Genomic DNA, 126,833 nt, shown 5'->3' with positions numbered 1-126,833 from the left:
ATGGAAGTGAAGATGTGTCTTGAATGCTCTAGCATTATTTTGATACGATTTCGTATTTGAATGATTTTCCCTTCTTTATTTCTTGGCACCCGTTATAATTGAGTTATTTTTCACTATTTGTTAGAAAGAGTACACGATTTTGACATAATCTAGCTAAAATAGAACTCTTTTCCTGTTAAACCATGATCTGTGAGTATTTTGCACTTCAAATCATTATTACAGCAGTTTTACTTTGCACTTCCGAGCGCGCAGAATAGAGCTAAGTTGACATAAGGCGTTTTCACATCAGCCCGATAAAAATCCAAGCTCGAGATATTTTTTAATGTACCAAGTCAGAAGAATAGCGCGCTATTTCGAAACATCGGGCTAATGTGAAAACGCCTATTGAGTATACTACAAGTCGCTTGAAATGCTAGTGTAGAACAGTAATGATTACACAATCACTAGATTGGAAATAACACGTAAGCTTACAATTCAAAATGGGATCAGTGAAATTCATGTTTATCCTATATACATCCTTTTTAATCACCCTTTCGTACTTTCGATTCCGCATCGCTGCTTCAGAGACAATAATTATTACTCGGGTCTTATTTTTTTTCAAGGGCTTAGGGTTAGGGTTAGGGTGGTGATAGGATTTCAGATTTAGTTTGATGTAAGGATTAGGATTAGAGTTATAGGATTATGTTTGTGGGTAGAATATAGATATCTTATGGGAGCAATTCTCGCAGGAGCAAATGCCACGAACCAATTCCAAGACAATACCACTTGCTCAACATGTCCACCTGTTTTGAATTCCTGCATGCTTTCTCCATTTGCTTTGCTTCTTTGAGCACCCAATAATGCATTCTTTTGTAAATTTTCTCTGTCGTCATCCTCATTCAATGTGAGCTGTGATCAATTTTGAAAACATTCTTATTCTTCATCCCAAACACTATAAATTCTGAAAGTATGTACCCAGTATAGCCTATGTATAGGTGTTCAATTCTAATAATAATCGAGTGTACAGGACTATAAAATAGGGTGCAAATCACAATATTGGCGGGATGATTGTAGCTGCTTGGCGGATGTCTAACAAGTTGCTTTTCTACTTTGGTTTGTTTTCATGTACGCCATTACACATATTTGGAATGTATGCAGATACTCAGAAACAGATGTATTTCGACACACTTTGAGATCATGTTTCGTTCCGTTAAAATTCATTATCTGCAATGATGTGGCTTTGTACACTTTTGTAACTCAATTTCATGAAGATATGTTTGACATTCAGGATTGAATGGGAGAATAATTATGACGTGTTGTATTTTTTCTTTGGTTAAACTAAAATCTATCAATGTAGACTTGTGTAGACCCTATCCACTATTGATTGAATATGTGCATCCCTTGATAGGCCTAAAGAGCAAGAAAGGACAGCCTTGAATCAGGAAACAATAACAACAAAAACAAACAAACAAACAAACAAAACAACAACTCATGGCCATCAAAGAAGTACAATGTGAACACTGGAACCCATCAATCTGCAAAAAGTAACTGAATGGTGGGGGGGGGGGTGTAAAATTAGTAATGTGACAAATCTTGTTTGCTCGTCGAATTATACTTACAATAATCCTTTGCGTTTTTGTCTCCTCAATCATATACAGTTACTTTTGATTTTTACGCTGTTGGGTTTTTTTTTTTGCTTTGTCTCTACAAAAATATATTATCGCTCCACTTTATTCTTCCAATAGTATAACGTTTAAATAGCGTTTAAACCATGACTTCATCATCCGCCAGTATCGATATTGTCACCCAAACTTAATTCTGTCAATTGTGTGGATGTTGATACCATGCATTATTTACTTTGAGTCTGTTTAGCAAAAGTCTATATACGTCAAGTACGTGCTACTCGTGCTGTCAGACTCGGCATATTATAGACAGGGAAAAAAAAAACCCCTGAAGTGAGACCATGCATTATTATCACGTATATTCAGACTGCCTCATGGATCACTATGTGATAGACTTGTAGTTCCTTTGCTTGTTACACAGATTGTTGTCTGCAAATGCAAGTTATTAAGCCGCCATTGACATGAACAAGCTGAGAGTGCATTGTAAACTTTTTTGTTATTTGTGGTGATACAGTATGATATTATGATTATTAATATAATCAAAAGATGTTGAACTTGTGAGCATTGGATCGTAGATCTGAATAAAGTAGTGGAAGAAGACGGAACGGAGTCACTATGTAGAAACAATAGTTCTTAATCAAAAGCATTTCTCTACAATTATTAATTATTAGATTACTCAGATCCTGTCACACATTGACAGCGTAATTCTTTTTGTCTTTGTTTCTGTTTCTGCCAATGAGGTTAGCCACCTCAATATGATCTCCCATTAGTGTGCAGTGAGCCTGAAACTATAGTGTATAATTATGGCTTTCGTTATTTCATCATGTTTTCACAGATATTTTACAGTATTGCGCTTACCATTCATACTGCAATATGGGAACATAGCTGAAGAGTTATCTCAAAAGAACTTTTAATTTTCATTTTATCAAAAATATTTCTTATCAATGCTAAGGTGTGAAACCGAACGTAAAACTTGTAACGATTGGCATAAAGAAACTACTGGATTTTACAACATACTCGGATTAAAAAAAAGAAGAAAAAACCAAAAACTTATAAGCGCGTAATCATGCAGCTGTGGAGAAGACTTGAGATCTGCCTTGAATGCAATAAAATTGCTTTGCTTGCTAAAATCGCTGCTGACGATGATTTTTGTGTTCTACCTATTATGTCATGTATTTTTTTTAGTGACGATGTATGAAGAAAGTGAATTACGCTAATATTTCTGAAGTTCAATTTCATTTCTAAGCTTAAATCTTATACCATGAATTTAATAAAAAATGACAATCTCTCTTCATAATAGCACATAGGTAAGCGAGCCAAGAGAACCTTGGGTCGGTGCTTGAATGTTATCTTTAATATCATATATATATATATAGTATATATATATATATATATATATATCTACATATATATATATATATATACACGTAAGTAGAGTGTGAACTGCAATATGGCTGACAGTGCTCAACTAATAATATAGGAGCCCATGTAGTACAATATAATATAGTAGGATGGAAGGCGTTGCTTTATTAGTGACTTGGCTGGACAGTCTGTTTCGGCCGAAGCCTCGTCAGCAACCAAATTAAACTTGTTTAAAGTACAGTGTAAGACATACGGCTCTGCATAAGCAAACAAAAGAACTCAAGTCTGAACTCAAGAACAGAACTCATTTCAACATGTAAACATAAGAAAAAAGTTTTCCCTCGCAGAGCTTGGTTATCCCCCCCCCCCCCCCCCCCCCCCGCATCCACATGTAACAATTTAAGCCATATTACCCCCGCCTTACGTTAAAGCCCAGTACCAGTGTCATTATCAACTTTATTGTGCTGTTATTAAAGTAGCCACGTGCATGTATCTTTTGTATCTTTTGTTTGCTTGCTTGGGTGCACCAGAGCCGTATGTCTTGTAATACACTGTACTTAAATAACAAGAAACTGATTTGGTTGCTGACGAAGCTTCGGCCGAAACAGACTGTCCAGCTAAGTCACTAATTAAGCAACGCCTCCCATCCTACTATATATTGTACTCTCTCTCTCTCTCTCTCTCTCTCTCTCTCTCTCTCTCTATATATATATATATATATATATATATATGTATGTATAAGTAACAAAACTGCAACAAAGTTCATGCTGTATTCACCAACGGTTCATTTCTTCACACTGAAGAAATAAACCGTGAAGAAATAAACCGTGTGAAGAAATAAACCGTTGGTGAATACAGCATGAACTTTGTTGCAGTTTTGTTACTTATCTTTTTATCTTGCCAACACGTGGACTACCTTATCAACATATATAAAACAGAAACCAACTTCATGTTGTCATTACCAACAAATTATTTTGGCGCACAATTTTCGAGCGATTTACTTTTTCTCTAAGTTTGTACCCTAATCAATTGTATACACATATTATATACGATACGATACAATATACATATTTGTACAATAATTATACAACTATTGGTGGTGAAAATTGACAGAAAACATGGTAGTTGAATTATCATGTTATCTTAGTCAAAATAGCTGAAATCGTGATAACTCTCCTCTTCTTTCTTGCTGTCTATCCCTCTAAAAGCCCAATGCCAACTGTGCGACCTGGTGCGAGCTGTATGGGCGCCAAGTGTCGCATGGCCTCTTTCGATCGTTCGATCATTTCAATCATTTTCGTAACGAAATAATCTTTTCACATTATGTAAACGAAATGGTCGTTTCGTCGTCGGGATTTCCATTTCGTTGTGATTTCATTTCATTTCATTAATGATAACATTTCGTTACGAAATAACTGATTTCAGAAAGAATTAGGCCATGCGACACTTGGCGCCCCATACAGCTCGCACCAGCTCGCACCAGCTCGCCACCAGCTCATAGGCTCAGCGCCAAGGACTGTTACCAAAACTATGTGAGGGCGGAGTTCCCATTCCCCGTGTTTCAACTTTTACGACTTTAACGTGTATGATCCTAGATACGATAAATCAGGTTTTGTTTAGAGCTGCCCATTTTCCAAACAAACAAGAATGATTGCATGCCTGATGTGATGTAGGATAGAAATAGGAATGGTTAAAGGTAAAACCCAATATATAAAATAGATATCGTTCCATAATCTCAACAAAGTGGAGAGATTCATATGATTACAAACTGAAAAACAAACAAACAAACAAGCGTGCAGAAGGCTTCATTTTTAAAGCTCATTTGCATGATCTCGACGGTGGACTCATCAACTTGAAAAGAAAATTAAAAGAAAATACACATTGAGCATGAAAGCTTAAATGAAGTGGTTTTCAGATAGCTTGCAAGGTTTAAAGAAACCCAATTCACCAAATGGCATAGTTCAACCATAGATTGGGTTGTTATTGCACTTATGATTATGTTTGACATAAATTATATGTCTGCTGGTATAATTGACGGCGAACATTATACAAGTATTTTCTAAATAAATGAATAGTTTACGAGACATAAAGTACTGGAAAGATCGCACACAACAATTTGATTACACTCTCCTTTCATATTCATGGGGGTGGGGGGGGGGGACGAGCAATAAAAACAGATATGCAAACAAGTCAAGGGATACGTTGCACAAGTGAAAATGGAGATTGTGTAGAAACACCAAAATATTACAAAATAACGTTACAAATGAAATCATTTCAAACATTCCAGGATATTTGGATGTTGTAAACGAGGGTTCCAGCACCTTCCAGAGAACCAGAATTCATATTAAAAGAAGTGAGATATAAAAAAAAAAAAAACATTAGGCGCATACGGGTGTATTTCTTCAAATAGCAAATGCTACACATGGAAAACCAGAAATAAGAAATATATCTTTGAATCTTATCATAGTAATCATTCGTAGAGCTCACGCCTGCCTGATCCATGAATATGTGAAAAAAAGAAAAAGAAAACACTTACATTAAATTTGTAAAGTCATGTGACAAATTACAGCACTATTACAGTATGATAATGATTGGTTAAAAAAGGCATGGCAAAGAAATCATTGCCGATGTAATGAACTATACCATGTTATTAGTACAAACGGATTTAACAACTGATTGGATAAATTAGCAGAACTGTTTAATGTACAGTGGAGAACTCTTTAATGCTACAATTTGCCTCTAAAATGGTATAATTCAAATACACTTCTTGTATCAATTCTTTTCATTGAATATCATGAACGCGACTGAACCCGAGCGAGCGGAGCGAGCGAGGGGGTAGGGGAGGGTGTGGGAGGGGGTGTCCCCCTCCCACGGTGAGAACTTTTTGCGTTTTGATGTTGCAAATGGTGCAATTTGATGCATGTTTTTGCGTGTTTTAACGAGTTGAAACAGTCCCACTTGTTTAAGGTTGCAGTATATTTTAGTGTAGATTATTATTGAACAATTTGCCTATGAAATGGTATAATATGAATACACTAGTCTTCTTGTATTAATTCTTACACTGAATATCATGAACGCTGTCTGTTCAGCAATCAAACAGAAAAAGCGTGCACACGAGGGTGTAGATAGGGGCATATCCCCTCCCACACGAAGGTGATTTTGCGTTTTCAGACCTGAAATTCCGCGATCTGGTGCAAATTTTTGGTGCGATACTTTTTCATCGAAGTGTTAAAATCACGGAATTTAGCTCTTATTCCGAATGTGCACCATCTGTGCGTATGTATAAAGTCTAGTGAGGTAGAGCTTAGGGGAAGGGGGATTTCCCCTCCCGCTCGCGGAGCTTTTTCGTTTTTAGAATTGAAATAAAGCGATCTGGGTATAGCCACAGTCTACTTCTTTGCATGGCAGGGGGCGAGCAGGGAGAAGGCATGGGCGAGTGTTATCTCCACCCTTCCCTTCCCATGGAGCTTTTATCTTTTTAAGGTTGAAATTGAGATATCTCGTATACGCATATTTGATGGAATCAACATTTGGGAAATCACCAAAAAAAAAAAAAAAAAAACTTGATGGGGGGGGGGGGCTGAGGGAGGAAAGGGTCGATTAAAAGGGGAAATTCCCCTTATACATGAGGGAACCTTCAGTTTTCGGAATATAAGTGATACGTCTTGTGCACTCAGAATTATTCAGAATTTTTTGTAAATCTAAAAAGTGTACTTAGCTAGGGAAAGAGGCACAGAGGGGGAGGGTTTGGGAGGGGGGATACCCCCTCCCAAGCACGAGAGATTTTGCATATTTTGAATTGAAATTCAACGATCTGGTGCACACTTTGAGTGAAATGTATGTGCATGCATACAGTATACACGCATTTTTTTTTCCGCCTCCCAAATCCCCGGTCCAAATCTTAGGGGGGGGGGGGGGGGGCGACCGCCCCCATCGCCCCCCCCCCCCCTGGCTACGCCAGTGTCCAAAGTGGTACAATTTTTTTCATTTTGTCTTACATTCGTCTGATAGAGAATTTTTTTTGTTCAAATACAATATAAAGCATATGCACGAGTGACGTCATAAAAAAGAAACAATGCAGTTTGCCATGGCAAAAAAAAAAATTAGTAAATAATAACAACGATGGAAAACAGTGTTCCACTAAAGAAGCCAAGCTTGTAAAACGTGGAACACTTGAACAAGACCACAACAGCACCAATTTGTTATACCAATAAAACATTCCATGCATTTGAATTCTTCTATATTGTACATTTACTCATTGATATATGATGCTGATACTATGGACAATACGTAGTAGGATTTTAGAATGCAAACATATAAACTATATAACATATCACATTTATGGCACAGACACTATAGGGCCAGGTATGACAGTAAAATTGAACGGAAAAGAAGATATGCAATCGGCCACAAAAAAAATCCCATAACGACAACAACAACAATAACAACACAAAACACAGAAATAACAGAACTTGAGGAAATGCACTTAGACAGATACTGGACAAACGAAGAACGAGGAAAGAGGAGCAGGGAAGAATAGAGAAGGAAAAGGAGAGGGATTCTTGTTACAATGAACGTTTTGAACACATAAACATAACACAATGAACTAACAATTACCCTAAGATTAATGTGCCTCAGACGCACAAACCAGCACAAACCGATCAAAAGATCGCCAAAATACCACAGTACGATGATTTAGGCTTCACTTTGGACTGCATTCCTCATCTGGGTTGCGCTGCGTAGTGGTTGAAAAGCCGTGTTCCAGAAAATTTTTAAACGAATTCCAACTCAGATATGCATTATGGACATATGTGCAAAAGTAATGCCTTTCAAAGAAAGATATGTTGGTCATTTACAGAGTTAAGAATAATAATCATAACTTTATTATGACATTTACATGATAGGACAACTCAGAATTTTCTCTGCAAATTTGCATCCTGCATACCTAACATACATATTTGTATAACATAACCTTGATGTTGTACATAATTATATCTTTGAAAAGCTGAATGTTTTCCAAAAGTGATCATCCAGAAACAAATAGCACATAGGGGTTTACACCGTGGCACACGGTCATTGTTTTTGTATTTCTTTTTATATTAGACAGACTTCAAATCACTTCTCTGTTCATGTGACTATATACTTTGCTTTCTCAATACTTTAATGTTGGCATTCATAATATAGTCATAGAATGTGTTTAACATTACCATTAGTGGTGACATGAAATTTAAAGACTGAACAAGTGAGGGCGCCATCACCAGAAACAGCAGGCGTCTTCGTGTTACCATAATACACCTTCATGCCAAATTTGAAGATGATCTAAGAAGAACTGCAGCCAGTAGAGCGCTCTCAAAAGAAAATCTCTGCGGCGGACGCGGATGCAGCGGACGCGGCGGCGCAACGAGGCCAAATCCATTTTATCCTCCAGACTCTGTTCGGGGGATACAATTAGGAAATTAAATTGAAATTTGCACAAAAGTGAAACATAAAAAAGGCAGAATGAAGTATGAATAATACACTCAAATCTGTTATACATTCATTTATTGTCTCACCCACCGGAGGTGAAGGCGAGACTAAGGGATCCAAATGGCGTCCGTCCGTCGTCCGTCCGTCGTCCGTCACAAATGTTAAAGTTTACCTGCAAGACTCTGTTATGCATAACTTGGCAACTGTTACAGCAATGGCAGCCACACTTGGGTGATAGAAGCACTAGGGGTATCTTCATGTTATGGTGTTGTCGGAGGTCATGAGATGATGTCAAAGGTCATTTGAGGTCATATGTGACCCGCTACAACAAAATGATCCTAAAGTCGGGCGAGGTCTATTATTTGAAAATTGCATGATATAATCCCCTAGTCTTTCTGCTTTAAATTGATATATAACACATTTTATAAAAATAATTGGCTGCGGATATATCGATGTTTAAAGAGAGCATGTCTAGACGTCTGAAATCACTGTTTCGAGAAAAGCGCCCTAAAAGTCTTCCTTTCGACGCAGTCGCGATCAAGGGACACGCAAGTTAGTTTTCACCTCTGGACAATAGAAGGTAAGCCCTAGCAACCCCCGAAGAGTTCATTCAAGCACATTAGCGTCGGCGGTCTCCTCACCAACCAATCAGTGACCAGGATGTGAGAAGCGGCTTAGCATAGCGCACCCCGCCCAAACGCACCAGTCGACTGGGCAGTGTGCGAGCTTCACGCTTCGGTTAACAGCAAGCAGCAAACTGACCAATGAGATCACTCTTGTCGTTGTAAGGGGCGGAACCTATCGGTGGCGCTCAATCCAAATTTTCAAACCAGTTTCTGCTTCATTGAAACGCCAAAAAAACATGGCTCAGAAAAACACTATTTTTTGGTCTTTCCTTTGATCATTTTGCTTCAAAATTTTGACAGATGATAGAAGATAGGTTAGACTCCAATAATATGTCAAAATCAGAAAATCGTAAGTTTTGACCAATTTTAATGCTCTGACTTTAAACTCGATTTTTACGGCTTCGACCGTGCGTGACTTTAGGACCTTTTTGTTGTAGCGGGTCACATATATTAAAGAGTATGTGCAAGACTCTCTTTTCTATGTTAAAGTTTACCTGCAAGACTCTCTTTTGACAAATAACTTCACATAAGTTGCTTGGATTACAACCTAACTTGGGTCATAGATGCACTGGGGGTACCTTCGTGTTATGGTGCCGTTGGAGGTCACAGGATAAAGTCAAAGGTCATTTGAGGTCATACGTTAAAGTTTACTTGCAAGACTCTCTTATCACACGTAACTCAACACATGTTGCTACAATGGCAATCAAACTTGGGTGATGGATGCACTTGGGGTACCTTCATGTTATGGTGCCGTAAGAGGTCACATGATAAGGTCAAAGGTCATTTGAGGTCGTACGTTAAAGTTTACTTGCAAGACTCTCTTATGATAACACGTAACTCAGCACATGTTGCTACAATGGCAATCAAACTTGGGTGATTGTAGATGTCTCTTGGGAAGTTGAAGGTTACCACAAGGTCAAAGGTCACAGACAGGGGTCAACAAACTTTTAGGGCCCAATGTTAAGTTTTTAGGGCGCATTTCGTTTATGGCTCATAACTTTTGATCCCTTTGTCCGTTTGTGACCAAACTTGGATGGAAGGATGTCCCTTGGGGAGGTGAAGGTCGTCACAAGGTCAAAGGTCACAGACAGGGGTCAACAAACTTTTAGGGCCCAATGTTAGGTTTTTAGGGCGTGTTGTGATTGTGGCTCATAACTTTTAATCCCTACATCCGTTTGTGACCAAACTTGGACGGTAGATGTCCCTTGGGGAGTTAAAGGTCATCACAAGGTCAAAGATCACAGAAAGGGGTCAACAAATTTTCAGGGCCCAATGTTAAGTTTTTGTGGCGCGTTTCGATTATGACTCATTACTTTTGATCCCTTTGTCCATTTGTGACCAAACTTGGATGATAAATGTCCCTTGGGGAGTTGAAGGTCACCACAAGGTCAAAGGTCATAAGCAGGTCAATTAACTTCTGGGAGTTATAAAAATGTTAATTCCTTGTACGCGAATGGGCAAGACAATTTGGCACTTGCCTTGTTTTACTAAAAAAAAGAGGTATGCAGAATGTATTGACGTATATGTAACAATAAAAATACCTGTTTATACACACACAAATTACAATGGGTGGGACTGTATTGCACATTTAGGGGAAGTTACAATGATTAATTTGTTAAAATGTGTAGATTATAGAGGTTTATGGGGAATGAAAATATGGTGAGGTTATTCAGCATGTTAATGCATGCAGTTAGTTATAATAGTATTAATCAATTTGATACCTTGAACAGAATTATTGTCCTTAAATCTAAGCTGCACACAGAAACAGTCAAACCGCCATTTTGAATTTATGAGTGAACAAGTAACTTTCTTTTTTGTAACTGAGAGGGCACCAGGCAATTTTCTCTATCAATTAACCTATAAGTTTGCGACAAGCTTGCAAAGATTTTGATTGTGACCATACAGTTGTAGTAAGCTTGCGGTAAACGCTTCCAGAATTTGCTCTAACAATTTACCCACAAGCTTTAGCTTCGGACAAGCACACAAAGATTTTGACTGCATTTTGCATGCTTGCGAAGTTCTAACCCGCAAGCTTGCAACAAGCATGCAAAAATTTTGATTGCAGTTCACAAGCTTAAGTAAGCTTGAGGAGTTTTCTTTAATAACCTGCAAGCTTGCGACAAGCTCACAGAAATTTTAATGGCCTGCAAACTTTGTGGTAAGCTTGCGGAGATTTCTGCATTACTCGCAAGCTTACAGCCAGCTTGCAGAGCTGTTAGTTGTCTCACTGCAAGCTTTTCGTAAGCTTGCACAGCTTTCATGTGGTCTTTCAAACTTATCTGCAAGCTTGCGACACAATCTGCAAGCTTGCAATTATTTTTGCAATCGTATCTGCAACCTTGCAATCGTCCACAAGCTAATGGTAAGTTGCTGCAAGCTTACCGCAAGCTTACCGCAAGCTTGCAGCAAGCTTACCAGGGGATGCCAAGTTTGTATCATGCTTGCAGTAAGATGGCAATAAGCATGCGCAAGCTTGCACTCTTTAATACAAGCTAATTAAGGTTGCCGCAAGCTTACTGCAAGCTTGCTGCAAGCTTGCTGCAAGCTCGCCGCAACCTAAGATTTTTATAAGGGCATGCTCAAGGTCAAAGGTCAAGGTCAAATGCACAAAATTGTACTATTTCCCCCCATATCTATGCAATGCCTTTTCTTAAAACTTAGTGTATACATGGACTACAAAATGGAGATTCTCCAGAGAGAGTTTCAGGTCATGAGGTCAAAGGTGAAAGGTCAGGAAGAAATGTAAAAATGTCACTTTTTTCTCCATATCTTAAAAATGGTTAGAGGCATCTTCATGGAAGTTGGTACATATGCATGCAGTGACTGACGGTCATTATCTAGGGAATGTTGGGGTCACGGGTCAAAGGTCAGGGGGTCAAAGGTTAAGGTCAACTCCTCATAATTTCACTATTTCCCTCTTATCTACATATATTGCCTGCAGGATTTTTCTTTAAACTTAGTGTATTGCCCAGTAGAGATTGTTGTATGAAGTTTCTTGCCATAAGGTCAAAGGTTATGTGAAAGTGCTAAATTTCACTTCTTCAAAAATCAAGTAAAAATTCTCAAATCTCCAAATACCTGCACTTTTAGACAATAAAATATAGAAAATTCATCCAATCAAACCTCGTTCAAGGAAAGTAAACATTCAACACATTTGTGATGGATCTGTCATTTTAATATTTTGCCAGTTTTGTGAAACTGTCATCACACATTGTCAAGACATTGTACTATAGACCTATCAGGAGAACCATGCATTATAGCAGAGGCATACCAGTCGCCATAGCAACATTTCTAGTTCCTCCTTGCATAGCATTAAGATGAAGAAATGTGGCTGAGGAATGAGACTTATACCCCTTTCCCGCTGAAGGAAATCTCCCCCGGGGGCACCCGGGGGCACCCGGGGGCACCCGGGTAACCCCGCAATATGAAAGGTAACTCGGTTGAAACCTAGGGGAAGCCTAGGTGAAACACCGATAAAATTTTGGGCTATTCTTACCCTAGAAACGTCCTGGGTAAACACCGATAGTTCAACAGGAAACCACCGGTGGTTCACCGAGGAACGCCCAGCGTGAAAGGTCGTCTCGGTGAAACACCGGGTGAAATATGCAAATTGTGTTTTTTGCAAGCAAGCGCCCAAGTTAGTCCACATGTAGTTGGTGTATACCCATGTAAACATACACACGACTACAGTAGTATGTCGTTCGTGTGACGTTCACAGCTGCGACGGCATTGTGGTATTGCATCGTGTTGTATTGTTTAATTGCACAAATAAACCGAGCTGATTAGAGTGTACTCGATCGAGTTGCCGTGTCTTCTTCTTCTTCCTCTTCCAGTCTGGTACGGTCCGCCTCTGGCGTATTATCGTACTGTACCTTGTGCTTGTCAAGCGCTGGGTGCACAGTGATAGCAAATTCCATTCTTTCTTTCTTTTATTTCACAAGGTAATGAACGGCTAATGTCGCGAATTTCAACACTTTGAGCACAAAAAAAATGAAAAAAAAATGAAGGCCCTCCGAATATGTGAATTACGATCGATAGAGGTAGAGAATTACGAGTACGAACCAACGAGTGGAAAAGGAAGGAGCAAACACATATTGTCTGTTTGGGTGTAGATGCAAGTGTGTCCATAACGCCGGTAGTCATTTACGTATGGATTACATAATACCCTTTCGCAATTATCTGGGTTACGCTTTGTAATGCGGAGTAATAATGTGTATGCTTGAGTGGGTGTATGAAAATATGTGATGTATGTGCCAAAGTTTTTGCCAAAGGGAGGTGTACGCTGTATGTGAGGGGTAAAAATGTCGAGTGTGTTTAAGTGTGTAATTGTATCCGTTTTTATCTGCATTTATGAATGTTTTAATGTTTAAAGGTTTTCATTGTTATATCTGTGTTTTGGAAACAGAGTTGTGAAACGAATAAGCAATGCTACAACGTTATCATATCACTATACCTCTTCAGTAATGTAAGATGTCAATGTCACTTTTTTTTTCTTCTCTCTCTCTTCAAGTTTGCTATCTTTTCTTCCTCTCATTATACTGGCCAGGTTTATGGTCGCTCATTTGAATGTGTTTGTTCATTTTTAAAGGTATAACCCTGTGAATGCATACCATGTGCACTAGTCCACATCATGTGATTATAAACACACTCTAGATGAGCTAAAAAAGGGAAGGTGCAAACATGCATTGTCAGCTTGGGTGTAGAAGCAAGTGTGTCCATAACGCCGGTATTCGTTTACGACTCGATTACATAATACCCAAACGCAATATATTTGGGTTACGATATGCATTGCGGAGTATATAGATGTATATGCTTGTGTGGGTGTATGAAAATATGTGATGCATGTGCCAAAGTTTTTGCCAAAGGGAGGTGTACGCTCTATGTGAGGTGTAAAAATGTCGAGTGTGTTCAAAAGTGTAATTGTATCCGTTCTTATTTGTATTACATGAATGTTTTAATATCTGACGGTTTTTTAATGTTATATCCGTGCTTTGGAAATTGAGTTATGAAATGAATAAGCAATGTTACGATGTTATCACATGATTGCATCTGTTCCGTAATGTAAGTTAATTTTTTATAAGCAATTTGTATGTGATATTGTTTTGTTATGTTGTATTACTGTATAAACTACCTCAATTCGGCCTTGTTAGGCTGCCATGGTAGTTGTTTTTTAAACCATGAATAAATAAATAAATAAATAAATAAATAAATAAATAAACAACCACTACGCACTATATACAGTACGTTCAAATTAGCGCGCGAAATATCGCACCATTATTACACACTTCTGCTAGGATCGGCCGCGGTGCGAGCAGAAAACACGTCTAGGGGAAAGTTGCATAACAAAATTCACCGAGAGCATTGTCGTAGGTGTGAAAAGACGGCACTGAAAATTTCACCCGACGTTCCCCGGTGAATTCACCGAGATATCCAACGGCGTTTCACCGAGAGTGGCAGCGGGAAAGGGGTATAACTCACCACTCGATTCATTCAAGTCACCAAGCAGAAACATGTGGTGCATTATGTTTGAATCAAGTGGGGGCGCTGTGGCATAGCGGATAAGACTCCTGATTCCCGTTCGGAGGATGCGGGTTCGAATCCTGCCCAGTGCTTACGTCCTTGGAAAGATGTTTTTACCCGCTATGTCCCTCTCAACCCAGGGGTATAAACGGGTACCTGCCAACACAAGACACAAAAGAGTCAACAGATTCCTACAAGCAAAAGGATTTTAAAGTTGAAAACTTAATACAGCATTATGCCTATGAAACATAAAAACACAAAGAAGGGGAAGGGGTGAGATCCCCATCCTAGCCCCATAGCCGAACCTCTCTCTGATGAGGAACAGGTAAATGTCAGCATTTCCCGGCGCCCAATGATGAAGGCACAGCAGGAGGCAGTGGATAATTTGTCAACAGCCCCCTCCACTCCAAGTAAACATTTTTAATTTCGTTCTTTTCAGAAATCAATTTCATTTGAGGGATTTTTAGCTCACCTGAGCTCACCTGATGGGGAGGGGTCCCAATGGGGGCTTAACCCTAAAAAGAGTGGGGGGGGGACTTCTTGGGCCCCCCTCAACATTTTTCACGATAAATCTGGAACGTAAAAATCTCCTATCGCAACGCTATATGACATTTTTCTTTGAAGTCTTGCGCAACTTTTGAGACCAAATTCGAGACGCCCGGGTACGTGGTTCTGAAGTTACACAATATTTTGTAAGTGCATGTCACACCCGAAATTGCTCAAAAATGTGATTTCATGTACAAATCTCATGCAAATTCTGTTTCTGACCAACATTCATAAATGTATCATTGTTTTTACTTTTACCGATCAAAATCAATTAATTTCATGTTGTTTATGATCGAAATAGTGTCGCCGATGATTTCCATCCAAAAAAACAAGGCAAGTGCCAAATTGTGTCTCGCCCATTCGCGTACAAGAAATTAATATTTTTCTAACTTCCAGAAGTTCATTGACCCACCTATGACATTTGACCTTGTGACCTTCAACTCCCCAAGGGACATTTACCATCCAAGTTTGGTCACAAATGGACAAAGGGATCAAAAGTTATGAGCCATAATCAAAACGCGCCATAAAAACTTAACAATGGGCCCTAAAAATTTGTTGACCCCTTTCTGTGACTTTTGACCTTGTGATGACCTTTAATTCCCCAAGGGATATCTACCATCCAAGTTTGGTCACAAACGGACTTAGGGATCAAAAGTTAGCCATAATCAAAACGCGCCATAAAAAACTTAACATTGGGCCCTAAAAGTTCATTGACCCCTGTCTGTGACCTTTGACCTTGTGGTAACCTTCAACTTCCCAAGGGACATCTACCATCTACGTTTGGACACAGACAGACAAATACATCAAAAGTTACGAGCCATAAACGAAATGCGCCCTAAAAACTTAACATTGGGCCCTAAAGTTCATTGACCTCTGCCTGTGACCTTTGACCTTGAGGTGCCCTTCATGTTTGGTAAAATGTGTAACTTTGTATAATCACTCTTCCCTCCAAGTTTGATTGAAATTAGAGAGTACCTAATCCAAAAATCCTCAGTAGAGAGTTATTCAAGTTTTTGTAGCGTTACGGACAGACGACGGACGGACCGACGCCGCAGGCGATCCCTTAGTCTCCCCACACCTCCGATGGGCTCGACAAAAAACAAAAAGTCGAAAACAATGAAATACATAAGAAATTTTAAAAACGATAAAATACATAAGAAGAAAAAAATTGATACCCCCGTTTTTTTAATATTTTTTTTATGTACATTCAATAAGAATCCTACACAGAGTACCTAAACCAAAAATTAGCAGTTTTGGACATTTAATTACAGATTTACAGCCATTTTTTGAATTCACGTATAAATTAGCATAATTAATTTATTAAAAATAAATTTGAATAATTGTAAAATAATTACCTATTCAGTTTTGTAGATTACCATGTGGGTGACGCGCTTGCCAATTTTCCTTGAGATCATGTGGTCAACGGCCAAGATCTTAGGGGGGCCCAATGAGCCCCCCCCCCCCCCCCCCCCAGTCCTACGAGGCATCAAAATAGCCCACTCTTTTTAGGGTTAATTGTACATTTTTATCTCCTTGAAAACCCCATGATGAATTTTCACCAAACTTGGCAGGTAGCACCCCTAGGGGGATAGAATTTCAATTCCTTCAAATGGTCACCATGCCCACCTGGAGGGCCCCCAGGGGGAGCTCAACCCATCCCCCAGTAAGGAATCTTTAAATATTTTCTCTAAAACCAGAAGTGATTGAGCTATTAGTTAATACAATGAGTCAGTATATTCATGCCTGTTGTTTCAAACTTGTTCATGGTGGAATCAGGGGTGTGCCTTCCTCCCTTCTAGGTACCCAGGGGAGTGGGGTGAGATGGGTCCAAATGGGGACTTAAATTGTACATGTTGATATTCTTCTTAAAAACCCCTTGATGAATATTCACCAAACTTGGCAGGTAGCATGCCAGGGGGTTAAAATCTCAATTTGTTCAACAGGGCACCATGCTCCCCTTGAGGGCCCCTAGGGGGTCCAATTCCCCCCCCCCCCCCCCCAACATTACTATAATATGGACTGGCCTTGAGGGGGATAAGACATTTAGTGCCTGAACTGGAATTGTATTGCCTGAGTTGAAGACAAGGGCTATACAATTCTAGTGAGGGCAATTAATGTCATATCCCCTGAAAGTAGACAGTCCACATGTGACCCTGCACCACAAAACCAACAAAAAGTTGCCAGGCATGGATTTTCAGTTAAGGGCAGATACTGAAAGAGCAGACTCTAAGCTTTAAAATGATGTATAACTCAATTCAAAAAATGGACTCCCCTAACCTACCTAAATACTGGAAAAAAAGCACACACTCTGGAAAAGTGTGAACTGAGAAAAGATGCTCTGAAGTACACGGTCTATTCAAGCGCTTAATCTTTAGCAAGCTGTGCTAACTGTGCCATGAAAGGGACAAAACACAGGACGTAAACCATCGGACCAACAACAATGAAGGGATTACTAAGATTAAGCTGAAATTAAGTACATTCTATTAGCACATTCTGCCTATGATTAAAGGGATCGCACAGTTTTGGTTGAGACCTAATTTCAGGTTTCTAACATTTTTGGTGAGATAATGAGAAACTTCTTATGAAATATGAAAGAGCGTGTAATTCTATGAGGAATTCAACGTTTATTTGATGAAAATTGGTTTTGAAATGGCTGAGATATCCAAAAAAGAGCGATTCTAATAAAGCGTGCCCCAATGCATGAACAAAATCATAAATTATTCGTTTTATACAACACCTTGTCCAGTACGTGCAACTCGGGAAGGCCCCCCCCCCCCCCCAAAAAAAAAAAAATAATAAATAATAAAAAAATAACAATTAGGCCTAGGCCGAGAATTCTAAACCACCCAGTGTACTACTGTATTCAAACACTCGTCATGATTTGATAACACAGTCACAGGAATCGCAAACTCTGCAGGGTCTATACCCATTCTACACTAACGTTAGATTGAGGTAGGCCTAACTGTTAGGCCGATCTGAGATGTCAGTAGATCTAGTAGGCCTAGGTCTTATGTGTATTTCCGACAATGATTTTGTATCAAAACACAGAAAAATAACCAAATTACAGTTTCTCAACTTGAAATGAAGTTTTGATTTTGAGATCACTGTGGTCCACGTAGCAGATCAGAGTCAAAAGTAAAAACAGCCGTAACGTAAGGCCGCAATACATGCAACTAGCTAGGTAAAGTAGCTGCGCGTACATGACTACACGTAACATTGTAGTACTCCGCCGCACCTGGCCTGTGAATGAACGTAGTTTGCTGGAGCTTTGCTAGTGAAGTCGAGCGGCCGTGCGTTAGTAACCACCCTTGAAGCCGTGCATTAGTACCTGCGAGCCGTGGAATAGGCCCATGCCAAGGGCCTATTGCACGGCTGTCACTCTCAATGAGTTTGGTAGGTATTTTCTATTGAATGTCATGTGACATGTTCTTGGCCAATCACAATTCAACATCATTTAAAAGTGTTGTATAATACATCATTTTCTTCATTTCAAATGTGACTGCCCAGCTCAAAACCCACAAAAGTGGAACTAGGTCATTTTTTTTATACTTATGTCAACGTACCAAGTTCTAAGCTTGAAAAAAATTATTTAACTTGCTAGAATTGGACCATCCTAACCCATTCAAAGGGGACCATGACCAGTGCTATCTGAGCATCTCTCACAGATTGTATTTTAAGCAATAAGGCAAAGTAAATTTCAGCTGGTGTGCCTTCATGATGGCTAGAAGTCAAATGAGAATAATCGAAAGTCAGCTCCCAGTTTATAACCTTGCCCATTGCCTTATACTGTCCACATATCTAACTTATATTTTTGGCAATTCATCCTGATTATCCTCGTTCATGATTTCACCACTCCTGGTGTAATCCTAGATGTGTCCACGCTGTCCGGCTACTATTAGCATATTCTGGGGTATTTCGCGCTCTTCCTGAGTGATTCCTTGGACACTCCTAGGAATGTCTGCAGCCAATCCACATAGATTCCTAGTAAAGTCCCAGGGCAAGCCAATTTGTACATTTTTTCCAAGTTCGATGTGGACAGGATGCCAAAATGACAGAATTTGCTTCCGTAACCCTTCCTAGGCGTGTCCGCACTCTACTAGTGGACGTCAACCCTTAGGCAGTTATTCACTTAGTTGTTGCTCGGTAGGCCAAGCCTCCAAGCCAGCTGTGTGGTTGTTAATGGCAACTTTTGTGAACAAAGCATGCTTAAGATTTAAAATACACAACACAACAAGTCTGTTGTCTTAAAACAAAAATGACCAGAAGAGACTGTTGCACAAATAAGGTGGCCATTTTGAATATCTCGAAACCCTCAAGGATGCAAGAGTTGATTCCTCTAGATTCAGATTTTTTTATATACACACTTGGTGATTCTATCCTTCTATGAAGAGTGCTCGATATCCTCAAAGGAAGAGCTTTAGACAGAAGTATTGGAACAAGTTCACTCGGTTGGTAGCAGGTTCATCCGTATTTTATTGCTACTCGGAGTTTCATGCCACCTCCATGAGGGGCAATCATCAGGCAATGATTAAATACATCCCAGAAATGCATCTGGATTGAATTAACGCATTTTTAGAGCGTGATACCAAAACAAAAACAAAACAAAACAAACTATACGCGCCTGGACCATAGTGACCAGTGCGCACTTAATCATATCCATTATTACGTATATCAGGCAATGATTAAACCGTTGGACAATGCATCGACACCATAAGTTTGTGCGCTATGACCATAGTTACCAGCGCGTACTAAATCATTAATAATATTTTGCCAATTTAGTGAAAATGTTATCACACATTGTCCATATGTACTGTAGACCTACAGTATTAGGAGAATCATGCAATATGGCGGAGGCATACCAGTCGCCTTAGCGACATTTCTAGTGATATTTGTTTTACTTTCAAATTGAGAAAGTACTAGTACTTACACTTGTAAGGCACTTTTAGTTTAGACAACTATAGTTTTTTCATGAGAGTTCAAGTAAGTTCGGTTAGACCCTCGCAACCACGAAATTAACAACACGCGAAAATGTCCTCCAAGTAGCAATTCACGAAAATATCTGTATTCGAAAATTTCAACTCGTACAGTAAGCTGCAGTAATCAAGCATTTCATTTTTTATACCTCCACCACACATAGTGTGAAGGGGGTATATAGGAATCACTGTGATATTGGTCGGGCGGTCGTTCAGGCGGTCTGTTGCAAAATCTTGCGTCGCGAACTCCTCCTACAGTTTTGAAGCAATTTAAATGAAACTTTTAATAGGGTACTGTAAAAGTGGTTTCTTTCGCGTACAGATAATTTCACGGTTTCCATCGGTGCCGACTTTTTCGTGTGTGTTTAAATTCGCGGTCGGCAAAATCTGTGAATTCACAGTCAGCAAAACTGTTTTATTTTGCACATGATATGAAAACCGAAACTATAATCCAATTATTACCTCCGCCAAGGGAGGAGGTTATATTTTCGTTACCGTTGGTTTGTTAGTTTGTCCGTGCGCAAAATAACTCAAAAAGTAGTTGACGGATTGGGATGAAACTTGCAGGAAAGGTTGAGAATGACACAAGTACCAAATGATTAACTTTCGGTAGTGATCCGGGAATTTTGGGGGAATTTATGAAGGATTTTTTATATTTTAGCAGGTAGCAATGAACTTGGAGTTCAGGCTGCGCGTATTTGAGGTTCGCCTGCGCGCACTAAAGTGCGTGCTCTAGTTTATGCTGGGGTGAGGCGCGCCTTGCAGATGAGGGTTTATGATGTAACAAAGGCTTCTATATTGGGAAATCTGGCAACTTTCAGCACACAATGCAGTACGTATGGGTGGAAATCACTGATATCTCTACGGAAGAACAAGATCAGTGGTGAAAATGATATGCATGCTTGGCGGAGGTCCGCGCTCTCAGAGTGCTCCTCTAGGTATTTTATTTATTAAGTAGAAATTAAAATCAAAAGCAGGCTTACCTGAAATCCCGTCTCTCGAGTACTTTATAACATGCTTGTACCTACATTGCGCGGTATCGCTGTGTGTGTGTGACTATCAATACACTCAATGCGCGAATGCGGAATCTTCATGTGTGCATGTGCGCAATAGCGTTGTAACAAGAGGTGAGTTCAAAACATTTTCGCGTGATGTTAAATTCGCGGTTCAATCTCAAAGTGCGAAAAGCGCGAAAATAAAACCACCGCAAAAGAAACCACTTGTACAGTAAATGATGATATCGAGGTATAGATGTGCAAGACATGTTTTTTGTGTTTGTCGGACAATGCGTTGCCATGGTAACCATAATTTTATTAAAACCTTGTGGATTGAATAACTTCCACAGTATTTAAGCAATCAATTTCAAAATTGGTATCTATGATGATCTATAGGTGTACAACGTAGTTATGCAAGACACTCTTTGTGTTTGTACTTGACAAAGCGTTACCATGGTAACCGCATGTTTTCTTCGAAATTTTGTGGAGTGAACAACTTCCACAGTTTTGAAGCAGTTGAAATCAAATTTGGTAGGCATTATGGCCTTGAGGCATAGATGTGGAACACATAATTTTAGTGTTTGTCGGACAAAGCCTTGCAATGGTAACCATAATTTTACCAAAACCTTGTGGATGGAATAACTTCCACATCATTCAAGCAGTTAAGGTCAAATTTAGTATGTATGCTGATCGGGAGGTGTAGTTATGCTAGACACCATTGTGTTAATATAAGAAAAATGTGTTGCCATGGTAACCACTCATTTTTGTATCAAATTGAATCATTTAATCTATGAAGGTGAAATTTGGTGTGCACGATGCTCTTTCAGTGTAGTTTTGCAAAATGTCCTTTGTATTTGTATCGGACAATGCGTTGCCATGGTAACTGCATGTTTTTTTTAAATCCTGTAGAGTGAACTTCTTCCACAGTTTTAAAGCAATTGAAACCAAATTTGGTAGGCATTATGGCCCTGAGGTATAGATGTGGAACACATAATTTTTGTGTTTGTCACACAAGCCGTTGCCATGGTAACCACAATTTTACCAAAACCTTGCAGATCGAATAACTTTTCCATCATTCAAGCAATTAAAGTCAAATTTAGTATGTACATTGTATCATGATCTAGAAGTGTAGTTTTGCAAGACACCAATGTGTTAGTTTAAGAAAAATGTGTTGCCATGGTAACCACTCATTTTTGTATCAAAATAAACCAAGCTATGAAGGTCAAATTTGGAGTGTACTATGGTCTTTAAGTGTAGTGATGCTGGGGGAAAGCATGTTTCCATTTGCTGTAAGTTTTATACTCAGTGTTAACTCTGTAATTGTACAGTAAACTAAAATTATTCTGTTTCCAATGCGACAAATGCACAAACTTGGTATTAACGTCATTGCCCTCATGACATCACATACTATAAAGCAACACTAGGGGCGGGGGTATTAATCACCTTCAGTGATAATTCTCGTTTCAACTATCCTCATCAGGTTGACAATTTTGTAGCTTAAAACTGAAAATGAGAATGGAATCCTGACAAAATGATTCCTGATTTATCTTTCACGTACAAGCTTACATTCCACACACTTTGAGTGTTGAGACACAGCTCAATAGTTAAAGGTGCGCTCTCTCTCTGGCACCAGGGGCGTAAGTTTGCACACGTGCAGGTTAGAACCCCACAGGATGAAGAACCAAAGTACAAAGTACCTCTTTTCTTTTACTTTTTTGTTTCAATGGAGGTAATTTCACTTTCGTTGATGTAGAAATCATGTTGTCATGTAAATGCACCCACACGCACACACACATTCCCTTTGTTCTGTGTTGCAGACTGCATTGCTTCGACTGCTGCAAAATTTTGATCATATCATATGTGACCCGCTACGACAAAATGATCCTAAAGTCGGGCGTGGTCGATTATTTGAAAATTGCATGATATAATCCCCTAATCTTTCTGCTTTAAATTGATATATAACACATTTTATAAAAATAATCGGCTGCGGAGATATCGATGTTTAAAAGAAAGCATGTCGAGACGTCTGGAAAATCACTGTTTCGAGAAAAGCGCCCTAAAAGTCTTCCATTCGACGCAATCGCGATCAAGGGACACGCAAGTCAGTTTTCACCTCTGGACAATAGAAGGTAAGCCCTAGCAACCACCGAAGAGTTCATTCAAGCACATCAGCGTCGGCGGTCTCCTCACCAACCAATCAGTGGCCAGGATGTGAGAAGCGGCTGAGCGTAGCGCACCCCGCCCGCACGCACCAGTCGACTGGGCAGTGTGCGAGCTTCACGCTTCGGTTAGCAGCGAGCAGCAAACTGACCAATGAGATCACTCTGGTCGTTCTTAGGGGCGGAGCCTATCTGTGGCGCTCAATCCAAATTTTCGAACCAGTTTCTGCTTCGTTGAAACGCCAAAAAACATGGCTCAGAAAAACGCTATTTTTTATCTTTCCTTTGGTCATTTTGCTTCAAAATTTTGACAGATGATAGAAGACATGTTAGACTCCAATAATATATCAAAATCAGAAAATCGTAAGTTTTGACCAATTTTAATGCTCTGACTTCAAACTCGATTTTCACGGCTTCGACCGTGCGCGACTTTAGGACCTTTTTGTTGTAGCGGGTCACATATATAATGACGACAAGACAAGACATAGCCATTTTGGTTATGCAAATAAGGGTCAGAGTTTATATTTGAAAACACCAATCGATTAAAGTCAACGTGACCCTTAAAAGACTTTATAGCCATGTTTCAGTTTCTTCATTTTAAAGACCTCTTAGTAAATATTCAGTTAGATAGCCTGTAAAATCAACTTACTCGCACATGCAGACACACAGAATTACCATTTGGTTGCATGGCAGATAATTTAATCCTTTTTCATTGTCATTTCATTTTTCGTTTTAATTGTCGATCACATGTGACTGATATCTGATGATCCCCCCCCCCCCCCCCCAGCGTATCACTTAGCTCATCTTCAAGTGAAGAGTTTCATGTTTTGTTTGGTTTCATTCTTTTTATGCCTCCGCCAACGAAGTGGCCGGAGGCATTATGTTTTCGGGCCGTCCGTCCGTACGTACGTACGTCCGTCCGTCTGTACGTACGTCCGTCCCGTTTTGTTTTTGTTGATATCTCAAGAACCGTGTGGTGGTTTTACATCAAACTTGATATGAGGGTATATCCTGGGGGGATGATACTTTGTTTGGATTTTAGGGTCACGGGGTCAAAGGTCAAAAGTCACAGGTTATTTTGTGAAAAAAAAGGTTGAAAATTCATGTTTTTCTCCATATCTCGCAAATGGTTCAAGGTATCTTCATGGAACTTAGTATATGGTCAGTTTCACAGTAAAGGGTGTAACTTTGATGTGGCAAGGGTCAAAAATTAAAGTTGTGTTTCTATTTCTATCTTTGCCTTTATTTTATATAGGAATGTCTATATTTTCAATATTTTGTCATTCCAGAGCTTAATTTTTAGGCTAAATATGAAAAATGAAGTGACTATTATGGAATTTTAGATAAATTTAGGTAAAAACAACAAGAATGTTTTGGTCACCCACAGCAACCAAATGAAGATAAATGGTGGATGTAATGCAACTTTTCACTTGCTGTGAACATATATTTGAAATATCAAAACACTTTTCCCCCAACAGATATTCGCTCTTGCAATTATTTGGATGTGAGCTTCAAATTCCAAGGTAAAAATGGTACCTGACAAACTATTTTTAAGTTAAAAGAATGTTCTAGAAGCAAGAGCCACTCTAAACATAGCCCTAAATTATCTCTTGGTAACAAACATTTATCAACCCAAATCCCAAAGAAATTGGATTATTTTTGACAAAGTTGAAATTTTCAGACTTGTGAGTTTCGGAGGCTTCAGTTAACAAACTAGTGTGTTTCGAAGGCTTCAAAACTGCTAACACAAAGTTCTAGGGCTGTATTCACTTAAAATAATAAAACTACAGTAAGCAACTATCACTACATGCTTGAATAACAACAGGGCATCAATAAAATGTGAATAACAGTATACAGATGTACATTTTATGGCAGTGCATAATGTTCACCCTTCATAGAAATTGTACTTACGTGACACTGCATTATTATAAGGAAATTGGCCTCCACAAAAGTGAATAACAAACTGTGTACACTTTGAGCAATGCTCAGTTCGAATTAATGACATTACATGAGGCAATATGATTCAAAAGGAAACTGCAACAGTAGCAATAAAAGTACACTGATTAGGAACATCTTTTTTTTGTGCCTTAAAGTTAGCAGCAACGCATGTTTCGGAGGCTTCATCATGACTGTTAACATGCAAAAATGGTCCATTTTAAGGTGATATGAAGTACATTAATGCAGCTGATTGTTTCCAAATAACTAACAATGTTGTAACACGTACAATAGTATTCATTTGTATGCAGAAAAAAAGACTTTCCAACATATATGTTAAGAGATAAAGAAAATATTTAAATCTTTATGCTCAGTTGTATACATACACTGTATTTGCATATCCATGACTTTGGCAATACAGAACATGATTAGGCTACACACATGTACAGCCTTATGCATTTGTCAAACTTTTCATCATAATGCAGTAAGAATTACTTTCAATGAGTTAGAACTGTAGCTATAGACTTAATGCAAAGATTATGTTTGCTTGCTTTATAAGTGCAGTTTGTGGGATGTATATTGACATAAACCACCCATCATAATTGTTTTATATACATGTGAAATCAATTTCAACTGTTGATGAGAAAGGGATAGAAAATAGACTACATAGTGTATGTGATGGCATGACGGTTAGATTACAACATAGCATTGTAAAATATAGAAAGGGAAAGAAAGGCTTACTTTTTGCATATGGACCATGCCTGATATCCCCTACTATAGCTATCAAATGCAGTGATCATGGTCATTGAACAGCAATCTTAAACACTGATCAGCCATTCCATGTAAGGGTCATCATCAAACTGTCATCATCAAAATGGAGTTGGAATAATCAATGTATTGGTGATATTATCATGGAGCTCAATAGAAATTGAAATGGTCAAGATCCCATTCATCTTTTTGAATTGCCTGTTGAAAAGATAAATGTACATACCCTACCCATGACTGTGTATGAATTTGAATTAAAAAAAAATGTTCACCAAATGTATAGTTCCCTATAATACAGTATATGATAGTTAGAATTTTACTTTCTCTTTCTGTGGTATACAAGTCACCCCTGTTTCATATCGTTTTATTTTTCATTTTTTTAATTCTTCAAAGGCTTCTTTTTTTATAGTTATTTTATAAAATTCCAGTTTGTGTGACTCCTGTGACAGCTAGGAGGCCTGTTTTTGAAGGTACGCATTGAGAAATTGCTAACAGAAATTTTACTGTTTCTAAAAATGACAACCTTTTTAGCAAAAAATTAAAAAGCAGCAAATGTGTTTAAATATCTAAGTTTGTTAGAAACCCACAAGTTTGTTTTAAATAGTATATAAACCCACAGACTACAGTTTTAACCTTTTGAATTTCAAAATAGTTAGGGGCTTGTAACTTTTTCCAGAAAAAGCCAGGATAAACAGATTATAAAGATTTCAATCATTTCAATATTGTTCTTCATGAACATAACTTCTCCAGTCACCCACCCATGTAAACTACATGTACCCCACGGCAACAGGCTATTTATAAGTAGAGGTCTATATGTCATTTATGAACAATCCTATCCCAACCATTACTGTCCATTTACTGCACTGAGAACTAAACCCACAAACATGTCATAGAGTCTCACACATGTTTGCGAAGAGATGTTTTGTAACACAAGTAACATTTTGTTTAATCAAAAATAGTCAAGTGGTCACTGCCAGCATAATAAAGTATGTTAAATAGGGTATAGCATCAAGATTGTGTTGCACCTAGCATGCATAAAATCTGACATACAGATTGACATGAAAACCTGTCTAAATGAAGTAATCAAATGTCAAAATTCCAAAACAGTACCCTGTGATCCAAGTCACACCACAGAAATGATAATCTGCAAGATGTTAGCTATTTTCAAATCCAATCACAAATTTATTAATTACTTTCCTCCAAATAAGTATTGGAAATGAAAGCCAAAAAACTTGTTAAGAAATGGAAAGCTGAAAAGTCAAGATTTTAGTATGGCAAAAACAAATGCCATGTGAGTAACAATGGAATGGATTTGTCAATGGGTTATAAATGGACATGTAAAAGATTGTGTTTCGAAACTACAATGTATTACACTCAGATGATAGTGAGTCGAAAGTGTAAAAATCCAAAAAGTATATTCCACCATTTGCTCTTGATCATGCATAAAGGATACAACCTTAAATTCAAAAGTAATATATTTCTTAGTTAAGTGTATGCTTCCCTCTTGAATAACCATCTATTAAAGTCCTGGAATCTTCAGGACAGGAATAGTGTCCAGTTCTTTAAAAAAAAAGTGTATTTAACACTAAATAATCAAGTAATTGTTTGGTCTTCATTAACAAAGTCTAACCAGTCAAAAGAGTGATACAAATATGGTCACAACACTTCAACTTCTCTCAAGAGTAAAAATGAGTTATCCAACTTTAATAAGAACATTGATGTATCCACAACTACTTGCTCTGTTGCACTACAGTTGCATGATGTGGGCATGCACGCAAGCTGGAAGTCACTTTCATTACTCACAATATCTAGCCTGTTCCATTGTTTCAAAAGGAAACCTACAAAATAAATGCTTTTCATACATTTAAACAACTATCTACACCTTGCTTGGGGAATCATTAAGTCTCATTCAGTCCAAACAGTTATTAGATAGACTTAGAATTACAAAATTGTAATCAAAACATTCCATTTACGTGCTGTTAACATAAAATGAAGCCTCCGAAACATCTGGAAAATTAATTTGGTATGCCGTATGTTTTTATGAAAATCATGTATGTTATGTAGAAAGTGATGGGTAAATTGTGTCTTTTTTGGTTGATATACACTGTTTAAACATATTTGTGGGGCAACATCCTCATCTGCCAATATTTTATTGCTGAATGAAAAGGTGAGTTATGTGTGACACGTCTGCACTGTTTAAGAAAAATAGGTAAATCGTATAGTAAATCTATATTGGTGAGTAAACAAAGCCGCCAGAAAACTGAATGTGATTAAATATCTTTAGATATGTCATAAGCGATCATTGGGTGGGTGAACAATAAATCTAATTTCATTTTGTCCAGAGAAAATCACAAAAATGCAGTGTTAACATCCTTTTGAAGCCTCCGAAACCACTTTTTCTCTATAAAGTGTATTAGCTCCAAAAATTATTGCAGTATCATAATGTTTTTGTTATTTTTGTTGTCTGTCCATGTCTGTTGATGATTTCATGGCATAATTTGGGGCAGACACTTAAAGAATTTATCAGAAATGTCAAATTAGATATTTTTGCTGTTTCGGAGGCTTCAATGCGTCTCGGAGGCTTCACGTGTTAACGGAAAATTTGTATTGTCTCCTATTTTCAGAGAGTTTGGCGGATCTTAACTATTTTTGGTCTATTAGGTTAGGGCCCCATATCCTACATTTTGACATATAGATTAGGTCGCTTCTCTTATCTATATTCATATTATTTTACTAAACACTTTGTTTCGGAGGCTTCAAAACTGCTAACGGAAATTCCACTTGATGGAATAAAATTATCACAAAATTTCAAATAGCCCTAGAATCAAGTAAACTTTGATGTAAGTCTAAAGTTTAGCTGTACATCACTATTTTCAGCATAAAAGAAAGTAACCAAAACACATCCACTGATCATTACTGTCCATCAAAGTTTGTAAACAATTGTTAACAGAAAATGAAGCCTCCGAAACCTCAAATTTGAAGTCATAGTATTCTAAAACAAAGAGCCAGATACAAACCAAACTAATTTGGTCGTTTCGATTGACCATGCAACTATGCTTTTAACATAAAAAATTATATCTCTGCAGTTGCTGTAGAAAATTATTAACATTTCAAAAATGTTATATAAATTTCAATGCAACAAAATAGTCATTTTTAGGGTACATATGTGACTGTCAAAACAAAACGCATCAATACCTGGACCTGATTATGCTACCCAAGGTGGCTACTCATAAGGTGACTCACATGGGAAAAAATCTTTGAGATCTGTAAATCTATGTGTTCAGGGTGGGCCAAAAGGCTAAAAATTGAAAGTTACACCCTTCACCGTGAAACTGACCATATATGCTTGTTCCAATGGGCAGTCATTATCTAGGGAAGTTGAGGGTCATGGTTCAAAGGGTCAGGGGGTCAAAGGTTAAAGTCAACTCCTCAAAATATCACTACTTTCCTAATATTTCTCAATACCTTGAAAATTACTCAATGCATAAACTTATAAAAGGGTCAAAAGTCAATTAAAAATCATCAGTTCCCCCAAATACCTGCACTCTGATGTTTTAATCATTCATCCAATTGAACCTAGTTCTAGGAAAGTGAACATTCAGCACATTTGTGGCAAACCTGTCATTTTGATATTTTGCCAATTGTGTGAAACTGTCATCACACATTGTCAAGACATTGTACTATAGACCTATTAGGAGAACCATGCATTATGGCTGCGGCATACACCAGTCGCCGTAGCGACATTTCTAGTTTAAGAAGATTTTGGATTTTGTTAAAGTACAGTCAAGCTTGCTTAAGTTGACTTCATAAGTGGAATAATTGCCTTAGTCAAAGGTCTTTTCAAGTCCTTTTCTCTTTATATTCTATTGATTTTAATCCCTCATAAGTTCAATTTTTTCTTGAGTCAAAGCTATTGCTCCAGTCCACATAGATCGACTTAGGCAAGGTTTACTGTACAACAAGGAAATTAAATTGCAGCCCAATTGCAACTCTTACAACTGGGTTGCCTGTTTATCTACTTCCTATTTCATGATGTCTTGTTTGTATGATATTGCAATTATTTGAATGAAAATCTTCTTTAAGAGTGTGAGCGAAGGAGCAAACGTATGTATTATTTATTTGGGTTTGCCCTTTTACTCATATTACAGCAAGCACACAATCTGACCTTGCCTGACTGGGTGACAGATGACGTCATGGTGCAACTGGAGAATCTGACCAACATTGGCATGACAATGCTCTTTGCAAAGCCTGAATTGGCAAGACTCAAGGGAGGTATGTATTGGTTGTGATTTATAGGTAAAGTTATACTGAAGGGTGTACTTTTGACTTGGGTAGTACATCAATAGCCGCATTTACACTTACTAACATCGCGATTTTTAAAATCGCGATATTTTGGTTCCACCGTTTACACTTGCGCAGAAGCATGCGAAGTTTGACCTTCACGAAACATCGCGATTTTTTGGTCGGTAGTGCGCATGCGTAATTTACCTCTTTTCAACACAGTTGCTGAGTGGAAGCGCGCACTATTCTGTTCGTTTTCACTGCAGCAGTGCAGTATTATTTTGATCACAGCTGGTTGGAACGTTGAGCCAGGGCTTTTTATCAGTACAATGCACACATAAATTTGTGCTTCTCGAGACTGTCATACTTACGGTAAAACTATGGAGCTTGCTATATTAGATCACATACGTAGTAGGTGTGTAAAACTTCATCTACAGCAGCATTCAGGAGGATCATGAAATTTCGCCGATATGACGAAAGTGAGAAGTAGGACTTGGGAGTTAGGACCGGTATTTTATCAGGCGACAGCAACAACTCACACTCGTTACGTACTCCTGTACTAGTATTCCACAAACAGCGTATATCGAGAGCAGTACGGGCACTCCCACAATCTGAATCAACGCATTTCTGGGAGAACATCATTTTGTTAAGTCGTCTTGGGGTCATGATACGTGGTTGGAGAACTTCAGGTTTGCTACTAGTTGTAGTTTTCACGTACTAGTTTCATCTGGGAGAGGGAGGTGAGAGACCACGAGCCGATCGAGGATTGGCCGTTTAGACCTGTACACAGCTACACGATCCAATGAGGGATCGGGAGCGCGCGTAAACTCCCGGTGCAATCCGATACCGAAAGTCACGTGATGAAAAATCGCGATATTTCTGCAGCTTGGGTTTACACTCGCTAACTTCGCCTCAAACTTCGCGATGTTTCAAAAAATCGCACTCTGGCTGGCGATTTTTCTGGCGATGTTTCGAGGGCGTTTGGGTGTAGTTGCATAGCAACGTACACCCAAATGTCGCGATTTTTCCAAGCAAATGTAAATGGGCCTAATGATTGGTCTCCCCAATACAGAAATTGTCCTTCAAAGAAATTATTGTTACTATTGATACTGCTGCAGCTGTTACTGCTCATAACACTTTGATCTACAATTGTTGCTGTGCAAGGATTGTTGCAGTGCTTGTGTAGATTGTTTCTTTTGATAGTCATCCAGGTGCAGATTACATACCCACCTCCCCTCTCCCCCCCCCCCCCCCCTCCCCAGTAACAAATTAATACTTTCATTTATACCTATGTGGATGTCTGTGTGTAGCGCATTACAATTGTGCTTTTGTTTACCGAACTTATTTGTAGGTATGACATTCTTATGAATTATAGTTGCTTCTGTCATTTGCTTTTCCAACCCTTGCCATCTCATAGAGTAAATATGTCATCAAGACATAGAGCAGTAGGAAAAAAGGAAAGGAACAAGAAGTAAACAAAGAAACTGAAGTTGCTTTACATTTGGCTTTATGCAATGATGCGATTATTGCGATGTGATTTTTTTTTTCTTCATTTTTATTAAATCCTGCCAATGATGTGTCGCAAATTTTTGTTAGAATCATGTGCATAATACTTCAAGATGTAGGCCTATTCATATCCCTGCCAAATGAAGGTTGAAGATGGCAAGTAGGAATCAGCATGTGGTTGAGTGGGCAGGCAGTTGATCTTTTGCAAATGCTGGAGAACAACCTACTCCAGTATTCATGTAGTTCCAATTTTGCCACACATATTGAGCATAATATAAAGTTGTGGAAGACATATTTTTCAACAGCAGTAGACAGTGCATTGCTGCAGTATCAGCACATTTTGGCCTCAAAATCATGTAAATGGCTTGCAGATTGAACAATTCATGTTTTAAGTGACTCACTAGAAAATTGACACGCATGAAAAACTGGATGTAGAGCTGTGTAGGATACACTGTTCATGTGAGTGATACAAGTTGTGAACATATATTGTGCAGTTTCTATAGAAATGTACTGTGAAACCAGAATTTTTTGCACACATCAATTTTTGCGAATTTTGTGAGGAGCCAAGAGTCGCAAAATTAAAATGCCTACAAAAGTTTGTGTCTACACTGTATGCATTAGTAAAGCCAGTGGTAACTCTGAAAAAAAAAAAATCTCATTGCAGTGCAAAAGGCTGTTGGTTCCGATTTTTAACAAATTTATGCCGTGAATATTTCTGATTTTACAGATCACATTTGCACATAACAGGGAAGTTAAAATATTATGGTAGAAAGGAAGCTGATGACAAATTCACACACACACCAAAAAAAATTGACACACACGAGAAACTTTCATGTGATTAATTGTGTCTCAATTTATGAAAACAATCATTAGAAATTGATGTCACACAGTTTCTAAGACCCCGTTTGCAGTGCAGGGCCGGGCCAAGCTCGGTCTCAATTTGCGGTACTCGTCCCCACAATTCTGTCCGTTTATAGTGTCGCACCCGGCCCAGGCTTTTAATTCCAACCTTTCAATATTTTGTCGTAGTGGTGCTCTACTTGTAAACAAACACTATCATTGGGAGGGCGCCGGTCGCAATGTGGTATACTCTGGTTTCCAGACCATTTGCCAACTGGACTCTGCGGCGACAAAGTCGCTGCCACACGATGAAGTCGCCGCCTTTGCCGAAAGCAAAGGCCTCTGCAGGACAAAACCACCTTAAATTATACTAGTTTTCGACGTTGGTGGCGTTAATATCCTGAATAGCGAAATAGTACGGGCAGAGGGTCTGGAAGTCAGACTAAATTTGGTACCACATTTGGCCCAGGTTGCATTTACAGTGAGAAAAGGCCGGGCTCGGCCGCGGCCTAGCCGCAACTAAGACTACCTCCAGAGCTTGGCCAAATGTGCGGCCGATTTTGGTACGGCATTTGGCCTTTTGCGCGTTTACAGTGAAATGAAGGCCGGGCTTGGCCGCGGCCAAGCCTGGCCCTTTTACTCACTGTAAACGGGGTCAAAGATAGGAATGTACTCATATGCACATAATGATGTATAGTCAAAATATTAAGGGAGAAAGAAGCTGATGATTACACAAATATATGAACTAAAAATGTTGCAATGGCGACTGGTATGCCTCCACCATAATGCATGATTCGCCCAATAGGTGTATAGTAAAATGTCTTTACAATGTGTGATGACAGTTTCACATTTAACTGGCAAAACATTGAAATGACAGGTTTCTCAGAAATGTCTTGAATGTTCACTTTCCTTGAACTAGGTTTGCTTTAATTGTCTAAGAGCACAGGTACACTGTACATGTTCAAGTATTTGGGCAATTGAGGATTTTACTTGACTTTTAACCAACCCTTATATAACTTTATGCATTGAATAATTTTCAAGGTATGAAGAAAAAGTGTAATTTTGAAGGAGTTGACCTTCACCTTTGACCCTGACTATTGACCCATGACCCATAAATTCCCTAGCTAATCCATGCCAGTCAATGCATGCATATGTACCAAGTTCCATGAAGATACATTGAACCATTTGCGAGAAAAGTGAAATTGTAACATTTTCACCCGACCTTTGACCTTTGGACCTTTTACCTTATGACATGAAACTCTCTCTGGAGAATCATTACGCAGTAGTACATGTCTACATGTACACTAAGTTTCAAGAAGATACCTTTTGGCATTGCATAGATATGGGGGTAATAGCAACATTTTTAGCATTTGACCTTTGACCTCTTGCCAATTTCACTAAAAACTACTCAACTAATTGCCCCATCATACTTCATCCTTGGACCAGGTTTGGTGAAAGTTGCTTCATCCAGTTTTGAGCTATCACGTACACAGATAAATTTTAGGATTTGACCTTGATCTTTGACCTTTGACCTCTGTCTGATTTCACTCAAAAACTAATCAAGTAATTGTCCCATCATACATCATCCTCGGACAAAGTTTGGTAAAATTTGCTTGATCCAGTCTTGAATTATCGCATAAACAGATTCAATTTCATGATTTGACCTTGACCTTTGACCTTAGCCTTTAGCTGATTTCACCCAAAATCTCATCAAGTAATTGCCCTATCATACTTTATACTTGGACCAAGTTTGATAAAATTCCAGTCACTATTGCTCAAGTTATCGCGTAAACGAATGCGGACAGACGTACGGACGGACGGACAACCCGAAAACAGATTGCCTCCGGCACCACTTCGTGGCGGAGGCATAAAAATCTGACAATGCAGTGGGCAATACAGATTCTTGGAGTATCAAGAACCAGTAATGGCATAGATTGAATCATTATGTTGATTTTGTTGTGATATCCAATGAACAAAGAATTTCCAGAGTGGACAATAAAGTAATCAATCAATCAATCATAACTAATGGGAGGCTTCTGGAAAGCCTGCTTGCCCTGCAAACAAACATGGCCATGAAAAACTTTTCTAGAATAGGTGAGTTCTCAGAAGATTTTTGATGATGTTTATCGATTATGGATGCCTGATTGAGACCTGGAGACTATTCCAGAATTCTGGTGTAGCACTGTAGCAAAAGCAAGCCCTCCTAAAATGAATTTTGTCTTACACCATATATGACTGAAGAGCATTTCGTCATTGGAGCTACACAGCCTGTCAAGGGCTGTTTTCACGCAGCATGCAAACGATTTGCAAAGGATGCTACTGTCGAAAAATGGCAAGTCCAACATTTGTATTTCAGTCTGCAACAGATCCCCAAACCAGCGCAGGAGTTTGGAAGCATTGTCAACTGTTCATGTTTGGTGTTTTTGGTGAGACAAGAATTTTTGAAAGTACTGGTATTTTTTCAGTAAGTTTTCCACATTCTTGGTCATAAATTGCTCGTGCTTCCACGAATGTCTTGAAATCCTCATCATATGCACATGACCTATGCAAGGCATGCACAATATTCACAGTATCTTTGTGAAACCTGAAACAGATCTCAACACTATGGAGACTGTCTCATGGATGTTGCGGCAAATCAGCAAAGTTTTTCCAATCATTTTACAACATATTTGTATACTACTAACATACTTTTTAAGACATTCTCACAAACATTTTGTGCATGCTTCGGGGCAAATCTGCACCATGTGACATCTGACCTCTGTAAAGCATGTGGCTGAGGTGTCTGACTTCATAATGACTTCATGTCATTTACTTCTGTTTATCAGCTTTTCTACAAATTAAAATTGTAACATACATCTGCTCTTCAAACAATAGCAACAAAATGTGACCCTGCACCTCAAATCAAACAAAAAGTCGCCAGACATGAATTTTTAATTAAGACCATATTCTGAAAGAGCAGACTTTAAGCTTTAAATGATGTATAACTCAAATCAAATGGACTCTCCTAACCTATCTAAATATTAGAAAAAAAGCACAAACTCAGGAAAAGTGTGAACTGAGAAAAGAGGCTCTGAAGTACAGTGTCTATTCAAGCGCTTAATCTGTACCAAACCGTGCTGGCTGTGCGATGAAAGGGACAAAAAACAGGAAGTAAACCACCAGAGTAACAACAATGAAGGGATTATTAGATTAAATTGAAATTAAGCATGCCTCATTAACATATTCTGTCCCTAATTAATGCCAACTTTCAAAGCAGTAGCACTATCCTTTCAAAAGTTATTAGAGTTGAAAGTGAAGAGTGTGGACAAGGTTTTTCAGAAATGAAAAAGGGATTCTAAAGACACACCAAATCACACTATTCTACCAAAAATGTTTGAGATAAACTGTTAAAAAAACACACTTTCCTGCCGATTTTATGATACCAGATTTTGCATAATGTAAAAGAAGACCCACTCTTTCAGAAAATATGAAAAAGTCAAGTTCGGCTAGGTTGACCTATTTCACTTATTTTCAGTCCTCACGCAAAATCAGTGTGTGCGACTTTATGTTCGTTTTGAGGTGCACGGTCACAAATAACCGGGGGGCCAAAAGCTAAAAACAGAGGTCGAGTTCCACTCTCTCTACAAACTAAGTAGACCATGCTTATTTTCAAGTTTTTATTGTAACAAACAACATTCTACTGGTCTACCTCAACAAATTTGTTGCGAAAGCCTCCAAATCCAAGATGGCGTCCAAGATGGCCGCCATATTTACTGAATTTGTTATTTGAAAGATAGAATTTGATAGAAACATCAGATTTCAACAAATGTGATGTCATATGAAAGAGAATTAAATTTTCTACAAGTTGATAACATTTTTGTGGGTTATTGTGATAACTGGATTGAGATTTTAAGGAAAAAACACTCATTTTTTGATATTTTTTCTGAAAAAAGGAAAATCATAAAAATGCTTGATTCAGCATAAATCAGTGAAAGACTGAAGGATTATCTCGAAACGTTTCAAGAATTTTGCTTGACATATAATTAATATTGGAGAAAATTAAGGGTCAGTACCATTTTCGGTTAAGGAGTTATAATGTCTCAAACTTGAAAACTCACTATGTAAAAAATGGCCACTTTAGTTGTGACAAGACCTTGTTGGTCGTAAAGGGAGTCTGCGCATGCCAAGACTACTACACGCACCACTGCCCTGGCGCTTGTAGCAGTGCCAGTGGTGCGTGTAGTAGTCTTGGCAAACGCAGACTTTTCTTTGACAAACAAGGGTTTTGTGCCTGCAAAACTAACTTTACATACCAATTGGTACATGTAGCTCAGGTGACGGTGATCGCTATTATTTCAAAGTAGATTGTTCTGAAGCAGATGAGATGAAGCAAAAATCATTTTTCAAATATAGGCAGTAGCTTGCAACTTGGCACCAATCTTGTTATAGATAGTTTAAAGGGGATGGCTAGTAACTGATCAGTGGGAATCAGTGGGAATGCTGGAGGATGATTGTTCCAATCCTTGTGGGATTCATTGAAGAGTACATTATATATCTACTGTTGTGTGAAAATTATTTGCTTCAGAATGGTCTCATATTCAAGTAATGTGCAGTTTAATGTTTCCAGGTTAGTGTGCCTGGTCAGTGATGGGGCATTAATCTGCACATTACTTGAGTATGAGACCGTTCCGAAGCAAATAATTTTCACACAACAGTAGATATATAATGTACTCTTCAATGAATCCCACAAGGGTTGGAACAATCATCCCTCAGCATCCCCACTGATTCCCACTGATCGGTTACTAGCAATCCCCAATCTTGTTATAGATAGTTTAAGGCAGAATTTAGATCAACCACTCAAAAAAAAATCAAGATGACAGCCATCAAAGTTGACATAAGTGTATCGCGCCAAATTAGATGTATTATTTCGATTTTGATACAGTTTTGTCTGTTGTGCTATCTATTTATATGGTTTTATATATTTTGAACATTGTAGTGCTATTTTAAACTGTCTTAGGATTTTATGGAGACATTTTTAAAGCCAGTGATATTCTACTCCAAAAAACAAAAACAAAAATCGAACGGAAGTTTTCCTTTTTGAAGGAGTGAATAACAGACAACAGTGAATTTAGAGTGAAATTGGAGTGAATTTTGAGTGAAAATGTTCATTTTCACTCATTTTAGAGTGACCTTAGGGATCACTCGTCACTCTTGGAGTGATCCCAGGCCGCAGCCCTGAGGTCACTCTAAAATTAATGAAAATGAACATTTCCACTCTCGAGTGATCCTGATATATGGGAAAGCATCTACCAATGGCATAAGTTCAGATCAATTGTGACACTATAACTCACATGAAATCAGCCTAAAACAATGTAAGAAAAATCTATTAACAGTAAATACAGTTTCAGCATGCTTATTTGTAAATGTGAAAGTATACATAATCAATTTGAACAGTTTTATTCGAACAATATACTGAAAAGTAATTTCGCACAACACATTTAAGAGCAAATTTGAGAAATTGCCGCCATGTCCGATTTTTTCGGGGGGGGGGGGGGGGTCTCTGATCAGAAGGGCTTCTTCTTCTTCTTCCGTGTAGTACAGTCCACAAAATGTGTATCAGCGTACTAGTGTGTGGGCAGGTGTGGTGCAGGCATATACAGTGTCATTAAAATGTCTACAACGTCACTATGTGCAGCTAAAAACACCCCTGGTTGTTAACGCAGTTGTATGTCCTGCACCCTCTTTTTGAATAGATCTAGAGAGGTGCAGTTGACAGCATCCAGAGGAAGGCTGTTCCACAATCGGATGTCATCTGGGAAGAATGATGATTTGTAACATAACGTTCTTGTGTGAGGGACAACAAGTTTCAAGGACATCTACGGATCAGACATTATTACACATATACCATCATCATTCACGTTTCTACAAACAGCAGAGTAACATACAAGTAAAAAAGCATATCTTTGATACAGCAGCATTTGTTTTTTTATCAAAGATCGGGCCTTACCCAAACACTGGAATGAGCTCCACCCCCCCCCCCCCACACACACACAAAAAAGACCCTCAATATGGTTTACACTAGTACAATATCGTTCGGATGTACACATAGAAAAGTATGATAGACAACAATATAAGAAGATTTTAAAAAATATCAAATTGTAAGTTGAGATTTAACTTTGACGCAACACACTAAAGGTATTGTTTACCATTGGGAGAGATATCACATTCGATTTATATGTGCAGGTTAGTTGTATCACAAAACATTCTACTATATAAAAAAAATTGTAATAAAGCCTAAAACATACGGAGATATCACCCTTTCTTTTCAAGAAACCATAACCATGATAACTGTTGACAGCTTAGTATAAAAAAAAAATTCTTGTCAGATCTATTTTGTATATTTAACAATATTTAGTATTAATTATACTGATTTAACCCGTTCCTTATGGGAACCTGGTTTACCAGGTTCCCGTGGGAGCAACTGATATACGGGAACCTGGTTTACCAGGTTCCCAAAATGAAGACAAGGGTGCCTGTTTCAGTGGCCTAAATTCATGTTTCTTTGTGTTAAAATGCTCAGAAAAGTGGATTTGTTAAATAGATCAGAGTTCACTCTATCAGGATTTGTTCTCCTTCTGTTTGGAAAATGCGTGTTTTCCAGTATTATGTACCTTTTCGTGATTTAGTTTTTTGCTTGTTCTGCTGTAAACTCGTACGAACATGTACATATAGCGATCAAGGCTGAGATCAGTTAGAAATGCGGGTTCGCTGACCCCAGTCACCTCATTCAGGTACCTGGTTTTGTGTAGAACAAAAGATTCTGAGAGCTCATCAGCGCACGCTCTATTCATACCTCGCACCCGATCGATATTTCCATTGTTCACTGGCACATGTAGTTGACCGTGGAAAGGGGGACACAATGAACCGCTTGACTGCCTTCACACAGGTGGATTACCAACCTGTCTGCCCCTTTGGCGACGGGCAAAAAGAATCTCATTTGAGGGCATAAAAAGGCACTCAGAGAATTGCGGAAGGAACGGGTTAAGTTTGTTCATTAGTTGTTCTATCCCTAACTCACAATTTAGAACTAGTTCAAGGAATTAACTAAAGCTGGGTTTTTGTTTTACATGCACTAATGGTAAATAATGCCTTGAAGGACAACCTCGATTAATTACTGTCATCTTAAATTTTGTGTGGATACTATTTTTGTCGCTAAATATGACACATTGGCAAAATTTGTGCAAAATTCCAAGCTCCTATCTCTTTTTGGAAAATACTTTCTGTTCAATCTTATCTGCCTCAGAACAATCTACTATGAAATGCTACCGTAATAGCGACCAGCATCACCTACCACTTGGCATGAAAAGTTAGTTTGCAGGCACTTGCAAGTCACTAAACCATTACAGTATTACCTGTGACCATGTAAACACATTGTATGCAAAATTTGTAATGCATAAATATAATTTTTTCAAGTTTTAGATGTTAACTTGTCAACAGTGTGTGATATTTCCTGTAATTCCATAAATATGAATTATGTCTCAATCTCAGTAAATCTCAATCTCAATGGCAGGTTTCAAAATAATTCTTCAGTTCTTCTTTGATAAATACTAAATCATGCATTTTTACATTTCTTCCTTTTTTCAAAACAATATGAAATATGGATTCCCTTCCCCCCCCCCTCAAAAAAAAAAGAAGCAAACACCCCCCCCCCCCCCATTTATCACAATACACAGCTAAAGTGGCGTCAACTTTTAGGAAGTTTTACTCTCCTTTGTATGACATCAAATTTGTTGCAATCCAATGTCTCTATCAAACTTTATATTTGAAATGTTATATTCAATAAAAATGGCCCTTTTGGACCGCATCTGTACTTTGGAGGTTTTTGCAACAAATACACTGAGGTGTAGTTATGGAACATTGCTTAGTATGTTTAATATTATGTGTGGTCTTGCTTGTAGAGAGAGTGGAACTCGAAAAGTAAGCACGATCTTGGATTTGACCCTCTGTGACGTCTTTGGGAACAGATTCGTGTAAAAGAATACATGATATTATGTAAAATGGGATTTCAAGTTTGAGACATTATAACTCCTGAACCAAATACAATACTGACCTCTAATTTTTTCCAAATATTGATTATATGGGAAAGGTGTTAATTTCTACATGGTTTTCATAAAAAATTTTAGAATTTGATTTTTTTTTCACTTTTTAGAGAAATATTCATGGTGCATTCCGAAAAATGTCTACATAAAACCCTAAGATGGTTTGAAGTAGCATTACAATGTTCAGAATATATAAAAACCATATAAATAGACAGCAAAACAGACAAAATTGTATCAAAATCGAAATAATACATTTACTTTGGCGCTATACACTATGTCAGCTTTGATGGCCTGCAATCTTGAATTTTTTGAGTGCTGTTGATCCAAATTTTGTTTTAAACTTTCTATAGCAAGGTTGTTTCAAGCTTCTACCTCTATTTGAAAGATATTTTTTGCTTCATCTCATCTGCTTCAGAACAACCTACTTTGAAATAATAGCGATAAGCGTCACCTGAGCTACCACTTGGTATGAAAAGTTAGTTTGCAAGCGCAAACTCTTTGTTTGTCAGAGAAAAAGTCTGCGTTTGCCAAGACTACTACACGCATCACTGGCACTGCTATGAGCGTCAGTGCCAGTGGTGGTTATAGTAGTCTTGGTATGCGCAGACTCCTTTTACGACCAACAAGGTCTTGTCACAACTAAAGTGGCCATTTTTACATAATGAGTTTTCAAGTTTGAGACATTATAACTCCTGAACCAAAAATGGTACTGACCCCTAATTTTCTCCAAATATTAATTATATGTCAAGCAAAATTCTTGAAACGTTTCAAGATAATCCTTCAGTCTTTCTCTGATTTATGCTGAATCAAGCATTTTCATGATTTTCCTTTTTTCAGAAAAATATCAAAATATGAGTGTTTTTTTCCTTAAAATCTCAATCCAGTTATCACAATAACCCACAAAAATGGTATCAACTTGTAGAAAATTTAATTCTCTTTCATATGACATCACATTTGTTGAAATCTGATGTTTCTATCAAATTCTATCTTTCAGATAATAAAATTCAGTAAATATGGCGGCCATCCTGGACGCCATCTTGGATTTGGAGGCTTTCGCAACAAATTTGTTGAGGTAGACCAGTGGAATGTTGTTTGTTACAACAAAAACTTGAAAATAAGCATGGTCTACTTAGTTTGTTACAAACTGAGTGGAACTCACTCGTTAAGTAAGCGAGTTTGGGGGTTTGGCCCTCCGGTTAAAAGTGTTAAAGCTAGTAGACACAGAATACAATTAAAATGACTCTAGAATAAATTGTATATTTGAAAATTAGATAATGTGTGGGGAACCTTCCGGAAACGAGATGTTTGTGAGCGTAGGTCCTCAGAAAAGAAGTTGGCACACATGCACACAACAAGCTTGAGTGCACAAACCAACAACAGAGAGAAAAGAGAATGTTTGACTTCAACTCAAGACAGCTATAAATTTTCCGTGGTTATGGATTATTTAAAAATTTGCACTGTTCACTTTAAAGGGCTCGTATAGTTTTGGTTGAGACCTAACTTCAGGTTTTTAACATTTTTGGGTGAGATAATGAGAAACCTCTTATGAAATATGAAAGAGCATGTAATTCCAAGAGGAATTCAATGTTTATTTGATGAAAATTGGTTATGAAATGGCTGAGATACTCAAAACAGAGCAATACTAATAAAGTGTGGGACCCACATCTTATTATGATCATTTTGTTTTACTTTGTGTTTGGATGTCTCAGCCATACCAAAACCAATTTTCATCAAATAAACTTTGAATTCCTCTTAGAATGGCGTGCTCTGTACCATATCATAAGTGGTTTCTTGGTATCTGGCAAAAAGTTAAAAGCCAAATCCTCAGCTCCACCAATACTGTACCATCCCTTTAAGGTACGTGTTCTTGGCGTATGTGACTGGCCATACGTAGTTCAGCAATGTTCCATCAATGACATACATGCAATGTCGTGAAAACTACCCATAGATTGCGTAAGAATGATTTTTAGATCTATCGTTGGGACACATTTGGAGAAAAACTTTTGTGAGTGTTGGACTTTGCCTTTTGTTTAAAATATTTGCATCTCTCACAAAGCACTTAAGCCCCTGTTCCACTATGCTGTTCTCGCTACGATTTGACAGTTTTCTCAGATTGGGAAGGATCGGGTAAAACCTGAGCCGATCTGGGCACAGTACGATGTTAGAACACTCTAAGTACGCAGCAGTTACGACTACCACGTGCTTGCTACGCTCTTACTACGATGATCGGGAATGAGACATTACGATCTCTGCCGCTGCAGCTATGCTTTAGAACGATGTAGGTACGCTGTCAGTGCAATGTTGCCGATGTTTTCCGATCGATGCATGCTGTATCTACGCTCTGAACGATCTATGCGATCTTATCACGCTGTCACCCCATTCAGAGAGCTGAAAAGTGCGCGATGTGCCCCGATGTACCCCGATTCGACTGTCGATCTGCAGTCAGTCTAGCATGCAGAACTGAAGAAATATACTGTGGACCTCGAAAAGGCTCCTTAACTCACGGATCTTTTGCAGCATTGCATTGTTATAAACAAAGACGTGCTGATTTTTCCAAGGCTTTTTTTTAGCTCACCTGAGCCAAAGGCTCAAGTGAGCTATTGCGATCGCCCTTCGTCCGGCGTCCGTCGTGCGTCGTCCGTCGTGCGTCGTGCGTCGTCCGTCGTCCGTCGTGCGTCGTGCGTAAACTTTTTACATTTTCATCTTCTTCTTGAAAACCCCAAGACCGATTTTCATCAAACTTGGCAGGTAGCATCCCTAGGGGGTTAGGAACTCAATTTGTTAAAATGGGCACCATGCCCCACCCAGGGGGCCCCCAGGGGGGCCCAAACCCCCCAAAATTAAGGAATCTGTAAAAATCTTCTTCTCTAGAACCAGAAGTGATAGAGCTAAGTTAATACTATGAGTTAGTACATTGATGACTGTAGTTTCAAGTTTGTTCATGGCAAAATTAGGGGTGCCCCCCTTGGGACCCAGGGGAGGGGGGTGGGGAGGGGTTCTAATGGGGCCTAAATTGTACATTTTCATCTTCTTCTTGAGAACCCCATTACCCATTTTCACCAAACTTGGCAGGTAGCATCCCTAGGGGGTTAGGAACTCAATTTGTTAAAATGGGCACCATGCCCCACCCAGGGGGCCCCCAGGGGGCCCAAACGCCCCAAACTTAAGGAATCTGTAAAAATCTTCTTCTCCAGAACCAGAAGTGATAGAGCTAAGTTAATACTATGAGTTTGTACATTGATAACTGTAGTTTCAAGTTTGTTCATGGCAGAATCAGGGGTGCCCCCCTTGGGACCCAGGGGAGGGGGGTGAGGAGGGGTCCTAATGGGGCCTAAATTGTACATTTTTATCTTCTTCTTGAGAACCCCATGACCCATTTTCACCAAACTTGGCAGGTAGCATCCCTAGGGAGTTAGGATTTCAATTTCTTAAAATGGGCACCATTCCCCACCCAGGGGGCCCCCAGGGGGGCCCCAAACCCCCAAAATGAAGGAATCTTTAAAAATCTTCTCTAGAATCAGAAGTTATAGAGGTAAGATAATACTATGAGTGAGTACATTAATGACTGTATTTTCAAGTTTGTTCATAGGAGATCAAGGGGTGCCCCTCTTGGGGGCAGGGGGGGGGGGGGGTTGGTTGGGAAGGTCCAAATGGGGACCTGAATTGTACATTTTCATCTTTGTCCTGAAAACCTCATGATGTATTTTCATCAAACTTGGCAGGTAGCATCCCTAGGGGGTCAGGATCTCAATTTATAAAAATGGGCACCATGCCCCACCCAGAGGGCCCCAGGGGGCCCCATCCCCCCCCCCCAAATTAAGGAATCTTAAAAAATTTGGGCCCTTATTGTACAGTTTCATCTTCTACTTGAGAATGCCTGGTCAAATTTTGGTAGAGCCGTGAATAATTTAGATTAGTGACTGCGTGAAAGGTGAACTTGCGATACTCAGGTGAGCGCTAGACCCGCGGGTCTCTTGTTTGTTGATGTCCTTGCTTTTATAGTCCGTCTTCCTCCAGTTGTAGATGAATTCATATTCTTCAAAATTCTGCTATGTCCTCTTCCTTCTCTTTAAGCATCACGTGCAGTCTCTCTTTCTTCGCGTTTTGGGTAGCTGCTGTGCTGCGTTCTTCTCTTCTTTTTCTTCATCTCTTCTCCTTCTTCGGAAATTTGAGCTCCTTCTTCTTCATGTTCTGCCCTGACAGGTGTAGCGAGAATGCCCTCATCCTCCTCAACAGTTCTGCCTCTTGATCTCCTTGATCTTCTTCTGGCAGACATTTTTGTGTAAGTTTTCTTCCCGTTCTTGTACCGATGTTACTACGCTCAGAAAGACCTTGTTATGCTCATCCCGCTGTGTTTACGCTGTCACTACACTCTCCCCGCTGCGTTTATGCTGTCACTACGCTCTCCCAGCTTGCTGTACGATTAAAAATAGGTCAATTTTGATCGGGGAGATCAGGAAGAACTGTTCAAAATTTCTTCCCGATCTGAAAAAATGCCCACTCCAGCCCCGATCTCCACACGCTGCTGCTACGATGCTTCCGATCCCCGTACACTTTTGCCGCTCTCTCCCGATCTGCTAGATCGGGACAGATTGGGGTCCAGATCGTGATAGTGGAACAGGGGCTTTACCTGCCCAGTGAAAACAGACCTTGTGACTATAATTGTTGATTTCAATGTAATTAGTTGAGTGAGATAAATGGGGGCCAAACCATGGAGAGCTATACATGTCATGAGAAGAAGCCAGCACAGATCATAGTAATGTGAATTTGGAGGGGTTCACATGTGTTTCGCACATGCATTGTGTAATAGACCGGGGGCCCAGAAGATTTATTCAGCTGAAAAGGCCACACTTTTTGATTGTCTTATCATATTAGGATGTGGCCAAGGGTCAATAAAATGAGTAGCTGGCAAGTCACATCCTGTACCGTAATTGAAATTGAAATTGAAATTGAAATTGAAATTGAAATGAAATTTATTCATATTCCACATAGTGGACATTATATGATAAAATATACAGGGTATAACACATAGTGGACATTATATCAAAACTATACAGAGTATATTACATGTATATACAAAATATAGTGATATTCTAAGATAGAATAACACCATATACAAATGTGGAGGGGACTACTTAGAAGCACTGCTTGTTAAATGTAGTCCCCCTACAGATTATAGACAAAATGATATCAAAGATAAAGCTGAGTGAAATAACAAAAACACCATATATACACTATTTACAAGGGCACATGAACCGTACTGTGGATATACAACAAGTCATGTATATGTTACAAAGCACAAGTTTATGTATAAAGTGTTTACAGTGTACATTATATACAGTATACCATAAGAATAATGAATGAAACAGAAGATAACCTTCCGAGTATACTTCATGAAAGCACTTCTAGAAAACATTGATTGAAATATACATACGTTTTATTACCATAAAACTGTTTATTAATACTTATCAAGAAACACATTTTTGAGCTTATACTTAAAGCTATTCAAGCTCTGAGCTTGTTTTAGTGAACGATCAAAGGAATTCCAAAGCTTAGGACCAGTAAATATAAAATTTCTGTTACCAAAACTAGTTCTATTTTTAGGAAGATGATAATCATTCGCATACCTTGTTGAGTACTTATGTATAACATTATTTTTTCGAAACATTTCCTTAAATACAGCAGGGGTAGCGTTAATTTCTACATTGTACATAAAACAACCCAGCTGAAGACGATATAAATCAGTAATCTTAAGAATACGGTTTTCTTTAACCCTAATCAGGCTGGGGGGGGCGGAATCCGCCCCCCTCAACGTTTCGCGCAATATCTTCGCAGCGCGATAAGCTCCCGCCGCGATGTTTCATTACTTTTTTCTTTCAAGTATCGCGCAACTTTTGAGACCAAAATTGTTGCGCCCGCGCGTACCGTCTTGACGCGACGCCCGTTCGAAAAAAATTTGTCAACCCCAAAATTGCTCCAAAACATGATTTTGTGTACAAATCCAATGCAAATTGTGTTTTTTCAATTAATTCACATAAAAATTCATATCTTGACTTAGAATGGACGAAATTAATATATTTTAGCATAATAAAGCTTCGAAAAATGTCTGTGACAAATTTTGGCCAAAAAACAAACAAAAACAAAAGGTCGAAAACCAAAGAAATACATAAGAAATTCAAAAAACAATCAAATACATAAGAAATTAATTTCAATACAAATTTCTTTTTATCCTATGTCTCAGGAGAATGATACAAGAAACATTTTAAAAAAGAAATTAGCTTAATTAGAGCATTAATAAGTGATTTAGAGCCCAAAACTGATTTTATGCATAAATTACAATAATTAATTAATATAAAATATAAGAAATATTTTTCGGAGAAAGCAACCATACATTTTGATAGTATACGTCGCGGGCGTTGCGTGTGCCGATTTTCGGCGCGATCACGCGTTCCATAGGCGAGATCTGAAGGGGGGGCGGAATCCGCCCCCCCCCCCCCCCCCCCCAGATATAGCATAGCCAAAAAAGCCCAGCCTCATTAGGGTTAAACAAGACATCAGTGTGTGATCTATTAGCAGTATTGCATATCAAACGCATCGCTCTTTTCTGCAAGAGAAGCACCCTGTCCATTTTAGTTTGTATTGCATTTCCCCATGCCATTACGCCATAATTAAGGTAAGGAAAAATAAGAGTTGAATATAACATAAGAAGCACTGACTTGGGAAGAATCCGTTTCACGTGATTAATGATGCCAATATTTCTTGAAACTATCTTACAAATATTATCAATATGACAATTCCAAGTTAGCTTATTGTCAATAGTAATACCGAGAAATTTTGTAGTCTTGACTTCTTTAATGACAGAATTATCAAATATCACTTGGTCAGGAAGTTGTTTAACAGATTTACTGAATAACATGTAATTGGTTTTTTGTTTATTTAAAGATAATTTATTTGCTTTTATCCAATTTGTTACATGTGTAAGTTCTACATTTAAAACTTCTACTAACTTATTAGGATCACTGTGAGTATAGAATAAGTTTGAATCATCAGCAAAAAGGATAAAAGAGAGAACACTCGAAGAACATCGAATGTCATTTACATAAATAGAGAATAACAGTGGACCAAGAAGGCTTCCTTGGGGAACTCCACTCGTGATTGGTGCCATAGACAAATTATATCCATCAACGGTAACAAATTGATTTCTTCCAGAAAGATAACTTTCAAACCATTCCAGAGCCTTACCATAGTGCGCAAGTTTGTATAACAGAATGTCGTGATTTATAGTATCAAATGCTTTAGAAAAATCTAAGAACAGACCGATAGTATGACAGGATTTTTCGATTGAAGCTGATATGGTATTTATTAAACTTAGAATGGCATGAGTTGTGTTATGTTTTTCTCTAAAGCCAAATTGGGAGTCAGATATGATGTTGTGAGATTCAAGGAAGGTAGTTGTCCTTGAATGAACAATTTTCTCTAAGATTTTTGATAACGAAGTTAACAAAGATATTGGGCGATAGTTGCTGATACATAATTTGTCTCCTTTCTTGAATATTGGAGTCACCTTTGCGAGTTTCATTTTAGATGGTACTTGACCAGATTGTAGTGAAAGGTTATATAAAAACAATAAAGGGTCTGCTATACAATGTATAATGCATTTGATAAGGACATTGCCACTGTCATCATAGCCAGGGGCTTTGTTTGCTTTGAGCTGAAGTACAATTTTGATTAATTCTTGCCTGTCAATTGGCTTGAAAAAAAATTAGTGGTCATTTGGTGAGGAAAGAAATTCGTAAAATGATTTATCACTTGGAGTAATAGTTTGTGCTAAGTTTGAACCTATCTTTGAAAAGTATGAGTTAAAAATCTTGGCAATTTCAGACTTGTCCTCAATGATAGTATTATCAACTTGAACTTTAGAAATGGGATTTACAGCCTTCCCTCTATTCAAAATGGTATTTATTACTTTCCAAGTGTTCGTGATATCACATTTGAATTGACTTAATTGGTCTGCAAAACATTTCTTTTTAGCTAATCTGAGTGTATTGGTAAGAATATTTTTGTATGAAATATATTTCATTCGAGAGGTTTCATCACGGTTTTTGATAAGATTAACATATAAAGTACTCTTGCGATTTATTGAGCATAAGAGTGTTTTGGAAACCCATGGTTGCTTGGGGATTCGTTTGTAATCCTGTGTATGACATTTCCTTAAGGGAATGCATGCATCTAGGCAATTATTCAAAAGATAAAGAAAGTTATCATATGCTTGGTCAATATTTTCATTTGCGTCATACACAATTGACCAGTCCACAGATTGAAGTTTTTCTTGAACGAGAGCGATATTTTCAGGGGTGAATTTACGACGAAATACATGCCTTCGAATTGTACTATGACTCCTTGGTCCGATATCAAAGTGACAAAATATCATAAATACCGTAAGCCTAGGGGCCACAAAAAGGGGCCCTGAAAAATGCATTTATTCAGCCGAAGGGGTTCACGGACAAAAGTTGGTGGATATTGTTCCTTTGGGTGTACCTATCATAAAAACAGCAATGCCAGCTAAATTACCCTGATGGGGCCCCAGACAGTAGCCCCAAAGGGCCCCACCCATATGGTGTCCCTTATACAAATCTGTAAAGCATGCCTCGCAAGCTTGCCGCAAGCTTGCGGATTAGCTTGCCACAAGCTTGCGGGCCAGATCTTGGCAAGCTTGCGGCAAGCTTGCGGCAAGCTTGCAGCAAGCTTGCAGGGTTCCAAATATTTAAATGAGCTGCCGAAAATTTGCATACTAGCTTGCTGCAACCTTGCAGGGCTAGCTCACATACCTGCAAGCTTGCACAAAGTTTTTAGCTTGCCGCAAGCTTGCCGGCCAGCTCACTGCAAGCTTGCGGGCCAGCCTGTGGCAAGCTTGCAGCAAGCTTGCAGCAAGCTTGCAGGGTTCCAAATATTTAAATGAGCTGCTGCAAATTTGCATACTAGCTTGCTGCAACCTTGCAGGGCTAGCTCACATACCTGCAAGCTTGCACAAAGTTTTTAGCTTGCCGCAAGCTTGCCGGCCAGCTCACTGCAAGCTTGCGGGCCAGCCTGTGGCAAGCTTGCAGCAAGCTTGCAGCAAGCTTGCAGGGTTCCAAATATTCAAATGAGCAGCCGCAACCTAACATGCTAGCTTGCTGCAACCTTCCAGGGCTAGCTGACCTGCAAGCTGGCACAAAGTTTGAAACCTTGCATATTAGCTTGCCGCAACCTGGCAGGGCTACTGGTAGCTGACCTGCAAATTTGCAGCCTTGTGTATTGACTTCTGGCAACCTTGCAGGGCTAGCTGACCTGCAAGCTTGCAGGGAGTTTGCAACCTTGTGTGCTATGCCACCAGTTCGCGGAATGCTTGCTGCTAAGCTTGTTGCAAGCCTTTGCAAGCTTAGTTTTTTTAAGAAATTAAGAAATTTGATTACTATAGAGCGCTCGCACAGGAGACCCGTTCGAGCACTTGAAGAGTTTGTTCGCAAAAACCGATAAGTCCATTTTTGAAGATTTTGAAGTACGGTTTCTGTTATAAAGTACAAATTATACCCTTATAATGATATATTGGTCCTTACATATAAAGGTACATTTTTGAAGTTACGGTCAAAAGAAGCAAAAATTTCCTTATTATTCTCTTTATTTTTCTTGACCTTTAATCGCAAATATCTCCATTTGGTAAATATGGACTTATCGGTTTTTGCGAACAACTCTTCACATACATTGTATCCCCTGAACCAATCTCCCATTCCCCATCTGGATTACTTTAGGCCAGAATGTTGTATAATATGGCAACTGTCGCAGGATACAATAAAATCTGACGAGAAATGAGGCTGGTATATAGCACATACAAGGAATATAACATGTCATCCTATAAAAGTTTGAACAAATGAGAGCACTGGCAATGAACATTTTTGTTACCTAGAATAACTCCCCATAAACCTCAATAGCAAGTTTGAACAAAATTCAACAAGAAATGTGGCTGATAGAGCATGCACAAGAAATGTGACTGGCATCTAAGTTGGAGCACTGAGGGCACCACCACCACAAGCTGTTGTGTCCTACATGTACATGTACAATGATCATTCGTTTACCGATCCTTAGCAAGTCTGAATAATTAAATCCCATAAGAATTGAGGTTACATGTAGTACCATACAGCACATACAAGAAATATGACATATCCTTAAAAGTTGGAACAATGAGGACGCTGTCAATGAAAACTTTTGTTACCGGTACCTAGAATAACCCCCCACAAAACCTCCATAGCAAGCCTGAATAAAATCTGACAAGAAATGTCGCTTCTAAATAGCTTACGAATAGAGCATATACAAGATATGTGACATGGCCTCCAAGTCGGAACACTGAAGGCGCTGTCACCACAAACTGTTATGTGTCCTTCATGTACAATGTAGATTGACCACCCGCACCTCCTTTAAAATAGCAAGTCTGAGTAAAATCCAGTGAGTAACGATCAAGTCATTGCATAAATATTTAAGCATTTTTGCAAATTTTGACATGGTCAGGGTGACCTTTGAACCTGTAAAAGCTAGAACAGTGAGGGCAGCATTATCAATACACTGTAGGTATAGGTGTATAGATTTGACTATGATACCTTTACATACCAAATTTGAAAAAAATCGGTCGAGAAACAAGGCCAGCATCACACACACAAGCAGACCCTGTTGAATTTACCTTTTCATGTATAAAGACGGAACAAGCGAGGGCACCACCACCAAAAACAATAGGCACCTTGATTTCACTATGATGCACCTTTTTGCCAAATTTGAAGAAAATCTAATAAGAAATGTGGCTGATAGAGCACACACAAGAAATGTGACATGGCATCCAAGTCGGAACACTGAGGGCGCCATCACCACAAACTGTTGTGTCCTTCATGTAGAATGACCACCCATACACCTCCTTAGCAAGTCTGAATAAAATCCGTTGAGTAACAATCAAGTTATTGCATATATAAGCACATTTGCAAATTTTGACATGATCAGGGTGACCTTTGACCCTGTAAAAGGTGGAACAGTGAGGGCAGCATTATCAATAGGTATACACATAGGTGTATAGATTTGACTATGATACATTAATACATAGGCCTAGCAAATTTGAAAAAAAAAATCGGTCAAGAAACAAGGCCAGCGTACGTTGCACACACAAGCAGACCCTGTTAAATTGACCTTATTTTCATGTATAAAGACAGAACAAGCAAGGGCGCCATCACCAGAAACAACAGACATCTTCGTTGTACCATAATACACCTTCATGCCAAATTTGAAGATGATCTACGAAGAACTGCAGCCAGTAGAGCGCTCTCACAAGAAAATCTCTGTGGCGGACGCGGATGCAGCGGACGCAGCGGTGCAACGAGGCCAAATCCATAGTATCCTCCGAACTCTGTTCGGGGGATACAATTAGGAAATTTAATTGAAATTTGCACAAAAGTGAAACATAAAAAAAACAGGATGAAGTATAAATGATACACTCAAATCTGTTATACATTCATTTACTCTACTATTAAAAAGAAAAAGAGGTATGCAGAATGTACCGGTATTGAGTTATATGTAACAATAAAAATACCTGTTAATACACACACAAATTACAATGGGTGGGACTGTATTGCACATTTAGGGGAAGTTACTATGATTACTTTGTTAAAATGGGTAGATTATTGAGGTTTATGGGGAATGAAAATATGGTGAAGTTATTCAGCATGTTAATGCATGCAGTTAGTTATAATAGTATTAATCAATTTCATCCCTTTAACAGAATTATTGTCCTTAAATCTAAGCTGCACACAGAAACAGTCAAACCGCCATTTTGAATTTCAGAGTGAACAAAGTAACTTTCTTTTTTGTAACTGAGAGGGCACCAGGCAATTTTCTCTATCAATTAACCTATAAGCTTGCGACAAGCTTGCGACAAGCTTGCGACAAGCTTGCAAAGATTTTGATTGTGGCCATACAGTTGCAGTAAGCTTGCGGTAAGGTTGCAGAATTTGCTCTAACAATTTACCCACAAGCTTTAGCTTGGGACAAGCTCACGAAGATTTTGACTGCATTTTGCATGCTTGCGAAGTTCTAACCCGCAAGCTTGCAGCAAGCATGCAAAGATTTTGATCACAGTTCACAAGCTTAAGTAAGCTTGAGGAGTTTTCTTTAACAACCTGCAAGCTTGCGACAAGCTCACAGAAATTCTGATAATGGCCTGCAAGCTTGTGGTAAGCTTGCGGAGATTTCTGCATTACTTGCAAGCTTACGGCCAGCTTGCAGAGCTGTTAGTTGTCTCACCGCAAGCTTGTCATAAGCTTGCACAGCTTTCATATGGTCTTGCAAACTTATCTGCAAGCTTGCGACACAATCTGCAAGCTTGCGATTATTTTTGCAATCATATCTGCGACCTTGCAATCGTCCACAAGCTAATGGTAAGTTGCTGCAAGCTTACCGCAAGCTTGCAGCAAGCTTACCAGGGGATGCCAAGTTTGTATCATGCTTGCAGTAAGATGGCAATAAGCATGTGCAAGCTTGCACTCTTTAATACAAGCTAATTAAGGTTGCCGCAAGCTTACCGCAAGCTTGCTGCAAGCTTGCCGCAACCTAAGATTTTTATAAGGGGTTATTCAGCTGAAAAGGGTCACGGCTGATTTTTTTTTGCAATGGAAGTAGTACACATCAGAGATATCTAAAACACCAAAGCCAGATATCTGGTTTATCCTGATATACGGCTAATTTCTTTTGCAATGGACGTAGTACGCAAAAGTGATAACCACAGCACCAAAGAGAGTTGTATTTTGCTGCACGGGACCCCAGACAGTATAGCCCCAGCTATTTTATCCTGTATGGGGCCCCAGACAGTAGCCCTTAAGTGCCCCCCCCCCCCCCCACACACACACACACACATTTGATTTTATTCAGCTGAAAAGGGTCACGGCTAATTTCTTTTGCAATGGAAGTAGTACCCATCAGAGATATCCAAAACACCAAAGCCAGTTATTTTATCCTGTTCGGGGCCCCACACAGTAGCCCCAAAGTCCCCCCCCCCCCCCCACACACACACACACACACGCACACACATTGATTTTATTCAGCTGAAAAGGAGTCGTGGTTAATTTGCAATGGAACAAATACACAACAAGATACCCAAAACACCAAAGCCAGTTATCATCCTGATATACGGCTAATTATTTTGCAATGGACGTAGTACACAAAAGTGACAACCACAGCACCAAAGCGAGTTGTATTATGCTGCACAGGGCCCCAGGCGGTATAGCCCCAATGTGCCCCATCCATAAGGTGTTTTGTTGGGGGTTTTTTCAGCTGAAAAGCTTCATGGCTACTTTCTTTGTTTACAAAGGAAGGAGTAATCAACAAAGATACCCAAAGCACAAATGCCAGTTATTTTGTCCTTTACGGAGACCCACAGTAGCCCAGAAATGCCATCTCATATGATTTTGTTCAGCTGAAAAGGGTCATGATTATTTCTTTTTAGGCAATTGATTTAGTACAGCTGAGATACACCAAACGTCAAGGCCAGTTATTCTATCCTGTACAAGGCCCTTTATAGAGTAGCTCACGATTAAGTGCCCCCATGCCATATGATTTTTTTCTCAATTAACTGGAAAGAGTTATTACTAATTCCTTTTTCAAAGATGAAGTACACAACAGAAATGCCCATAACACCAAAGTCAGCCATTTTATCCTGTAGGCCTACATGCTGCATATGGCGCCCCAGACAGTAGACAAGAAGTACCCCCATATGATTTTTAAGGAGATTCATGGCTAGTTTCTTTTGCAATGAAAGTTGTAAACAAGAGTGATACCCTACATACTAAAGCCGGTATTTTTAGGTTCTACGGGGCCAAAGACAGTTGCCCAAAGGTGCTCAACCCATATGGTTCACTAGTATTCATCTTTAAGAGTAACTTTGGCTAATTTTATTGCAATGGAAATAGTACTCAACAGGGATACCAGGAACACCAAAGCCAGTTATGTAATCCTACATAGTAGCGCTGAAGTGTTCCCCCTCCTTCTGGTTTTATTCACCTAAAATAATAATAGTAATACTAATAATAATAATAATAATAATGATAATAATAATAATGATAATGATAATAATGATAATAATAATAATAATAATAATAATAATAATAATAATAATAATAATAAAAATGATAATAATAACAATGATCATCATCATCATCATCATCATCATCATGGCTAATTTCTTTTGCAATGAAATTAGTACACAACAGCTGAGATACACGAAACACCAAAGCCGGTTATTTTATCCTGTCCTGGTCTCGAGACAGTAGCCCAGAAGTGCCCCAAATGGTTTTAGCAAAATGTCATGACTATTTTCTTTTGTGATGGAAGTGGTACACAACTGAGATATGCAGAACATGTAAGCCAGTTATTTCTTTCAACATTTGGCCACAGACAGTATCCCAGAATTGCCCTACATGAGTCGTAAAAAGAGTCATGGCCAATTTCTTTTGCAATTGAAGTAGAACACAACGAAGATACCCAAAAACACCAAAGCTAGCTATTTCATCCTGTACGGGGTCCCAATAAGTAGCCCAGAAGTGTTTCCTATGATTTTTAAAATGGAGTCATGATTGATTTCTTGATTTCTTAGACTATATCCAGCTGATAAATTTTGTAGATTGAATTACTTTCATGCTTGCGATGTTTCTTTCCTGTGTTCTTTCCAGGGCATAAGAAGTCAATTTCCCTATTTACCCTCAAGGCTACTGAGATGATATCAAAAACAATCTAGTCCAGTTCGGACCTGTCACTTCTACAATGATCATTTTGAAGTTCACATTTCTTCATGTGCTTACAGGCTTTCATTTGTAAAATTCTAGATCATAGGTCGTCGTATTAAGCAACTATTTCAGACACAGTTCGTGAATCTCATATCTATAATTAAAGATAATGTATCATAATTCTTATAAAGAATGTTTACCTTTACAGAAAGTATTAAATCATCAGTTTTGTTGAAGGAGCTAACATCATCAGGATTACAATTGGATGGGGGTATTGGTCACATTAAGTGATGGCTCAGTTTCATTTACAAGTATTTATTTATATTTGGATTTCGTGCATATTTTTGTGGAATGATATTATTATTCTATATTGTTTGTAACTGTGTTACGTTGATATAGCTGATTCTGGGTGAATGCACTGGTCAGGGAGGAAGGTCTCAAGTCTAGGTTATTAAATATGCCTTTTTCTCCCCTGGCAACCAGCGATGTGCACCTAGAATCACCACAATTATGAATGTAATATAATAAATGATAATGATAACAAAAATGAGATTTCATGGATAATGACAGAAATTCATAAGTTTACACTTGACAGGTAGAAAGTATGGGGAGTGGAGTGTCATCATCTCATCCACCAAATCCTCACATACGTATCAAAAGGCACTTTTATAGATTTTCTGAGTTCCTTGAGGCTACTGTCAAATGGAAATCTTATTGTCATCAACACATCACATTTGTTTCTCACAGTAAAAAATCGTTTAATACAAAGTTATTCCTTTCATGTCATTCTTGAGGTATATATCAGCTCTGGGATTTAGGGGTCATTCAGGGCTACTGTTTAGGGCCCTGCACAGGACAAAAGGGCTTAGCTTTTTCGCGTATTACTGCAAAAATAAGGTCAGCAATGATGATTGTCTCTAAAGTCCCTGTTCCTCTATGCTGTTCTCGCCACGATTTGACAATTTTCTCAGATCGGGAAGGGTCGGGTAAAGCATGAGTCGATCTGGACACAGTACGATGTTTGAACACTCCAAGAATGATGTATTTACGACTAGCACGACGTCGTGCTTGCTATGCTCTTACTACAATGATCGGGAATGAGACGTTGCAATCTCTGTCGCTGCAGTTTCACTTTAGAACGATGCAACTATGCTGTCAGTGCGATGTTGCCGATGTTATCCTATCTAAGCACGCTGAATATGTTCTGAATGATCTATGCAATCTTATCACGCTATTCCCCCTTCCAGAAAGCTAAAAAGTACTCGATGTGCATGCCTCGATGTACCCCGATTCGGCTGCCAACTCGGTCAGTCAACTTGTCAGCACGCAGAACTAAAGAGATATACTGTCGACATTGGAGAGGCTCATCAACTCATGGTTCTTCTGCTGCAATTCATTATTAATCAAAGATGTAGTGATCTTTCCAAAAGGCTTTTTTCTTGATGTCCTTACTTTTATAGTCCCTCTTCTTCCTGTTGTAGAGGATTTCATATTCTTCAAAATTTTTCCATGTCCTTTTCTTCTTCCTCATGTTACCATCTAATCACGTGCAGTCCCTCTTTCTTCGCCATGTGGGTAGCTGCTTTGCTGCTTTCTTCTCTTCTTTGTCTTCATCTCTTCTTCTTCTTCTTCTTCTTCTTCTTCTTAAATATGCGCTCCTTCGTCTTCATTCTCGCGACGACAACGTCCTCCTTTTCATTTTCAGTTTTGCTTCTCGATATTTTTGATCTCCTTCTGGCAGACATTTTCTAGCGTATCGACTACATCCGATTTGAGTGGTGAGAGCGGAAGATGTGCGTAATTGAGTCTGGGAAAGCGTAGGAACAGCGTAGCTAAAGTGGCCAACAGCGTAATCAAAGTGGGAATGAAGCGTACCAAGAGTGTCGTAGGAACAGGCCTTGATTTTATATGAGAGTAGAGAACTTAGTGAGAGCGTCGTTAAAGTGGGAAGGTCGTGCTTTGATCAAGAAAGCGGCGCAGCAGCGGTACCACGTCAGTGTCTAGTTTACTTCCCGTTCTTGTGCCACTGTGATACGCTCAGAAAAACCGGGAATTGTTGCGCTCATCCCGCGGTATTTACATGTCACTACGCTCTCCCCGTTTAAACTACGATTCAAAATAGGTCAATCTTGATGGGGAGATGGGGAAGAAATTTTGAACAGGTTCAAAATTTCTTCCCGATCTGTAAAATTGCCCAATCCAACCCCGTCACCCAAATGCTGCTGCTACAATGTTCCCGACCCCTGTACACTTTTGCCGCTATCTCCCCATCTGACAGATTGAATAGATCGGGATGCAGATCATGATAGTGGAATGGGAGCTTTATAGTCAAATAAAATCAGTCATGTGGGGGCACTTCAGGAATACTGTGTGGGACCCGGTACAGCTATAACTGGTTTCGGTGTTGTGGTACCTCGTGTACTACTTCCATTGCAAAAGAAATTATAGCCATGATTCTTTTCACTTGAAATAAAATAATACGGGAGGACTTTCCAGCTACTGGCTGGGGGCCCCTTAAAGAATAAAGATAACTGCATGGGTTTGGTGTATTAGGTATCTCAGCTGTTACTTCCACTGCCAAGGAAATTAGGCATACATGACTCTTTTCACCTAAAAACTCTTAATTTATATGGGGTGGGAATACCTTGGGGCTATACCTGTCAAGTGCCCTGCACAGCATAGGTTTTCCGGACCAATTTTGCACCTCTTTCAATCCAATTCCTTATTGCTGCATGCAATTTAGCAATATTTAGCCTAGAAGACATGGTATTTCAATTCTATGATCTCTCCATCATTTTCCAATTCATTTTGGAACATTCACATTACCTCTAACCTCATTCTAAATAACACTTTTTCAACTGAAATTCGTAAGACAAGCACCATTTCACTATCTGTTTATTCATAAATCTATAATGATATAGTCACATAATCACGTATATGCTGCGCTCGTTCATTCAAATTGATTTCTGGGCATCCAATTTAACATGTTCTGCAGTCAGTTTAGCAGATATGTTCATGGTTTACATCTTTCCTTATGTTCTTTCATCGCAGTTATTGTTTTGTAAGCATCATAACATTTCATGTTTTCGTATTCGTTTAAGATACTTTGACAACCGTTTTTTTTTTTTTTTTTTAATGTGCTTATTGAGTCCGAAGAAGCACGTAGCCACAAGTTATCTGGCCATTACAAGCGCTTCATTCCGGGTGGTCGGCCAGTTCTAGGAAGTCAAGGTTATGATCCTCAAATGTTTTTGTTTTTTTTATATGTCTGTATCTATTGTGCTGTTATGACAATAAAAAGATGAAGTTAATCTGCAGTACTGGTACACGTAGGCCTATCTATAATGACATGTATGAAAGAGAAGGAAAATACCATGCCTTCCCATAACCGCATTATTTTGTATACATTGATTCACCCCACTGCTTTTAGTAATAGCTGATACCTCTCCACTCATCTCCCCCACCACCAACCCCTCCCCTGTCAACTTGATAGTGGTCCCCTTGTTATTAAGATAACTATTCTTTTCTATTGTATTTGTTAAGATTACTGTATTATTAAAAAATGGCGTAATGGTGATAAAGTTACAAGAAAATGTTTAATGTATAGTCCAGGTGTATGTAAACTTTATTTTTAAGCCAATAGGAAATCAAATAGTCTTAATTACAGTGTTAATTTTTGTAAAATAATGTTGGCATTCAGTGATTTGAATTTAAAAGTTTGAGCTTGAGTTGTAGCTATTACTTTGAACCATTTTTAGAATATTACCTAGTAATTGTAGTAATTGACTGCAAGTTGTGGACTACTATCTCAACAGAGAATGAGAAGCAAACACGTGTCACATGTCATACACATGTCATGTAAATATGTATATGTTATATCTGTTCATTGTTACTCATGTTTTGTATTTCATACAATGTTAAATCTTTATATGCCCAGTTGGGGCCAAAAGGTGTGTTTTACAATAAAGTTCAAAGTTCAAAGTTCTTTCACAAAATTGAATGACTGAAATACCCTTTTCGGCAAGTCAAGGCGAGTTTGAATGAACGTAGGGTACCAGCCAATTTGAATACCCATTTTCCGAATTCGAAAGCCACAATACAGTGCGAATTTCATTGATCGAAATGCTAAATTGAATGCAAAAGTTACAATTTTGAAAGACAGACTGTGGGATAACGAGAGTCGTTCTGAAAATTGAATGAACCTTCTATCAAATGAACTGACAAAAGTGCGAAATTGGCTGGGAAAACCTAGCTGGCTTTGGTGTTTTGGGTATCTATGATGTACACTGTATACTAAGGCTTACTTCGATTGTAAAGAAAAACAATGATGACTCTTTTCAGCTAAATGATATCATAATATGTGGGGGAGGGGCACTTTATGGCTACTGTACCGGGCCCAGTACAGGATGTAATGACTGGTTTTCGTGATTTGGTCATCTCTTTTGTGCACTATACAGAAGTATTCTTCCTTTGCAAATTGCTTTGATGTTTTGCTACTGTAGCCTATAGGACTCCGTATACAGAATACAATGACTTGCTTTGGTGTTTTGGATATCTCTGTTCAGTAGGCAGTAATATTTCCATCGCAAAAGAATTTGTCAAGACCATTTTCAACTGATTAACAGTATATGGGTGGGGCACTTTGGGGCTACTGTCTTGGGCCCCGTACAGGATAAGATAACTGGCTTTGATGTTTTGGATATCTCTGATGGGTACTACTTCCCGTGCAAAAGAAATTAGCCGTTACCCCTTTCAGTTGAATAAAATCAATGTGCGTGTGTGTGTGTGGGGGGGGGGGGGGGCACTTAAGGGGCTACTGTCTGAGGCCCCCTACAGGATAAAATAATTGGCTTTGGTGTTTTGGATATCTCTGATGGGTGCTACTTCCATTGCAAAAGAAATTAGCCGTGCCCCTTTTCAGCTGTTTAAAGAAGTCAATGTGTGTGTGTGGGGGGGGGGGGGGGGGGGACTTAAGGGCTACTGTCTGGGACCCCGTTCAGGATAAAATAGCTGGCATTGGTGTTTTGGATATCTCTAATGAGTACTACTTCCATTGCAAAAAAAAAATTAGCTGTGACCCTTTTCAGCTGAATAAAATCAATTGGGGGGGGGGGGGGGACTTAAGGGCTACTGTCTGGGGCCCCATACACGATAAAATAGCTGGCATTGGTATTTTGGCTATCTCTGACTGATACTACTTCCATTGCAAAAGAAACTAGCCGTGACCCTTTTCAGCTGAATAACACCATGTGGGTGGGACCCTTTGGGGCTACTGTCTGGGGCCCCGTACAGATAAAATAGCTGGCATTGCTGTTTTCATGATCGGTACACCCAAAGGATCAATACCCTTTTCGGCAAGTCAAGGCGAATTTGAATGAACATAGGGTACCAGCCAATTTGAATACCCATTTTCCGAATTCGAAAATTGAATGAACCTTCTATCAAATGAACTGACACAAGTGCGAAATTGGCTGGAAAACCTAGCTGGCTTTGGTGTTTTGGGTATCTATGATATATACTAAGGCCTACTTCGATTGTAGAAGAAAAACAACGATGACTCTTTTCAGCTAAATGATATCATAATATGTGGGGGAGGGGCACTTTATGGCTACTGTACCGGGCCCAGTACAGGATGTAATGACTGGTTTTCGTGATTTGGTCATCTCTTTTGTGCACTACACAGAAGTATTCTTCCTTTGCAAATTGCTTTGATATTTTGCTACTGTAGCCTATAGGACTCCGTATACAGGATAAGATGACTTGCTTTGGTGTTTTGGATATCTCTGTTCAGTAGGCAGTAATATTTCCATTGCAAAAGAATTTGTCAAGACCATTTTCAGCTGATTAACAGTATATGGGTGGGGCACTTTGGGGCTACTGTCTTGGGCCCCATACAGGATAAAATAACTGGCTTTGATATTTTGGATATCTCTGATGGGTACTACTTCCCGTGCAAAAGAAATTAGCCGTTACTCTTTTCAGTTGAATAAAATCAATGTGTGTGTGTGTGGGGGGGGGGGGAGGGGGCACTTAAAGGACAAGTTCACCTTCACATACATAAGGATTGAGAAAATGCAGCAATATTAGCAGAACACATCAGTGAAAGTTTGAGGAAAATCGGACAATCCATTCAAAAGTTATTAATTTTTAAAGTGTGTGCGCAGTCACTGCTGGATGAGAAGACTACTATGGTGTATGATGTCACATGCGTACAACGATATAAGGAAAATGAAAGGATAATTTCACAAAACTTTACTTTTTGAATAAATTGCACATTTCTTGGACTTGTTACTGACGTATGTTAAGGGTAATATTATTCCCCCTGCCTTCTGAAAGAGAGAAGTCGAGTGTTCTTTTGTTATGCGAGAAAAATGGAAATATGTTGAATTTTCTTTATTCTTTCTTTATATCGTTGTACACACGTGACATCACAAGCTATAGTAGTCTTTTCATCCAGCCGTGACTGAGCAGAAATTTTAAAAACTCATAACTTTTGAAGGGATTGTCCGATTTTCCCCAAACTCTCACTGATGTGTTCTACTAATGTTGCTGCATTCACTCAACCCACATGTCTATGAAGGTGAACTTGTCCTTTAAGGGGCTACTGTCTGGGGCCCTGTACAGGATAAAATACCTGGTATTAGTGTTTTGGATATCTCTGATGGGTACTACTTCCATTGCAAAAGAAATTAGCTGTGACCCTTTTCAGCTGAATAAAATCAATTGGGGGGGGGGGGGGACTTTGGGGCTACTGTCTGGGGCCCCGTACACGATAAAATAGCTGGCATTGGTGTTTTGGCTATCTCTGACGGGTACTACTTCCATTGCAAAAGAAATTAGCCATTACCCTTTTCAGCTGAATAACACCATATGGGTGGGACCCTTTGGCGCTACTGTCTGGGGCCCCGTACAGATAAAATAGCTGGCATTGCTGTTTTCATGATCGGTACACCCAAAGGAACAATATCCACCAAATTTTGTCCGTAACCCCCTTCGGCTGAATAAATGCATTTTTCGGGGCCCCTTTTTGTGGCCCCTAGGCTTACGGTACAGGATGTGACTTGCAAGCAACTCATTTTATTGACCCTTGGCCACCTCCTAATATGATGAGACCGTCAAAAAGTGTGACCCTTTTCAGCTGAATAAATCTTCTGGGCCCCCGGTCTCTAAATGTTGTTATAGAAAAAGAAAATGAATAAAAAAGATGTGACCTTCAAAGTCGCGAGAGCAAATTCCCTCTTAGGCGGGGTACAACGATTTTGACCATTATTTGTGTCGATTTTGTTTTTTATGGAAATAGAAACTTTGATATGGTTTCTACGTCTACACTAAATTTCATGACATAAAACTAAGTTTTTCCTTGCAACTGATTGACAAATTGCCCTACATCGACGTAAATAAGCACTGAATTGATCAGTGTTTTAGTAGTAGCCATGACAAAAAATCATGGGCTTCCCTTAAGTATGTACGTCCATGATTTTTTTTTATCATGGCTACTACTAAAACACTTATCAATTCAGTGCTTATTTACGTCGATGTTGGGCAATTTGTCAATCAGTTGCAATGAAAACATCTCGACGGAAGAAATTCATGAATTTGAATAAGTTTTTCCTATTGAAAATGGAATTTTAAATACGCAATATTGGATCACACTCATCAGTTTCGATCTTATTTCAAATGCCACGCCAATATGCCCCGTGTTGCTACTGCGCGGAATCTCGCATGTGATTGGCTAGGGTGACACAACATTTACATAGTTTTGGGTAATAAGCTTTTGGAGACATGTTTCGCAGCGTTTTGGGAATGTTTTGTCCACACATGCATGCTCCATTGTTGTTACAAAAGATATGCTGTGTAGTGTATGCTCTTCGTTTGGTTTGATACACGGATGTACGTGGGGAACATGGTTTAAACACATCTGCGCATCGGAAACTCACCTGTCAATTGCAGCAAAATGGCATTATTGTGTGAACAGAAAACTTACAATATTCTTAGAACTATGTGCTCGTAGTAGATATAATGGCAGGTTTACTCAAAGGACAGCAGAGGAAGGAAAGGAGTGGTCATAAATAACCAATAGTCAAATAATAAACATCAAGATTGCACCAAACTAAGTAGTGGTGTTTCTTGTGTTATTTTGTTTTTTTGATATGATAAACAACATTGCTCAGCGCAACACATGCACAGCTTAAAAAACAATACAAAACAACAAGAAGCGTGACCCTTGCCAGCTATAGCAAATGTTCTGCCTTCGAAAGGGTACCCAATAATGAAAAAACAAATAAACCACAATGAAAACATGATTTGTAAAGATGTGGATACAAATGCACTACCCGCTCCTGTTACGTGTACACACACAGGCATGGTGTGTGGATGCCATTGGTTAATTAATGCGTCTACCATACACATGTACGACAGCAGGATGACAGTATGTGCAATTATTGTATCCGCCATCTTTAAAGACATAATGGTAAACAAACCCAAGTGAAGCGCATTGTTCAGCTGAGTTCTGAGGAAGGTGCCTGTGAAATTTGACTCTCTCAGTGAGCCAATCATAAGGCGCTGTGGTTGCTAGAGGCGGAGCTTAATCTCGATTGGCACCAACATATGTATGGGTGATTCTCACCGTTCGGATATTGTCTTTGATGAAGAGATGAATCTTCAAAACCCATTTACTTGCAATTTTGTCAGGCTAACAAATTGAAAAGTGCATCATATTTTGCTTTATATGCCCACCTATGGCACCAGAGAATACAAGCATTTTATACCAATGCAAAGCTTACCCCGTTGAGGACGGGTTGATTATGATACGACACGCATTTTCCATAGACGCTTGCCCGAGTATACTCGGGACTCGTCCTCAATGGGTGAGGAAATGGGCAATGTGATTCAATGAAAAAAAATAACGTTCAAAATTTCTGACTTTTGCCTGAAACCGTTGTCACCGATCACAAATAATAATAATGATAATTTCAACATCCAAAAAAATGGAAATCTCAATGTGTCTATTGTTATGCAAATGAAGATAAACCAAAATTCACTGTCATACCAAAGTACGATCATTCCATCATTCACTTAATCAGAAAGAATAACACTGAAAAAGTTCATGAGTATGAATAATTTTGCATTCAACTCTACGTGAAGGACTGCATATTCTCTATATGTGTAATTTTTTGAATAAGTGGAAATAATGTGTCTTTTATCATTGAAGTAACAAAAAGGTCAAACTATATTATGACAAAAGATTATTGCTCTTTGAGTCAGGATACGTCGTTTCGCTAAATTAGATTGATGGTAGAGTTGCAGCACGCGTATCTGTAAGTCAAGATACGTTCTTTTGGCATATTGTGTGTCTCTGCGGGAGAATGCTTTTGCTCCGTAAGCCAGGATACGTCCTTTTGGCAAATTGATAAATTGCTACGTGAGGATGATAATGTGGTGTAAAGGATACTAAGAAACTAGAAATATTCTTCCCCAGAGTGCTCTGATTTGGTAAAATGCTGTATCTATTCTAAACATGGCAATAACTCTGAAATGACAGTTTCTTTTGTGCTGAAATTTCATGTAGATATTCTTTATGAATGTCTAAAGAGTCTGCTTCTTTAAAATGTTTTACTCAAATGAGGAATAAATGAGAACAAATTAAATTTTCAAACTTGTTTTTCTTTTTTCTCAGAACATTATATTTTGGGTTACATTCTTTTGCCTTATTGCAGCCGACTTGTTATGAAAGCATGGACCAATGTTAAATACATGTTCTTGTACTCATTAGATATCTATGCCTGTGACAAAGGTTATGTCGATAATGAAAAGCTGCTCTACAGGTTTTGGGTGTGGGTCTCCCCATTTCACCCTTCCCTGCTTTTATAGATATGTTGCATATTTAACAAGATGGAGCCTTGGTGATTTCTCATTGTCTTCTCACTTGTCACATTTACATTTAGGTCCTTTGGTTGGCAAAATGATAAAGGACATGGAAACCAAGTGTGAAAATCTTACTGGAAATCCAATGAAATTCTACATGTACTCTGCTGTAAGTATATCAAACTGTTTGTGAAGGTCCAGTCTTGTTTAACAATGCACTTTGAACTCACAAATCTGTTACCCTTTCAGCCTCCCAGCCATTTACCATGTACACTCAGCAAAAAAAAGAGAAAAAGAAAGAAAGTAAACACTTTTCAATTTATATTTCTCATAGAATATTTGGCTAAATGTTAATATATCGCATACCATATGAAAAGTGATGTAATTGGCTATCAAACTGGTAGGTCAATAAAAAGGGAAACTTCATGCATGACTGAACACCTTTCTTGGCTCAGGTGGAGAAAAATGAAGAATCTTCTATTATATCCAAATTTAAATGAAATTTAAAGAGAAGAAGCAATATTAACAAAAATGGTAGAAATTTCAATGTTTTTTTTTAGATTAGGAAAATTGTATATAATAATTGGTTCTTGATTTTGTCTTATGAATTCTTAAATTACTGAATAAAAGAATGAAATGGAGAAATTCTGTTCTATGTGGTCGGTCGGTTGGGCGGTCAGTCAGGCGGTCAGTCAGGAGGTCCGTTTGCAAATCTTGTGTCACGAACTCCTACGGTTTTGAGGCAATTTAGATGAAACTTGTGGTACTTGATGACATTGAGATATTGATGTGCAAAACATGTTTGTTTGTTTTTGTCGCAGAAAATGTTGCCATGGTAACCACATTTTTCCACAAACCTTGTGGAATGAACTACTTCCACAGTATCAAAGCAATTTATTTCAAATTTGATATGTATAATGATCTATAGGTGTAGTTATGCAAGACACTTTTTGCTTGTACCCAACAAGGCATTACAATGGTAACTCCTTATTTTCTTCAAAATTTTGTAGAGTGAACTACTTCTACAATTTTGAAGCAATTGAAATCAAGTTTGGTGGACAGGATGACATTGAGGTATGGATGTGCAAGACATGTTTCTTGTGTTTGTCAGAGAAAGCATTGCCATGGTAACCACAATTTTACCAAAACCTTGTGGAGGGAACTACTTCCACAGGTTTTAAGCAATTTATTTCATATATTATGGTATATGTACCTGGTAATGATCTAAGGTGTAGTTATACAAGACACTATTTGTGCTTGTACCCAGCAAGGCATTGCCTTTGTGGCATTGCCATGGTAACTGCATATTTTCTCAAAAATCTTGTTGAGTGAACTACTTCTACAATTGTGGAGCAGTTGATTAAATTTGGTGGACATGATGGCATTGAGGTATAGATGTGGAGACCTGATATTTGTGTTTGCCAGACAAAGCATTGCCATAGTAGCCACAATTTTACCAAAACATGCGTGTTGTAGCAAAATCAAACCGTCCTCAACGGGTTAACCTACTAGCTTGATAGCCAATTAGATTACCTATATGGTAAATGATATGTTCATTTTCATCAAAATCTATGAAAAATATCTCAAAAAAAGTGTTCACTTTTTTTGCTGAGTGTCTATAAAGAGCCTATTCTTCTGTTTTGCGATACATGTATCTTTACAATAGAAATTTGTGTTCACTCACTATCATGTAGTCAGCAGGCACTATAAAGGCTTTCTGTCCCATTTTTCAATGTAATTTAATCGTATCCCCTGACATGTATGCCAGAGGATAATTTGGATTTAGCAGCGTTACTCCGCCGCCAGCGCGTCATGCGCTCTAGCAGCCACAAAACTTGATGGATTTCTTTGAATTTTGTATAGAGGTTCATATTGGTAATATCTCCACACCTCTAACTTTCGGTGATTCTGCCTCCAGTGTTTCATCTTTTATAGGGTAAAATGCCATACTTTCATGCATAGTTTGTGTGCACTCTAGAGGTCACATTTGTTAACAAATTTTGTTAGAATTTCGTATAGAGATTTATCATGATGTAATCTATAAGCCTATAGATTTTGAATTTGCTGCCCCCTGCATTCCGTCATTTATAGGGTCAAAAGTCATGTTGGTGGTGGATGGTTTGTGTGCACTCTATAGGCTACATTTCTTGATGGATTTTGTTCAAATTTGATATGAAGGTCAACCATGATGTAATCTATAAGCCTATAGATTTTAGTTCTGCTGCTCCCAGTTTTCCATCTTTTATAAGGTCAAAGGTCATATTGTTGGTGGATGGTTTGTGTGCACTCTATAAGCTACATTTCTGAACAGATTTTGTTCAAATTTGGTATGAAGGTCAACCATGATATGTGAGCTACAAGTCAAAAGATTTTGGATGTGCCGCCCCCAGTGTTCTGTCTTTTATAGGGTCAAAGGTCATATTGTTGATGGATGGTTTGTGTGCGTTCTATAGGCTACATTTGTCAACGGATTTTGTTCAAATTTAGTATGGAGATTTATCGTGATGTAATCTACAAGCCTATATAGATTTTGGATGTGCTGCCCCGAGTTTTCTGTCTTTTATAGGGTCAAGGATCATGTTGTTGGTGGATGGTTTGTGTGCGCTCTCTAGGCTACATTTCTCTATATTTCTCTACATTTCAAGGTCTACCATGATATCATCTACAAGCCTATAGATTTTGGGTCTGTTGCCCTTGGTGTTCTGTATTTTATTTTGTCAAAGGTCATTTTGTTGGTGGATGGTTTGGGTGTGCTGTATAGGCTACATTTCTGAATGGATTTTGTTCAAATTTGGTATGAAGGCCTACCATGATATGAGCTACAAGTCTATAGGGCTCACATGGGGAAATAATTCCCCATAGAGACGTGTGTTGAAATTCAAAATTCCCAAAATTCTGTAAAATAGCTGGCAGAAATGAGGTGTTTCATATTCACTAACCTGGATAAGTGAGATGTACCCTTCCATCGATAAGATTTCCAAGGCAGGTTCTTCAGCTCAAACTCTGTCCAAGGGTCCGCACAGCCAGACTATGAGTTCTTTTCACTCAAAAAAATCACCTATTTTCTGTACATGCACCCAATGAAATATAGTCCCTTCAAATTCCATGAGAAAAACTTTCATCTTCCAACCAAAATGCAGTTTGTAGAGGAATTCATACTCAATATCTGCAGCTATTCAGTTTTCTGCCAAACTGCACTATTGATTTTTAGTTCATTTTTTTTTTCTTCATTAATTTTGGTATCTTTGGTATGAGTTTGTGAAGGGGTCAGGGACGTTCCATTTTATTTACAGGTGTGAGCCCTGTAGTAGAGGTCATATTGTTTAATTGATTTCATAACATCATGAATATGTTTTTGATGATATTTGCCCCTTCATAATATGAAAAATTGCACATTGAAGGGTTGTAAAGCTTCTCAAAGGGACGCATTTGAAAATGATGCCCTTTGGGGTGTTTCCAAAAATAGATCTTGCAGTGCTGATTAGTTCTTCATAAGATGAATACTAGATACACACAGTTATCCTGGATTAAGGGCATATCATCATCACCCTATTGCCTACAAAGTACTGTAAAAGACTTTGATTTATCAAACAGATTAACTTTATGTACTTTGAGCTGTTTCAGTGGAAGCCAAAACAGAGAAATACATTAAACTACCACATTGAAATATTTGCAACACCATCTGCTCCGCCATAGAGAGTTCTGGTTACAGACATTTTGTGTACTATAGGCTGGTGAGACTTGAAGTGCAAGTACTGGTTGGTGTATGTTAGTTTACAGTAGATTGTGATTTTAACCAGTGAACTGTCCTTCATAATTTTACGTACTTCACCATCTAGAAAGGCAAGCTTCCTGCTTTCACATTCTAGTCTGTTGTGAACGAGATGTGTATGTTCAGAGAGTTGATGTATCTGATCAAGGGTTGTTCTTTTACACTCTTTGAGATTAACAAAAGTATCATGAACATATCTTAACCAGGCATTTGGTGTACTCTCTCTGAATCAAATAATAAAAACAAGTTAAAATGTTCAAGGAGTGAATGACAGAAAAGAGTGAGTTTAGTGAAATTGTAGTGAATTTTGAGTGAAAATGTTTTATTTTCACTAATTTTGGAGTGACCTTAGGGATCACTCAAAGATTTTTTAGTGATCCCTGACATCACTCCAACATAAGTGATAAAACATATTTTCACACCAAATTCACAATTTCACTCTAATTCACTCTTTTCTAGAATCATAACTACTTCATGAGTGAACATTTTCACTTCTTTTAGAGAGAGATAGAGAGTATACGAGCCAGTGTAAGGAAAAGTTGATGTTCAAATCCCTGCATAATCAATGATTGGCAAATATGGGAGAGATGGATGAACCCATAGCCATGTTTTTTGACATAGTGTTGGTCTTTGAAAGAAAAGTATGTTGTAACATAAAGTATTAACAACCCAAAGAGACTTGGTTGCCCTTTTCTGCCACAAATATCCCCTCTTACTTCTCCCTCTTTAGGATCTCGTTACTTACGACTAAACCAGTGCTTAGCATTTTGTGGCTAAAGTTATGATTTTGTCATCATCTTTTTTCAACTTTGTGTGTCTGCTGAATGCCATATACTAGGTGTTTCAAAAAACATTTCCCACTTTTGATTCTTAATAATTCATAAACTATATATCAGATAACACTGTCATTGATATGAGTAATAGCTGAATAGTGTACAATTTGGTTGAAGGTGGTTTGAATATGAAAACATAAATCAGTTTCATGAAATCTATGATTAACTTCACAGTTAGGTTCCAGATTTTGCTCTATTTTCAACCCTCTGTACAAAATTTCACTTTGCACAGGGGTCAATGGATGTGTATGGGAGTGTGTGGTTAACACCCTGACAATGGTCCTAAACAATGGTTAGGGTTTGAATGCTTTATTATTTATTCATGAGAAATTCCACTATCATAACTAGTCTTTATTCAGCCTCTGGCAGTATCTGTGTAAAGTCAAACGCCTGCCGATACTGTCGTTGGGTCTCGACAGTGCTCTCCCTACTTCTGAAAAACGAAATTACAATGAATACCTTCTGTTCTATCGTAAACATAGTGACAGGAAGCAAAGAAAATCGATTAGAGTATACACTTGTGTCGCCCCAATGATAAATGCTGCTGAACTCTTTACCAAAAATGATTTCTTTTTATCAAAAAGCGAAAAATTTGTCAGACTATTCAATTCGTAGACAGTTATATTAAAATGAAGAACTTTAGATCATTTATGCTTATTTATATCCCAAATTTAGTGATATGTGAAGCAAAAATTGAAAATGATTGCCAGCTGGAACGGAATGTGGTGTTTGCAAGCACATGGAAACATGTGCTTCCTTTTTCCATGTGCATGCAGTTTACCCTTTACCGTGCATGAATCCAGACTAGCAGTGCCCAGGGCAATCCACATGAATTATTGATTAAGCATTCATGTGCCTGGGAGCAGGAGACTGACGCCTAGTCAACAGGTGGTTCAGGCATGTCTATTGTGCAGGGCCATTGTCAGCACACACTCACATAGACATCATTGGTTCCTGTGCGAAGTTCATTTTTGTACAGAGGGTTAAAATTTGACCAAAATCTGAAACCTTACTTCAAAATCAATCTTAGATTTAATGAAACTGATTTATGCTTTCACATTCAAATTACCTTCAACCAAATTGTACACTATTCAGCTATTATTTATATCAATGACAGTTTTATCGAATGAATAGTTTTTGAGCTATTAATGATCAAAAGTGGGAAATGTTTTTTGAAACACCTAGTACCATAGAACTGAGCTTTTTTTTCTCAGCAGTCTATGCAGTGTGACAGAATACCAACTGTTTGTCTGATTCATAGAGTCCTTTGGGTACTAAAATAATGCAGGCTCTATAGGTCTCAGTAGAAGGTCTCTTTGGCACTAGGACTGCTCAATTTTAACTTATACATAAATCAGTTACTGACTGCAGCGACACCAAATTTCTCATAATGTTACAATGTCTTTAAACAGCATGGAGAGGGTATGGAGTTATTTATCATACTGTGTACTTTTTATGTGTATTAAGACAGAGCGATGAGTGTTGTAACCTGTTGTGATTTTATTCTTGACACAGCACGACACCACTCTTGCAGCATTCATGTCAGCTCTTGGGGTCTACAACAAGAAACAGTCGCCATATGCATCCGTTGTTGGTGTTGAGTTGTGGGAAGACAGAGGGTAAGAATACTTCTTGCATGTACATTTTGTGAAAACGACTTGTAAAATAGAAAAATTGTATACCTGCTAAAATTAAGAATTGTGTTTCTGATTTTGAAAAGAAATGGCAATTTGCGAAATGAAAGTTTGTATTTCATAGCTCAAGGAAGTGTGCCCTAGTTCAGGTTACCAGACAGTCAAGTGTCCTTGTCAGCATCATTAAAGGAAAATATTTCCAGCCACCACTTGGAGTGAAGAGAATCCTAAGCAAATAGACAAAAACATTGCTCAAAAGGACTTAAGGACTTGAGAGAGAGGGTGCCAGTCAGTGTATGACGCACAAGTAAATATCTCCACAATTTTTCTGAAATTTTGGGTGTAAATTGTTCGTTTTGGATTTACATCAACATTGTCAATGTATAAAGAACTTACTGTTTTTATTCAGTGATACCATAGGATCAAAGTCATGTCTCAAACAGCAATCTGTGTTTGAAAAAGCCATTTTCTTTCCTGATGCCTGAAGAGAACCCATAGTTAGGCAAAACTTCGACGAGCACCTCTTGGATCCTACCTCAAAGTTTTCCCATGTTCACGTCTGTTCCCGAGGGATATACATTTGCCACAGAAACACCAATGGACTTGAGAATAGCCTGCTCTACTGCTCGAATACCCAGGGGTACATGGATTACCGGTCTTGAAATACTTGCCATGACAATATACTATATTGTACCTCTGCTACACTCCTCAAGCCTTATTATCTCATACAAATGCTCATCTTGTGACCCGCTATTCACAAGAACTAGCACCCTATCTCAATAAGAATTGCATTCATTGTTGTGAAACCTGTTTAAATGTCCACAAGTCACAAAGCCAAAGCCAGGTTCCAAATGACAAGCCAAATGCCATCATGACAGATTTCTTGCAAAATACATTTCTCACTGCCATGAAAGACAGTCGAGCAAGCCATGCATGAAGAAATGAGGGTAATCAGGCAGGAACTCTCCATGACAACACCAGTTTAACTCATTGAATCCAGAATCCTCTCTCTGGAAGCTTACAATGACCAAAAGACAAAGAAAATAGATGAATTGGAACAAAAATTTCTTGAACAAAGAGAGGAAATAAAGTAACTGGAAAACAAAGTGAAAGAGTCGGAACAAAATTTGCGAAGAAACTTTGAAGGTATGTTGAATCCAGGAAAGCAGGGGTGAGAATCCTGATGATATTGTTCTGAAGCTCACCAAATAAAAGCTAGGTATTGAAATTGACATCAATGACATTGACGGAAGTGAAGGAACAGGACCCCATCGAACCTCAAAGCAATCACATGCCCACAAACAAGCAGAGCATCAACACTCACCATTGCAAGATCTGACCACATCGACCTCGTTATCATCCGTGAGTGAAGCCTCGTCCTCTTACATGTCAGACAGCAAGCTGCACCACCAGCCTATCATTGTGAAATTTGCCAGGTAGGCCTACTGTGCACAACAAGTCATCATGAAAGCTAGACGTAAACTCAACAACGCAAACCCAAACAATCAGGAATCTCTATTGCAGATGATCTCACATCATCAAACTAAAGAATTCTCAAAACGGCCAGATAATCCAAAAATGTCTCTGCTGCGTGGTCTCAAGACAACAGAGTCTGTGTAACCATTGTTGTGAAAAGTAAAAGAAAGCATGTGATCTCTCTCCAGGAAGTGCAAAATTTGTAAAACCTGTTAATCACATCAGAACTGAAGGAAAATGAGGGTAATAAGTTGTGATTGTCATTTTCCCAATAGCAGCACTTTTCTGTTATTTCAACTTTTGAACTGATTGAAGTTGGTTTTTGTCGAGCCCACCAGAGATGTGGGGAGACTAAAGGGATCGCCTGCGGCGTCTGTCCGTCCGTCATCCGTCTGTCCGTCGTCCGTCCGTCCGTCGTCCGTCCGTAATGCTACAAAAACTTCAATAACTCTTTACTCTGGGCTTCAATTCCAATCAAACTTCGAGGGAAGAGGGGTCATACAAAGTTTCACATTATACCATATATGAAGGTCACCTCAAGGTCAAAGCTCACAGGCAGGGGTCAACGAACTTTTAGAGCCCAATGTTAAGTTTTTATGGCGCGTTTCTATTTATGGGTCATAACTTTTGATCCATAACTCCATCTGTAACTTAACGTGGATGGTAGATGTCCCTTGGGGAGTGGATGATCACCACAAGGTCAAAGGTCACAGGCAGGGGTCAACAAACTTTTAGAGCCCATTAAGTTTTTATGGCGCGTTTCTATTATGGGTCATAACTTTTGATCCATAACTCCATTTGTGACTAAACTTGGATGGTAGATATCCTTTGGGGAGTGGATGATCACCACAAGGTCAAAGGTCACAAGCAGGGGTTAACGTGCTTTTAGAGTCCAATGTTAAGTTTTTATGGCGCGTTTCTATTATGGGTCATAACTTTTGATCCATAGCTCCATTTGTGACTAAACTTGGATGGTAGATGTCCCGTGGAGAGTCGATGATCACCACAAGGTCAAAGGTCACAAGCAGGGGTCAACAAACTTTTAGAGCCCAATGTTAAGTTTTTATGGCACGTTTCGATTATGGGTCATAACTTTTGATCCATAACTCCATTTGTGACTAAACTTGGATGGTAGATGTCCCTTGGGGAGTGGATGATCACCACAAGGTCAAAGGTCACAAGCAGGGGTCAACGAACTTTTAGCGCCCAATGTTAAGTTTTTATGGCGTGTTTCTATTATGGGTCATAACTTTTGATCCATAACTCCATTTGTGACTAAACTTGGATGGTAGATGTCCCGTGGGGGGTGGATGGTCACCACAAGGTCAAAGGTCACAGGCAGGGGTCAACAAACTTTTAGAGCCCATTATTAAGTTTTTATGGCGCGTTTCTATTATGGGTCATAACTTTTGATCCATAACTCCATTTGTGACTAAACTTGAATGGTAGATATCCTTTGGGGAGTGGATGATCACCACAAGGTCAAAGGTCACAAGCAGGGGTCAACAAACTTTTAGAGCCCAATGTTAAGTTTTTATGGCACGTTTCTATTATGGGTCATAACTTTTGATCCATAACTCCATTTGTGACTAAACTTGGATGGTAGATGTCCCGTGGAGAGTGGATGATCACCACAAGGTCAAAGGTCACAAGCAGGGGTCAACAAACTTTTAGAGCCCAATGTTAAGTTTTTATGGCACGTTTCGATTATGGGTCATAACTTTTGATCCATAACTCCATTTGTGACTAAACTTGGATGGTAGATGTCCCTTGGGGAGTGGATGATCACCACAAGGTCAAAGGTCACAAGCAGGGGTCAACGAACTTTTAGCGCCCAATGTTAAGTTTTTATGGTGCGTTTCTATTATGGGTCATAACTTTTGATCCATAACTCCATTTGTGACTAAACTTGGATGGTAGATGTCCCTTGGGGAGTGGATGATCACCACAAGGTCAAAGGTCATAGGCAGGGGTCAACAAACTTTTAGAGCCCATTAAGTTTTTATGGCGCATTTCTATTATGGGTCATAACTTTTGATCCATAACTCCATTTTTGACTAAACTTGGATGGTAGATATCCTTTGGGGAGTGGATGATCACCACAAGGTCAAAGGTCACAAGCAGGGGTCAACGTGCTTTTAGAGCCCAATGTTAAGTTTTTATGGCGCGTTTCTATTATGGGTCATAACTTTTGATCCATAACTCCATTTGTGCCTAAACCTGGATGGTAGATGTCCCGTGGGGAGTGGATGATCACCACAAGGTCAAAGGTCACAAGCAGGGGTCAATGAACTTTTAGCACCCAATGTTAAGTTTTTATGGCGTGTTTCTATTATGGGTCATAACTTTTGATCCATAACTCCATTTGTGACTAAACTTGGATGGTAGATGTCCCGTGGAGAGTGGATGATCACGTCAAAGGTCACAAGCAGGGGTCAACGAATTTTTAGAGTCCAATGTTAAGTTTTTATGGCACGTTTCTATTATGGGTCATAACTTTTGATCCATAACTCCATTTGTGACTAAACTTGGATGGTAGATGTCCCTTGGGGAGTGGATGATCACCACAAGGTCACAGGTCACAAGCAGGGGTCAATGAACTTTTAGCGCCCAATGTTAAGTTTTTATGGCGTGTTTCTATACTGGGTCATAACTTTTGATCCATAACTCCATTTGTGACTAAACTTGGATGGTAGATGTCCCGTGGGGAGTGGATGGTCACCACAAGTTCAAAGGTCACAAGCAGGGGTCAACAAAATTTTATAGCCCAATGTTAAGTTTTTATGGCGTGTTTCTATTATGGGTCATAACTTTTGATCCATAACTCCATTTGTGACTAAACTTGGATGGTAGATGTCCCTTGGGGAGTGGATGATCACCACAAGGTCAAAGGTCACAGGTAGGGGTCAACAAACTTTTAGAGCCCATTAAGTTTTTATGGCGCATTTCTATTATTGGTCATAACTTTTGATCCATAACTCCATTTGTGACTAAACTTGGATGGTAGATATCCTTTGGGAGTGGATGATCACCACAAGGTCAAAGGTCACAAACAGGGGTCAACGAACTTTTAGAGCCCAATGTTAAGTTTTTATGGCGCGTTTCTATTATGGGTCATAACTTTTGATCCATAACTCCATTTGTGACTAAACTTGGATGGTAGATGTCCCATGGGGAGTGGATGATCACCACAAGGTCAAAGGTTACAAGCAGGGGTCAATGAACTTTTAGCGCCCAATGTTAAGTTTTTATGGCATGTTTTTATTATGGGTCATAACTTTTGATCCATAACCCCATTTGTGACTAAACTTGGTTGGTAGATATCCCGTGAGGAGTGGATGGTCACCACAAGGTCAAAGGTCACAGGCAGGGATCAACAAAATTTAAGGGCCCAATGTTGAGTTTTTAAAGCAAGTTTATTTTTTGCCAAAGATTTTTACCCTTTTATATCTCTTTTTATCTGTTATATATCTCTTTTTTTTATCTGTTATATCCCATTCGCGTACAATTTCTTGTACGCGAATGGGCGAGACACATTATGGCACTTGCCTTGTCTTTTTATGTCTCCGCCACGAAGTGTCACCGCAGGCATACTGTGGTTGGTTTTTTTTGCATAATCAATATTGTGGACAGCATAAATTGAAAAATGAGGTATCCTAGCAAACTTGGCATACATATGTATGTAGAGTTTACATGCTCAAGGTCAAAGGTCAAGGTCAAATTCTCAAAATTTTGCCATTTCCACATATATGCAATGCCTGAATGTATTTTCTTGAAACTTAAGCCCCATCTTAAAAGACATCTCTGGGCATTCTCCGGTGAAGAATCACCTTGCATTGACATTCCACAGATTTCATAAGCACGGGTTGAACAATGAGTGCCCTGTTTTAACGGGGGGGGGGGGGGGGGGGGGGGGGTGTGGGGTGATACGATTCTTAATTTGGGGAGTGTGTGAGGGGAGGGTTGGGAGAGTAAAGGGATCTGTTTTGTAATTATGTCACTTTTTTGGCGGTATAATCATAAGTTTGTAAATTGTGATTTGATATTGTGAAATATACAAGGATTTTTACAAAGTGTGTATTTTTATGCAAGAGATTTTAAGTACAGTTATGAATATTTTATCATGATAATCAGTGGCACATAAATCTGTAACGCTGGATGCGTCTGGAAGGGATATAGGTTAGGGCGGTCCGCGGACTACAGTTATTTACTAGTTAACTAGCCCAATGCCTGACAGCCCTGTCAGGTGCATTCAGTGTTTGGGTATTTTTGTGTTATCGTATTGATTGATTGTTTTGAGCTTTGTAATTGATTATGTATTGCATGTTTTCTGCCAGATAGAATAATAATGATAATAATAATTGCTCAAAAAACTTTTCCGGGGAGAATATGCTGTCTTTGACCAATCAATTAGCTGGAAATGGAAGCATTTCACATAATTGTCATTGCAGTAGCATACATAATTTTGTACTAATGTGCCCCCTTGTACTGAGTGAGGCATGTAGGCCCTGTTATCGACAGAGGCATTTGAATTAGGCCTATTGTTTTTCCTTATAATATGTTTACCTTGAAAATATATTTTATTGATAGAAAAATGAGCAAAGAAAATGGGATTCCATCAGGATTCGAACCCAAGACCTCCAGATGCTAGCCCGATGCTCTACCAACTGAGCTATAGAAAGTCCTAGTTTAGTGTTCATCCCAGAAACCCTTATTTCTCAATGCTTGAATGGTCAGAAGCTATAGTAGTGTGTTTGTGTGTGACACACACGCTTACACTTGAACCTGGCATAAACCCAAAGGATGATTCAACTTAGGGATAAATGTGAGGGATCACCAAAGTGATGCAGCTTTTCGAGTAACAAATGCAAACAGAAGAAAACTGACCAGAAAAAAAATATAACCGAGACCTCCAGATGCTAGCCAAGTGCTCTACCAATTGAGCCATAGAAAGCCCTAGTTCAGTGGTCGTCCCAGAAACCCTTAATTCTCAATGCTCAAATGATCAGTAGCTATAGCAGTGTTTGTGTGTGACACACACACACACACACACACTTGAACCTGGCATATTAAAACCCAACTTAGGATAATTCAACTTCGGGATAAATGCAAGGTAATACTGAAGTGATGCAGCTTTTTGAGTATGTAACAAACGCAAACTGAAGAAATCTGACCAGAAAGGAACATAATTTACTACTGGAAAAATGAGCAAAGAAAATGGGATTCCATCGGGATTCGAACCCAAGAAAATGTATTCTATTTCTCTTTTCTTAGGATCTTTCAAAAACAATAAAGAAAGTATAAGTCATAACATTAACCACATATATGCAATCAGAGCGCGACTGTATTACAATTTCATTAAACCCACAGAACTCAAATATGACGACTGTATAATCATACAGAGGCAACTACACACAGCGCTGCTTCGCATGCCGTCTGGTCGGGCTAAATGCACATAGGATTTGTGTGATGCAGCGCTGGTTACCTGACATAGCGCTGGTCACATCAAACCCCGGGTAAGATTCACCCGTGAGCGTCTTAACAGACTCTGGCAGTTCTGAGAGTTCTCCAGAGGCTACCCTGCGTCTACTCTGTTCGATCACAGGGTAAGAATTCTCCGGAAGCTCTCCAGAGGCTTTCCATCGCATTACATCTTAACAGACACAATCTTCTCCGAAGAACAATCTTTGCCGCAGGCTACCCCAAGGCTACCCTGCATTTTGTGACATGTTAAGAGGAGGCTGTAGTGTATATGTATTACCAGAAAATTGTTCTTGAGGGAAAAATTTAATCTACATTCAATACAACTGGCCGCCTGTCTATCAAAACTATGCTATTTTTCCGGCTACGCCAAGAAACCCGAGAGCATATAAGCACAGAGAACTAAAACAAAAACAGCCACTTACCGCGCACAGCTCCCATCCTCCGTTGAGTCGTCCTCTTTTTTTGCATGCGACCCATGGAGCTCAGAGGTCTCCAATGACTTGCTCTTCTTGTGCAACTGCTACCTCGTGGACTCACCGGAGCTGCTTCCTCCCGTAAATGGCAATGACCACGCTCAGGTCAGACCCACCCTTTTTGGCAGCTAAGTAACCTTACAGGTTTGTTACAGCAAGAGCTAATCATTTGCCTTCCCTGTTCAAGAAATGTTTTATTGTACAGAGAAACCACGGCCTCCGCCCTGGCTTCTCCACCGGACAGGACACTATGTATTTAGTAAAGCATCAGCACCTTATATACCATGCTCCCCCATGTCCTTTGGCAGCCTTATGACACTAGGGAACTTATTTAAACTTCCCGCTGCCATAAATTTCTTGCTTGGCTCACTCTCACCCTACACAAGTCACGGAGCTCCGAGAGTAAGGCTCAGTACTTTTCCATCATGCCACTGCTGCATTTCCCCACAACTATGGCGAGTGGCTTGACACCAAATTTCCTTCTGGCTCACTGGCTCACAGCTATGGCCGGCCATCCAAACTATTATCTCTATTGGGGCCTTCGAATTTTGGCGTCGGGCTCCGACACTTAGTGTCTCCCCCAGTTGGGGAATTGATGGAGACCTCCGGATGATTTTCAGATTTTTACATTTGAACCACTATAAATAAGTTATATTGAGGACAGAGTTTCAGAATTTATAATAATTGGGATGAAAAATAAGAAGATTTTGATATTTATAACAAATTGCAATGAACAAGGATGATGACATGGCAGGATCACCATAAAAATGCATGAGTTGGGGTTCAAGGAAGCAGAACAAAAGAAGGCGTGCATAGATTATACACAAATGAACTCGCAAGCTAGCGGTATTGTAATGGAATGACACTGCTACATTTCTGGAATATGTGAACCTCCTGTCATCATCCTTGTTCAGTGTAATTCATTTAAGGTTTTTCAAAGCATTGTTTCTCTACTCAGAAACCACAATAAATTCCACAAATCTATACATGGTGCTGTTCATTTATGTACTACATGATGTGAAATTATGAAAATCGCCTGGACTGCCCATTATAAACCCAGCCTGCCTTCACAGCGCACTCCCTTACTCACCTGTACTGGACCTTCGTCTCTTCCTAGCCTGCAATACTTTGATTTTTTTTTTTTTTTGTAAAGCCGGAGAACTACTCGCTTAGCTTTTTTATCCTATGTTTTGTTTTACCATGCAACTCTTTCCCCTTTTAGCTGTGCAGGATCCAAGACGGCTCCGCTCCCACAACTCCTGCAGCCCTTCTCTCACTTGTCCAAGCCGTTGCCAACAAACACGGCACTCCCCCTTCCCCCCACCGCCTGCCGGTACCTCCCGTGGGCTGGCGCCCACCACCTGCGGCTATAGCTACCCTGGCTAGCCCGGGTGGTATCCGCAGCGCCACCCACCCACCACCCCCTGCCCCGGATCCGTGCGGTGCCCTCCCCCCGCATGTACTGGCCGCAGCCGCCAGCCATGCTCATACCCTCGACCCCTTCATTGCTTCGGCAGACTCCGACTGGTCAGCCATCGACAACCACCCGTGGGCGCCACCCCTGCTAATGCAGAGCCCTCCCCCCCTCCCCATCACCACTATTTTCTTGGGGAGGAGGCACAGGTGCTCCTCCACAATCTAGGGGAGTACTATGCAGTCAAACCAGAACACGCTGAGCAGGAATAACAAGTCCCTCCTCTTCCGCACTTCCCCTCCCAAGCCCTGGCATTCCCCTTTTGGTGGACTTCCACCAAGAGTACAACTGCATGGCCGGGGAGGACCAGTTTCGTGGCAGCCCTGCCAATCTACATCACTCATTCTTGTTCAACCAAGCAACTACGAGCACTACTTTGCACCCAAATAATTAGCCCCTGAGGTGCTAGTGCTGGGCAATGACATTACTGGGGGAAATCCTATGCACCGGCGCTCCTTCATGGACAATGACCGCTGCTGGGCACAGATGGCTCAGCTCTTGGGATCAGTGATGCACCTTGCAGGGGTCGCAGGCCAGGCTCGACCCACCACTGAGAGCACTTGGGACAGCAGGAGGCATTCCTGGCAGACTCCTCTCCTACGTGCCCACTTGGCACGTCATAGTGGACAACCTCTTCATGTTGTTGGTAGTCTAAGGGGCTACTCTGTGGACTTGATCCACTCCTTACCTAATGGGGCCATACGATTTCCCTCCCCCCCCCCCCCCAGGCCTGCAGAACTTCAAGCCCTTGCCCGGAGACCACCTCCCTGCTGGTAAAAAGGGCAGTGGAGGAGATCACAGATCATCTGCGCCTCTCCATACCACCAATATACCTCATCCATCATCGTGAAAGCAGCTCGATCGCTACACACCACCAGCAGCGCCCAGCAAGACAATGGCTTCGCATCCTTGGGTGCCTAGCCAGCCTCTACGTGCTTAGAGATTGCAGGCTGTGAATGCGTACCGTGCAACTGCACATTCTTTGACACTACACCACACACTGTGACCCCCTTCTCAAAACCATTCTTGTTGCCCCACACGCCCATACCCTGTTTTGATTGTGGACTGCTCCTGCCTCCCTCACAGGGCAAGCCCATTTATACAGTGGTCCTATCTGTCACAGTTATGATAAACACCTTGCTGCAGGGCTGGAGTGCCCACTGCAGTGGACTTATAGCTCATGGCAGTTGACCATCCCACATTGCACAACATGTCAATGTAATGGAACTACGGGTGGTACTGCTGGCCCTCCGCCACTTTCGCCAGCTTGTACAGGGCTGCACTGTCCATGTCCGCATGGACAATACCACACTAGCGGCCTACATCAACAGGCAAGGGGGCATGTGCTCCATCCAGCTGAACACTTTGGCAGTGCAGCTATGGATGTGGTGCCGCTCACAAGACATCATGTCAATTGCCTTTTACATTCTTGGCAATGACAATCAAGTCACCAACTTTTATTGTCACAAGGGCTACATCTTCCATCCGAGTGGACCCTCCACATGGATGTATTTAAACTACTGATCCAAATGCTGGGCCTCTCAACATAGATCTCTTAGCATTAGCCCTAAATGCATGGCTGCCACGTTACTGCTCCCGGGTTCGCGACCTGGTAGCAGCAGCCCTAGACGCATTCTCCCTCAGCTGGAGCGATCTCCACGCAAACGAGATCCCGCCCATTCCCTACTCCTGCGGGTCCTACAGAAGACAAGGGAGGACCAAGCCGCAGTAGTTCTGATAGCCCCACACTGGTCAAAGAGGCTGTGGTTCCTGGAGCTGTGGAATCTGTTAGTGGGATGCCGGAGATTGCTCCCCAACAGATGCTCATGTGCAACTTGAGATTAACTGGCTACTACAACTGGTGCAGGGAGGGTGGAATTGATCCCTGCCCTGCACCATTAAACAAGATAGCTGACTTTCTTACCTCTTTGACAAAGGGCTAATGCTTGTCATCATCAGAGGCTACAGATCCGCTGTCGCTGCCATCCATAGCAGCTTTGAGGATGGCACTACAGTCTCTAATGTTCATGTTCTGACCTGCCCTGCCAAGGCCTTTTTTTGTCCAATGACCCCCTCGCGCAAGCTGCTGCCATTGTAGAGTCTACCAAAGGTACTCGAGACCCTCGCCTGTAAGCCTTTGAACCTCTCGCTGATGCCTCGCTCAGGGGCTTATCCATTCAATTCAATTCTATTTGTTCCACATGCTAAAAAGTATTAAAAAAACACAAATACACGGACATAACATATTGTACATTTCGTTTACATTGGAAACGAGAATGATGCAAAAAGATGTACAGTCAACCTTGGATACCTCGACGTCGGATAAGCCGAATATCACTTACCTCGGGGGCAAAATGAAAGTCCCTATTGTTCCTATGAAGTTTCCGTGTATTAAAGTTCGCGTAGCTCAAAAAAAATAACTCGAATTTCGGTTACCTCGAAGAGAAATCTACTGTCCCGATCTTAATTAACTTATTGTTTTTACCAGCATGTTGCTCGAATCAAAATTGCAAACATCACTCAGCATCTCGATTAAGCGCGCGTGGACAGCGAAGACATGTCACAAATCTTTTCACACTTGACTGTAAATATTCTAAGACCAGAACAATCCCGCGCCCAGGCCAAAGAAATACCCGGTACACAGCTGACAAGAAAAATCCCCAACACCTATACCTACACACGTACTCGGTTTGCACATAGCACCCATGCCAATAGAGTGCTTACGATAGCACTGCGCTCTGCCTCATCATCTTCTTTTCTTTAACCACTGTGTTCTGACTTTTGATCATGATAGTCATACCGTGCGTGTAGATTTCTTAACCGTCGTGGCACACCTGCTTAGGTGTTGACAGTTATATCTTTGGCATTAATCCCGGTCCACTGTCCAAACATCAATCTCCTGTGTAGTGCCTTCTTTTTAACTTTTTTTTTTGCCTTTCACAAAGTTTGTTTCATTTATTCTTCCCAAAGAATGCAAGCAATGAAAACTTCTTCTTTTTTTTTCCAGCAATGTGATTATGAAAATAGTGTGGTATATATGATCTGGAAGTATAGGTCGAGCATAATAAAGAATAGAATAGACAGGGCTCCATACAAACTTTTATCGGGCTACCAATATCATTGATTTTTGTTTTTTGGTGGTCAAAAGTAAAATCTGGTGACACAGAAAAATCAAGAAAAACATTAGAAAAACTAAATCAGTCCTACTAAACATAGAAAAATTAATATTAAGCATTATTGCATTGATACAGATGCCCATGTCTAAAACAAATGAATAGAAAATTCAATCATCTTATTCTGTGTTTTAAGATTTAGCAAATAGGCGTAGAGATTATTATAAAAGTTGATGCCTATATAATTTAGGAGGCCAAAACTTACGTTTGAAATGGGAAAGTGGGAGCATTTGCTGACATTTGTTAGCATCCGACATCCGACGAAAGAGCCAAAAGTTACCGTTATTCGTTTCTTATTGTAAAAACAATCATCCAACATTTGTGTGGCGCTCCGACAAAATGAGTCATAAGTCGCACGGGGAGTTTTCCCGTAATGAGCCGAAAATGGAGGGGAAGCACTGCTCGGGTCGAAAATTTTTTATGACGGATTTTGATTCCTTGATGTTTTATCTATTTGTACAGAAAATTTCAGCGTGTAAAAATGAGTACAAGTGTCCCAAATCACAGTTTTTCTGAGACAATTTTTTTCGGTTACATTTTTTTTCGAACGCTCGCCTTTGCGTTGCATTTCGCACCTATTGTTCTTGCCCGATCAAGACTCCGCCTCCGTTGCTAGGGCGTATGCTAATGAAGCATTGCTCTTGACCCCGTTGAAGACAAAACAAAGCATGGTGCGCGCGGCGGCGTCGGCAGCCAAGCGGTGAGGGCTTTAGAATTACGCAATAATAGTGAGCTGACCAAGGCTATCGATTGCATGACCAGAGAGTTTCGTTTGATACATGCACCACATTTCATGAAGTGGTGATTGATGTGACGAACAAATCGCGCTGAAAAAATTAATTCCAATGAACGATCACGCAAAATTCATGATACTTTATCAATGAGCTAATAAATGATAACATATCGAGCTTGAAACCTCTTTATGCATGTGTGTACTTTTACAACGGTTATTGGCCTCATTAATGAATTCATTCAAATAATCATAACTTTCGTTCCCTGGTATGTGACTTGCTGTTTAAAGTTCATCTTTGGAGATAAAGTAGGGCCTAAGTTGTCAATTATTCTCGTCTTTATAAAGTCGACAATTCGTGTGATAATTCGCCAAATGTATGTAATGCGTACTATTATTTCCCTGGTTAATAAAACTTATTGCCCTATTTGTTATGATGGTTTGGGCCGTGTCGGCATGGAGAGAAATCGGAAGACAAACATTATTAATGCCCAAAATAGCTCGTGTTCCCTTTGGAGGATATTCTGACTCTTGTCATCTGTGTATTCTTTAGAAGTATGACCTATTTGAGAAAGTGACAGAAAGCTGTGTCGCTACTCAAAAGTGTGCTTCTTCATTTTGTTTTGTTTTTTAATCAGAATGTTTGTAATGATAGCTGTTTGTCGTGTATTGCGTGTAGCTGACGTGTGAGAGGCAAAGTCTGCAAAGAATTTGGCTAACAGCTTTGCGAAGTAGCAGCGCTAATTGCCCATTGAATTGCGTATTCTGAGGAATTCCGAATGAAAGAACTCGGACGACAATGTTCACGCCTTGTATCCGAGTAAACCCCGCATCAACGAAGCCTTAAACAATGAAAGGTAAACTTCCTGCTATCAAGGGGTGGATAATCACGCAACCAGTATTCTTTCTTCGCCATTGATAGCAGAATCAGTGACGTAATGGAGCAACAGTGTTGGAGGATCGGCATTATGTCTGCTACCAATTTTAAAAGAATTTTTCAGTCCCCTTTGTGTTCAGAACCATAGTCAGGGACGCTAACTTACTTTATCTCCTACAAGCTATAGTTACTATCTTAAAACGTGAATTTTATGAAAGGTTAAAAGTGATCGCGGAATCAGTTCTTCTGCGTGACACCAGGCTTTTATAATAGCATACCAAGCTTACAACATCGTTTACCTGTATAGAAACGGCGGGGATACACACTTATCGCAATCATCCAGATTTGAGAGTGATACACTCAACTATCTTTCTTCATCTTTCCCCCGACAAAGACCATGGTAATTCAAGACAAACAAACAAACAAACAAACAAGCAGTTGCATTATATCAGAACGTAGAGAATTTTTGTGTTTCATGTATACCATCTCTTGATGAATAGTAGGCATTTGTTGTCGTTTTTACAGCGTTTCCTAATAAATGCCTATAGCGAAAACCCAACACAACTTTTATCAAGGATGGAAGGGAACTTAAATTTAGATATAACATAGTTTACAGAAATCAGACATGTAAATAAGGCAATCATATACATCCGCATGGCCGATTGTAATCTCTTACTTTGATAATCAAACATGATCGCCTGAATTTACGTCGTTTTCTAATTTCTTGAAGTTTGCCTCATTTTCTCTCTTTTTTTTAAACAATTGCTCGCAACATTTAAAAATCGTAACACAGTCTGCTACTCCACAACATAATGTTCCATTTGATTCGTCACTTATTGTTGGTCGGGTGACGCCAAATGTTGGAATCTCGAGCGATGATACATGGCATTTTGTTTGTTGGTTTTCGTGTCATCGCTCAAAAGAATTTTGACTACGATTACAGAGGTATCATCTACAAGACTTAACTGATGGTTTACAGAAGTGATCATCAATTCAGTAAGGATTAGTCAAGTCATGAATTCACTTTACCCATCATGTATAATCGAACTACGACATTGTTGGGGTAACTGCACCTTTTTATTCTCATAGTTCAAACTAATTCTTGACAAAATCAAAACAAACGAGATATGAAACTCGTCACACTGAAGACGAGTTAGGTGATACGCTTGGGGTCATCAGATGTCGGTCATCCGTGATCGACAAAAAAAAAGAATGTAATATAGCACCTTGAAATTATAATGAAATACTTAGTTGAACTTTCTTGGGCCTACATTATTCAGATCACATTTGTTTTTCTGTCACACAAACTAAGTGGAAATTCTGTGCGTGTGCGACTAAGTCGATTTACGGACTTTTTGAGTACGTACAGTGCATAAACTTAGACCCCGTTTACGGTGCGGGGCTGGGCCGAGCCGCGGCCGAGCTGCGGCCAAGGCCAACCTCAATTGCGAGGCCGAGCCCCGCAATTTAGTCCGTTTACACTGCCAGGCTCGGCCGCGCTTTTGATTCAAGCCTTTCAATATTTTGTCGTAGTGGCGCTCTACTTGTAAACAAACGCAATTTGGTATTGTCTGGTTTTCAGATCCTTTGCCAACTGAATTCCGTGGCGACGAAGTCGCCGTTCGGGCAAAGGCCTTTGCCGAAGGAGAAAATCCTTTGCAGGACAAAACCACCTTAAACTATACTAGTTTTCGACGTTGAAGTGGTTAATATCCTGAATAGCGAAATAGTACAGGCGAGGGTTTGGAAGCCAGACTAAAATTGGCCGCGCATTTAGCCCAGTTTGCGTTTACACTGAGAAAAAGGCCGGGCGCGACCGCGGCTCGGCCGCGACCGAGACCACCTCCAGAGCGTGGCCTAATGCGAGGCCAATTTTGGCCCCGCATTTGGCCTTTTGCGCGTTTACACCGAAATGAAGGTGGGCTCGGCGCGGCCCAGCCGAGGCCGAGCCTCGCACTGTAAACGGGGTCCAAGTGATCCTCGGCACGTACAATAAAACATGACAATTAAGTGTTTATAACCATCCTGGCTTTAACAGTGGCCTTTTAAAACATGACCTTTGACCATTATTTACATAACCAATATGACTCCCTCTAATCTCGCTATAACAATGATCAGTTCAGAGAGCTCTTACAGCTATATACAAGCTTGTGAGATTTACCAGCAGTAAAACCAATGAAGCCTCCGATACAAAACAAAGGATATAGAGCAAGTGAGTCTGTTTACATGAGAATGTGATTTATCCTGGACGAAAGTGATACCTCAATTAAAGAGAAAAGGGCAAAAGAAAAACGGGCCAAACGTACGGCTCTAGCGAAAGAGACATCACCTTTAACCATGTAACTATAGGTCTCCTCCAACTAAGAGTACACTTTGAACGTAAGCGTATACGTGAATGATAATTTATGACGATCTCACGTGAATGATAATTTATGACAATCTCACGTGATCGACACACATTCAAAGGGGACAGTTAGAAGTGGAAAGAGTGCTTAATTGTGTCATTAATTCCTAATCAATGACACCGCTACTATAGGCATATCATAATTTCTCATCTAAAATCAATGGCCTATAGGACTCATGCACCATTACTTGTATCGTGCATAAACTTTGTTTTTTAAGCTTTGAGTGAAACGTGTCATAATATAATTCTGTAATTCCATCAACAGTGATTGATATAATAAAGAAGAAAGATATATCACCGTATTGAACGCTTAGAACCTAACGGGGGGGGGGGGGTATTATAGCATGATACTCGGTTCTTTACTGCCCAGATGCCAACAACACCCATCACCCACGGCTACGAATAGAGAAACAGCCATGGTGAAAATAAAACTTTGCTTTCTCGTAGGCAGAATGACACAGAATCCCGTCAAACACACTTTTATTGGCAGGGATGGACATGAAAAAGTTCATTACTAATACTAAACAGCGTATGCATTCTATTCATGTGGCGCGAGATACCTCTATAGCAACAACTCCGTTGGTCGAACAATGACAACCTGAAATTTCAAAGAGATGAGCGAGACGCTGTATACACCTGGCCTAGAGTTAATTTATTCAGTTCTCATTCCTACTTCAAGTTGGGTTATGTTATTGTAATCATTCCCATCTGCAGTATAACAAAACCAAAGTGAGGAAAAGGGGAGAGAAAAACGAGAGGTGGCAAAAGGAAAACTGCATGCACAACTGCAATCCATATCATTGCATGTGACAAGTGAAGCAAATGTATTAGTTGTTATAGCAGTGTTTTATGAGCATAAACAGGCAAATAGACAGACAATGTCAAATATAAAAACCATCAATTTAATGTCAGAGAAGATGGTAAACAAGATGCATTGAAACTGTAACTAAATCGCTGCTCTTCTACTCGGTCACGGAATGTCCAACTTTATATTCAACAACAACAAAAAAATGTTAGGGGAAAGAAACAAATTTAGATATAACATTCTTAAATTAAAAACAAGAAAAAGGAAATGTCCACGTCAGGATTTTAAAAAAAAAAATGCCGCAGGAACATGCATTATATTCTAGATGGGAATACGGTCTTGATGCAAAGGTCCAATGATTGTCCAATAGATTACTTTAAAAGCAATCTGTGGTTCCCTTACCATCACCAGTACGACACCACAATGACGTCTCTAAAATCAATGGTAGCACATTTATCATTGCATCGTGCATTAACTCCCTTTTCCTAAACTACCAGTGGAACGTGTCATATTATAATCATTGTGTATTTCGATGAGTAGTAATTGACTTTAAAGAAGAAAGATAATGCAAAAAATTGAACGCTTACCACATTGCTTATAGGGCTATTCCAGTTTGGTACTGATCTGTTCTATTCTCCCAGATGCCAGCAACATATATCACCTATGGCTAACTAGTGAAACAGCCATGACAAAAATAAACGACAGAGAACCCCGTCATAATCACTACACTTGGAAAGGTGTTGCCCGAAATTCCTCATTATGAAGCAATATCAAGTCACTTCCTTCCCTGCCTGTCTTTAACTCCGTTATTTGGTCAAACAATAACAACCTGGAATTCCAAAGAGATAAGCGAGACGCCATGCACCTGGACTAGAGTTAATTAATTCAGTTCCCATTCCTGTTAGTTATGTAAACGTACACGTTCCTAAATATCCTGCTACAGTATAACAAGAACACTATGAAGAGAAAGGGAAAGAGAAAACGAATGGTGGCAAGCGGGGTACTGTTTCAAGGGGCAATTTACAACATTACGTGTGACAAAATTAATGAAGCAAACCCAACCTCCAAACTCCAATACAAAACAAGGGAAATAGAGTAGCTTTGTTCATGACATCAGAGTGAAGCTGAACTGCAGAAAAAAAGAAAAAAGAAATAAAAGGAAAAAGTCCTGCGGGACTCGATTAACTTCTCTCCTTCTGGTAGGGCATTATAAACACGCAGCGTGCTAAGCGATTCTGCCACACGGAAGATCCGAAGATCTTGTGCGAAACTTAAATCTATCTATGTATGCTATACACAACACAAATTTACATTGATATTCAGTAGGGATATTGTGTGTGTGTGTGTGTGTGTGTGTGCCTGTGTGTGCCTGTGTGTGTGTACGTTTACATGAAAACGTGATTTCTACATGGACGAAGGTGAATACTCTATAAAACAAAAAAAGCAAAAGATATTTTGTTTCGTGCTCTCATGGGGTTTGAACCCGTACGTGTGCAACCTCACGTCTTTTGTGACATCGCCTTTATCCTCTCGGCCATGTACGTCTTGACGAGAAAATATGAGGAACGTAAGCTTATATGTGAAAGATGATTCAGGAATCGTTTGGTCCACATTCCATTCTCATTTTCAGTTTTTAGCTGCAAAATTATCAACCTGATGAGGAGATTTGAAAAAAATAAAATGCATGATTACTGCAGCTTATTGTCTGAGCTACCACATACTTAAGTTTCAGAGGAAATGGAGCAAAATCAGCTGAGATAAATGTGCTTAAACGTTGTCAAGTCAATGCATGGTTTAAAAAAACAATCACCTTCCATAGACATAACACGTCAACTTGTCTGATTTTGAGTCTTTACCTTTAATCACAATTTGAAGTATGATGGTAAGTCTTCTCGAACTAAGAGTGTGGAACGGAAGCTTCTACGTGAAAGATGAATCATGACGATCAACCGTGACTGACACATCTTCAAAGGGATCAGTTATTACAGGTGGAAGCCCTCGTGCCAAGATATTGTCTCAGCAATTCCAAAGCAATGATACCCTTACATATAGGTATACCATAATTTCCCTCTGAAATCATTGGTATTATTCATGTACAATTGCTTGCCTTGTCCATAAACTTTGCTTTACAAACTTTCAGTGAAACGTGTCATAACATAATTCTGTAACTCCATTAGCAGTGATTAACTACATAAATAAAGATATATCAAATTGAACGCTTAGCGCGTATAACTAAGGGGGATTTTAGCCTGATGCTGTGTTATTCACTGCTCAGATACCAACAACACTCATCACCTACGGTTACGTATAGAGAAATAGCCATGACGAAAATAAGGTTTTCCTTTTCTTTGGCAGATAGACACACAACCCCTTTGAACACACTATAATTGACATGGAGGGACATGAAAAAGTTCATTACTACTACTAAACAGTGATGCCTTCTACTCATGTGGCACAAGATACCTCTATAGCAACATAAAACCTGTCTACAATTCCGTTATTGGGTCAAACAATAACAACCTGGAATTTCAAAGAGACGAGCGAGACGCCATACACCTGGCCTAGAGTTAATTTATTCAGTTGCCATTCCTGCTCCAGTTGAGTTATGTAAATTATTTTCCGACCTGTCTTGTGCAGTGTAACAGGAACAAATGTAGAGAAAAGGAAAGAGAAAACGAAAGGTGGCAAGCGGGGCACTGTATACCAAGGGCAATTTACAACATTACGTATGATAAATTTAGCAAATTCAACCTCCAGCCTCCGACAAAAAAAGGGGGGGAACTTGAGTGTCTGTGTGTCGTGGGGTAATGACATCGGAATGAAGCTGAACTGCCAAAAGAAAAACAAAGAAAGAGAGGGAGAGAAAAAAAATAATAGCGTCCTGCGGGTCCCGAACATCTCGTCCTAAGGTAGTGCATAATGACCATGCAGCGCGCCAAGCGACTATAAAGCCACACGGCTGTCCCGAAGATTGGATGTGAAATTTATATCTTTATACCATAATAATATATACAACATGAAAAAGTTCATTACTACTACTAAACAGTGATGCCTTCCACTCATGTGGCACAAGATACCTCTATAGCAACATAAAACCTGTCTACAACTCCGTTATTGGGTCAAACAATAACAACCTGGAATTTCAAAGAGATGAGCGAGACGCCATACACCTGGACTAGAGTTAATCAATTCAGCTCCCATTCCTGCAAGTTATCTAAACGTACATGTTCCTACCTATCCTGTTACAATATAACAAGAACCAATGAAGAGAAAAGGAAAGAGCAAACGAAAGGTGACAAGCGGGACACTGTAACAAGGGGCAATTTACAACATTAAGTGTGACAAAATTAATGAAGCAAACCCAATCTCCAAACTCCAATAAAAAACAAGGGAAATAGAGCAGCCGTGTTCACGGGTTACGTATACTTGATAAAATAATACGATAAATGACATCGGAGTAAAGCTGAACTGCCGATAAAAATAAGAAAAAGAAAGAAAGAGAAAACTCCTGCGGGAGTCGAACTTCTCGCCTTCCGGTATGGCGTTATGAACACCCAGCGCGCTAAGCGATTACGCCACACGGCTGTCCTGAAGATCCTATGCGAAACTTAAATGTATGATAAAACTATCGTCACAGTGCTGACTGAGATGGCGCTATTCAACTTCCCACAAGTGGCCGCGTGGATTCGACCAATATACAGTTGCAAAGAACAATCGGGAATCGTTCCGTACAGATTGCATTCTCATTTTCAGTTTTTAACTACAAAATTGTCGACCTAATGAGGAGATTTGAAAATATAAAATGCATGATTACTGCAGCTTATTGTCTGAGCTACAACATACTTAAGTGTCAGAGGAAATGGAGCAAAATCAGCTGAGATAAAGGTGCTTAAACGTTGTCAAGTCAATGTATGGTTTAAGAGAAAATCACCTCCCATAGACATTACACGTAAACTTGTCCGATTTTGAGTCTTTACCTGTAATCACAATTTAAAGTATGATGACGTCATCAAATTCCAAAACCATGACATGGACTTGAAAGGCAAATGTTCAAATTACAACATATCCGAATTTGGGATAATATTGAGCTTAAACAACAGAGATACGAGCAAATGAATGTCAGAAACAGTACCTCAAAAAAATCAATTCCACTTTTTTTATTTAAAATGACGATATGATCACGTCATCGAGTTTTCCTGGCAATATTGATACTTGGAATGTTATTTACAATTCATATGCTTTTGTAATATGCAATAGAAATATAGGGTCAATGGACGATTTAAAGAGCTATGCCGAAATAAACAAAGACATGTTTTTTCACTATATTTGCAGAAAGACGCGCGCGCGGAATTTCAACTTTGACGCCAGTGCATTTCTTTGTTATAGGTCAACATCGATCGGAAATCAATGGATATTGTTACTCAAAGTATCAGGAATCCAAATCAGTCAAAAAAAATGCATTTTCATGTTGCTTACGCCCTCTGCGCGCGAAATTGCGCGGACGGACGCGCACGCGAGAAAATGTTTGAAACGCTTACAATTGTCTGAAACTTCGAGATTTCCCATTGGGAAGTCGTTTTGAGCCTTTTAAAATTTTGACGCGCGTAATGAAGACCTGGGTAACTAGCGTTAAAAAGTAAGATAGAGCGTGACCTGAACTTTATGTCCACCGAAAATGATACAGAAATGATATCCAGTTATGAAGTTATGATCGATCATGTGACAAGGTCCGAAAATCACAAAATGGCGCCTAGATGACGTCATAGATATGTTACTGTCATGAAAACCTTATTGTGGCTAGATTTTGTCATGAGACATGTTGACTGAAAATGTCATGTTATTCCGATGTCATTGTTGAGATATTGACGACACAAAATGTGGCAGAAAGAAAGAAGAATAGAAAAAAAGAGAAATTTTGACAATCACAATAGGTGATACGCTGATAGCGTATCACCTAATAATTCTTTATATAATTTCTCAAAATACTCAAAAGATGGCCTAAATCAAAACGTTCTACAAAGATTGCATACGGCAATCTTTACTGGCCTAAACAAGTTTTCTAGAGCTATCAGTTCCCCCTATGACGATGACTTCGATTGCGTTTTGAACTTGTATCGAACTACTTTCAAAACAGCTATTACCTTTATAGGCTAGTTCGATTAATAAGCCAGTCTTTTGAATTTATAACCAACATTCATAATCGTAAACATACAGTAACATAATACTGTCAATAAAAGTTGGAAAATGTAAATGCTATAATAGTAGCGCAAAATAAATGAGTAACGATTATCTTCATACATTCTAATTCCCAAGTGATGTCGCTACGAAAATGACACGTGGTTTGACGACTGCTTCAAGCAAATAAAAGTAAAAAGGAATGGGATATACTTCTAATGATAGTACCACGCCGTACAATGCATTTCACTGTATTTGGTAACGTTTGGTTACGTTTCTGTGCGCTTTGCGTACGGAAAATAAAAGGCAGATTGATGCTATTAACATGCTAACACACAACGCATTCAAAATGTTTTTGAAATACACCGTGTACAATATAATGTTTTAGTATACGGTTTGAAACTTTGAATTTGCCAGTCCTTTATAAAGTTATAACCAGGGTTATTACATTATCAAGCAAAAAAGTATTTAGGGATTCGGATTTGCGCAGAAGACTAACAGTGCTACATTTGGCGATCGTTCGCAACAGAGACAATCCTCTTCAATAGATATACAATGTAATTCTGTTTTCATGAATTGAAAGAGAAACGAAAAGAAGTCAACTTTTTAACTTCATTTAGCTTTCTCACCAATTGAACTTGATTAGATCTGCCATGCATGATATCACTGTGTGTTCTATTAATTCTATCAAATTATTTAATCGGCGTGCTTGTTTTTTATGCAGAATATCACAGGTAAGTTTAAGTCATGACGTTCATAATGTTTGTACATATGGTGTGTTCGTTGTTTTGTATTTTCATTTTTAGAATATATCATGTATCCATTATCTGATTCTGACCACGAAAATATGGCAACTGTTTAAATGCGGAGTATGTACTGGAAAACTAATGTCTCCTGCCAGTATAGACAAACTAATTTCTAGTCTATCCCCGCTTGAAATGGAAATGAAATTTAAAAAAAAAATGAAGTTCGACTTTCAGCAGATTTCAACCGTTTTGTATAGTGCCTGATTCATGTATTGGACACAATTCTTTAGCACATAAGAAATCACACAACTTTCGGGAATAAATGTATGTCTTAATGATTGTATCTCATGGAAGAAAATTCGTCTCCTTGCCTGAGTTTTAGCTTCTTCCTTTTCAAGCTTGCGGGAAAGAAAAAAATAGTTGAACGTCAATCGCAGTCATAAAGAGAGGCACATCCTTAAAGATAAGCACAGGAGTACTGAGACACAGTACGAAATAAAAACGGGTCTTTTATCACTATTGACAACGCATGACATTGAAATGCTTTTTTTTTCGGGGGGGGGGTGGTTAATACAATTGATTATTCTGAAGGTTCGTTAATCACACAATGAAATATGGTTCGCTATTAGCTTAGGTTCTTTAACAAGAAAATTAAATGCGGTTCCTTTTCCGGTGGTTCCTTTACCCGAAAGTAATCAAGCAATCATTTTTTTCTAATAAGGTTTGTGAATACAAAACGAAGTGAGGAAGGCCTAAGTATTAATTCTGAATATTTGTCAGTATAATTATCTATACTCCACTTCTCAAATGCAGGAGAATTGTAACTGCAAATGTGATGTTAAAAAAAAACATTAAGCTTAAGCTACAAGTTAATGGTCCTTTATATGCTATGGTATTACAAAAGTGACTGAGAATAAGAAGTGTATTTATGATACAATCATTATAAACCCAACGTGAAGCTGTCAAGCCTACATCAACCTTTGCTTCTGATACGTATATAATGTGCAGCATTGGCAAGCGTGATAAGCGATAATTACTGTGCACCTAACGCCTATAAAGGAAATGTGTCTAATATGGCGGGAATTCAGAATGTTACGGCTGTATACAGCTGCAGCAGAACAGACGCGAAAGCAGTCTTTGATGCTCTGCAACATTACGACCATGTGCGTAATTTGAGGGTTTTTAGTACATGCAAAGAACACGATCTCAAAAGACGACTATCGTTAATCAACTTCATTGACTTTTTCTACCGATGCTGTCTTTTGAACCTCCGCCTACAATAGGTTCTCAGGTTCTATTTAGGTATTGGTACTTGCTAAAGGCATCCTCTTTAGTTTCCATTGACAACAACATAGGAGGAGAATGGAAGCGATCAAAGCCCTCGCTAAAAGACGCTTCTCGTAATACGCATTGAGTGCCTTTTTTTCTTTCTACTGTTTCCTATTGTTTGTGAGTTAAAAACTTGCGGCAAAATACAACGCAGCCGACACACTACGCGTACCGACTCATTCATACGGCGGCAACGGCACGGACACAAACGCGCCGAAGTTTACATTCGGACTGCCGTATTGGTCAGAGTCGTTAATGATAGACCTGCCCTGCGATTGGTTAATTATCTTACACGGGTCTAGGGCAATTACCCCCTGGGCAATTACCCCGGACCCTTGCCCTGGCCCTAATCCTAATCCTAATCCTGAATCTAATCCTAACCCTAACCCAAACTCCTAACACTAAACCTAACCCTAACCCTAATCTTAACTCTAACCTTACCACTAACCAGTATTTAGCCGGGTGGTAATTGCCCTCTGGGGGTAATTGCCCGGATACGATCTTACACACTCAAGCTATCGCCTTATATGGGAGTGCGTGCGATGGAGGGTAAACGCCGTCGCTAAGCAGGACTGTTGTATTGTTTCGTCCCATGAAAGAAACAGGTTGTGAGCTTGAACATAGCCTGAACTTTGAGAGCGATTTTCTCCGTTATTTAGAAAATGGACTGACATCATAAGCGTAGTTAATATTCATTTTTATGATCTATAGGGATGTCGAAATGAGTTGTATTACATATCAGTGTAAAGCTTAGAGTCTGTAAAATTCACATATAGGCATAACTACGATTTCATTTTTTGCGACTTTTGACTCATTCCGACGGAGCGCATCACATTTATTAGTATGTTAGCACCTTACAGAGCCGAATCTGTAACTGTTAATCATTTTTGAATGTAAAAGCAAACAACCGACATTCATTTTAGCATCTTATGGAGCTGAATGCTATCCTTATCCATTTCCAAACGTGAAAGCAAACATCCACTATTTTTTAGCATCTAACTGAGTGGATTAATACCGTTAATTATTCCCAAAGGTTAAAGCAACAATCTGTTATTAATTTTTGCGTCGTACAGAGCAGAATATTACCGTTATTCATTTTAAACATCCGACATTTATTGTCCCCGCCGAACGAGTTCGAGCAGGGGACTATGAAACGGGCTCTGTACGTGTGTGTGTCCGTGTGTCCGTCCGTGTGTCCATGTGTGCATGCGTCCGTGTGTGATCAAAATGTTCAATTCGTTACTTCTCTGTCATTTATGAGCTGATTTTGATTCTGTTTGCTTTATATGAGAGCACTACATGGGAGCTTTGAAACTTGTACACAGAATTTCAGTTGTGACCTTTGACCTTGACCTTTGACCTATATTGTACATTTTGCTACAAAATGCTACTCCTTCGCCATTTCTAACCCAATTTCGATTCCGTTTGCTTTATTTGATGGCACTAGTTGAGGGCTTCAAAACTTCCACCACAGAATTTTGACCTTTGACTTCTTTGACCTTTGACCTTGATTTTTTGACCTGTATTGTACATTTTGCTACAAAATGCTACTCCTTCGCCATTTCTAACCCGATTTCGATTCCGTTTGCTTTAAGTGATGGCACTAGGTGAGGGTTCAAAACTTCTACACAGAATTTTGACCGTTGACTTCTTTGACCTTTGACCTTGATTTTTTACCTATATTGTACATTAGCTACAAAATGCTACTCCTTCGCCATTTCTAACCCGATTTCGATTCTGTTTGCTTTAAGTGATGGCACTAGGTGAGGGCTTCAAAACTTCTTCACAGAATTTTGACCTTTGACCTTGATTTTTGACCTATATTGTACATTGCATGGCTACAAAATGCTACTCCTTCGCCATTTCTAACCCGATTTCGATTCTGTTTGCTTTATGTGATGGCACTAGGTGAGGGCTTCAAAACTTGTACACAAAATTTTGACCTTTGACTTCTTTGACCTTTGACCTTGATTTTTGACCTGTATTGTACATTTTGCTACAAAATGCTACTTCCGGTGGGGACATATATTACGCACTGCGTAATTTCTACTTTTCCTTGTTTTATTTTCGTACGGAGCCAAATGTTACTGCTGTCCACTTCCGTAAGTGAAATGAATCAACGGACAATTATTTTATCATCGTACGGAGCTGAATGTTACTGTTTTTCATTTTTGAATGTCAAGGAAGACATCAGACATTTATTTTACCATCAAACGTAGCTGAATGTTACTGTTATTCATTTCAAAATGTAATAGCAAATATCCAATATTTTTTGAGCATCGTATTGGGCAGAATGTTACTGTTATTCACTTCCAAACATGTCAAACGTAAAAGCAATCATTCGACATGTATTCTAGCATCTTCCGGAGCTGAATGTTATTGCCATTTACTTTCGAACGTAAAAGCAAACATCCGGCATTTATTTTATCATTGTACAGAGTTGAATATTATTGTTATTCATTTAAGAACATCAAAGTAAACATTCGACAATTATTTTAGCATCTTGCAGAGCTAAATGTTATTGCAATTTACTTTTGAACATAAAAGCAAACATCCAGCATTTATTTTATCATCGTAAGGAGTTGAATATTACTGTTATTCATTTCAAAATTTAAAAGCAAACATCACACAGTTATTTTAGCATCATATGGAGCAGAATATTACTGCTATTCACTTTCGAACATAAAAGCAATCATCTGACATCTATTTTAGCATCTTCCGGAACCGAATGTTATTGCTATTTCATTTCGAAAGTATAAGGCAATTATATCCAACTTTATTTAACCATCGTACAGAGTTGAATATTATTGTTTTTCATTTCCGAACGTCAAACCAAATATTCAACATTTATTTCAGCGTCTTCCGGAGCCGAATGTTATCCTTATTCATCTCCGAACGCAAAGTCAAATATCTGACATTCGTTTTAGCACCATATGGAGCTGAGTCTTATCGTTATTTATTTTCAAAAGTATGAGCAAACATCCGACATTCATTTTAGTATCATACCGAGTCAAATATTACCGTTATTCATTTCCAAAATTAAAAGCAAACGTCTGACATTTATTTCAGCGTCTTCCGGAGCCAAATGTTATCCTTATTCATTTCCGAATGCAAAATCAAATATCTGACATTAGTTTTAGCATCATACGGAGCTGAGTCTTATCATTATTCATTTCCAAAAGCATGAGCAAACATCCGACATTTATTTTAGTATCGTACCGAGTCGAATATTACCATTATTCATTTCCAAAATTAAAAGCAAACATTAAATCTTACGGAGCCGATTGTTACCGCTGTTCATTTCAAAAGTAAAGGCAAACATCCGCCTTTTTTTAGGTGGTGCGATCGGGCCATCAAAATCTTTACTTCTGAATTTTGATTTTAATTCTGATTTTCATTCAATTCATTCATATAAAAGTCGATTCAATTCCAATTGAAAAGCATGCAAACAGTCAGTAGGCACTATAACAGATACCATGTTGAACATCGATAAACGTCAGATAAGTCGAAGAAAATTCGACGTACGCATACCTCGAAATTCGCGTACGTCGAACCATTTTCTTCAGTCCCGACGAATTCGAGGTATCCGAGATTGACTGTACTTAGCATGTGTGGGAATCAGAAAAACAACATATAGGACTTATCAAGAATGATTCCCTTACAGATGAATAGGATACAAATTGCAATCAAAGATATACATTTTAAGAGTAAATCTATATCATTAGAAAATATATACTAAATCGCAAATAAGAAAAGACAAACACACTCAAGAGACAACAAAGCAAAAAAAAAAAGGCAAATACCCCAAGAATTATTCAGCTGAATTTTGAATTAAAAACGATCTATATTTACATCTGAAAGATGAGAGTGTAGGACATTCCTTGATAATAGCAGGTAACTCATTCCAGCACTTAGCTCCAGTATATCTAATTGTAGTCTTTGAAAACTTACATCGGTAAAAGGGTAAACATATGTTATTAGCACATCTAGTGTTATAAGTATGAAACTGCACTATTTTGGATGAATGACTTGTGGAAGGTGACAGGTAAAATGCCTTTGAAGTACGAAAACATAAATATGGCCATTTGTAATTGCAAAATTTGATCAATTTTTAAAACTTTTATTTTCTTAAATAATGTTGCAGTGTGCTCAAAAGGGTTTACATCACAGACTATTCTTACTGCACACTTTTTTAAGGGTCAATGCTTAGACTGGTGTCATAGAGCTATCTGAAAGGTAGACATAAGAACTTCAGTTAACAGTGCACTATCATCAGAATTACAAGTAAATCATAGGGTACTGCAAGGATCTGTTTATGGTCCTATATTGTTTTTGTATCATATCAACAATTTACCGTACTGATCAAACATCTTTCTAAATGCAGATAACATTGTCATATACTTCTTTAATATAGATCCCAATAAAATCAAAAATGTACTTCATGAAGAATTACATGTAACGTAATGTGTGGATGAATCGTAGAAAGTTGGAAGTAAACTGCTCAAAGACTGTCACCTTGTTAATCGGTACAAAATATATGCTTCAAAAACATACTGAACCTAAGAATTTAAAAAAAATTTATCTAAAGTTGGAAATTTCAAATATCTAGGTATTATTATTAATTCAGAGTTAAAATTGGACCTTCATATTGGGGAATTGTGTCGAAAGGTCAGTCAGATGATGAGTTTGTTTTTTTAGGGGGGGCAGAGTGAAAGGATTCATCAATGAATCTGTCAAAATGAATCTGACATTGATGATAGAGTATATTTTGTTTTGGTGTCAATAGAGGGAGCTGGTGACATGTAGACAAATATTTTGGAATAATAATTTAGATATGATTTGAATGGTATGTGACAGGAATGTGTGGTTAGGGTGCGGTTGTAAAGTGAGTGGGAAGCGAGAGAGAAGAGTTGTATTTGAGGCTTGCTGGCGAGAAGGTGCGCAGACGGTTTGACAAGCCAAGAGCAGGGCCTGAGCATCATTGCATTTAATAAGCCAGTTCGTAGTTCCACTTTGCGCATGAGCACAAAAAGGTCATTGGTACCAAAGCGCATGATGGTTTTTAAATTCACGGAGATAAGCATCTGTCATATAATGATTATTCATGCAATCCTTGTACATGATACTTGCCATTACATCCACCTGACTGCAAACCTGGTATTTGGCATTACGAATATAAACATGTTTTAATGCATTCAGTACAAAACAAAGAAATGGATGCTTTCCCCGAGGGTTGTTTGACGGACCATCCTGGTCACCTGGTCTCGCTGTGCAAGCTCATTTTTGTTTAACACGAATTCCATAAATTGTTACGCCGGGCAAACTTACCGGTACGCATTATAACGTTGCTTATTTGAATGTGAAAGAAGTGCCTAACCAACAAAGAAAATAGAAAGGTCATTTGTACCAATGTGCACATGAGCTAATTACGAACTGGCTTATTCAGCTACGTCGCTTGGTGCATTCCCCATAGACACCACTTGCCGTCACTCAAAAAGAAAAATGGACCGAGAAGCTGTAAGTTTGGCAGAATTTGGTATTATTACTTAATGTAGCACCCGGTAGGAAAGAAGATTTTTTTTTTTTGAATTGATTAGAATGGTAGTAAAGAAAGGTTTATGTTACAGAGTATAAAGCAAAGACACCACGTGAGGTTCTTGAAATATAGCTTGAAATGATGCTTGTCTTTGTGTACGTAATGAGCCGAAATATTTAAGCCAGAGAGAGGTTTGGTAGCGAGAGGGTTAGGTTGTTTGTATTATGCCAAAAGTGAGATCGTTTGAGTATAAGAAATAGCAATTAGATTTTAATCTTAAACGATGAGTTTTGTTGCTGGTGTAATTGCTACGATACTTTTTTCTGATAATTGTAAGAATTATGATATTATTAATAATATCGATCTATATCTATTGATACGCATCTACGCCAAGGACGATATGTATGAGGATCGATAAAGTGCAGCTGTGAATCGATTCAGAAATTAATGTTCAGAGAAAGTATGTTTTCCGTGAAATTCGGATGGGAATTTTAAAAACACAAGAGATACAGTGTAATAAAGGAGTATATATGTAAAGTTAGTAAAAGAAGTTAGAAAAGAATGAGCTTTTACGGGAGAGATTTGCATTGTTTCGTAGATTAATCCTATCGCTGGATTGTGATAACTGTCCCATAATTGTGTGATTTTTAAATTCATCGCGGGTTTCATAATGTGTAAGTATTGCTACGCTTATGCATTTCATTGTATGGCAATTTATTGCAACAGAACCGAAATGTGCCATAAACTTTTATATTCTTTTGTAAGAAAGGTTAAAATGAATATGAAAGGAGAAAGTTGATGTGATAATAAGCTGAGGATGTTCAGATATACTTATGCCTTAACACATTACTGCAAGGTTGAGCACAAATGTTGTATTATAGGATTTGAGGATTAAATAGTTGGGTAGAAAGGTATTTTGACAAGGGATTTGTTATATTTCTAGCCATCCGTATTCAGGCACTGAGTATCCGGACTTGTCCGGAGGACATATCCGGAGTCGGATACCGCCTCGTCTTTGAGTCTTCGAATAATCCCACGCCCAGCTGCGGACAGAAACAGGCAGACACCCGCGAACCGGACAGTGTATCCACGCTACTCGACCGTGTGTATCCGGCCACGCCGTGCCGCCACACCCGTATACACTTCACGCCGCGACGGACTGCAGGAACAGGCGTCAGCCACCTCGCGTGAACCGCGTATCCGACGCCAGGATCCGGCTTCGCCTGAGCAATACTGTACAGTCAACACGCGGTTGTCGACAACGGGAAAGTGCCTTTGATATTATGTAGGGACTTTATTCACAGGGGGTTTTTCATACGTAGAAATGCACGTGCTCATATAGGTGCTCATTAGAAATGAGGATACCATAAAACAATTTGTTTATATATATATATTTTTGTCTTGCCTTTTTCTTCCCGAAAAACTTGTTTTTTTCTTTCGGTGAGTTTGTATTGACATTCGGGAGACAAGATCCCACATTGCACCGACTTTGTTTAAATAAAAGAGTCGGATGACACAATTGATTTGAAACGATAATTCACTGTGTTCAGTTTATCATTGCGGTCGTCCTCCGAGAAACCCTTTGACAGAATCAAGTATGAAACTACTGTATAATTCTGAAATCCTACCACATTTTGATTATGGTAATGTGATTTGTCATTCAGCAGCCCAAACCCATGTAGAAGCGTTGCAGAAATTACAGGGAACAGAGCAGGCAGCACAATACTGAAAGTAAAGTCATTGGAACATATTTTCATTTTGAGGGATTGCTTTGTGATATATGATTGTAAAATATGTTTGGTATTATTCGAACACTATTACAAATCTTGGACCCCGTGGAAGAACAGATTTATCAAGTAGATAGATCCTATTCATGTGCCTCTTTTGTGTAGAAGAAAAGAGTATGTGAGCCCGTCAGTGCATGCTCTATTCATACGTCGTGCGCGATTGATATTTTACATTCGATGGCACATGTAGTTGGCCGTGAAAAGGGGATACATATACCACTTGACTGCTTTCACACATATGGATTACCTACCTGTCTGTTCTCTGTCAACCTGCAACAAAGAATCTCATTCGGAAGCATTGGAGGCTTTTGAAGAATTGCTGGAGGAATGGATAAATAAGAGGCAACCAAACTAGAGGCAGATTGATTGGTCCAGGAAATCACAATTTTTTTTTCATCTAAAAAGGGATGAAATGTATTTCTCATGTCACTGTGGTTTTCGATTGCCATATCAATCACTTAAGCCCCGCTCACACAGCACTCCACGTCTAAATCACGTACAAAAAGTTATGAAAATCTGGTGGATGTGGTCGTAAGTTGTTATCTTTGGTAAATTTTGGTTTAGCCGTGCTTTGTACGGGGTATGGCCCTCGGCGGCTGTTCCACTGCTGAAGCACTGCCTAAGCACGGCTAACCACGTCCAGCCACGTGTATGTACGCAGAAAAATCCATTTGTCAGTGATAAGCCGCTAAACACACGCTATTTCCTGTGATACCAACGCGTAACACGCATCTGATGACCGTGCTCTACCAGTGACAGACCGCTAAACTTTCGCGTCTTACCGCGTCTCCCCAAGTTTTAATCACTGCCGGAACATGGACTATCACGTGTGTTTCACCTGTGTTGCACGTCTTTACCACGTGTGCGGCCCAGGTTGTCTGCGGGCTAAAATTTTTAGCAGTTCATCACTTTTGCCGCGTCCAACGCCTTTCCGATTTTTCCACACGTCCTGCCACTTCTATAAGTCGACCGTAGCTCATCTTAAACTCGACATCAACGCAAACAACATCGTCTGCTTCACGGGAGACCACTTTTTGACGGGTTTTGGCCGTGATTAAGCCATAAAGCGCTATGTGACCAGGCTTTTAGGAAATTGTTTTACAAGTCCAATTTCCCACAATTTAATAATTAGTGAAAGAATACTAGAGTGACATTTGTCAAGCAATGGTGTATCTATAGTTATGAGACAACACAGAGTTTTAAAGAGGAAATTCACCCTGAAACTGAATAAACTCCAAAAGAATTAGGGGAAAAAATCCCTACAGAACGTTCTAAAATGACAAAAATTTGATAAGTAAGGTATGACATTTTGAAATTTCACATCTTTTTATGCCTCCGCAACGAAGTGGCCGAAGGCATTATGTTTTCGGGTCGTCCGTCCGTCCCGTTTTGTTTTTGTCGATATCTCAAGAACCGTGTGGTGGTTTTACATCAAACTTGGTATGAGGGTATATCCTTGGGGGATAATACTTTGTGTGGATTTTAGGGTCACAGGGTCAAAGGTCAAAGGTTATTTTGTGAAAAAAAAATTGAAATTTCATGTTTTTCTCCATATCTCGCAAATGGTTCAAGGTATCGTCATGGAACTTAGTATATATGCTTGTACCGATGGGCAGTGATTATCTAGGGAAGTTGGGGGTCATGGGTCAAAGGTCAGGGGGTCAAAGGTCAAGGTCAACTCCTCAAAATATCACTACTTTCCTTATATTTATGCAATGAATGAAGGGGTTTTTTTTTAACTTGATGTATACATGTATTACCCAATATATATTCTGTGGGAAGTTTCTTGCCAAAAGGTCAAAGGTCAAGTGAAAGTGCTGAATTGCACTCTTTCCTCCATATCTCAAAAGTAACTCAAGGTATCATCATGAAACTTACATATTTATGCATGTTCAACCTAATAGTGATTCTCTTTGGAACTGTGAGGTCAAAGGCCAGGTTTAGATAATGCTATTTTCCCATTTGTTACTGAAATTATACTTTTTCTCAATACCTTGAAAAATTACTCAATGCATAAACTTATAAAAGGGTCAAAAGTCAAGTAAAAATCATCAGTTCCCCAAATACCTGCACTCTGACATTTTAATCATTCATCCAATTGAACCTAGTTCTAGGAAAGTGAACATTCAGCACATTTGTGTCAAACCTGTCATTTTAATATTTTGCCAATTGTTTGAAACTGTCATCACACATTGTCAAGACATTGTACTATAGACCTGTTAGGAGAACCATGCATTATGGCGGAGGCATATCAGTCGCCGTAGCGATATATCTAGTTAGAAAACATTTCTTGATGAAGTCCTTATGAATATTCAAATGAGCAAATTGATGATGTCATGCCCTCACAATTGTTATATGAGTGTACCACCACCCACGCATAGTGTGTGTGGAGGTATATATGAATCACTCTGAGGTCGGGTGACCGGGCAGTCGGGTGGTCGGTCCGTTATGCATTGCCATTGCAACGGGAGATTTTCATAAAACTTGTGGATCAAACTATTCTCTCATTTTTTGAGCAGTTGACCCCAAATTTGGCATGTGTGACCGCTATCAAAGGTAGATGTGCAAGACACCTTTTTCGTTAGTATCACATAATGCGCTGCCAAGCAATGGCAGTTTGCCTAAGATTTGTGGTTGGAACTACTCTCATTTTTTGAGCAATTACACCCAACTTTTGCATGTTTGACCACTTTCAAACGTAGATGTGCAAGACACCTTTTTCAGTAGTATTGCATAATGGGTTACTATGGCAATGGCAAATTTTCATAAAAATCTTACAGAATGTTGTGGATCAAACTACTCTGTCAGTTTTATAGCAATTCAGTTAGAATTTGGTGAATAGGATCAATATACTATGTAGTTGTGCAAGACACATTTTTGTGTGTTTGAATAAATCTGTTGCCATGGCAACAGCAGTTTTTATACCAATCATACATAAGTATGTGGAATGACCTAACTCCCTGAGTTTTATTTAACATACTATTTGACTTCAAGTTTGGCACATGTGACTGCTACAGTATGTAGATGTGCAGAATGTATCTTCTGTCAATGTTGAACAATGCACTGCCATGGCAACAGCATTTATTCACTGAAAACTCCCTCAGTCTTTGGGCATTTGACTTGAAATTAGCACATGTGACAGCAATACATAGTACGTAGATGTGCAAACTTAATCTTTCATCATTATTAAACATTGCGTTGCCATGGTAACAGCATATTTCGAATGAAAAATCATACAAAATAGTGTGGATTCAGCTAACTCCCTCAGTCTTTGAGGGCTTGTGCCGAAAGGGTGGGTTGGGTGGTGGCGCGTCGCGTTAATGGGAACACCACCCTTCGTCCAAAGCCCCCCTCCCCCCCCCCCCCTCCCCCCCGGTTTTGCTAAAATGGGGCGTTGGGTCGCGTCGCGTTGACTGGAACCCCACCCTTCGTCCAAAGCCCCCCCCCAGTTTTGCTGAAAGGGTGCATTGGTACTTTTTCTCATGTAGTATTAAAAGACAAGTTTTGAATTTATATTTAACCTTCAAACAACCATTTCAAAGAGGCTATCGTCCGGATCTAATATTTAATTCGTCCAATGTTCATTTGGTCCAATATCCAATTGGTCTAATATCCATTTATGTTTTACATTACAGGGCATGGATCATGTGGATAATCAGTGGCTTATCTATATATAGTCCAGCTGCTGGGGGTGCTGGCCTGGCACCATGGGGGAGGGGCGAGGGACCCTAAACTTTACCCTAATCTTATTTCATGTGTATGAACATCTGTTTTCTCCCTCAATGCAGGGTCAGAGCATGGAGCTATGGTCAGAGGGTAGTCCGTAGTCGTAGAAAAAGGCCCCCCCCCCCCCAAAAAAAAATAATAATAATAATAATGAATAATAAATAAATAAATAAATAAATAAAAAATTGCCCAGTTGGTCATATAGACGAAATGATGATTGGACCAAATGGTACCTGATTAGACCAGGAGGCTGGCTATTAGACCAAATGACAATAAGGTCAATGGTTATTAGAGTAAATGGGTGTAGACTAAATGATGATAGACAGAGGCTAGACCAACTGGGCAATGGACCAAAATTAATGATGTGTACACCACATTTATATTGGACAAATTTGGTTTTATTTTAGACCATTTGATGATTAGACGAAATGGAATTAGACCAACTCATAATAGACCAAATCAGTATTTGATGATATAAATTGGTGTTAGACAAAAATAGACCAAATGGCTATTATTAGACGAATTGACTGTAGAAGAAATAGTAATTAAACCAAATAACAATAAGACCAAATAGTAATTGGACGAAATGATGACTACACCAACTGGTTATTAGACCAACTGATATTAAACAGTCTATTACACCAACTGGCTGTAGACCAAGTGGTAATAGAGTGTAAACCGATCCGGACGATAGCCTCTTTGAAATGGTTGTTTGAAGGTTAAATATAAATTCAAAACTCGTCTTTTAATATTACATGAGAAAAAGTACCCTTTCGGCAAAACCGGGAGGGCTTTGGACGAAGGGTGGGGTTCCAGTCAACGCGACGCGACCCAACGCTCCGAACGCACCCTTGCGGCAAAACCGGGGGGGCCTTGGACGAAGGGTGGTGTTCCCATTAACGCGACGCTCCACCACCCAACCCACCCTTTCGGCACAAGCCATCTTTGAGCGTTTGGCTTGAAATTTGGCATACAAGTGTATGTGACCACTATAGTACATACATGTGCAGATTTATTCTTCCATCATTTTTGAACAACTAGTCAATGTACCTGTGGAGTGCTGAATCAGCCGAAGTGGGGCATGGGGGGGGGGGGGGGGGCTATGATGAAGTACAAGATCATGCTTGTTTGGCTTCAGCCAGTGCCCAGAAATCCTCTATGGGGATTCCCCCAGAAATGGTGAAGGTCACTGGTTCAACGGAGGTCAAATAAGTGTTTTGCGCTACTCCTTGGTCTGATCTTGGCCAAACTTGCTGGAAGCATTAAGTAGGCCTATACCTGGGAAATCCCCATTGAGATTTCTGGGGAAAATATGTCGTACTGAGGTGCCACCGCATGTAACAATGCAGCCAAGGTTGGAAAAGTAAGAAATCAATATAGCACCCTCTATCTGGTGTCTGATTATTGCAGCTGTTGAAGATTAGAAGTTATTTGACCTTTGACCCCAGTGACCTTGACCTTTCCAAAAATGAACCCCTCGAGGGCAATTTCGCGGTCAACCTGCATCCACCCACTAAGTTTGATGGAGATAGGACCAAGGACCTGGGAGGAGTAGAGGAACAAACACAGACAGACAGACAAACGTCGCTCGAATTATAGTATGATGTGTTCTCATGGTAACAGCATATTTTGAATAAAAATCACACAAAAATACTGTTGATTCAGTTAACTCCCTCAGTCTTTGAACATTTGGCTTGAAATTTGGCACATGTGACCGCTATAGTATGTAGATGTGCAAACTTTATCTTTCGTCGTTGTTAACAATGTGTTGCTGTAGTAGTGGTATGTCTTTAATGAAAATCATACAAAAATTTGGATTCAGTTATGCAAACTCTCTTCAAATTTGGCTTCAAATTTGGCACATCACTATGTTACCTAGATCTGCAAAATTTATCTTTTGTCATTGTTGAAAAATGTGTTTCCATGGTAACAGCATATTTTGAATGAAAATCATACAATATTGTGAAATCATGAATTGAAAAATGTGTTGCCATGGTAACAATATTTTTTGTGAACATCATGGAAATTGCCAGTTTATTTTTCTTACTCAGTTTTTGAGCACTTAACTGGAGATATAATGGCACATGTGGCTAACAGTGAGCAAAATACATTTATTCTATGTCGAACAATGCATTGCCATTGTAACATTTTTTTTTCAATAAAAAGCATACAAAATTATTGCTGGTTGAGCTAACTCCCTCAGTTTTAGGTGGGGTTATTAATCACATTGAGTGATAGTTCTAGTTCTTGTACGTTAAATACAGTTTTCAGAAGAAAAAAAAAATTAATTTTGGCTAGTACAGGTTCAAGACATATTCTCATACCAAAATGTATCAGAGTTAACATCTGTTCTTTTTTATTTTGGGTGGATAAAAGCAAGTTTTATATAGAATACACCTGAAATGTGAGATTTTTGTCATTCTGTATATGAAATGATTAAGAAATTGTGAGAGCATGAAAACGACTTTCTGATTTGAACATTCGTAATGATGGTCAAGAAGTGTTTTCTTAAAAATTTTGACATTTCAGCATGTCATAACTTCCTTATTTCTTATCCGGTTTTCATTGTTTTTCCACTTCTCTGTAGGGATTTTTTTTTTTGTCTCTTTCGACACTGATGACATTTTTGAGTGAATTTCTTGTATAAGGAGCAATATACAGTAGACCTCGCCTAAGTCGACATCGCATAAGTCGACAACTCGCTTAAGTCGACACAATAAAAAAGTCCCGATTTTTGCCTTTGTTATTCCTTGAAAATTTCCTCGTCTTAGTCGACATTTATAAGTCGACAACTCGCATAAGTCGACCAGATTTTTCAGTGCCAACTGAGCTGAAATACGTGTTAATTCCCTCGTCTAAGTCGACATAATTTTTCGCTCAAAATCTTATCGCCATTCTCTGAAAAAGAATTGTTTTCCCGCTCCGATTCGCTGCATTTCTACTCGGTAGTTCGCTACTGTACGGCGCGGTAGCGTTCGCGCCGTGCGTCCATTGTCTTGTATGCCAGAATAGAAAGGGCATACACTCATTTACACCTGGAGTATTACAATGTGATACCCAAGGCAGTTCACTTTACGGGTACCCCTTTCCTCCCTCTCGTTTTTCTCAAAACGCAAAAATTTTGTACACTTCACTATGTCTCAGTAGGTATTCATTATCTGAACATTAAATGTTTTTGTAAATCCGAATGTTCTGACGTTAATTATTCCGAAGCGGTGTTAAAACCTGGCCCCTTTCTAGAAAATGTATTACAATGCAACCAATAATGCAACTAAAAAAAAAAAAAAAAAAAAAAAAAAATCAAATGCAGGCGTATCAAATCACGCGCTAATAATCATGAAACTAGAAAATAATTGTACGAACCTGAAACTCAATTGCGTTTAAACGCAACTCTAAAATCAAATGCAAGTTCATCAAATCACACACAACGATGTATTTAAACGCAAGAGCGTTGCAGAGAAGACTTGCGGTTTTGTACGAAACTAGAAACTGCGTTTAAAAACATCTCTATACATCTACGGAAGTGCGTTATTGTTGAAAAGACTTGCATTACTCTTTTTATTTTGTAAAATTAGAAATTAAACGCAACTCTGACAATCCAATGCAAGTCCATCAAATCACACGGAAAGCTGAAAGACATGCGTTTGATAATCATACGAAACTAGAAAATTGTAGGGAACTTTTTTTTAAAACTCAATCGCGTTTAAACGCAACTCTAAAAATGAAAAAATGCAAGTCCATCAAATCACATGTAACGCTGTATTTAAACGCAAGAGCGGTGCAGAGAAGACTTGCGGTTTTTGTACGGAACTACAAGAAACTGCTTTTAAACGCAACTCTAAACATCTACGGATAACAGTATGTGTAATTGTTTAAAAGACTTGCATTATGTTTTATTTCGTAAGCAAAATAAGAAATCAAACGCAACTCTGAAAATGAAATGCAAGTCCATCAACTCACACGGAACGCTGAAAAGACTTGCGTTTGATAATCTTACGAAACTAGAAAATTGTAGGAAACTTTTTAAAACTCAATTGCGTTTAAACGCAACTCTAAAAATCAAATGCAAGTCCATCAAATCACACATAACCCTGTATTTAAACGCAAGAGCGTTGCAGAAAAGACTTGCGATTTTGTACGAAACTATTAAGAAACTGCGTTTAAACGCATCTCTAGACATCTGCGGAAGTGTGTTATTTAAAAGATTTGCATTATTTTTCATTTCGTAAGCAAAATTAACAATTAAACGCAATTCTGAAAATCAAATGCAAGTCCATCAAATCACACGGAATGCTGAAAAGACTTGCGTTTGATAATCATACGAAACTAGAAAATTGTATGAAATTTAAACTCAATTGCGTTTAAACGCAACTCTAAAAATCAAATGCAAGTCCGTCAAATCACAAGCAACGCTGTATTCAAAAAGCAAAAGCGTTGCAGAAAAGACTTACGGGTTTTGTCCGAAACTAGAAACTGCGTTTAAACGCATGAAAATTTACGGAAGTGAGTTATGGTTGAAAAGGCTCGCATTATTTTTTATTTCGTAACGGCACTTTCGCCGTGACCGAATTTAGTCTGCACTTGCAGGGGAACATTCACACGTTTCAAACTACCGAAACGCATGCTGCTTCACAAAATGTCAATGAAAAAATGACAACGAATTATTGTTAGAGCTCGCTATGCCGAAGGTTTAAATCTCAGTCCAAAGTTAAATTAGTCCGACAATGGAAAGTGGTTTGTTTTTGCGAAGGTTATAGTAGTCCGAAAGATTTCGTTTTCAAACAAACTTTTCTTCTTCTTTTTATTTCAGACGGGCCCGCGCCGTACAGAGCGGTAATGTTACGAATCGGAGCGCGAGAACAATTCATTTTCAGAGTATGGCAATACAAATTTTAAACAGAACAAATATGGCGACTTAGGGAAGGAAAATCACACATATTTCAACTCAGTCGGCACTGAAAAATTATCTCGACAGAATCATGCAAAATCACAAGCATATCTTCGCAGCAACGCACTTGAATTTAAATCGCAAAGTTTAAGGCAATTTTGGGGAATCTGCATTTGATATTTCAAATCAAGTTTAAAACGTAAAGTGTCTAGAAACGGGCCTAGGTTTCCGATCCCGCTCTCTCAAAATCTCTCTAGAGATTTGGATATTGTGCGTTGTCGTTACTAACCCGCGCGAGATTTATGCATGAACTAAAACATAATTGTTGCTGATGTCAGTAGGCACGTTTTGGCGGCAAAAGGAATAAGATTTGGGTAGCGATCCGCATCGTGATCCAAATCTATAACTCTGTACACGGGAAATTAGTTTTCATTTATAAGTCGACAAAATGTCGACTTACGCGTAAGTCGACATTCGCGTAAGTCGACGTGTTTTGCTCAGTCCCGATTATGTCGACTTACGCGAGGTTGACTGTATAGGGTAATCACTTATGAAATGAAGTACCATGTGAACCAATTCATGTTGGTTTAGATATCCATTTTTTTTTTTACTTTTACAGTATGTGTTCCATGCCTTGCACATATTAATGGCCTATACTTTGATTTCAATGCAGAAATTTCAGCGTCAGCATGTGGTTCAGAAATGCAACAGATCAAAAGAGGCCATATGCACTAAAGTTGGCTGATTGTGGAGAAATTTGCCCCCTTCCAAAGTTCAAGGAGTTACTCAAGAACGTAGTTCCACTTGATGTGAAGGCAGAATGTGGTGCTACCTTCGAGAAAAACTGCAGTATGTAATTTGTTTTAAGTATGATTTCTGCATTTCTTTGGCTGAAAAAAGTGTAAAATCAGACAGAGTGGTAAAGTGTTTAACCGAATGGGACCTTGAGTAAAAGAGGTATGACCTTCTAGAATGTCATGTACATGTAAAATTGTAGCAACTTCATGCAAATTAGATGAAGTGGTTATGTAATCGGTCTCTCAAGCCTTCCAGTGATTTTCATTAAAAAGCTATGGTAAATTTCCTGTTTTGACACAAACTGAAAAAAACAATAACTCACATTTGACATATCAATTGTTCGTTCTATTTTCATGACACAGAATGATGACTCTTAGGGGTTTAGGATTACAGATGATGATTTTTTTAAACCAAAACATGATTTTCATTGTTGTTATTGTACGTAGATCAATCTGTAGGTTAATGATATGAAGTGCATGCAAATGTACATGTATTTAGAAGCAAAATCAATCTGCATGGAAATCATGTGAAACTTTGAAGTAACCTAAATTTTAGACTCTTACCATTCTGCTTTTGATCTGTTTGTTCAAGTCAACTTGAATGTGGCATGGAATAGCACTTTACATAAAAGGAATAAGATGAATGAAGATATGGTTTGTGCAGCAAGAACCAGTTTGTAAAAAGTCATATTTTGTAATAATGATGTACAGTAACAAGTGCCCACAACTATAATTTAAAAATGCAGCATGTGAAAACTATGTCATCTTGAAGTAGGCAGGGTGGACACTGCAAATGGAATAGGCACTAAAGTAGCCATTAACCACCAATATTAGTACACTGAAGGCATGACATATGCTACAATTATCAATGTTGCAAAACCTTTTGTAATTATCTCTTGCTTCCTCCCTAGCCATCGCCATCGTGATAGGAACCAGCATCATAGTGCTGACACTCCTCCTCATCTTTCTGTACCTGATTTGTCGCGGACGACACCTCACCCATAAAGATGGTCATGTGAGACTCCCACAAACCCCAGATGTCTAGCCAGCCACATTGTCTTTGTATAGAATTAAGTAATGTCTTTCTAGTATGACAAAACTACACAACTTATCAGTACATTTGCAATGCAAGCAAGGAATTGTAGGTCTGTACTTGAGAGAACTGCACTCTCTAGACTAAAGGCCATATTGTGAAAAGTAGCAATTGCTTAAAAATGTATAATACAAGTAGAACAGATCTTTTGCTTGTTCATACTAGCATTTGCTTGACATTTTAAGCTCACTCGTGCCAGCTTGAGTTTTTTGCTTAATTAGGATGTTTGCATTTGCACATCATGTTCATGTTCATAAGAGAAAAACCGAAGTTGTACAGGAGTAAAATAAATCAAGAAGAAATTGCTCCTGAGTTGTATTAGAAGGTATTTTGTTTTAAGAAGAAGAATGTTCAATGATTACCACTCACAATTTTATGTGAATGTGATGAGAAATAGGGAAGATGTCCCACTCTGTTGGAAAGCATTAGATAGAAACCACACGCAACTTCCTGGCAGATCCAGGCTAACCGAGCAACAACGGGGGAAAATGATGGGGATTGGCAATTCTGTGTGTGTGTGTGTGCGTGTGTGTGTGTGTGTGTGTATGTGAGTATGTGTGCATTATGAGTGTTCACATTGTTCCAAAATCATTGTGGAATTTTGTTGGTAAGTCAGGAAATATGCATGTCTTTAAAATGCATAGTACAAAACCCACATTTGTTCTCCTATAAATAGTGTTAGCAAAGGCTTGACATTGCTACTGTTGAAAAGGTAAACAACTTCTGTGAGGCAAGCAAAAAGTTATACATACAGATTAGACCAATTGCTTGAGCTTGATCTTTTGCTAGACGAAAGTTTGTGCTTGAGTATGAAGAAATTGCTGCTTCTTATGCACATGGCTGAAATTGTACATACATGTACACTCTGAACATGTTCGTTTATTATTTGAAGAACTCATTTTAAGACAATTTTGAGTCATTTACTTTTGAATATAAGAATAATTGTGAGGAGACGATAAAAAAAAGCTAATACTGTACAAACACGAGGATGTTGAGGGTAAACATACTTGCAAACATTTTAGATGGAAAAAAATGTGCTAGAATGTGAAGTGAGCACAGATGGGATGAGAGGGGATGTCCTCCCACCTAAATTTCAAGCTTCTTTCTTTTTCATTGTGAAATTGTGTCATTTTTTGGTGCATACTTAATAAGATATTTTGTATGTTGGTACAGTTACGTAAATTAGACTTAAGAGTCGGTAACCACTTCAAATCTCACAAAAGAGGTATTATACTGCCCAAATTAGTAGAGTTGTCAAGTATGCATGAAGGAATAGTAGAATTGGATAATATACAAATGATACACAGGTCTTGAGTGCATCAGTCAGAAATGTGTACATGAGGTGACTATAGAATGCTTAACCCACGAGGCACTTTTTTCTCCATATCTTGGAAATAGTTCAAGGTATCTTCATGGAACGTAGTATGCATATATGCATGTACTGACTGGCGGTGATTGTCTAGGGAATTTTTGGGTAATGTGGTCAAAGGTCAGAGGTCAAAGGTCAAGTACAACTCTTCAACATTTTACTATTTCCCTCATATTTGTGGATTGCCTGCAGGATTTTTTAAAACTTGGTGTATAATATATTTATTCCCCAATAGAGATTCTCTGGGAAGTTTTTTTTTTTTTTTTTTGCCAATAAGGTCAATAGTCAAAAGGTCAATGATCAAATGAAAGTTCTGAACTTTACGTTTTCCTCCATATCTTGGAAGTGACTCAAATTATCTTGAAACTTGATAGGTATTTATGCATGTTCTGCCTGACAGTGATTCTCTTATGAATTTTAGGGTCAAAGGTCAAGGGTCAAAGCCCAGGTGTAAATGGTAACAATTTACTACTCAATACAGATTTTTTTTTTTCTCCATACCTTGAAAATTCCTCAAATCCCCAAATTCATGCTCTCCCATTCATCCAATTAGACCTAGGTCAAGGAAGGTGAACATTCAACACATTTGTGACAAACATGTCATTTTAGTATTTTGCCAATTCTGTGAAACTGTAATCGCACACTGTCCACATGGACTATAGACCTGTTAGGAGAATCATGCATTATGGCGGAGGCATACCAGTCGCTGTAGCGACATTTCTAGTTTGACATATGTGATCCTCACAAATCATTCACGTGGTCAGTGAAATCAGTCCTTTAGTTATAACAAATGATTGTTTTTCTTCAAATGGTATTCTGTGAAACCATCTGCACACAGATGACTTGGAAAAGAAGTGAATATGAAATGACCATATTGTGATATTATGCATTCGAGTTCATGTAAATCACCATGCTATCCCTTTTTTCTCATAGTAATATAGTGTACTGGTAAAGAGATGAGCTTTAAGTCAGCCCCTTTTGCACTTTCTCTGATCGCTTCACGGATGACCACAGAGTCAACACGGTCAGGCCCAAAACATCACGGATGATCCCGGACCAATGATCCATGATACGATCCGTGAAAGTGTAAAAGGAGCTTTAGCAATCACTTTTAACATTCATGTGTATTGCATTTACGTCAAATATATTGACAAACCGTATGATAAGCCAATGTTACATGTTCTTGTGGATAGTGTGTATGATCTATGATAAGAAAATACTGTGTCAAGAGTAATGAAAAAAGTATGTGTTCTGAATTGAATGTAGCAGTTGTCTTTTGTAAGATCTCACCAAAAATACATTTTTTTTTTAAAGAAACCATTAATCTTACTTGCCTTGTTAAAGATTGAAATGAAAGATAGTGTTTAGCAGGTTAAGTTGCTCCCATATATGAAGAGATCATCATAACCTCTGCTTTATGGAAGTAAACATATGCGCACATTCTTTCTTGAAGTCTTAATCAGTAGTATGTAGAGACATATTTTTGTTTGGTCAAATGTTGGCTTTTATTTCACATTTCTCCATTGTAGTGTCAAGAACTTGTGTCTTGAAGTTAATTTACATTTTTATGTCTTTGCCATTAAGTGTCGCAAGAGGCATGATGTTTTCCGGTTATTTGTTCTCCTGTCCATTATCGATTTTGTGGACTACGGGTATGTAACTTAAGAACCATTTGAGGTATCTAAATGAAACTTGCCAAACTGGGCAAAGAAGAGTTCACACATGCAAGGTCAAAGGTTATAGGTCGATGTCAAATGCTAAAATTTCACTGCTTCCCCCACATCTATGCAATGCCAGAAGGTATTTTTCATGAAACTTATTGTCTACATGTATTACTGTAAAAGTGGAAATTTTCGCAGTGTTGAAATTTTTCGTGCATTTTGCGCAACCAGAGACTAGCGCAAAAATAAAAGCACACAAATATTTTTGCTTGCCATATGTTCCTGTACTTGATGTCTTGATTCCGCGGAATTAATAACACACGAAACTCTTCTTACCCGGCCGAGCACGAAAAATTAGTCGCACGAAAATATCCACTTTTACAGTATGAGGTAAATATTTTCTCTGTCAACTTTTGGGCCACGTGGTCAAAGGTCAAATGAATGTGCTGAAATGTCCCTTTTTGCCTTATCTTGGTAATCCCTCAAGGTATCGTGATGAAACTTGGTACATGTAAATGTATTACATGACAATAATTGTCATGGGAAATTTTGGGTCATGGGGTCAAAGGTCAATTAACATGGAAAAATCCAATATTTTCTAAATACCTTGGAAATTACTCAATATATACTAAATGAAACTAGGTATATATTGTATGTGTGTTTCTGCACAATGGTTCTGTAGGAAAAGATTTTTGGTCATAGGGTCAAACACAAATTTTTCATTTGTAGAGGGAGACAAACTGAAGAAACTCAAACCTGAGCCTTCACCCCTCTGAATACATGTAATATCTTTCTTTCATATATGCTATGCCTTGTCCGCCTTGGACTACTTAACATAACAATGTCGGAATCTCGCAGCTAGGGTATTTGTTCCATGTTCATCGTGTCACTGCCGGCAACCAGGGACAGCCTGGTGGTAATGTCGCTGCCCGGAAAGCAGTAGATGACAGGTTCGAGTCCCACTAGTTCGTTTTTTCCGACATGTTTGTTAATTTACAGATCAGCAGTTGCGATCTTAACAAATCTTTCATTTGTAGAGGGAGACAAACTGAAGAAACTCAAACCTGAGCCTTCACCCCTCTGAATAATACGGTATCTTTCTTTTATTTAAACCCTTTATTGTTGTTCCAATGGTTTACATCCTGATTTTTTTGTTGTTGGTGTTTGTTTTTTTGTTCCATTCATAACACAGCTAGCATGGTTTGGTATTAAAGATTAAGTGCTTGAATAGACCCTTCACCTTGGGGCCTCTTTTCCAGAGTGTGTGCATTCTTTCCATTGAGTTTTACATCACTTTAAAGCTTAGAGTCTGCTCTTTCAGAGGTTTGCCCTTAACTCAAAATCCATGTCTGACGACTTTTTGTTGGTTTTGTGATGCAGGGTTACAAGTACAAATATGTGTATTTGGAAGAGGGTTATATAAAAGTTGCTCTGACAGTAGGAAGGAACAAACAGGGAATAAAAGGTGCAGGTAAAGAGTGACAGAAGTTACACATGTGAGTCATTTTTCTCCGGGATGTTGAGGCTATGGGGCTGGATTGTGTGAAGTCATCTCATCCAGAGCTTCTCTGTTAATTTGGACTGTGTCTTGATGAGTGCCCAAAAATATGATGCCCTGTAGAATCATGTCGGTGAGAGAGTGAGTAGGGAGATTGAAATGGCCAAGTGGAGTGTCAAGCTTGGCTTTGTTGACAGTTGATTTGTGTCCATACAAACGTCTCTTTGAGAATGGTCGTGACTTCCCCTACAGAGGACTACACACTGGTTCCTACATTCTCTAGCTGCTAGTGATGAGATACACAACAGTAGTGGTGGTACAAGTGATGTTGCGTTGTTATGATGTGAGGGGCCGGTAGAGCTGCTGGCTAAAGAGTCACCCTCGTGGAAATGAAGCACCTATTGGCTGTGAATTTGAAGGTACCGTGCTGTAATAATGATGATAATAATAATTGACAGTGCTTATACAGCGTGTCCCAGAAAAAACGAAACCGGGTTTCCATGCAACTTTTTACTATCGAAATCATACATTTTCTTTATGAGATATACATCAATGGAAAGATAAACTTTTCTTCTTTCATTTGATGTACAACTTAATGTTCATCGTTCATGCATAACTGAGTTAGAACAATGAACAGTCGGGCTACCAAATTTTCATTTGCACGCGCAAATTATGACTTTAAGTGAATTTTTCAGACTTTTAACGTTACGTTTTCGAAAAACAAAGTTCATTAGCCAAATATTCATATTTCTTTCTTTCATACGAGACCTAACGCATCAAATATGAATAACGCATGCTTGAGAAAAATTTGCATGAAAACATGCTTCATTTCTACCGATTCTACTATAGTCGAAAAACAAGCATTCAGCTCTCCCGACTTAGCATTAGACAATGGGCTCATCTGCACCATTGAATTCACACAAAACAACCGCAGTGCTACAATGAATGTTGTTCGGGGGGGGGGGGGGGAGGTATTTACAGAGAATGCTGTATGAGACGGAAAGCCCTTTGTTGTCATTTATTTAGAATAAGCTATGAGACATAACCAAAATTATTGAAGACTAATATCGTGAGTATGCTCAGGCTGCACGCAGTCCAATGGCTATGGGAAACAACATTACAACAATGATACACATTTTGATGATTTTGTACCTCAAACATATTTCTCTGTTTCATTCCTCTCTACATTTCCCTCACGCGTGGTTAGTCCTTCATCACTGACATGATTTTAAAGTTTTTGAAGGGGGAGGTGAAGTAGAAAGAGAGGGTAAATCACTTTTTTCATCACTGAACTTGCGCTTCTAACATTTCAAAGGTGCAAGTGCAGGGCAGAAAGTCATCTTTCTTTCGGGGGGGGGGGGGGGGGGGGGGGCTCGGAAGGTTTTTTCAGTCCGTTTCTCCCACCCCACCTTCCCAAACATTTCGCTGATGAACACCCTTTGCTCTGTAGTTAGCTGCATGGTCAGGCAAGCTCATGATCATGTGCTGATTTAAGACCTTATTCAAAACCGAACCGTCAGTAACAATCTCTTTTACCCCCTCCCTTCATGTTTGTGTAAATTCATTGAAGCATGAAAGCCATTGTTATCTGCCAAGTTGGGCATGTCGGGAAAGCTAACTGGCTCCTTATTTACTATCTATCCATCTGGGTAAAATGGAAGCATATATTCAAATTCAGTTTTCTCGAGCAGGCATTGATCATTTTTGACACATGGGATATCATATGAAAGGAAAAAGAATGGATATTAAGGCTATGATTTTATTTTTTTGCAAAAGATTGCTGAAAAAGTCTGAAAAACTCATTCAAAGTCGACATTTGCTCGTGCGAATGAAAATTTAGTAGCACTACTGTCTATTGTTCTAACTCAGTCATGCACGAATTTTTAACAGTGAGTTGTGCATCAAATGAAAGAAGAGAAGTGTATCTTTCAATCCATGTACAACTCGTAAAGCAAATATGTAATTATGATCGCAAAGAATTGCAATGAAACTCGATTCGTTTTTTCTGGGACACGCTGTATAGCGCATAACACAACGTGATAATGTCCCTATGCACTCAAAAAAAAAAAGATTGTACAAAAACATACAATTCCAATTACAGTGATGGTACTGATCTGTAAGGGAGAATAATTGTCAGAGAGGGTACTTCAGCACAAACAATGAGATCTTTGAGGTTGTGGTGGCATCGGTATGCCAGGATGAGAGTATTAGGAACGGCCTGTAAGAGACAATCAGAAGTGTGTAGAATATGGTGATTGTGATGAAGGATATTGCGGAGAGGAGGTAGATTGGGATGGAAGGTGGTCATGAGGAGCTGTCAGTAGTGTCCTGTTTATTTTCGATTTGAGAACTTCAGATCTGCGAAGAGAACAAACTTTGTAAATTTCTTGTTGAACTCTCCTGGTGCCATAACCCCTGGCTACAGAATGTCTCTTCAGGTCCCTTGCATGGGAAGGAAAGTCAGAATCCTCAGAGCAGATACGGCAAAGTCTGAGGGCTTGACTGTACAGGATACTGGTTCTGCAGTGACGGGTGGCAGCTGATTGAGTGAAGGTACTGATGGGTTACGGGTTTAGTGTAGAGAGTGGTCGTGACATGATTACTCTTTCGAATCGGTGACATCAAGGAAGTTGGTCTCCTCTTGGGAGAAATGGTTCTGTGGAAAGAATTGATGTGTCAATGAAAGCAGAGGCTTTCTTTCTCCCTGGTCCAGATGAAGAAACTGTCGCCCATGTAAAGCCACCTAATCCATGGACGACAGGGTGCTGAATCTAACACCCGTTAGGCTCCCTTCCTTTGACTTCCAACCTACCCCTTTTGTTTTCTTAATTATTATGTGTTCCTAGCCCTCCACTCACTGTCCTTGTGTGTAGTCCTTATGATTGTGATTACTTTCCGTATTTGTCATTTTGCCTTCGACGAAGATTCTGCTGGAATCAAAAGCTCAGACAGCTGTTGACTTTATATTTTTAAGTACAGCTGTTGCATATTGTATTTTATGTTATTACAGTTGAACCTCTTGTATCCGGACAAGTCGGGACCGGGGCTCATCCGGATAAGGGATTTGGCCGGATACAGGAGACTCAATCCTTTATACATGTACATAGACATACACATGTACTGATGAAGCCCATTGTAGTACCAAATGTAGTACAGTGCACTCCCGTTACAACGAACACGGTTATAACGGAATTTCGTTATAACGAAGTAAATCTTCTGGTCCCAAAATTATCACCATTAAAGTCTGTGGTACAAAATTCGCCTATAACGAACACGGTTATAGCGAAATTTCCGTCATAACGAAGTCTTTTCCAAGCGCCACAGACAAAGAAAAACAAAAGAAATGTGCTCCGTTATAACGAAATGCGAATTGCTTTCGAAAATACGTAGCGGAACAAGCATTTATAGCGTCTCTGCATGGGTGAATGCTTCACACCACTGTGTGTTCGCTCCTTGTGTCACGCACAGTTTCTGAGGGGAACTTGCGTTTATTATTGTAATACAGTTATCCCATCACATTTCACATAGCTTTCCAGTGTATGATGAGTATTCAGCAAACAGAATATGACATATATACATGGTTTCAATGTTTTTGTTATGTATTGTATTTGTTCGGTTATAACGAAATTTCGTTATAACGAAAGAAAACTGCCGGTCCCGAGCATTTCGTTATAACGGGAGCGCACTGTAATGTGTATACTGCAACCTTTTCATTGTTACACTCAGTAACAGACCCCAAAATAGAGGTTCGTGTTTGCAAGAATGAAATCATTTTCTTTTATAAATTCTTGGGATGATTTACCTAAATAATACATTAAGAAATGTATCAAGTATATGTAATTCATGTGTGTTTGTGTAGGAGATCTCAAGGAGTTGGGAATCCCCCTTTCCTCCCGTAATTATTTTTTTTTAAAATCACGGCGAGATTGCGTCCGTATAATAGAGAGATCCGGATAAAGGGAGGCCGGATAAGAGAGGTTCAACTGCATATGTCATAAACCATAATTTACCACATTTACCTGTCATCTTCCTTCTATCAAAGGACAAGTCTACCTTCATAGATATGTGGATTGAGTGAATGCAGCAATTTTAGTAGAACACATCAATGAAAGTGTGAGGAAAATCAGACAATCCGTTCAAAAGTTATGAATTGTTGAAGTTTATGCTCAGTCACTGCTGGTTGAGAAGACTACTACAGCTTTTGATGTCACAAGTGTAGAACCATGATTATAGAAAATATAAGAAAATTTCAGCATATTTTCCCTTTTCTCTCACAATATAAGAATACTTGACTAGTCTTTCAGAAAGTAGGGGGAATGATTACCTGAACATTATGTCGGTGACAAGTCGAGGAATTATGCACTTGTTTCAAAAATAAAATTTTGTGAAATTCTCTTTATATTGTTCTTGTATTGTTCTAGGCATGTGACATTCACTCACAGTAGTCTTCTCATCCAGCAGTGACTGCGCAGAGTTATGAATTCATTCATAACTTTTTAACGGATTGTCTGATTTTTCTCTAAACTAACATTGATGTGTTCTATTATTATTACTACATCCACTTTAACCCACATGTATATGAAGGCAGGCTTTTAGTTGCTGGAAATGTGTTTGTCAAAAAGTCAGGTGATTTAAAATGCAATTTTAACTTTGATTTGAGCACTACTTTGAATGTCCCACAGATAAATGTCATCATAGAAAATTAAATGCTGTTCATCTTTATCATTACTTCACCTTTTTTGTAGAGGAGTATTGAACCAATGTTGTAAAAAGTTGGGGAAGTTATGGAAAGCGTCAAGGTTAATATAAATTAGTGTTTAATTTTGTGAACATGATTTACTAACTCCTTAAACAGTAATCTCCATTCCAACAAAACCACCAAAGTAGCTCTAGCCAGAGCTTGGTTCCACAGTAGCTCATTAGTGTATGTTCAAATAAAAGTTACATTCCATTAAGATGATATTTTGTCTTTTGATTTATTTTTGTCTCATTACTTTAAAGACACAAACCATCGTGTATGTCAATGCTACGTTTATTGTCTTTTTATTGCATTTTTTATTTTCTGTCAGCACATTCAATTTGACATTGTGATGAAGTCAGTACCTTCACCAGAGAGGATGTGTTTTTCCTAGCTTTGTTTGCAATGAATGGCCAAAATTCGGAAATGTTGCATAGATTTAGTCCATGGATTAACTGCATCATAATGTCATTTAGAAAATGGTCTAAACTTTTGCACTTTCCAAAAGAAGTGAAGATGTAGTCCATGGCCTAAATGTCCTGTAGCATCACAGATTAGTCAACTGAGAAGTGTAGAATCACGCAAAAGATGGTAAAAGGAAACTATTATTGCTGTTTCATTTAGATCTTTATTTGGTGTCCGCTCGTGATACTCAAACGTTGACAATACGTTTCATCCGTGATAGTCTTAATTCAAGTCAGTGTTACATTATTCTACATCTCCCCCCAAGCTAATTCATCTCACAGTTCAAAAATGCCATTTGAAATGTACACTGTATTCAAATTCCACTGATATCAAATTCTTCAGTCCAACCGTTCTTATTAAAATTCTTCAACAATCCTTTTAAATTTCTATATTAGAAAGAGTGTTTTATAAATCATTCCAAACTTTCATTCTGATACATGTCCAAAAATTCAAAGAATTCAATCCAATTTCTATTTTAAGTTAGCTCATTACTTAGTTTTCTATTCTCAAATGGAGAGCCGCTGTGGTGGTTTTACTAGATGACCAGATCGAGTTCTCGTCTCAGGCGGCGCTCGAGGTTGTGAGTCCCCCTGTCGGCCCCTGATTACCTGCTGGGCTCGTGGTGGACTGCTGCGGCATTGTGGATGGCTGCCCCTGGAGAGCAACCAAGGCACTTCTGTTCCGTCACACTATCCCCTGGTTTGTCTGGATATGGTAGGACCTCGGCTGTATTGCTTTTCCCACCACCTCTCGGAAGCGAGCTTGATCTCGAACCCAGATGGCATCTCCTGGCTGAAGGTCTCGGAGAACATGCGATGAATGGCGCCTGTCATAGTTCGCCATTTGGTTTGTGCGATATTTGTCCTTCTTTCTCACATTCTCCAAGTCCTGTGTTTGCACTCTAGGCATGAGTGTTTGAGGGAGAACACGAAGTTGCGTCCTCAGTCGCCTTCCCATGAGGAGCTCGCATGGTGCCATACCATTCTGCCATGGTGTCGACCGGTAGCTTAGGAGTGCAAGCTGGATGTCCTCGTTTTTCCTCAGCAAGGCCTTTACTGTGCGCACTCCCCTCTCTGCTTCACCATTCGCTTGTGGATATCTTGTTGAGCTGGTTGTATGGACAAATCCATACTCCTTGGTGAACTTTTTGAAGTTTTCATTTGCAAATTGTGGTCCATAGTCCGAGATTACCAAATCCGGAATCCCATGGATTGGAAAGATCTCCTTTAGCGATTGGATCACTGCTTCCGGAGATTGGCCACGTAGTACTTTGACCTCGATCCATCTTGAGTAGTAGTCAACTGCTATCAAGAACAACTTTCCTTTGTGTTCAAAGAGGTCTATGCCTAGTCGTTCCCATGGCCTTGCAGGAAACGATGTCATCAGTGGCTCTTTCGTCTCTCGGCAGTGGATGGCACATGTTATGCATCTGGAAATCATTTCCTCCACATTCTTGGATAGACCAGGCCACCACACTGATTCTTTTGCTCTTGCTCTGCACTTTGTGATTCCCAAATGTCCTTGGTGTAATTTACAAAATCACCAATCTCTCATTGTAAATCAACAAATCAACGACGGTCAAGTGTCCTCTTTGTTCATAGTGCTGTCTCAGGACTGGATTGTGTGGCATGTAGTCTAGCCATCCTTTGACACAGTACTGTCTGATTTGAGCACATATTTCATCTGACTTTTGTGCTTCTCCGATTTGATCCAGTCTTTCTTTGGATGCTGGATGATTCGCGGTTGTGGCTGATGCGAATGTTTCAACCTCATCTACCAAGGCGACCTCACCCTTTCCCGGCATTATGACAGGTGCATGTCACAGGGTATCACCGTCAACTACTGCTTTCCTGGAACGTAAACTGTCATTGCGTCAAATCTCATCATCCGCAATCTGAACTGTTGAAGTCTTGAGGGCATTTTTGCTAGTTCTTTGGAGTTCAAGAGTGTGACCAGTGGTTTGTGGTCAGTCTCTACCTGGAAGTGTAGACCAAGGACATAGTCTGTGAACTTCTCGCATGCCCATGTTGCTGCTAGAGCTTCTTTTTCTATCACCGCATACCTCTGTTCTGTCTCTGTGAGCGTGATGCATAGCACACTGGCCTGTGCTTTCCATCTGACTGCATGTGATGCAGGACTGCCCCCATTCCTGTATTGGCTGCATCTGCGGTGATGATTGTAGGGAGTCCTGGGTCATAGTAGGCTAATACCTCAGGTGATACTAGCTTGTCTTTCATTCGCTCAAAAGACCTCTGCTGTTCTTCTCCCCATTTCCATGCATTGTCCTTACATAGGAGCTCACAGAGAGGCTCGTTCATGTCCGCAAGTCCAGGTATGAACTTTCCTACCTGGTTCACCATGCCCATGAACCATTGGAGTTCCTTCACATTCCTGGGGGCCGGGAATTCTCTGATCGCTCTTGTTTTGTTTGGATCAGCCTTTACATCGATGATATACCCCAGGAATTTCACCCGCTGCTGTGAGAACTCACATTTGTCATTCAGTGTGAGTCCTGCTTCTTGTAGGCGTTGAAGGACTGCTCGCACCCTGGTGTCATGTTTCTTTTGATTTTGTCCATGTATCAGCACATCATCCATGTGACAAATCACCCCATCCAAGTCCTTCCAAGATGGATGACATTGTCTTTTGGAAGACCTCCGGTGCTGATGCTATGCCAAAGGGTAGTCTGTTGAAACAAAATCTCCCATATGGCGTGATGAACATGGTCAGGATTCTTGATTCCTGATCTAGCGGTACCTGCCAAAACCCGCTGTTCGCGTCGAGTTTGGAAAATGTAGAGCTTTTTCCCAGCTTGGCAAGGCTTTCATCTACAGACAACATCGGGTGGATTTCTCATTCGACTGCTTTGAGTTGGGTGAGATCCACACAAATTCATATTGACCCGTTTGGCTTGGGCACTGGGACCATCCCTGAGCACCATTTTGTAAGCTCTGACACCTTAGAAATCACCCCTTGTTCAAGCTTTGAGTTCAGTTCTTTTTTCACTTTGGGAAGCAGAGGATGGTGGACCTTTCTCGGTGCATACAAACAATGTGGTTTAGCATCCGCAGACAGGGTGATATGGTGTGTCCTCTTCAGATGTCCCAGTCCTTGAAACAACTCAGGGAATTCCTTTCGGAAATTTGCGTGAGTGTCCCCTTGATTGTCGAGTTCACTGACAAGAACGATGAGTCTCAAATCTGTACATGCTTTTCTGCTGAGTAGTGAACATGGTTGATTTTCGATCACATACATTGTTTCTGTGATTTGTTTGTCTTTGTACTGCAGATTTGCTTTCATTTGCCCAATGACTGTAAGAGCTTTCCCTCGTGGACCATGTTGGTTGAAGAATGCTTCTGTCCAGCCATGGCGTAGAATCTGAGAGTACTGAAACTGCAGCACCAGTGTCCAACTTGAAGTGTGTTTCATTTCCATTCATTTGAATATCAGCACTCCAATACCGTTTGTCTGTTTCTCGCACTTCACCGAGGAAGGGAACATCAAGAAAGGAATCATCATCTTCTTCCGCTCCATCTATTTCATGGACTTTCCCTTGTTTTGGTTTGTCTTTGTATTTGTTCAAT

At 39.1% G+C, this 126,833-nt stretch overlaps 1 protein-coding gene across 1 annotated transcript; it reads left to right on the top strand.

Annotated features, from left to right (window-relative positions):
* The first annotated feature begins 29,899 nt into the window (after positions 1-29,899).
* On the top strand, positions 29,900-114,512 carry LOC139741812 (lysosomal acid phosphatase-like). Its single transcript, XM_071652399.1, has 5 exons — positions 29,900-30,220; positions 65,387-65,475; positions 71,427-71,530; positions 112,302-112,477; positions 113,337-114,512. Exons 1-5 carry the CDS (start codon positions 30,055-30,057, stop codon positions 113,468-113,470), a joined length of 669 nt encoding a protein of 222 aa, XP_071508500.1. The 5' UTR covers positions 29,900-30,054; the 3' UTR covers positions 113,471-114,512.
* The last annotated feature ends 12,321 nt before the right edge of the window (positions 114,513-126,833 follow it).

Source organism: Diadema antillarum, unplaced genomic scaffold, assembly GCF_040938485.1.
Source record: "Diadema antillarum isolate AM-2024a unplaced genomic scaffold, OU_Dant_1.0 seq00000955_RagTag, whole genome shotgun sequence".
Taxonomy (NCBI): Eukaryota; Metazoa; Echinodermata; class Echinoidea; order Diadematoida; family Diadematidae; genus Diadema; species Diadema antillarum.
Note: the sequence above shows the minus strand (reverse complement) of the source record. Positions and strands in the feature narration are given on the sequence as shown.

What these genes read in the sequence shown, in the direction of transcription:
- LOC139741812 (XM_071652399.1), top strand. Translation starts at nt 30,055, where the DNA reads ATGTATTATTTATTTGGGTTTGCCCTTTTACTCATATTACAGCAAGCA. An exon ending in AATTCTACATGTACTCTGCT is followed by an intron (nt 65,476 to 71,426) that starts GTAAGTATATCA and finishes TTCTTGACACAG; the next exon opens with CACGACACCACTCTTGCAGC. An exon ending in GAGTTGTGGGAAGACAGAGG is followed by an intron (nt 71,531 to 112,301) that starts GTAAGAATACTT and finishes ATTTCAATGCAG; the next exon opens with AAATTTCAGCGTCAGCATGT.